Raw genomic sequence first — 134,132 nt, 5'->3', positions numbered from 1 at the left:
TAGCAACATCGAATGATTTATCACAGAAGCAGGCCATTCGGCCTGTCAAGCCTGTGTCAGCTCTCTGCCAGGACAGTTTAGTTAGTCCCACAGCTTCACAAGGTTCCAAAGAAGAGTCATATTGGACTCGAAACATTAACTCTATTTCTCTCAGACGTTGCCAGCCCTGCTGAGTTTTTCCAGCACTGTCTGTTTTTATTTCAGATTGCTGGCATCTGCAGTATTTTGCTTTTTTTTAATCCCACTCCTCCACAGTGATGCAATTTGTTTTCTTCAGGTGCTTATCCAATTTGATTTTGAAAGCCACAGTTAAGTCTGCCTTCACCACTCTTGCAGGCAGGTCATTCCATATGATAACCACTCGCTCCATATTTTTTTATTTCCTCATCTCACCTTTGATTCTTTTGCCAGTCACCTTAAATCAGTGTCCTCTGGTTCTTGATGCTTCTGCCAATGGAACAGTTTCTCTCTATCTACTCTGTCCAAAACCCTCATGATTTTTAACACCTTTAGCAACCTCCTCGCAACATTCTCTCAGGAAAACAACTGCAAAGTTCTTCAATCTATCCACGTAACTGAAGTCCCTCATCCCTGGAACCATTCTCGGAAATGTTTTTTGCACCCTTTCTAAAGCCTTCACATCCTTCCTCAAGTGCAATACAGAATTGGACATAATATTCAAGTTGAGGCTGAACCAATGTTTTGTAAAAGTTCATCATAACCTCCTTACTTTTGTACTCTGTACCATGATTTATAAAGCTCAGGGTCTTGTATGCCTGTTTAATTGTGTTCTTAACCTGCCTGCCATCTTCAACAATTTGTGTACACATCTGTAAATATTAAAAAAGTTAAATACCATGTAACACGTTCCAGGATCCAAACACAGATCAAAATTTGGATAAACTCCTCAGGTTTTGATCTCGCATCAGGAACATAATTTTCTTGAACTTATGTAGCGACAGTAATGTAGAAAAATATCCAAAATGTTTCACATAGACATAATCAGACTTAAATGTAGAAGCCAAACCAAGCCAGGCCAAAGAACAAGTTCTTGGAAGATGCGTTTTAAGGATGGCCTTAAAGGGGGAGAGAGAGGTAGAGTGCCAGAATGGTTTAGGAGGGGAATTCTAGAACAAGGGGCCTCAGTGACTGAAGTAATAGCTGCCATGGTTCCTGATTCCACCTCAATCATTGAATTTCAAAAATTAGGATAAATTCCAAAAAAGTTGGATTTTAAACTTGAGTGTGTTGCTGTTCTGCTGTGACACATCAACCATTTCCCTTTTGGGAACAGGGAAACCTGTTCGGGCACCTCATTCCCTACTAACTGGAACCATCAATATTGAGCATGTGTAGATGGCTAAATGAGGTTTCACGGTGAATGGAGTATGTCTAAATTAGTTGTAGCCATTACATATTAAAAAGTAGTCTACTTGGATTTCAGCAAGGCTTTTGATAACGTCCCCCATGAGATCCAAGGCAATTTGGCAAATTGGATCCAGAATTGGCTGAGTGGCAGGAAGCAGAGGGTGATGGTCGAGGGGTGTTTTTGTGACTGGATGCCTGTGTCCAGTGGGGTTCCACAAGGATCGGTGTTGGGTCCCTTGCTGTTTGTGGTATATATAAACGATTTATACTTGAATGTAGGAAAGTTGATCAGTAAGCTCGCGGATGACATGAAAATTGGTAGGGTGGTAAATAGTGAGGAGAATAGCCTTAGATTACAGGAGGATATAGACGAGCTGGTCAGATGGGCTGATCAGTGGCAAATGGAATTTAATCCGGACAAGTGTGAGGTGATGCACTAGGGCAGGACAAACAAGGCACGGGAATACATGATGAATGGTCAAACCCTGGGACGTACCGAGGATCAGAGGGACCTTGGTCCACCAGTCCCTTAAGGTGGCGGGACAGGCAGGTTAAGAAGGCATATGCGATACTTGTTTTTATTAGCTGAGGCATAGAATATAAGTGCAGCGAGGTTATGCTGAAACTGTATAAAACACTGGTTGGGCCACAGCTAGAGTATTGCGTGCAGTTCTGGAATCCGCATTATAGGAAGGATGTGATTGCACTAGAGAAAGTTTTACCAAGATGTTGCCTGGGCTGGAGAGTTTTAGTTATGAGGAGAGATTGGATAGACTTATTGGATTGGATAGGGTTAGTTTCCCTGGAGCAGAGGAGATTGAGGGGTGGGGTGGTGGGGTGGGGGGGGGGGGGGGGGGGGGGGGTTTGGGGGGAACGGGACATGACTGAGTTGTGTAAAATTATGAGAGACATAGATAGGGTAGACAGGAAGGAACTTTTCCCCTTGGTGGAGGGATCAATAACCAGGGGGCATAGATTTAAGGTAAGGGGCAGGAGGTTTAGAGGGGATGTGAGGAAGAATTTTTTCACCCAGAGGGTGGTGGGATTCTGGAACTCACTGCCTGAAAGGGTGGTAGAGACAGAAACCCTCATAACATTTAAGAAGTATCTGGATGTGTACTTGCAATGCCATGGCATACAGGCTATGGGCCTAGTGCTGGAAAATGGGATTAGAATAGTTAGGTACTTGTTTTACCGGCGTCGACTTGATGGGCCAAAGGGCCTTTTTCTGTGCTGTAGACCTCTATGACTCCACAAAAAAATGTTTCAAGAATTATTGGCTGATCATGCAATTATGATTGAATCCATTGTTTTCTGATATAAATTATGTATTCGTTCAAAGTTGGTTTCACATGCAATTGAAAAAACAAACCTGAGAATCAGAAAGAATGATGATATGTACAGGATTTTGTCATGTAAAATGAAATATGATCTTCAGTTCAAATTATGTAGTACTTTATCACTACAGTTTATGGCAGTTGTCTGCTATGACACAAGTATTAAAAACAAGAAAATAAGTAAAAAAATAAATAAGGGGAAAATAGAATCGAGCCACCATCTCTCATCCACAACCCCACTCCAAAATCAACCTAGGTGTGCTCGTGGTAGAACCAAAACTGCATTTATGTAGCACTTTCTTATCTAAAGTTGACTGGTTCACATTTTGGGAAGAGGATTACCCAGATTAGATGAATGACTCTTTGTTGAGGGAGAAAAATTAGCAAAGTTATCAGTAACCCTAACCCTAACCTTTGAACAGTTGCAAGTGACCTTTAATGTATCTAAATTAATAGGTAGACAGGGCCTTAGTTTGATATCTTATCCAAAAGATAGCACCTCCAACAGTACAATACACTATCAGTACTGCACTAAAATGTAGACTTAGATGGTGTGCTTGAATCACGGAATGGGGCTGACTCCGAGGTGACAGCATTGCCATCTGAGACAATCTGTAAATAATTATAGAGAGATTATAACTCCCTTTGCCCTGTGTAAATCAGGCCATTCAGGAGTTAAAATCAAGATATTAGATTAACCCCTGATTTCCTGGTCTGGCATGGACTTGATGAGTCAAATGGTTTCTGTGTCATAATGACTCATCACCATCTCATCATTCACTAATAAGCAGCTGAAGCACTTGCCTGGTGCAGAAGAGAGCTTCATAAATACATTCAAGTTAGTATCTTAGCTAAAACCGCAAAGCCATTTTTATGGTCTATTGGGCAAAGAATCCAAGAAACAGGGGCCCTAAGGAGTAGCAGTGTTCTTCACCATTACTGCAATCACAAAACCCTCCCCAGTGCTGCCTACCCAATACTGCAACAAACTAAGTTTGGCAAGATACATTGGAGTGCCCCTTTGAGACAAATAGTTAATCAATTCTATTTAAATAAGGCCTGGCCCTCGGAATGGTCCCAATCTCCCCCTCTGCCTCCCAGGCAGTTGGCCAGCACATTCTGCCAGCTATCTGTCCAAATGATAATATTTCACCTAGTATTTAAAGGATGTAGCCCACCCAACTGCAGCTAACTGGAGTATGTCAGGTGTGGCTCAGTAGCAGTATGATTATATCTAAATCAGAAGGTTGAATGTTCAAGCCATATAGAAACTTGGGCAAAAATGTAGCTTCCAGTCTAGAGTTAAAAGAGTGCTGTGCTGTTGGAGGTGCTGTCTTTAGTATGAAACAATGTGGACAAAAAGATTGTACAGTACTATTTGAAGAAGAACAGGGAAGTTCTACTTGGTGTCTTCTCCATTTATCCCTCAATCAACATCACTAAAGCAGATTATCTGATCATTATCCCATCCTGTTTGTGGGGCCTTGCTGTTTGGAAATTGGCTGCTGTGTGTCCTACATTACAATGGGAACTCTTCAAAAGTAACAAAAACAGAATTACCTGGAAAAACTCAGCAGGTCTGGCAGCATTGGCGGAGAAGAAAAGAGTTGACGTTTCGAGTCCTCATGACCCTTCAGCAGAACTGAGTGAATCTAAGGAGAGGGGTGAAATATAAGCTGGTTTAAGGTGGGGGGGGGGGGGGTTGGGGGGGTGTGTGTGGAGAGAAGTGGAGGGGGGGTGGTGTGGTTGTAGGGACAAGCAAGCAGCGATAGGAGCAGATAATCAAAAGATGTCACAGACAAAAGAACATAAGAACACAGAGGTGTTGAAGTTGGTGATATTATCTAAACAAATGTGCTAATTAAGAATGGATGGTAGGGCACTCAAGGTATAGCTCTAGTGGGGGTGGGGGGGCATAAAAGATTTAAAAATAATGGAAATAGGTGGGAAAAGAAAAATCTATATAAATTATTGGAAAAAACAAAAGGAAGGGGGAAGAAACAGAAAGGGGGTGGGGATGGAGGAGGGAGGTCAAGATCTAAAGTTGTTGAATTCAATATTCAGTCCGGAAGGCTGTAAAGTGCCTAGTTGGAAGATGAGGTGCTGTTCCTCCAGTTTGCGTTGGGCTTCACTGGAACAATGCAGCATGCCAAGGAGCGACATGTGGGCAAGAGAGCAAGGTGGAGTGTTAAAATGGCAAGCGACAGGGAGGTTTGGGTCATTCTTGCGGACAGACCGCAGGTGTTCTGCAAAGCGGTTGCCCAGTTTACATTTGGTCTCTCCAATGTAGAGGAGATTATATTGGGAGCAACGAATGCAGTAGACTAAATTGGGGAAAATGCAAGTGAAATGCTGCTTCACTTGCGAGGGGTGTTTGGGCCCTTGGACGGTGAGGAGAGGGGAAGTGAAGGGGCAGATGTTGCATCTTTTGCGTGGGCATGGGGAGGTGCCATAGGTGGGGGTTGAGGAGTAGGGGGCGATGGAGGAATGGACCAGGGTGTCACGGAGGGAACGATCCCTATGGAATGCCGCCAGGGGGGTGAAGGGAAGATGTGTTTGATGGTGGCATCATGCTGGAGTTGGTGGAAATGGCGGAGGATGATCCTTTGAATGCGGAGGCTGGTGGGGTGATAAGTGAGGACAAGGGGGACCCTATCATGTTTCTGGGATGGAGGAGAAGGCGTGAGGGCGGATGCGCAGGAGATGGGCCGGACACGGTTGAGGGCCCTGTCAATGACCGTGGGTGGAAAACCTCGGTTAAGGAAGAAGGAAGATATGTCAGAGGAACTGTTTTTGAAGGTAGCATCATCAGAACAGATGCGACGGAGGCGAAGGAACTGAGAGAATGGGATGGAGTCCTTACAGGAAGTGGGGTGTGAGGAACTGTAGTCGAAGTAGCTGTGGGAGTTGGTGGGTTTGTAATGGATATTGGTGGAGAGCCTATCACCAGAGATTGAGACAGAGAGGTCAAGGAAGGGAAGGGAAGTGTCAGAGGTGGACCACATGAAAATGATGGAGGGGTGGAGATTGGGAGCAAAATTAATAAATTTTTCGAAGTCCCAATGAGAGCATGAAGCAGCACCGAAGTAATCATCGATGTACCGGAGAAAGAGTTGTGGAAGGGGGCCGGAGTAGGACTGCAACAAGGAATGTTCCACATACCCCATAAAGAGACAGGCATAGCTGGGGCCCATGCGGGTACCCATAGCCACACCTTTTATTTGGAGGAAGTGAGAGGAGTTGAAGGAGAAATTGTTCAGTGTGAGAACAAGTTCAGCCAGACGGAGGAGAGTAGTGGTGGATGGGGATTGTTCAGGCCTCTGTTCGAGGAAGAAGCTAAGGGCCCTCAGACCATCCTGGTGGGGGATGGAGGTGTAGAGGGATTGGACGTCCATGGTGAAGAGGAAGCGGTTGGGGCCAGGGAACTGGAAGTTGTTGATGTGACATACTGTGTCAGAGGAATCACGGATGTAAGTGGGAAGGGACTGGACAAGGGGAGAGAGAAGGGAGTCAAGATAACAAGAAATGAGTTCCATGGGGGAGGAGCAAGCTGACACGATTGGTCTACCGGGACAATTCTGTTTGTGGATTTTGGGTAGGAGGTAGAAGCGGGCCGTCCAAGGTTGGGTTGACTATCAGGTTGGAAGCTGTAGGAGGAAGATCTCCAGAGGAGATGAGGTCAGTGACAATCCTGGTAACAATGACTTGATGTTCAGTGGTGGGGTCATGGTCCAGGGAGAGGTAGGAGGAAGTGTCTGCAAGTTGGTGCTCAGCCTCCGCAAGTACTTCATTGGCCATAAAACGCTTTAGGTTGTTGTGAAAGGTGTTATATAAATGCAAGTCTTTATTTTTGTTGCAATAATATTGGAATCCAGTGAAACAATGCCTATGTCAACAAAAGACTGATAAAAATCTGATCTATTATGTTAAGCAGGGCTTCAAACCTGCAGTAAGAAAGCAGTAATAGCTGCGTTTCCTCAATTAATTTGATGGAGATAATTGGGCAAGCTGAACCCTGATAGAAACCACTTTTGTAAGGAAAATAGTGATGTCAAGCCTTGTATCTTATTAATGTGCAGTTGTGAAGGTGCTATATCTGCTATATTTTCTATATAAGTGAACAAACGTATCTTATACTGAGACTTTATTCAAAGAACAGAATTACAAGTTTGAAATGTGTTTTCAAGTAGAGATGATGCCATCTACTGATTATACTTGGTATGATTTAATTTCCCTGTACTGATATGTTCTTCATTTACAATGTTCTGTTTAAAATGAGGCAAGGTTGGTGTGTATCACAGGTGCACCATTAAACTGTAAGAGGGTTTCATTAGAACAAAGGAAAAAAAGTTCACAATAATATTGCACAGAAGTTTAAACATTCAAACATGGGAAAAAAAACTATAAGTGAATACATAAGGAACCAAAACTCTTCTCTTGAGATATTTGAGCCACCTGTTTATATACTCATCCCTTTATAGCCAGTAAACCTTACGCATTTTTTCACCAAAAAGTCAACTAAAAAGTACATTCTAAGGGGGCATCTATGAAGATTGTTTAGTTTCCCATTTGCTTAATCACATATTGAAGCCTGGACATATCACTTCTTATGGCAACATTCTAGTAAATGGTACATCATCTCGAAATGAATTTCTTAGCTGACAAACAAATTGTTAATTCAAGAAATTGAAACAATTTGACATACACTTAACACTTTGGCTTGCCTATTGGAAGTGCTGTTCCTTGCATGTGATGTTAAACTAAGGCTCTGTCTATAACTTTCTCTGTTTCTCTCTCATTCTCTCTCTCTCTCTCCATCCCACGGCATGTCAGCAAATACTCCTGGCGTCTCGGCTGATGATTGTTTCCTCAATTGACACCAACAAAGCTGGATAGACTGGTCTTTCATTTCATTGCTTTTCGTGGGATCCTGTTGTGCATAGAAAGTTTGCTTCATAACACGTCTTTCTCTTTCATTGTGTGAAACGTTTTGAAAAGTTATTGCTTAGTTTTCTTTACTCAATGGTTTATTTTGTTGCTTAGCTTAATGTTGGGTTTTTTTCTACCTGTGCCTTTCAGTTTGGTTTGGCTCCTGGTCATGGCCACACAATAGTTCCTTCACTGTCGCTGGGTTAAAATCCTGGAACTCCCTCCCTAACACTACTGTGGGCGTACCTACACCACATGGACTGCAGCAGTTCAAGAAGACAGCTCACCACCACCTTCTCAAGGGCAACCAGGGATGGGCAATAAATGCTGGCCTAGCCAGCGACACCCACATCCCGTGAATGAATTAAAAAAAGATAAATTGACAGGCGGCAGAAAATATACAGGAAGCCCAGAGGTAGATTCCTAATTTTTTGATTAACCTTGTAGTCCAAATTCGGTTGAAGTTTGCCTATGTGTCTTTTTGTATGTTTTTTTTGCAAAAATATACTTTATTCATAAATCTTCAAAAACATTTCGAACCATTTCAAAATCACCATTACTAAAATACAATCAGGTTCAACTTTTACAACATGAATCACAAGGTGTATCAGTACAAACAATGAATATTACAATCATTGGCAGACATTCATTTTAAGCTGTACAGCCCGAGGGCTCTTTACAGTTCCCAGCCCCTCAGTGCACGATGGCAGAAAGGTCTTAGGCAGCGACCCTTCCCCATTGCGCCTTTGTGGCGGCTGCCCCAAGCTTAACTGTGTCCCTCAGCACGTAGTCCTGGACCTTGGAATGTGCCAGTCTGCAACACTCAGTCGGGGACAACTCTTTGCGCTGGAAAACCAACAAGTTTCGGGCAGACCAAAGAGCATCTTTCACCGAGTTGATGATCCTTCAGCTGCAGTTGATGTTTGTTTCGGTGTGTGTCCCTGGGAACAGCCCGTAGAGCACAGAGTCCTGTGTCACAGAACTGCTCGGGATGAACCTCGACAGAAACCACTGCATCTCTCTTCAGACCTTCTTCGCAAAGACACAATCTACAAGGAGGTGAACAACGGTCTCTTCCCCACCACAGCCACCTTAAGGGCAACGTGCCTAGGGGGTGAGACTCCTGGCATGTAGGAAGGATCTTACAGGGAGGGCCTTTCTCACCACCAGCCAAGCCAGGTCTTGGTGCTTGTTGGAAAGTTCTGGCGATGAGGCATTCTGCCAAATGACTTTGTCAGTCTGCTCAGGGAACCATCCCACAGGATCCACCCTCTCCTTTCCCCTCAGGGCCTTTAAGACGTTATGTGCCAACCACTGCCTGATGGACTTATGGTCAAAGGTGTTTCTCTGCATAAATTTTCCCACCAGGGACAGGTGGTACGGCACGGTCCAACTACTTGGAGCGTTCCACGGCAGCGTGGCCAGACCAATCCTTCGTAACACTGGGGACAGGTAGAACCTCAGCATGTAGTGACACTTGGTGTTTGCATACTGAGGGTCTACGCACCGCTTGATGCAGCCGCACACAAAGGTGGCCATCACTATGAGGGCGATGGTGGGCACGTTTTTTCCCCCTTTATCTAGAGGCTTGTACATCGTGTCCCTGCGGACACAATCCATTTTCGACCTCCAGATAAAGCGGAAGATGGCTCGGGTGATCGCCACCACACAGGAGTGTGGAATGGGCCAGACCTGCGCCACGTACAGCAACAGCGAGAGTGCCTCACACCTGATGACTAGGTTCTTACCCGCAATGGAGAGGGAGTGTCCCTCCCACATGCCCAGTTTCCTTTTCACCATAGACACTCGCTCCTTCCAGTTTCTAACGCGTGCCCTGGTTTGCATGTTAAATATGATACCATATACCTATCACTTGATGCTTTCAAGTAAAGTGTCAAGTGTTACACCTGCAAAGTACTGAGTTCCACAAATATTGTAACACATCTTGCTGAATCTTTTCTTAGAACAATATAAACTCCCCATAACTGTAATACCTCTCATCACGTTTACAAAACAAGGAAAATTATGTCTTAAGTCCTACTTGTGCATAGATTTCCTCTGGCTCTGGGTTCCACTGTTGCAGACTCACAGGATTGTTCTGCCCACTAATCTTACTTTCATTGACATTGCCAGTCGTGTGTTTTCTAAATGTTCATGCCTTCAGGAAATTTCAGTTTACAGTATTGTCACTTCATAATGAAAACTGTTATTCTACATTAATGCATCATAATACCAAGAATTTTGGAATGTGATTCAGTGATTTCTCTTTACTAAAACAAGCCTACTATTAATTTGCTATGCACCATACTTTATCCATACAGATTTGAATATTGAAGATATAATTACTGTTTCTGGTCAGCAGGGGCCAGTACAGCAAGATCCACAAACAAATGTTTCCATGATGTATACAGTATCTGGAGTAAAATTATTTATGCCTTTTACAAAGTAAAATGGAAATATTTTTTCTTAGTTTAGAACAGATTTCTCATTTTTAAGATGACCAGGTAATGAAGCTGCTGTTGTTATGATAACTAATTATGTTAACATTGACACCCTCCCCCACCTCCACCCGGGTAAACACGTTCTATGTGCTGATGTCTTGTAAATGTTGATAGGATATTAAAGTTGCATTAAACATCATAATCCAAAAATGCATCAGATTAACTAACCAAACATAACTTTACATAGTATTAATATGTTTAAAGGGTGGTTTTGTACACTGATATACCAGTGTGCTTTGCAATGTGGCAGAGAGTAAGGTCATGTCAGTGGCTGTTCCATTCTAAGTTCCTAAATTCAGCCATGCCATCAGAGATAATCATTGCACAAGGAGAATCAGAAGGAGATTTAGAAAAAGCTATGCAGGCATGTACAATCAGACTAGAGGCATGCACTGTTGCAGCTTTTGAAGCAGGCTATCTTGTCACCCTCTCAGGGAATGGTACACAGAATGGGAAGGTAAAGAGAGGAAGCAAGATATATTTTGAAATGGTACGAGTGAGGAAGAAATACATTCTTAAAGATTTATTCTCCAATCTGCAGATTACTGTTTTGCAAATAATTGACATTATTAATTTAGAGTATTCAGTTGAAGCAGTTGCTTCAATAATACTAAATGTGAAAAGTCATTTTATATAAATAATTTCCTTTTTTCCTCTTTATTTTTCTCTGTCCTGTCTCTGATCTTTTATGCTGACAATCAAGGTTACCCAAAACCTAAATTGCAATTTGCTAAAATAATCTTCTGAACTCAAATTTTAGAGCTGATCCTGACCTCAAGTGTACAAATCTTTAGAGAAACTTTCATTATCAGCCAAGATCAGGAAGAGCTGAGCAACCTGAACTCCTCGTATCATACTGCACTGCCATTGAATTCCTGCATTGTCACTGAATTCCGTGTAATGTGAATTTAAAAATACTTGTTTCCTACCTGATGCGGAAGTACACCAAAAGAATCTAGTTGGTAAAGGCATTGCTTTGCTGCGGATTGATTCATATATTGGAACCACAGTCCATGACACACCAGATTTGCAAATTCAATTTTCACATTAATTGTTATATTAAGGAACAAAATACCACACATATTAAAATTGATTATTTTATCTTTATTTAACATCAGTTTTCTCTCTATAAAACTGGTACAAAATACTTGACTGAATTTGTATAAGAAGGAACACACTGTGGAGAATAGAACTGTAACAATGATCAGAAATTACAAACATTCTTCCTTCCATCAAGGTAAAGACTGCTCGTGATAAATACTTTCCATAGTTCAGCACATCCCTTCCCTGCACTCCCCAGCTCAGGTATAGTACAAAATGTGCAATGTTAAGTTCTCTGTATGGTGCCTGATCTCAGAAGAGCATTCTCAAAGTACTAGTGTAGCATTTATTACACCAACCTTATTGTGGTCTTACAGAAGATGATTGCCAATGTGTGCTTAGTATACAACATGTCTGCACTGTGGACTTTTACCCTGCAGCAGCTTAACTGTGATCTTCTCAATCATTTCACTCAAGGAACTCGTTCTCGATCAATAGAGGTTGTAACTCATTGCATGCTATCAAGTGCCCAGTAGAGCCTCCAAACAATTCTAAGGATCATATGTTAATTGAATACAAGTTATTTTTACTTCCTGTGTTTCTGGCCATTTAGATGCTTTACAGCTTTCCATAACTTTATCCCATATTTTTTGTTCATATTTTTTGACTGACTGATTAGACATAATCAAATAATAGTAGAAATCTGGAATTCTCTTCCTTAAAAGGCTATGGATGCTGGTACAACTGGAGCTTTCAAGACTGAGATCAATATATTTTTGTGATGTAATGAAATGAAGAGACATAAAGCTAATGCAGATAAATAGATTTGATGTTTGAATCAGCAAGGGTTTAATGGAATGTCAGAGCAGGCTTAAGGGGCTGAATGGCCTACACCTGTTCCCTGTTCCAAATGTAGAACAGTAGCAGACTACTCATTTGGAACCAAGTCTCCTGAAGCATGAATCAGTATTGGTGCTAAATTAAGCTTTAAGCTACCTTTCAGATTACTAATTGTCAGCTTTCTGTCAGTCTGCTTTCACATGTTCACCTTGTTCTTAGTTTTACAGCTGACCTGAATTAGGGGCTGTGCTTGATTTATCCTAATTTTGTTAATTTAGTTTAATTGTTTTAACTCGAAAGAGTTACAAAAGATTTCCACCTGACTTAGGGGCTGTGATTGCTTTATCCCTTATTTTGTTGATTTAGTTTAATTGGTTGACTCAAAAGAGATACAAAAGATTTCCTAAGCTTTTTCCTAAAAAGAAAAATCTCGCTCCAACTCTGAAAGCATAGTATTTGCGTAATTCATGGTTAGCATCTCCTTTTGCTTGAGGTTTAAATGGTAAGGTGGGGGTCTTTATTCTAAATGACCATAATAATTTGTATTAAAATGCTGAGGAATCAACAACTATAATCAGAGTGAATTTTGGAGACAGTTCCTAGATACATTCACTTTCACACAGATGGTATTTGATCAATTACAGTAACTACCTATGAAGTTGCCTAGCTGAAGTCCAACACCATCTTTCATAGTTTGTCTAACACTTTCAGCATCATTAATAAAACTGTCACCATCAAGCTTCTCTAACTGCAATTAGGGTGAAGTGTAGAGCTATTTAAGCAAAGAATTCCATCTGGTTGTTTAATTGGTAATCATAAAACCTGTAATAAAAGATAACACTGATTATTTAAAAATGCACCTTGGAGTCAGCACCATACAGGCACATTTTGGGCAAATTTCACAGCAGTGCACATCCATGCCTTCAATTTCTCTTCACAAAAATCATGGGAGATAATGTAGGTCAGAACTGATTAACAAGTAGGGGGAGGGGACAGAGGGAATGGGTTAGCCGAAAGGTTCTTCGTAAAGATGAAACATTTTGTCAATTTTTTTCTAAGGATAGGCAGATTTTGCTTGGTCTTAACAGTTTAATGTAGCAAGAGATGAAAACTTTAGCTATCACCTCTAAAATTATGCTTTTACACAGTTGCTCAGTAGCAAAAAAGCAGAAAAGATTCTAATTTTATCTTTTAATTGAAGCACAAGGTCTAGCTTTAATGTCATATTATCCTTAAGCACCTGTCTCTTCTCAAATAGCTTTAACCTATAAATTCACACCAATATACTTTAATAACATTCTTACAATTAATGGAAAGATGCAGCTTACCTTTTCAAAAGAAACATAAAAACATTATTGTAATTTTGTGAAATTAAAAAATAATAATTTAACATGTGCAATTGAAAATCAGAAGAGCCCATGTAGTGTGTTGAGGATGCCATTGGCTGAAGTCTGAGTGTCTGCTGCCCAATTACAGATGAAAATGTCAGTCTCAGTCTTTTTGTTTATCTGATCTTAATCTCCATGATTCCCCCTTTCGGAAGTTACTTACCAGGATGGCAAGGCAGTGTTGGGCAGAAAATTCTCCAAGTTGCTGTTAATACTTCACAGCTCAAACAGGACCTTTCTTTTTAAATAAAAGCAAAATACTGCAGATGCTGGAAATCTAAAACAAAAATCAAAAATGCTGGAAATACTTAGGAGTTCAGGCAACATCTGTGGAGGGAGAAACAGAGTTAAACATTTCAGGTCAATAACCTTTCATCAGAACCGATGAAGGGTCATCCACCTGGAAAGTTAACTCTGTTTCTCTCTTCACAGATGCTGCCAGACCTACTGAGCATTTCCAGGTAATTTTTTATGCTCCCCGTTTGCCTCTGAATGCATGTTCCAGCAGTACTGTCACTAAATGGACTCAAGTGTGCGAGTCAATGGCTAACAAATTTTGGGGGCAGGTTTAACACCCCAACCCCTGGCTAACCACCGTCCCCCCCACCCCACCACCACTAACTATGATGGAGAAGTCTGAAACCCAAATGCAACCCACCTCCAACATGTTCGGGCAGCTAAACTGCTCTTGGGATGTGGGTATATCACTTAAATATTTAATAATGCCACTTATCTCAAATTTGACCACAATTTTACTCAACTCCTGTGAGCCAGGTTTTACAGAAATCTGGAAAGATGAAGTGAGGTGAGAATGGCAGGAAGCAGCAAGTAAGTGCCTTCCCAGCACTTTGTGTGAACTGTGAGGAGCAGGGGTACTTTGCCCCAGTCTCTGATGCTCACCTGCTTGATCCCCACCATCCACTGACCTCTCCCTCCCTCCACATTCCCCCACAGTTGGAATCCACCTCCCACACAATTGGATCCATGTAATCAGACTACCATGTGAACAGAACCCCATCCCCTCCCCCACTCTTTCTACAATCAGGTGCGCTTCCCCTCACCCCCCGATCTTTTCACCCATCGGTGATGCCCTCCCTGGGCCTTCCTCGTCCCTGCCCCCACGATGTCCCCACAAACCATGATCTCTCCCTTTCTTCTCTCTGATCATCAGCTGTGACCTTGTACTGCAGGCCTTCCTGCCTTCTAGCAGCCAACCTCTCAACGTGGCTGGCAGACAGCTAGGAAAAGGAATCAAAAAATTTAAATGAGGTCCTGCCGTTAAGTAGCAGGACCTCTGAGTTACCCAAATTTCTGGTTTTCCAGCCACTGCAACATTCCCTCTAACCCCTACTCCCTCTCTCCCTCCTCATAAATACCAGAACCTTTGACTCCCTAGTTCCAGTTGAGAAATCTTGCTTCAACTTAAATACACTTGAGAAAGAATCATGTAGATAAATCAATATTTCTAGTACTACCTTGAAATGTCTGTCCAGTTGCTCTAGTTTTCCAAGAAGATTGCTGACACCATGAATGGAGATAATAATTTGGTTTCTTCAATCTTCATTATTGGTTGGGTCCTGTAACCTTTAAATCTGGTAGCTCCTAAAGTACAATGTGTACCACAAGACATATTTAAGATCAATGCTATCTCTCCAAGTTACCACATGAAAATGCATGTCCTTCTTGATGTGCGTTTTGCCGTATGGAAATTGGAATGAATATTTCTGATAAAGGTAAGAATCTCAGTCTGATTATATATTAGTGTTACTGGGTGGACCTGCAGCAGTAAAAGTTTAGTAGACCAACTGATCTTTCAAATTGGAGTTATTGGGAGTACTGTGAGTTCATCCCTGTTCAATCATAATTTTAGTAGCTATGCAGCATGATTTTATAATGGTCTGCACCTACATTCCCATTATTGAACTATCCTGTTGGTCAATGAAAGTTCAGTTAATTTAGTATCTCAGTACAGCCTAAGCCAATATTATGATTTCAACAGCATGGCAATAAAAGTAAGCATAACAGCAAAAATATGTCCAACACCATCACAAATTTTTAAAAATTCTTTCATTGGATGTGGGCATCGCTGGCTAGGCTGGGATTTCTTGCCCATCTCTAATTGCCCTTGACAGAGTGCTGGTGAGCTGCCTTCTTGAACCACTGCAGTCCATGTGGTGTAGGTATACCCACAGTGCTGTTAGGGAGGGAGTTCAAGGATTTTGACATAGCGACAGTGAAGGAACGGTGATATATTTCCAAGTCAGAATGGTGAGTGGCTTGAGAGGAACTTTCAGGTGGTGGTGTTCCCATGTATCTGCTGCCCTTGATCTTCTAGATGGTAGTGGTCATGGGTTTGGAACGTGCTGTGTAAAAAGCCTTGGTGAATTCCTGCAGTGCATCTTGTAGATGGTACACACTGCTGCCACTGTGCGTTGATGGTGGAAGGAGTAAATGTTTAATATGGTGGATGGGGTGCCAATCAAGCAGGCTGCTTTGTCCTGGCTGGTGTCAGAGCTGCACTCATCCAGGCAAGTGTAGAGCATTCCATCACACTCCTGACTTGTGCCTTGTAAGTGGCAGACAGGCTTTGGGGAGTCAGGAGGTAAATTACTTATCACAGGATTCCTAATCTTTGACCTGCTCTTGTAGCCACAGTATTTATATGGCTAGTCCAGTTCAGTTTCTGGTCAATGGTAACCTCCAGGATGTTGATAGTGGGGGATTCAGTGATGGTAGTGCCATTGAATGTCAAGGGGCGATGGTTGGATTCTCTCTTGTTGGAGATGGTCATTGCCTGGCGCTTGTGTGGCATGAATGTTACTTGCCACTGGTCAGCCCAAGCCTGGATATTATCCAGGTCTTACAGGACTGCTTCAGCATCTGAGCAGTCACGAATAATGCTGCACATTGTACAATCATCAGCGAACATCCCCACTTCTGACCTTATGATGGAAGGAAGGTCATTTATGAAGCAGCTGAATATGATTGGGCCTAGGACATTTCCCTTAGGAGAGTTCAAAATGAAGATTTAATATAAAATGATTCTTTTTAAAATCCCCACTCTGTGATAGCAAGGGGTGCAGCAGACTTGTCAGATATGTAGTAATATCTTAAATCGCCTGAGACTAGTATTTTGGGATAAATTAAAGAAGAAAGAGGGCCCTATGGTTTAGAAAACTGTGCCGAGAAATGAGCTAAATAGAATATGCTGAGGAAAGAGTCTTCCACTTTGAAGGAGACAACTGCTAACAGATGTGTGTTTGTTTTAAAACAACAACCTGCATTTATATAGCTCCTTTAACACTGAGAAAAATACCAAGGTATTTCACAGGACTGTTAAAAAAATAATTGATACTGGACCACATAAGGAATAGGCAGATGACCAAGTTGGAAAAGGGGAGGTTTTAAAGAGTGTGATAATGAAGGAGAGAGGGGTAGAAAGGCAGAGAGCTTTATCGAGGGAATTCCAGCATTTTGGGCCTACGTATCTGAAGCCTCAACCAACAATGGGTAGAGATTAAAATCAGGGATGCACAAAAAGCCAGAATTGGAGAAGCACAGAGTTCCAGAAGGGCTGTAGAACGTCACAGAGATAGAAAAGACCAAGGCCTGGAGAGATTTGTAGACATCGAGGAGAATTTTAAAACTGAGGCCTTGGTGGGCCAGCAGCCAATGTAGATCAGTGAGCAGAGGAATGATGAGTGAATGGGACTTGGTGTAAGTTAGGATACAGGCAGCACAGTTTTGGATGAGCTCGGGTTTACATGAGACTCAAGAGAACATTGGAATAGTGAAGTCTGGAGGTACAAAGGCATGAATGAAGGTTGCAGCAGCAGGTGAGCTGAGGCAGAAACAGAGTCAGGCGATGTTACAAAGGTGGAAATATGCAGATATGTGGTTAGAAGCTCATCTCTGAATTAAATATGACACCAATGTTGTAAATAGTCCATGGCCAGGGAGAGGGATGGAGTTGGTTGCTAGGGAATGGGGTTTGGAGTGGGGACCGAAAACAATGCCTTTGGCCTTCCCAATATTCAGATAGAGGACATTTTTGCTCATCCAAAACTGGATGTTGGACAAGCTGTGTGACAAATCAGGGAGTGGAGGGTCGAGAGAGGTGGTGATGATGTAGAGCTAGGTATCATCAGCGAACATGTGGAATCTGCGTTATGTTTTTGACTGATGTTGCCGAAGGGCAGTGTGTAGATGGGAAATAGGAGAGATCAAAGATGGATCCTTGGGGGATTCCAAAGATAACAGTGCAGGAGCCAGACAAGAAGTCATTGCAGGTGATTCTTTGGGTAGAACAGGGTAGATAAGAATGGATGCAGATGAGAGCACTCACCTGGACAATGGTAGAGAGGTGTTGCAGGAGGTTGGCCTGGTTAGCCATGTCAAAGGCAGCAAACAGGTCGAGAAGGATGAGGAGGATAGCTTACTTTGTCACAAGTCTCATAGGCTGTCATTTGTGACTTTGATAAGGTACATTTTACTACTCTGGCAGAGGCAGTAACCTGATTGAAGCGATTGAAGATTGGCTCGTAATTGGAAGGAGACAACAGTTCAAGGATTTAAGAAAAGAAAGGTAGGTTGGAGATGAGGCGGTAGTCTGCAGGGACAGAGGGGTGAAGGGTGTTTTTTATGTTTTTTGAGGAGAAGGCTGAAAATTGCAGATGTGAAAATTGCAGATACCAAATCCCCCCTGGTATGCAACCTTCTTGTTTTACTTTCCCCAAGCCATGTATCAATCTATTAATCTGCTTGTGCCTCTCTATAAATAACTTTTCAGTAGGGTACAACCAGAGCCATCTGGTGGCTCATAAATAGTCGCGTTTTCTGACTTTTGGGGGGAATTGCTTCTCAAGTGATTAGCACATTCCTGAAAGTAGACCTAACACTGAAATCCACCACATGACTTAATAAGGGGTAAAACCTACTTTCCACTATTCTTAGCAACATGGCTCACTGCACCTGTCTCTGTACCACTGGACAATCTTTGTAGCATTAGCAATATGATGCCAAAACTCTAAACCAGGTGCTGCATCTTCCGGTTGGCGATCAGGGGGTGCGGGGCAGGGCCTGCTCGCCGACATGTAAAATGACGCGGGGTGACGTCGAGCGGGCATCCCGCGTCATTTACATTTTCAGGTTGGCGGGCACACAGCTGACGCGGCTGCACGCCTGCCGACCTGTCAACGGCCTATTAAAGCCTTAAAAAAGTAATTGAATCATTAATGGACCTGCCCATCCAACCTTAAGGTTGGCGGGCAGGCCAGGAGCCCTGGCGGGCTTCGGAAAAAACATGAAACCTCATCCACGGGCAGGATGAGGTTTCATGAGGGATTTAAAAATTTCAGAATATTTTAAAAGTGATGGACATGTCCCAACTCATGTGACAGCGTCAGATGAGGGGACATAGCAGCGAAATTTCTTCTTCTGTTTAAACAGCTTTTCACTTTTGAGCCGATCTCCTTGAGGCAGCACTTTGTCTCAGGGATATCTGTGCACTCTTTTGTACACATGCGCGAAAGAGCGCACTCCAGGTTCAGGGAATTGATCCCCTCCCCGGCCCGCACAGGGAGCGCATAGCGCTTCCTGGCGGATGTCACACTGGGTGGGCCTTAATTGGCTCGCCCACGTTAAATGGCACCACGCCCCCAATCGGGGGCGCCAATCAGGAACCCGCCCGCCCGTGCCCACTCCCACACTTCCCCCTTGACGGTGGGAAAATGTTGCCCCAGCATAAGAATTGAAATTTCTCAAAATCTAAATGGACATTTGGAATATAGTTGACAGTGGATGTTTTTTGGAACATTAATGTCATTCAAGTGTGGTGACAACAGCAATTTTCCTTTCTTAAAAATGTCAATTTATAATTTGATAAGGAGACTTCTTCTAACACCTAGTCAGGATAGTAAGATCCATCTGTTCTCAGCCTAAAGTACAGTTCTTGCAGTATTCCCAGTGAATAGAAAGCGTGAAATAATCTTTTCCAGTTCAAATGCAAAATTTTCAGCAGCTCCTAAAGCCATTGGTTACTGACTTTGTTTTTTCATAATGGTTAAAAGCTGAAGTACAGTGATCTGAAAGGGAAAAGAGGGAAGAATAAAAACAATCATACCAGAGTAACTAGGCAACTTTAACAATCATCTTACATGAAAAACAAGGAATCAATTGCCACATTTTACCAACAAAGAAAACTTTGCAGGCCTGCAAGGCTTAGTTACAAAATTGCACAATATATGCTCCCAGCACACAACAGGAGTTCTGAAGCTTAAAATCCCAGCCAGTAGGTTAAATAAATAGTTATACCTTATCCTGCTTTCATATATGATGTATAATCCTTTATCATTTACAGATCCTATTCCCATTAAACATTATACTTAACTCTCCATCATATGTATTCTCAAAAAATAACATTTTTTTGTAACAAAAACTCAATTACGTGATGTTAGTCCAGGAAACTAAAAAACACCTTTCTATTAATTGATAATTATGAATGCTTCTTGGCCATAAATTGATTTATCCCCACCCATTACTCAGGCTTAGCATCTGATTAATAGTTTACATACATCACATTTTTATTATCGTCAGTACTCCTTGGATATAAAGGCCCTCATTTAAGATTTTTTTCAATTAATCTAGCATTGCTCAGTGATCTCTTTATTCACTTTTAGTTTTGTTTGAACCCCAACCTTAAAGAGTTACATAATAATGAAGGGATTAATAATTATGATTTTTGTGAAGGAGAACAAGGCATGACAATACAATGGTCCACCGAAACTGAAACACAGCACGTTATGAACTTAAATAAACCACCATTATATCAGGTCCTGTTTCCAAAACCACAAGATAGCAAAGAACACAATGTTCACTGGCTGCTGCTTGAACCAGTCACCCAACCCCTCTGCTCCCCTCTCTGCCAAATCTGGGACTAGACCCATCATCTTCTGAAGATTTTAAAGCGCAATGCAAGATACTGTAATTAAGACTCTTCATTATACCATACTACACAATTTGCCTAAAGTAATACCAGATGTACAATAGAAAGCCATTATTCAAATTATTCAAGGTAGTTAAAGAGTCCAGTAATGAATATGACTTGAAGTCCATCAATAAACTTGATATTTGCTTAAATTCTCCAACCTCTATTTAATTAATCTGTTCATTAAGTTTTACATGAAATGAAATTTAAAGAATTGTTATTGAGAAATAAATTAATTATTAGGAAAGGAAAGGTTTCCATACATACCTTGCGAGGAGTTTAGACAAGTATATAACAGACAATGGGCAGGTTAGGGAAAGTCAAAGGTTATGATTTTTGATTTACGTACTTAACATATGACTCATAACCACCTGCCCCTGCCAGCTGCATATTATTTAGAAATATACAATATACAATATAGCATTTCTTTTTAATGAAGCTTTAATTTCATATCACTGTAGAATCCAAGTCCATTCCCACAGTGTTCTTCATTCTTGCTCTGCATCTACAGTATGCACCATTGCTGTTTCTATATATACTAAAAAGAATCTAAAAATATATTCAAAAAATCATCACTACAGTATATAGTCATTTGCCTTTTTGCTCCCAGAAATAGTGAAAATTGGTGAAGGTAGATACGAGGGAGAGAAATGTTTTGTATTATGCCACTAAAATATTAAAACACACCATGTGTCTAATTATACTTGTACACAAAATTTGCTTTTAAGGGTCTATACTGTCACCATGAAGTAATGCACAAGAGGAGTAATTTTAAGGCCTGACCTGCTTCATAATGATCATGCTGGGAAACAGATTACAACAGATGGTTTATCTGCTACAGCACCATCCTGAACTATGTCCTTTTTTTCAAAAATGTGCGGGTAGCATTTAAGGTGGCACTTTAGCATTAGTTATGATTAATGGATTGAAAAAGCAGAGTACACAATTTATTCAGTTTAAGGGAAAAACCATTATAATCTCATGTGTGGGTAAGGGGATTTCTGCAATTGGGAAATAGAACATGAGTCACTTGGCTGTACATTGTGTGTCCTCTTTATAGCTATTATAAACAGGAAGATAAATATTAGAACTAATGAGCAAATTAGTTAAAGTTTGGCAACCACTCCAGTAACTGAAAGCTCACTGTGACAACTTTCTTCCTATTGCCATTGTTCTTTCTTCATCTATTCTGCCTGCCTGCCAAATTGCCCCCTACAAATCATCCATCCATGGTGTACCCTGCAATGTTTGGTTTTTAAGGACTCTCTATAATTGCAAGCTTTGTAGTTGTTAAAGAAGAAAGGGTGGGGAAGCTCATGAGCATCTCCATGCTGCTGTTTAAGCAACTTGACCAACAACTCTGAGTTAAGATGTATTGTGCAGATGATATGCACAGTGATATTTCAACTTAAATACACCCCAGGAGAAGGAACCAGTGGATTTCACTGTTCACACCCAAAAGTACAATATTCTAAGTTAGACGAGTCTATTCAAGGGAACCGAATTTGTTAGAGGGCTGAAATCTATTGTTTAAAATAGGATAACTGTGTCATATTCAGGAAACTCCATTAGATAAGTGGCTTAGGACTAAATCCAGTTATCAAACATTTAGAAAAAGAATAAAATTAAGATCAGAACAATCATTCATAACACTTCAGTTACATGGGGGAGAATTTTCCCCCAGTCGGCAGGGGTGGGGGGGTGGGGGGGGTGGGTTGTGTGGGGCTGGGCTGGGGAAGGCACGGACCCGATCGGGTCCACACCGCCATTTTAGGGCCCGCCCAGCAGGATGTGCGCCCAGAAGCGCTGTGCACTCCCTGTGCTGCGGGGGGAGGGGAGTTCTCTGAGTCAGGGCCTGCACTCTTTTGCATGCACTTGAAAGAGAGCAGAAATCTCCCTGAGGCACAGAGCTGCCTCAGGAAGATTAGTTAAAGTTCCCAAAATTTTAATAAAAGTAAAATTCTAAGACATGGCCCCTCATGTGACATGAGCTGAAACATGTCAATGAACATTAATGAAAAAATTTATTTAATTTATAAGCTCTTCATGAAACCTCATCCCGGCAGTGGATGAGGTTCTATGATAAATGCGAAGGCCACCTGGGCTCTTTGCCTGCCCGCCAGCCTTAAGGTTGGACGGGCAGCTCAGTTTATTAGTTTAATTGATATTTAAATGGCCTTAATAGGCCTTTGACAGTTTGGCTGTGCACCCGCCGAACTGAAAATCTAAATGATGCTCGGTGATGTCGGGACGCCAGCCTGACGTCACCGCACGTCATTATACGCCTCGGTGAGCGGGCCCTGCTCCCACTCGCTGAGCCAAAGATTCAGGCCATAAAAAAAATGTCCAGGATTTTGCGTACCCAGCGGCGTCGGGCGTGTTCGATGGTGTGAGCCGACAATATCGCGCTCAGTTTCATGACAGCGTGAAACCAGTTTGCGATCGTCCACTCAGCATGCTGATGGTGGGCCACGTTTCCCACCATCGGATGTCAGGAACCTCGTTGTAATACATCAGCATATCATCATTAGGCCAGCTCGCTGGAATTGTTCCCCCCGCACCCACCTCCCCACCCCGCCCGCCCGGCCCCCACAACTCTCCCCACTGCTGGATCGTTGGCCCACGTTGGCACGAAAGCACGCCAACGTGCTTCACAACAGCATATAAAAGGCACGCACTTGGCAGGCTGCACTTTGAGGGGAACTTGGAGGTGAATGCACAGTAACATTGCACAGCGCTCACCAGGGTCGCCTGTTGGACTTCAAGCTTGAAGCATGTTGGGGTGAGGGGGACAAGAGCAGTCCTGTGGCTGAGGTGACTCAGGGAGGGGTGAGGTCTGGGCAGCAAGAGCAGCTCTGCGGCTGAGGTGACTTGGGGGGTTGATAGGACTGCCCTGCAGCTGAATGTAGCGCACAAATTTTCGGGGTGGGGGTGTCGGTAGGGTGGACGAAGGAAGCTGCCACATATTAGGGACACCATGTATAAAGTGACCATTCCTCTGCACTGAGACAGTTCAGGTGCAGCCACGTTGATATGATTGGAGTCAGGTCTCTAGATTATCTGCCCACTCAAGCAATGCAGAGGCACCACAGTGCCGCCAAATGCTCCAGAGCTTTTGACCCCTCGAGCAGAGACTGCAAAGTAATGAGTGTTTTAGTGGACTGCACAATAGTTGGACGACTACGCTTATTGTACAATTCCCTTGCTAAAGCTGGCCATGGAGCAATCACTGCTGGAGATGCTCACTGACCCTTGCAATGTCAGCATCCCGGTTTGGACCAGTCCCCCCGTGGTTCAAGCTAATAGGGAAGTCATGCTGTTAGGGTTAGGAGAATGCCTGTGCCTGAGCTGAGAGCACAACATGCAGTCCAGTGGGCAAAGCTGCCGCCAATCGGTCAGGTGGAATGGGGCAGAGGTGGGTGGGATTTCGGGCAGCCATGCAGTGCACTAAACTCTGGCCATCCAAGTGGTGGTCAGCACCCTCTGCGATGCATTAAGGGGCCTTCACACTTAAACAGGACAGGTTCTTAGTATACCCATGTTAACCCACATGTCTCTATCCTGGATAGAGTGGATGTGGGGAAGATGTTTCCATTAGTAGGAGAGACTACGACCCGAGGGCACAGCCTCAGAGTAAAGGGAAGACTTTTTAGAACAGAGGTGAGGAGAAACTTTTTAGCCAGAGAGTGGTGAATCTATGGAATTCATTGCCACAGAAGGCTGTGGAGGCCAGGTCATTGAGTGTATTTAAGATCAAGATAGATAGGTTCTTGATTGGTAAGGGGATCAAAGGTTACGGGGAGAAAGCGGGAGAATGGGGTTGAGAAACTTATCAGCCATGATTGAATGGCGGAGCAGACTCGATGGGCCGAACGGCCTAATTTCTGCTCCTATGTCTTATGGTCTTATGGTCTTATGGTCTCGCTCTTTTATCATGCAGAAGGAGTACATCAGGATCATGGAGCCTGATGAACTAGCTGCCTGCTTCATTGTGTACAGAGAGTTAAGATGACGGAGGAGCGACTGAGGCTCCTGGCTGCGCAAAGGGAGGAGCAGCACTCTCTGGAAGTAGGGACAGCTGGGGCTCTCGCACATGCCACCAAAGAGCCACAGTGAGCCATCGCTGGTTGGTGCTTAATGACACCCAGGGTCTATAGACGCCGCCTTTAATTCCTGCAGATGATTGAGAACCAGTGTCGCCGAAGACTGCGCATGTCTAGGGAACTGGTTGCTCACAGCTGCCACCTGTTGCAGGATTTGGCGCCACAGGGACATGAAGGGCATCCATTGCCACTGGACATAAAAGTGAAAGCAGCGCTCAATTTCTACACCAGTGGCTCCACAGGTGACCTCTGTGGGATCTCACAGGCCTCCACCCACAAATGCATCCATGAGGTCATGGATGCCACCTTTGCGAAGGCACACAACTTTGTGCATTTTGCCCGGGACCAGGACAGCCAGGTTGCAAGAGCAATTGGATTTGCCCAGATCTTGGGTTTCCCACAGGTGCAGGGTGCCATCAACTGCACTCACTTGGCACTCAGATCTCCATCGCAACAAGCAGTCAACTACATCCTGCAGGTCTATGCACAGTTTCCAGGGCCTGTGCATGACTCCTACGTTCTCAGTAGGTCACATATCCCTGACATATTCCAGGATTCACAGAAGCTGCAGGGTTGGCTCCTCAGGGACAAGGACTACCCGCAGAGGCTATTGCTGATGACACCTATGCGGCGGCCTCAGACTGCAGCAGAGTGACAGTATAACGAGGCTAATGTTGCAACACGCAGCTTGGCGGAGCAAACCATTGGGAAGCGGAAAATGAGGTTCCAGTGTCTGGACTGGTCTAGTGGAGCCCGGCAATATAGTCTGCAGAGGGTGTCATGCTTCATCATCGTCTGCTGCACCCTTTACAACCTGGCACTGCAACGGGGAGCGGAGCTGGCTGAGGAGGAGATGAAGGAGCTGGAAGTCTCCTCCAATGAGGAGGACACAGAAGGGGATCAAGGTGAGGAAGCCCTCGAAGGTGGCGATGACAGGGATGAGGCCTGCTCACTGGCCTGACAAGGCAGGCATGCTCAGGAGGCCCTTATAGCTGCCAGATTTGTGGAGGATGATGGCGACATGCAGTGCGGAGACCCCATAGGTCCTCACATTGCATCTGTGAACTTTTGACTCCAGTCTGGCTTATGGCAGCACATGTACCCTCTGTGAGAATGCTCCTGTCATGGAGGCGCAGTGGACGCCCTAACAGTCGCTCAATTGCAGGAGGATGGTGACATGAAGTGAGAACACTCCATAGATCTTCACACAGCCTCTGTGAATGTCTGACTCCTGTCTGGTCAAGGGCAGCTTACATGCTCTCGGTGATCAGGGTCATATCATAGAGATGTAGCCATGAAATTTTAGAAGCACCTGATCCTTTGTCCACCTTCAGCACCTGACCCCTTCAGGAGCACAGCATCACTGGTCACAGATGCTGAAGAGGTGAGGGCCACCCCCACCTTAAAGGTGCTGAGAGCACACAGAGAGAATGATGGAACTCTGTCCACGACATTTTGGCAGCAATGACCAGCACCATTGAGGTGCAGGCATCAGTAATGTGTCCACTGAGTGTGAAGCTGGACCATCACTTTGGTCTGAAGGTTGCACAGAGCACAGGGAAGAGGCTCTGGACTAAGACACCTGACTTTTATCTTGCGCATAAAAGTTTCACATCTGAATGACATGAACACGGCTCATCAGAACAAGGAGCCATAGGCAGGAAGACATTGTTGGGAGTTTACTGACAATAGTGAACATTATGTACAAGTGATTAACACCCACGCCCAGGCTGTGCAACTACATCTTCTAACTTACCTAACCTCGCTGCTATGTCCTGGTGTTCCCTGGACATCCACAGTGGAGGTGGAGGCAGCCTGCTGACTGCTACACCCTGTCTGTGATGACCTTGGCAGACGTCAAGATGTGGAGGGCCTGGGCCTGCTTTCGGGGTCCTACTGTGTGGCAGTGGCACCCTTCTCGGCCTGTAGAGCTAGAGCTGCTGATGTCACAGAAAGAGGGGACTCGAACGTGTCAACATTCCTGGAGTCACCTTGATGGATGGCCTTGTGGGGTGGTGGGGCGGGGGAGGGGAGGGGGGGCGAGTATACCTTCTGATCCTCCTCCCTTTGGGGTCCCCAAGAGCCCCAGGCTGACCCCTTGAGGGGAAGGGGTGGCTGGAGTGAGATTGAGCTGCCCAGCATCCCCCTCACGAATACACTGTTGGAGGCCAATTATGGCATCAGTGATGGAGTTCAGCCCGCGCAGCAGTGCAGGAGTAACATTCTGGACCAAGGTCTCCATAGCAGCCACCATCCTACCAGCGTTGACCTCGATGTGTTGGCATGCTGGCGCTATCACTTCAGACTGAAGGCAACGCACTCCTCCATCATGCCTTGCAATCTGAGGAGTGCAGCGGACATCCCTTCCCGTTGTTCCCTTCTTGCCTTTGCAGCTCCAGCAACTGTGACATGACCGGGTCCAAAGGCTCATCCTCTGACTTGGACCCAGCAAATCTCTGGCCTCCAGCAGTTCTTTAAGTGCCGGGGACCTGGGAAGTCCTTGCCTCCACCTGCTGCGGATCAGTCAGTGCTATGTGCTCACCAGATTGTGATCCCAAGTCTATTCTAAAGCTAGGTCCCCCCGAGGTGTGTGTCTCTGCGCTGGTGGAGGATGTGGGTGAGCACTATGATGGGACTTCAAGGAGGGTGCCTTCAGGTTCATCCTAACAGGTTTCTTCAGGGCTTGACTAGAGGCCCTGGATCGTGGACTCTGTTGGCTGTTTCCCAGATGTGCCTGCGAAAGCAAGGGGAGATAATTAGTGTATGGCAGTGGCCTGTGAAACAGGATACATCACTCACAACATGGTTATCTGATGGATGTTGCATTGCTGGACTCTCATTTGGTAGAACATCACCGACCTCACCATCAGCACAGGACCAGTCCAGATCCCCGCCAGCCAGCTGGGCGGCTCTGTTTTCAAAGTCTGTGAGGACCTTGATTTCAGACATTCCTCCACTGGTCTGCAGCCTCTCCCTCTAGCTGTGTGCCAGCTTGAATAGACTTAATAGAATAGAATTTAATTGAATTCCTGCATGAATAGAGATGGAGAGTGTAAGCAGGATGCCTGCCAGGCCAGATGAGAAGAATGCCTGGCATGTGTGTGTGGTGAGTAGTCTCATGGATGAAATGAGGACAATGAAGGTATGCATCAGAGAGTGAATGGTGATGTCCCTTGAACTGGTAGTAAGTGAGATCCCTGTGGATATGTGATGGGTTTGTGAGTTGAGAGTGTGGGAAGAGTCACTTACCTTGGCAGAACGGAGGAGATCATTAGCCTGTTGCAGCACTCGGTGACTTCCTCCTTTGAACGGCATTGATGCTGACCACCACTGCCACCACCTCCCAAGCCTGGTTGGTCATGCACTGCCCATTCTGCGGCCAGAGTGGGGGTAGAGGACAGGCCGGTGGGTCCCAATGGCATCCAAAAAGGCGTTCCAGTGACGTGCCACCAAACATGGGGTCTGCAGTGTTTTTGCCTTTTGTGGACATCTTCCCGGCAGCAGTCATGGCTGGAAGTACTGAGATGTGTGCATGTGGCCAGACTTTAAATATGATGCCCAGCATGCTGAAATGGCATGGTGATGGCGTGGCAGGAAAATGAGAGCCAGCCTGGCGTGTTTCCCAGGAGTGCATAAGTTATGCGGTGGGTTTGGGATGATACAGCGTGAAAACCCGCCATCATGGCCAGCAGGTAAAACGTCACTTTACCCTCCCGCTCCCGCACTTAGTGCAAATCTGGGATGATTCCACCCAATGTATTTGCTCTTTAGAGTTCTTGTCTGTCCCATATTAGGAACAAATGTTTCAAAACCTGGTTTTTACACTTAATCTCACATACTTGTTGTTCCCAACAGTGTGAAATATTTAATTCAATTGTTAAAATTGCACTCTTGTAGCTTCAACGACGAGGATGAATAAATTTGGCAATAATTAGCCTGTGCCTCCTCAGCCAAAAACACTCAATGAAAGGAAACGGGGTTTAATTTCCCCACTTTTCCTTTTGGGACAAAAATACACATAAAAATATTTTATACATCCTGCTGAGTGCCCTTGTAACAATATAAAGAGCTGGGAACATCATCAGAAAGTTCAACCAGTTGGCAAATGGCAAAACTGAAGTAGAGTTTTGAGGTGAGACTGGGATTCCCTCCCTAAACTTCTCTGCCTCACTAGTCCTTTAAGACACTCTTTAAAACCTACCTTTTTAACCAAGCTTTTGGACATATGTTAATTGGGCGTCAAATTTTGTTTAATAACGCTCCTCTGAAGTGCCTTGGGAAATTTTAATACATTAAAGGTGCTATATAAGTGCCAGTAGTGACTGTAGTTGTTGTGCAATATAAGATATTGAAAATGTAGGTTGGTCCTTTGAAATAGGTTGATGTGCACTGTTTTGTTAAAGTAGGAGATGCTGATGCTGAGCAATTTCATAACCAGTCTATACTTTGTAGAATCTGAACTTATGCAATAAAAATGTGTTATTCAACTTTTAGCTAGGGCCAAACAATAAGTGTCTTATTGTCAAATCACAGAATGGATATGAGATTGGTCAGCAGCGGCTGACATATTCTTCCAGTATTGTACTTTCATTTCTACTTCACCCTCATTGCATTACTGTGCCTTTCAGTAGAATCCTCAGAATTGAAATAATAAAATTCAGGAGTTTCTGTGCTGTGAGTTAGTATACTTACTTTTATTAATTCCTCATAACCCAGAAGCGATGACAGTAGTTAGAACTCAAGTGAGGTGAACTCAGATTTGTCACCTGCATTGCTGCTTATGTGCATGTGATTTGAGTTACAGCCAAGAGAACAACAGTAAATGTGACCCATGTTACAGCTTCACCATTCTTTATGATTATTACTGATGCCAGTGTATTAAAGATCTATTGTATTACAAATTTTGAGCTACAAATGTCATTATGTGTTGTTAAGTAATGTACAATATACCCATGAGCATATTAGAGAATTTGGTGTTATTATCAAAAGATATGGGGAGCTCTCAACTTTAAAAGTCTAAATTAGATGAAATCAGGGAACTGAAACAAGCAAAGCAATAGCAATGGTTCAATAGAAGACATGTGAGACACCTTTGAAGGTATAATGCTGAGCGTACAGGCTAAATACTTTGCAAAACCAACAAGCTTTAACTAAGCAAATGCAGCTCTAAATTAATTAACAATAAATGGGAAATGAGCTTTCAAAAGAATGAAAATGGCCCCGACAAATCATCCAAAGAAAAGAGGGAAGGTACTCACTGGAATAGATATTAGAAAACTCAGAAGTGATAAATATCTGGAATAAATGTCAAGATAGAGTAGTGGAAGGAAACACTCCACAGTTATTTAAGAAACAATGGAAAAATGTCAGTCTTTTGAGATGGATGAAATGAGGTGGGCCAAATGGCTTTCCTCATTGGTACTTAGCAGTAAAAAGCAATATATAGGTATATATATAGATATTATCCAACCAAAATGAAAATAATGAGACTTCATCTGACTAACTTGTCTTTTGATATTAATCAATCTGCAGCTTATACCTTCAGATGTAAACAATAACTGTACCACATAGCTGAAAATATAGCAAAATGAATGTCCTGTAGAAGTCAAGAATCATATAACTGAACTACATGATCTATTTTAACCCATCTTTATCTGTCATTTCATTGTTGCCAATACCAGTTTCGTGCTTCATTTATTTGTCTATTAAAACTTGTACTGGCAGCAAAGGGAATGGTTCACCCTGCAACAATCAAGATGCATCACATTGCACTTTCTTATTTTAATCCTTTTACCCCAAAATTCTGGAACTTTTTAGCACCCTCAATCTATCCGTTTGGCTACAATCAACAGACTTTCAAACTCAGGATCACTTAACCATTTTTTCCTAATTTACCTATTTATTTAAATATTGTTGTTGTCCAGCACGATTGGTTTCAGCCCATTCACTTTTGTTTCTCAATAAAAAAAGGGTTGAAGGTCTATGTACTTAAAATAGTCTTAGTTTTCACTGCATTGAATAAAGAGAGATCTGTTTGGGGTATTCGAGTCTTTATTCAGTTTCTGGTTCATGATCATGTTTTCATATGACAGCTTGAACTGACATCACAGAACTGCTGATCTAAAGGAGAGCCCAAGTATTTGAGACAAATCAACCCCACTTTGCTAAGATCCAAGTATATATTCTTCTTTTTAACAGAGATAAGGTATTAATTAAACTAACGCTCATATCTGGAGATCGGTGGGAGCACGCCTGCCGCTGGCGTTACTTGCCAATGACATTCTCCGTGAGGGAGAGAGAGCCTGGGGACTGCCGCCGTTTCTGCTATGCTTCGACTCTGAGCTGGATTCACAGATTGAATCGGGGGTGTCACATCTGCTGGGCCGTTTCAGGTCCGTTCTCGAAGCTGCCCGGGCCCTGGTAGCACCGAAGACACACCTTCCCTTGTTACTTGGTTCAGATTCAGTGGCGGAACCGCTGCGCTCGGCCACTGTGGCGCAGTTAAATGAGGCGCTGACTCGGCGTAGTTTGCGACTGGTGATGGCTGAAATTGCGGGGAAAGATGCCATACCTGTGTGAAGGGATGGGTATAACGCACCGGGTGTGGATAGTTCCATCTGACTAGTGGAATATGAGTTTGGGGCGAAGCCATTGACAGGGAGGGAGGCAGTGTTTGAGTGCTCAATCAATTCTTCACTCCTTTGGCTGGGAACTTCGGATCCATTTGACTTTTTTGGTCCTTCATTGCAGCTTAATGCTGTGTTAGAATGTGCCTTACATGGATTGGCCATTGGATGCTCCTGTTGCTCTTTATGACTTTGTTTCCGATCATCTTCGATGGGTTTGAATTCCGTTCTTGGTGTAAATATTGGATACAGTGTGGCCTCTGCTTGCTTCTCAAGCAGCAAACTGTAACCGCTGGGGGCAGTAGGGAGCCTAGATGTCGAGAGAGAGATTTGCTGAGCGCTGGAGTTCTTCTGGGATTTGTTGGTGCAGATATCCCCCATGTCCTCTTTCAGTTTGGGATAATATCCAAAAAGTCCCAATTCAATTTTCTTACAGCCCAAATGAATGATTTCAAGAATGTTTAAAAACAAGGAAACTGCTGCAATGCACAGCATGAATAGCATGAAAACCGTCTTCTCAGTGGGTCTGGATACAAAGCAATCAACGATATTAGGGCAGGGGGACCGTTTACATTTGTACAAAGGATCCAGTTCAAGTCCATAGAGCAAAAACTGACCCATCATAAATCCTACTTCGACCACAGACCTGGTGAGAATGTGTAGGACGTAAGTGCGCAGCAGAGACCCTTGCAGTGGTGCTTTGTTTAATTTTCTGCGTTCCAATTGCCTTAACTCTCGCTCTAATCGACGCCTGTCTTCCACCATTGTCTCGGTTTCTTCCAGTTCACCCTTTAGCTCTACTTTCTTCTTCTGTGTTTCTTTCTCCAATGCCCTGAGCCTGTACAGAGCATGGCCCATGTACACCAGGGATGGCGAAGACACAAAGATTACTTGCAAGACCCAGTATCGTATGAGTGAGATTGGGAAAGCCTTGTCATAGCACACGTTTCTGCACCCTGGCTGCTCTGTGTTGCAGATGAACTCCGATTGCTCATCAGTCCACACGTCTTCAGCAGCCACTCCAAGGACAAGCATGCGGAATATGAAAAGGATTGTCAGCCATATTTTCCCAACAATGGTAGAGTGGACATGAACTTCCTCCAAAATCCCTCCAAGGAAATTCCAGTCACCCATCCTCACTTCTTTATTTCAGCATAGAGTCCTAACAACAGAAATCATTGTCATTTTAGATAGGTAGTTTGTTCAATTAACAGTTCCTTGATATCTTGTAAATTGATAGATTTGTTACGACAAGTTAGTAAGGGTTACAGACCTAAGGAAGGTAGATGCTATTGAGATACAGATCAACTATGATTTAATTGAATGACAGAACAGGCTTGAGGGGTTGAATGGCCTCCTCCTGTTCCCATGTTCCTATTCCCAATTTGAACTAAAGATAACTTGATGGTCCCAAAGGAGATTGACAGGTTAGTTTTCTTTGATACTATAAGCTGGACCTGAAAAGACTACATTATCGAATCTTCATTCAATGTACCTGCTACCATTGAATACTCTAGAGATGCATGGTGAGCATTGGATTTAACCGTTTTGTTGAAATCACAAGTGAAGCATGTTTTAGAGACATTGGGAATCTGTATCTAGACTTTACTGAACCATCATATCACAAATTGCTAATCACATTTATTTTTATTCAGCAATATTTTTAACAGACTCTTGTGGGTGGGGGGGGAGTTGAGTAACTATTTTCACTGTGTGGTGCATTTGTTCTTCTAACAGTGACCTTTGATTAAAATTGAAGTAGTCCATCTAAAAATCTACAAATGCAGTACTAAAAGCTTACTTGTCTTCACAAATCCCCCCATAATGTACACTGAATAATAATTGCTCTAAAGGTCAACTTTTATTTTGGTATCTCATCAAGGGATGGAAAGTCCACAGGTCAGATGAACCAAAAGAAAAACAGCAATGGGCAGGCTTGTGTTTGAAAGAAATAGAAGGTTCATGAGACTTGGGGGAAACTTACTTGCAAAGATTTACATGCAAGGGTGGAGGGGGTCCCTTTAACTTCAAGGTAATGGGTGTGCTTATTATAGATGTGTGATTTTCCCAACATGGCCCCCTCTACATTGGGGAAATAAAGGGCAACTGGGTGATTGCTTTGCGGAACACTCCGTGTGTGCAAGTGTGACCCTGAGCTTCCAGCTGCCTGCCATTTTAATTCCCTAACTTGTTCCCACTCTGACCATTCTGTCCTTAGCCTACTGCAGTGTCCCAATGAAGCCCAATGCAAGCTTGAGGCACAGGACCTCATCTTTCGACTGAGAACTCAACATTGAGTTTAATGCTTTAGGTCATAATCCCAGCCCTTTTCATTTTGTGTTTCTTTCCTGGGTTTTTTTGTCTCCTTTCTCTAATTTCCTTTGCTTTCAGATGGCAGCTAGTCAGGATCCTGCCAGTCACACCTCCTCTCAATGCATCTTTTGGTTCTTTACTTATACCATTACCACTGCCTTTGGTCTTGCACCATGAAACCTTTTGTCATTTAATCTCCTCTGTCCTCCTCTGACTCTATCACAGTCCTTCCCTTTTGCTCTTCATCCCACCCTCTCTGCTTTCCTTCGCTCAAAACCTATTACATTTCTAACTTTTCTCAGTTCTAATGAAAGGTCACCAACCTGAAACAACCTTTTCTCTCTCCACAGATACTGCCAGACCTGCTGAGTATTTCCAGCACTTTTTGTTTTTATTTCAGATTTCTGCCATCTGCAGTATTTTACTTTTGTGATTTTCGCAATGTAGATTTATGCAGATTTATGGTTAATTGTATCTGACTGGAATCCCAAAGCTTCCAGTCACATTCTGCAGCACCTGCTGGCAGCAGACTCAACAAATTCTTACAGCACTGTCAGATGGAGCATTATTTGCCATACTGGTGCCAACCAGATTTGAAAAGTGTGGCCTTGTTAAAGGACAAAATTTTAAAAGTGCCATGGAATGGCAGTGCATCGACACATGCCTTGATCATTATCGTGACTGGGCCGGGATTTCCTGTTCTTAGCTATTTCATTCCAGCAGCTTTTTCTCGCGAATGGTGGGGAGAGAATTTCTAGCCGCCATAGGGAAGATTGTGCAGAACATCAGCAGTGGGTACAGGGAGTGTCAATGGGAGAATCTGCATTGGGCACAGGGAGAAACAGGGAGAGAATCAGCAGTGGGCACAGGGAGGGACAGGGAGAGAATCAACCATTTGCATAGAAAGGGTCAGGGAGAGAGTTTTGGGCACAGGGAGGGTGGGGAAAGGAATCTGTAGTGGGCACAGGGAGTGATGATGGGAAAATAATTTGTGGACACAGGCAACTTTGGGGAGAGAAACAACATTGGATACTGGGTTGGGAAGGGAATCAATGATGGGCACAGTGAGAAAGGCGGGGCTAAAGTCAGCAGTGGGCCGTTGTTCAACACTATCCAAGTAGCTGCTTCAGAGCATAAGGTGCCTAGTCTTGGAAGTGACCCTTTTGCCTACAGTTACGGTGTGGCCTAGGAAGATTGATTTAAAAATAACAAAAAAAAATTGAAAATATATTATGAGCCCTTTAGTGATTCTATGCTTTTATGCATACTGCACATCTGAAAAATATGACATTTGCGCATATTCTTCTTGGTAATCAGATGCCCAACGTTGTTAAAGTTTGAGAACCTATTATGTACCACAAACATCGCATTCGCCAATCAAAATACTATTAAATTTGATTTGCTCATGATATAATCAGCTATTCCCTGTTTTATTTGCTTTTTTCTAAAATGGCATTTCAGCCAATTTTATTGAATCGGTACCTAAACAGAAACGATCATTTGGAACATTTCTATATAGCTGTCACATTATTGTGGATGCTCTTAAAATTTACCCTGGCTGCAATTTTCGGTGTGAAACAGGCGTACAGTTATACAGAGTGCAAGACAGGGAAGGACTGACCTGTATTCAATCCATTGAAACACGTGAGCTGTAGAATGCAACCACAAGAAGGTTTTACATTTGTGTTCTCGGGTTCAGTCATCCATTGTCAGGCTGGGAACTAAAGTACTTTTGGATGGTCCATGTTGAAGTAAATCCAAATAGTGCTTGTATCGTCACTGTCTCTGCAGCTGCCAGCGTAACATTTATAACAAGAGAGAAATCAATTTGCAGCGGATTGCATGGTGGCTGCAAGAATAACCTAAATCAACATCTCTGTACTTGCCAACAGGGATACCCAGAGGATATATTGTCTTGCTGTAAGCAAAATTGAATTAAACTAAAACATTTAACAGATAAAATAAGAAGAAAGGACTTGAATTTATATAAAACAAACATAACTTGCAGACTTCAAGATTAAATTAGGCATTTGTAACTAAATCATGTGGAGGATTAAGCTCGTTTTGTGAGGACCATGTCATGTGATTCAAAAGGGTGCAAACAGCTCATCAATAATTTTGTGTTTTACAGATAGGAACCAATCAATCGGTCATGTCCCATTTCACAGTTAACTGAGTAATCTCTTGTTCCATTTTTGAAAAAAAAACTGTTTCTGCCCAACAATGAGGGGAGAGGGGAGGGGATGGCTTTCTTTAATGTGCTTATGACAAATTCTATATTGGCTGTGCAGGCAGCAGGATTGATGGGCTAGTGATTATCACCTATGCAATAATGAATGTTACCAGTGGAACCAGTAGTTTTGCATGGGGTGGGACTCATTGAGTGAGAAATTAAGCTGATTAGGCAATACAAGTGCCCTTGGAGCTCCAAAATGGTTTCTGCAGCACATGCACACTCGCTTGTGGAGCTAATTGAGTTTGGTGCCATATTGGTGAGGGCATTAACAAGCACATAGTGAATGGCCACCAAAAGTATGCAGAGCAGGCAGATCGTGGCATCAATCAGCATGCAATGGTGATTTAATGCTGGTGATGCCATTTTGGAGATCAATGCTCCAGCTAACACCCTCATCTAGCACAGCTGAATACACATTCAGCAGCAGGGAAGCCTTGCCTGAGCAGTGCAGTTTAAAGAGATCATCAGCAACATACATTTTAGTTGTTAATTGATTTCTTTCTGGCTGTTTCTACAATTCCACAAGTGCTTAGTGCTTTCTACAGTTGTTTCAATTTGCAGAAGTCTTCTGAATGTTGTGTGCCAGGTGCTGAAGGACTTTTTGTTGATTTCAAAGCTTCTGCACAAACCAGTTGTTTCCAGACATGGGTGCACCAATTACCATTGTCCTTGGAATACAGCATGACTGGGAGAATGAACAGAGACCACACAGAGCAGGACATGCCGCTGGAAGATGGAGGAGGTCGAGGAGTCGGAGAAGGACTCTCAACAGGAGGCCATGTCCACACAGGGTTTTCAGGGAGCAATTCTCCTACCTGAGTCAATGTGTGTGATGTCTGAACTTAGGTTTCAGTGAGGGTGTCCTTACCAATCACTTGCTGCAGCCACACTGCAACTTCAGAGCAGGGCAAAGACAACATTACCAATGGGCGTGAAGGTGACTGTAGCAATGAACTTTTATGCATTTGGCTCCTTGTTATGGTGGGTGGATGGGAAATGTCAAGCTGCCCAAATCCCAGAGGGAAACTTGAAGCAGCTACCACAACTATTTGCAATTTGTACTTATTTCAAGATGTAGGCTTTGGATTCAGTAAAAAGAAGACCACCAAGTCTTATAGATTTCTTAAAAGGCTAAATTAAACCTTTCTTAAATAAAAAATTGATTTTAAGCACTTACATAGGTTTACAAATTATGACTATAATAACTTCTAGCTCCCCAATTAATCTAATTCCCAGTTACACCTCTGTTAAGGCAACAGTAAAAGCACATTTATTTTAAAAGGCCCAGGCAAAGTAACACAGAATACCCTGAACAGTCGAATTCAAAGTGAGTTTTCTTCACTTCAGTTTCTTTAGACAGCAGCCTGAGGCTTTGATGCTGGAGGCTTTTCACAGGTGTTCAATCTTAGAATGCCTTCTTTCCTACACACAACCTAATCTTTATACAGATTTCCCCTTTGAATGCAAATTCCCATTGGTTCACTATGTCCTTGGACTTCATCTCTCTAATAATAAAAATCCATCATAGTACCAATTTTACCAGTAATCTTTGGGAAAAATAAATACACTATTCCTTAACTTCTCCTGGCTAGGTGAAACATTACACCCCCTCTTTTGAATTCAACCTAATCCGGTTTATTTAAAAATGCAAATGTTCCCTTTACACCACATATTCTAAAACTTCACCCATGTTTACCTACTTAACATTTCAAACCGAGCTTATCTTCTGATACATCAAAGCCTTTAGACCAGCTGCCTTTAATTCAATTAAGTCTCCCCTACCACCGACACACACTCAGACCCATAGATACAGACCACACTATTACTCTACAATAAATTCCAATAACATTATGAAATTATTATATCTTCCTGATACTCCTTCCAGGCTGGAGCGGAGATATTTGCAACATCTTCCCATTCTGTGTATTGTGCAGATTGTGCAAAGAAGGTCATTGAAGCTCGCTGCTCAATTAAAGTCATCATTCCCTCTTGCCTAGAACAAGCAGGCAGATCAAACATATGGCTTCATTGGGACTGTAGGATTCTCCATGGTGCGGGGTGTCATTGACTGTACGCATATTGTTTTGCAGACATCACATGCCAACTCTGTCCTATATCAGAGCCAAAAGGGATTCCACTCTCTCAATTTCCAGCTGGCATGCGACCATAGACAGTGAATCATGCAGGTCAATGCCCGGTACTCTGGCAGCTGATGTCTTTGTCCTGCAGCTGTGCCAGCTACACTTGAGCCACTACAGCAACCCAGAGAGTGGCCACTGGCTGAAAAGGGCTATCTTCTGACAGTGTGGCTGATGATCTCGATACTCAAAACCATGCACACGTATACACACTGCATGAAATGAGAGCCTTGGCATTACAAGAAATGTGATAGAGCAGACCATTGGCGTGCTGAAACAATGCTTCGGCTGCCTTGAGCAATCTGGAGGAGCCCTGCAGTACTCAGTAGACTTGGGTGTCAAAGCTCATGTGGCTGAATTTTACGCTGAGCGGGTGGGTGCATGCCCAACCCGATGGGGCATGAAATCGCATGCAATGACATTGGGCAAGCGTCCCAATGTCATCCTGCACTCGCCTGATATTGCGGTTGGCAGGCTCACGCAAAAGTCAGAAGTGCGCCCACCACCAATTAAGGGAGCAATTAAACCCATTAACAGCGCAATTGTCTCTCATTTGACATAGCCTGTCAAACCTTATGGTTGGCAGATGGGCAAATCAGGAAGGCGGCCTTTGCATTTTTCATCAAGCCTCATCCACGGGTGGGATGAGATTTCCATGATGAAATGAAATATAAGTAAATTTCTGTGGACAGCATTTTCATTAGCTGAATTTTCAGGTGATTGATTATGATGCATGGACACCTTTTTTTCAGCTTTCGAAACCTTTATTTTTGCTGTTTTGGGTCTTCAGCTCCCTGAGGTAGCTCTCTGCCTTCAGGGAGCTTTCTGTCAGTGTTGACCCACTCCGTATTGACATCATCACCCTCTTCCTGCCCCCTACCCCAGCAGTGCTGAGCTTTTCAGCGTGCGTTTCATGCTGAATGGCAGTTAATTGGTCAGCCAGTGTGAAATCGTGGTCGGGGGCCGATCACGGTCAGTGGTCCATTTCCCGGCTGATCCCAGGCCTGCTGATCATGCCCGCCCACCCAGCTGAAAATTCAGGCCACTGTTGCTTGCTGCACAACCTTTCCATCATGAACAGCTCTTGCCACCAATTGTATGATGAGCAGGAGGAGGAAGAGGGAGAAATGGAAAATAAAGAGGGCAGGAGATAACCTATACAGCTCCTTTCTGCCCAGGCTGTTGTGAAGAACTCAACTGACTGAGATATCAATCGCCATAACCCCAATTCCTCACTCAACAACAATCCCACACCTTTACTCTCCCTCTGTCATTTCATTACATCATCCACTTGGCCACAATGAAAAAATAACATCAACCACAAAACACACATTCCAAACTTAATTCATAAATATTATGCATATCGCATACAAAATGTTCACTAATTACTCTTGTGACCTGTAGGGTCTGTTTCCTGTTTGCCTTTGCCTGTCTGACTGCTCCTATGCAGTGCTACTCCATTGGCTACAGGATGACTGATGGAAGGCTGCTGATTTTCAGTGAAGGAGACTGCAGATGGACTCGGCAGGTGACCTTGAACAGCTTGAAGGCCTGGTTTTGAACTGCACTATCTTGGCATGGGCAGCAGCAATCTTGGCTGGCTGACAAGCAACAGCAAGAGCAATGGTGGAGTGGCAGAGGTGGGAGGATGAACGCTGTCTTTCTGAGGCAGGTTCTTGCTCCATGGAGACACTGCCATTCCCCTATGGTACTTCAGCATTCCTGGTAATCTGTTGGAGGACAGATTGCTGGGTTGCAGTGACACCCTGCAAGCTCCTTTGCACATTTTAATCTACAGACACTGATGGCAGGAAGCTGAAATTGCATGAGAACGGTTTGAGCTTCCACAGCAGTACTCTGATGCTGGGTGGCTGCTGCTTGTGCTCCAATAGTAGCTGTGACTTTGGTCACCTGGTGCTGCATCACAAGTATGCTAATGATCATTTCCACGTTGGAAAAGATGGGCCCCAAGCTCTACTCAAAGCCATGTGTCAAGTTGGTGCTGGACTCCTCCATGCTCCTCAACATTGACCACAGGCTTTCAGGCAGGCTTCCCAATGCACCAAGCATCTCATTGTGCATACCCATCAGTGCTCTTCTACAGGTTGCCCCATCAACGCACTCATCTGAATCGTCAGAATTGAAACTGTTTTCTGCCATCTCTGGTGAGCTGGCAACCACACTATCCTTGCTCCTTTTATGGGCTGCAGGCCACTCATGCCCAGGTTCTCACCATATGCAGATCCTGTCATCTCTATTCTATCCTCTAATGCACAGACAATGTTAACACCTGAGCTGGTGGTTGCCGGTGTGAAATTAAGCGATGGTGCTGTGTCTTCTTCATCAATCTCTTCTTGGCATTCCTCTACTGCCTGGCCAGATTGACACCTCTTGGGTATCAGAAAGGAAAAAGTCACAAGGGTAAGGTTGTGGTGTGGCGATGGGGGAAAGTAAGAGGTGCATGCTTACACCATCTGCAGCTTGTAAATTAGAAGAGATTGTAGGCTGAGGGGGGAACGGAATGTGAACAAAAGGATTAAGTATGAGAATACCATCATCTTGGATGGTTTCAGCCCGGTTGCTGGCCATGACCTCAGCAATAGGTGTCTCAGTGATGGCAAGCACTTCTTCTCCATTGAGGGTATGACATGCTGGCATGTCTGTCCCCACCCCCTACCCCCCCTCCCAGCCCCCAGTTAGCTCCTGCTGCCTCTTGTTGTGAACTACCTCTTCTGAAAGAAAGAGGAAAGTATGTCCGTGAGCGTGATGCTTTCAGTTTGGTTATTGTGACTATCGCGGTTGAATAGTTGGCAGTGCGTGCAAGCTGTGAGATGTGGATGTCAGGTTGCAGCAGTGTGAAGTGTGTGAGGGTGAGGTAAAGCATATGAATGTCAGATATGAGGCCTGATTGATAGAGATTGTTGGTAGGTGAGTGATTGGAGGGGCCGTGTGGTGATTTGAGCAGTGTTGATGTCTAGTGGTTCAGCTGGTATAACTTAGCAATTTGAAGATGCACTCACTACCCTTGACCACTCATGTGAGGTTATTGACTTTCTTGCAGCACTGTATCCAGGCCCTCGGGGGTGGACTCCTGGCATGAATGTCTCTGCCTACCTGCTTCCATTGCCGCCTGTGGATACAGGACAACTCTTCTCCTTTTCACCTCCTCCACCAAGATTTTCAGCACAGCATCTGACAATACTGGAGCCTGCTCTCTCCTATGTTGTGCCATTCTTCAGTCAGTGTTGCTTCTTGCGTGACTGCCAGGACCTGTGCCAACCACAATGCTTGGGGAAGGGGTTTAAGAGGTGCAGGCTAGTTTTAGACAATGCAGGCTATCTCTTACTGATACTAGCAAGTTACCATTTTGGGCCCCTTGCTGATGCATGTAGCCATTGAACAGCACGGTTAGCATTGGCTGCACACAACAATTATTCAAATGAGCAAGCAGCATGAAGTTAGCGTGCTGCCTTTATTACATTGAACGAGCATGGGTTAATCACACATCACTATCTCCGCACCCGATTTTGGGAGCTATCAAATTTAGCGTCTCCTATCCAACACGGATGACAAAGGCAGCAGCTCTTCGGACGAAGAAGTGCCAGGGCGGCACCGACAGAAGAAGCGGCAAAGTTGAGGGAGTTGGAGGATGAGACACCCGAGCTCCAGAACATTGGAGACAATGAGGAGACCAGCGCACCCCAACTTTGCCTACAACCCGAAGAGGCCAGTGCACCACAGCCCCAGGAATCTGGGACCAGTGAGGCAATCAGCGCACCCCAGCTCCGGGAAGCCAGGAGCAGCAACGCCTCAGCGGGGGAGAGGATTGGAGAAGCTTCTCCAACAAAGGTCATTTCAAACACCGCTCTCTGCACGGACCCCAAGATGCCACCTGAGCAGAACACTGCCAATGGGGATTTCCTCAGCCCATCCAAAGTGAGGCAATTTGAGCACACTACGGGCATGAAGGAGCAGACTAAATGTCTGGGACTATCAGAGACAACAGGTTTGGTAAGAAAATTAATGCTTTAAAATGGGTTTAAAGATTGTATCCATAAATGTGCGTAGCATTAAATCTACTACGCGATGTGTTGCGTCCTTGGACTACCTTGCCAAGGTCAAAGCTGACCTGTTGTTTCTGCAGGAGTGTGCGATACCGCACCTCAGCTTCTACAGGCAATGGTCACGATGGTGGTCTCATGGGCCATCGATCTGGTCGGCTGGAAACGACTCTTGTTCCTCTGGCCTGGATATTCTGCTGCGGGGTGGCAACTTCACCATCTCCGAGGTTAAGGAGTGGTGGGCAGGTGCCTCCTTGTAGCAGACATAATGTACAAGAATGCTCCACTCCGGTTAATTAACGTGTATGCCCTGTCACAAGGGGCTGAGCGGCTGGAGGTTTTTCAGCAGCTCCCACTGCAGCTGGCAACCTCCAGGACAGTCATTCTGGGCGGCGACTTCTACTGCATCATCGATGTGGCTGGACGATCTGGCAAGGCCAACAGCAGATTGGACGCTACATCCAGATCCCTGATGGAAACAGTTAAGGATGCCAAGCTGCACGACCTCTTCAGCAACCCTGCAGATGGACCGCAGTGTAGATACACCTGGTCGCGGTCAGACAGGTCCATCCGTTCCAGGATAGACTTCCTGTTTGTGTCCCTTGCATTCGTAGTCAGATCCACAGACGTCAAGCCGGTGTTTTTCTCTGACCGCTGCCTCCCACTGGCTGACTGCCACTTAGAGAAGGACCAGAGGGTGGGCAGGGGGGCATGGAAGCTAAACATGCAACTGCTGACCCCAGAGAACATTGAGGAGCTCAAGAGGGATTACAAAGGTTGGAGAACTGTGAAACCCTCTTTGAGTCCCTGACACACTGGTGGGAAGAGATCAAGGGAAACATCAAGAGGTTTTTTGTTCTCAAAGGCACCCAGAAAGCTAGAAAGGAGGGAAATGTCCCAACTCCAGAAACACATGCAGAATATGCTCCGGCTGCAGTCGATGGGGGTTGATGTCAAGGAGGAACTCCAAGAGGTGAAGAGCCAGCAAGCCTCACTCTTTGCCTCGGAGGCCTCCAAGATCATCGTCCGTTCCAGAGTCCGCTCTGTGGATCAGGATGAGACGTGCTCACGTTTCTTCTTCCAAAGGTTACACAGAGAGAGTTCTGTGATCAGCAGCCTGAAGGAAGAAGACGGCTCAGTAAAGTCATCGCAGTCCGACATTTTGAGGATCAGCAAATCCTTTTATGCTGGATTGTATGACGTGAAGCCCATAGACAGCACGGCCTCCCAGTCCTTCCTGTCCTCTATCACGGAGGTCTTAGATGACAGTACACGGGAGAGCCTGGACAAAGCGCTAACTCCTGATGAACTGACTAAGGCCTTTGAGTCCTTTGAGAAGAGTAAAACTCCCAGAAGTGACGGCTTGTCGGCGGAGTTGTATTCGGCTCTGTGGGACTGGTTCAGCCCAGACCTGCTAGAAGTGTACGAGAGTATGCTCCTGGCCAGCAGTATGTCAGAATCCACGAGGAAAGGCATAATCACCCTCATCTACAAGCACAAGGGGGGAAAGGGAGGAAATTAGAAATTGGCGACCCATTTCACTGTTGAATGTGGACTATAAGATTCTGTCCAAGGTCATCGCCAATCGGGTCAAATCCGCTCTGGAATTGGTGATCCATCCTGACCAGACCTGAATTGTGACAGGCAGGAAGATTTCTGACAGCCTCGGGGTGTGGATACCTGCCTCGTCAGCTGGGATCAGGAGAAGGCCTTTGACAGAATATCGCACAAATGGTGGATGTGCTCTCCAAAATGGGGTTTGGGGAGGGAATTTGCAATTGGATCCAACTGCTCCACACTAACATCAGTAGTGCAGTCTCAATCAATGGGTGAGAATCAGATAGCTTTCCGATTACATCTGGAGTCAGGCAGGGCTGTCTTCTCTCGTCTGTTCTTTTTGTGTGTTGCATAGAACTCTTTGCTGAGTCCATCAGGAAGGATCCGGGCATTAGAGGAATGATGATCCCAGGCAGCGGAGGCACTCAGATCAAAGTCTCCCTGTACATGAACGATGTCGCTGTCTTATGCTCGGATCCGCTGTCAGTGCGCAGACTGATCCACATCTGCAACCAGTTTGAACTGGCCTCGGGAGCCAAGGTAAATCGTGGGAAGAGTGAGGCCATGTTCTTCGGGAACTGGGCTGACCGATCCTTTGTCCCCTTCACTGTCAGGGCTGATGGCTTGAAGGTGCTTGGGATATAGTTCAGAGGGACCAGGACACGCGTTAGAAACTGGAAGGAGCGAGTGTCTATGGTGAAAAGGAAACTGGGCATGTGGGAGGGACACTCCCTCTCCATTGTGGGTAAGAACCTGGTCATCAGGTGTGAGGCACTCTCGCTGTTGCTGTACGTGGTGCAGGTCTGGCCCATTCTACACTCCTGCGTGGTGGCGATCAGCCAAGCCATCTTCCGCTTTATCTGGAGGTCGGAAATGGATTGTGTCTGCAGGGATGCGATGTACAAGCCTCTAGATAAAGGGGAAAAAACATGCCCAACATAGCCCTCATACTGATAGCCACCTTTGTGTGTGGCTGCATCAAGCAGTGCGTGGACCCTCAGTACGCAAACACCAAGTGTCACTACGTGCTGAGGTTCTACCTGTCCCCAGTGTTATGAAGGATGGGTCTGGCCACACTGCCGCAGAATGCTCCAAGTAGTTGGACCGTGCCGTACCACCTGTCCCTCGTGGAAAAATTTATGCAGAGAAACACCTTTGACCACAAGTCCATCAGGCAGTGGTTGGCACGTAACGTCTTAGAGGCCCTGAGAGGAAAGGAGAGGGTGGATCCTGTGGAATGGTTCCCCAAGCAGACTGTCAAAGTCATTTGGCAGAATGCCTCATCACCAGAACTTTCCACCAAGCATCAAGACATAGCTTGGCTGGTGGTAAGGCCCTCCCCGTCAGATCCTTCCTACATGCCAGGAGTCTCACCCCCTAGGCACGTAGCCCTTGAGGTGGCTGTGGTGGGGAACAGACCATTGTTCACCTCCTTGTACATTGTGCCTTTGCAAAGAAGGTCTGGAGAGAGATGCAATGGTTTCTGTCGAGGTTCATCCCGAGCAGTTGTGTGACACAGGAATCTGTGCTCTATGGGCTGTTCCCAGGGACACACACCGAGACAAACATCAACTACAGCTGGAGGATCATCAACTCGGTGAAAGATGCTCTTTGGTCTGCCTGAAACTTGTTGGTCTTCCAGCGCAAAGAGTTGTCCCCGACCGAGTGTTGCAGACTGGCACATTCCAAAGTCCAGGACTACGAGCTGAGGGACGCACTAAAGCTTGGGCAGCTGCCGCAAAGGCGCAATGGGGAAGGGTTGCTGCCTAAGACCTTTCTGCCACATTGCACCGAGGGACTGGGAACTGTGTAGAGCCCCTCGGGGTGTACAGCTCAAAATGAATGTCTGCCAATGATTGTAATATTCATGGTTTGTACTGATCTCCTTGTTCACAGGGCATTTAAGAGCCAACCACATTGCTGTGGGTCTGGAGTCAATATGCAGGCCAGTAGATTTCCTTCCCTAAAGGACATTAGTGAACCTGCTGGATTTTTACAACAATCATTTCATGGTCACCATCAGACTTTTCATTCCAGGTTTTTTATTGAATTTAAATTCCACCATCTGCCATGGCAGGATTTGAACACAGGTTCCCAGAGAATTACCATGGATTTTCTGGATTACTAGTCCAGCGACAACACCACAGCACCATCACCTCCTCAGGACAATGAATACAATTTGAGGCACCTCACAATGCAACATGCTCTGCGGAAAAAGTTGATTGTTTATTGCACTTGATTTTATGAGAATTTAAAACATATTTTGTAATGTTCTTTTAGATATTTCTTTTTGAATAAAGTATATTTTTGCAAAAAAAATTTGGACCCACAAGCCAACTCTGCCATTCTTTGGGTGGAATTTTCCACTCCTGCCAGTGGCAGGAATTGTGATGGGCTTAATTTGGGAGGCAAAAGATCTGTGTCCCGACGGTGGGATAAACTGTGCAAATTTTGTTCTGCCGAGTCACAAGGTGGGTTAAGGGTGGGTCGAGTTTCCCGACTAACAATGTTGGGAACCTTATTTGCATGCTAATTAAAAGGCCACCTCGCTGGAATTAAGTTTATCCTTCAAATTAAGGTCCTTGCCGGCGAGAATTTAGAAACTTCAGTTTTACAATTGCAGGTAAATGGCATGCAGCTGGCGAGCTTCACCTCTTCCATGACATTTGAGGTCAGTAAATGTTGCTTTTGACTTCTTGGTGACTTTGCATAATTTCGCCCATATCGAGTGCTGGTAGCAAAAGCTGTGCCAAGGCTGAACAAGGGAGGCAGATGAAGGGTGGAAGTGGGGTGGGGGTGTGAGTAGGGTAGAAGGGTGGAGTGAAGGCTAGACAAGGGAGGCAAGCTTACCAGGGAAAGGGGGGTAAGAGTGTCTGGTGAAGCATCAGGGATAGTTTCTTAGAGGACGGGGTGGTGGTGTCGACGGTGGGGTCCTGGGGGATGAATTCAGGGTGCTGGTGATAGGAGGGAACAGTCACAGTCAGAGGGGGGAGCGGGATGAATAATTTGGCAGGTTCAGGGTGAGAGTCTGGTAGATAAAGGTCTTATTGGGGACAGGGTCAGCATGGGCATGGGGACGCTAACAGGCATAGGTTCAGAGATGAGCGAAAAGCAATTCCAGAGATGTCCTTGTACGTCCTGGGATGTGGTTGCTCACATCTGCCAGCTTCTCCAGTATGAACTGCGGCTGCAAGGACTCTGGAGGAGCAATGTGGAGCCCCGGACCTATAATGAGTGAATGTCTGTCCAGGTGCCGTTTAAATATGGCGCCAGGATCTTCAACCCCATGAGGTAATGGCTGAGTGGGCAACTCCCTACTCGCTCCGCCATGAGATTCACCAAGCTCCTTGTGGATGCATAATTAATGAGCTGACCAGTGGAAGATTGCGCTTCTTCAGCAGTTCCGCTGCCCAGCAGGAATCACGCTGACTTTCTCGCCCGCCTCCGGACTTAGTCTCCAGAATAAAAAATTCGGCCCTTATGTTCATGACTGATCTTCTAACTCAACACTGCTTTCTCTTCCTATCTTTGAATCCTTTGATTCACCTTGTACCCCAAACGAACCTAATTGAATTTGTTGAGCAAGTTACTAAAGTAGTAAACAGAGACTGTCTACACTGTAGTTAATATTGACTTCTAGAAGGTACTCAGCAAAGGTTCCATATAAGATACCTTTAGCTAAAGTTAAAGCTCATGGAATTGAAGGCAAATTATTTAGATTACTGAGGCAGAAGCAAACCGAGAGTAGGGGGGATGTGTGTGTACTCGAATTGGAAGCAATTGACTTGTGGTGGCCCAAAATGGGCTGCAGCTTCAACAATTCAGTATATTTATAGATAACATAATAGAGATCCATATATCCAAGTTTTTCAATGACACAAAGATGGGTGGCATTGTGAATACTGTGGATGCGGGCATAAAATTACAAAGAGAGATTAATTGAGTAGGCAAAACCGTGGCAGAAGGATTTTGATGCAGACAATTGTGAAGCCATCCATTCTGGACCAAAAGAGAGTAGATACAAGTACTATTTAAATGGTGAAGAGCCAGGAACAGTGGAGGTCCAAAAGATTTAGGGGTTCATGTTCACAGATCAGTAAAATGTAGAGGTCAGGAACAAAGTATAATCAATAAGTCAAAATGAATTTTAGTCTTTGGAAGTTCTGCTGCAGCTATATAAAGCTCTGATTAGACCACATCTGGATACTGTGTTCTGGGTGCCACCTCCTAGGAAGGATAAATTGGCCTTGGAAGGAGTGAAGCCAGAATGTTACCAGGGTTTGTTAAATTGTGAAGAAAGATTGCGTAAACTGGGCCTGTATTCACTGAAATATAGAAGGTTAAGGGGTGATTTGAATGAGGTTTTTGGATTTTGAAAGCAATTGATTGGATATATAGGAGATTCAAGGATAAGAGAACATAACCGTAAAATGAGAGTCAGACTATTCAAGAGAGAAGTTAGGAAACACCTCTTCACACAAAGAATGGTAGTAATGGGGAACTTCTAAATCTGGGATTGATGGATTTTTGCTATCCAAGGGTATTAAAGATAAGGAGCCGAGATGTGTTGATGGAGTTAGGATACAGATCAGCCAGGATCTCACTGGATGGTGGAATGGTGGAATTGAATGGTGGAACAATCCACGTGCCAATCAAACAAGAGCAATCACTACAGAGCATTTCTGTCTTAAGATGATTCCCACACACACGTTTTCAAGAACTGGCACAGTATAAGGAATAGAAGTAAAAAATTGAAATTAAAGGTTCTTTATCTGAATACACGAAGCCTCTGCAATAAGATAGATGAACTAGTGGCACAAATAGAGGTAAATGATTTAGATTTAATCGCCATCACAGAGACATGGTTACAAGGTGATCACAGTTGGGAAATGAATATTCCAAGGTACACAACATTTCAAAAAGGGACAGAATGGCAAAGGAGGAGGGGTAGCCCTGATAGTGAAAGATGACATAAGGACATTAGTGAGGAAGGATCTTATCTTAGAAGATCATGAAGTAGAATCAGTATGGGTGGAAATTAGGAATAGCAAGAGTCAGAAACACAATCGTGAGTAGTTTACAGGCCCCCTAACAGTAATTATACCATTGGGCAGAGAATTAAACAATAACTTATTGGAGTTTGTAACAAAGGAAATGTAATAATTGTCAGGGACTTTAAACTCCACATAGATTGGGACAATCAAATTGGCAAGAGCCATCTGGAAGATGAGTTTGTAGAATGCTTTTGTGACCTTTTCTTGGAGCAATAAGTTGTGGAACTGCCTAGAGATAAAGCTATCTTACATCTAGTATTTTGTAATGAGGCAGGGTTAATTCGTAATGTCATAGTAAAAGGTCCACTGGGAAATATTGTGTGCAGTTTTGCTCTCCACATTTAAGAAAGGATATACTTACATTGAGGCAGTACAGTGAAGGTTAACTAGATTGGTCCATGGGATGAGTGGGTGGTCCTATGATGAAAGGCTAAGTAAATTGGGCTTATATTCTCTGTGGTTTAGAAGAATGAGAGGCAATCTCATTGAAATCTACAAAATTCTGAAGAGGTTGTCGCTGAGAGATTGTTTCCACTGTTCAGGGAATATAAAACATGGGGTCACATTCTCAGGATAAGGAGCCAATCATTTAGGACTGAGATGAGGAGAAATTACTTCTCTCAAAGGGTTGTGAATCTTTGAAATTCTCTACCCCAGTGAGTTGTGGATGCTCCATTGTTGAACACATTTAAGGTTAGGATAGACAGATTTACAGTCTCTCAGAGAATTAAGGCAAATGGGGAGTGGGTGGGAAAATGGAGTTGAAGCCCAAGGTCAGCCATGATCATATTGAATGCCAGAGCAGGCTTGATGGGCTATATGGTCTACTCCTGCTCCTATTTCTTATGTTTTTTTATAGCATGATTACAAGGTTAAATGGTTGTTTAGCCATCATTCCCTTGTTTTCCTGTGCCTTCAATCAGTGACTGCCCAGATATTGAACAATTTTAACTGCACCCCATTTGTACTGGTGCAGTCTGGATTTGTGAAATATAATTTAACTAAAACTGTTCAATTTAAGTTTAAAAGCCTAACCCACTGAATATAAAGCACTATCACTGACCATCGGTTGGATTGACAGGGGATGACTACTATCTCTAATATGTTACAATTATGGAGTTTATAAGATTGTTATGTTTTGCTGCTGTCTTTAAATTAAGGTAAATTGGAGGGGGGTCATGTGACCTGTTCTGAAGTCTGCTTGACCACATACCACAGGGAGGCCCAGATTGTATTACTGGGTGATGGTCTAAGGTGTACATGGTTGGCGGCAATGGCAGCAGTCTGTGAGTTCACAGTGGGTAGACTTGAGTATCCAGAAGTCCCAGAATGGTGTTGAAAGTATCAAGTTGTAAACAGTTGTGCTGTAAATTGTCCATTTACTTCTATGGTGAAAGAGAGTTGGGGTCAAGAATAGCTAATCAGCATTTCTACTGTATGCAAGGCTAATGTGCTTCACGTTACCACAGGGACGAGGGCAGAGGAAGCCATTTTTGAGATAAAGTTACAGTCTTCCCTACAAATCAATGAAAATCACGGACAGCCGTTTCTTGTGTGGTCAGCAGAGAGAAGAGGCTTTGTGAACTACCACAGCCAGATGTGGACAGGGAAGAGATGCATCCTGCAGCCATCCAAGGATTCTGGGCGATTCATCCTTACATGGCCAGAGAGAAAAAATCATCGGGACACCCTTTATTGCCTGCATTGGATTCAGGAACCTCTCCGAAAACTAAAGGAAATGCCTGGAGATGGTCACTTGAAGTCACTATTTATTGTAAAAGGGAAATGTGAAAACCTTGGAAGCTGCAAGGAACTGTGAACTATTTGCTACAAGCACCGTAATTCCATGGAGAGTGTGATGTGTGGTAAGTATAAAAGACAAACATTACTTTCTTTAATTTTAATAAGCCTACAAAAAAAATGAGGTTTAGTCATTAGTGTTTTTTTTAATTATTCATCAGAGTAACAGTTTTAAAATGCGAAATCTTGTCATAACGTTCAGCTATTGACTGGAAGTTTGGATTTTTTTTTAAAGTTATCAGTCTCTACAGAGATCATAACAAATGTCACAGAGACATCCAGTGCATTCGCATGCCAGAAGTTTACTAGTCTACAAATGCTTGCTGCTGTTATTAAACTTGGTGTAAATCAAATGCCAAGGTGTGAACTGGCTCTGAAGCAAATCTTTCCAGAAAATCTTATTTCATCTGCTTACACTGTCAGTTCAGGTGATGATGCCAGATTCAGTCATCTTTTCCATCTTAACAGCATGGTCAGAGGAAACTCAATCCATTTGTCTAAACACAGGAGTCTCGAGTGTCATTACATAGAATTTACAGCACAGGAATAGGTCATTTAGACTTGTGCTTGTGTTAATCCTCCACACTAGCCTCCTCCCACCCTACTTCATCTAACCCTATCCGCATATTCTTCTATTCCTTTTTCTTGATGTACTTATCTGGATTTCCCATATATATGCATGTTATTCAACAACAACCTGCATTTATATAGCACTTTCAACATAATAAAATGTCCCAAGGTGCTTTACAGGAGCAAACACTGCACAGTTCACACCCAAACCCTCACAATGCAAACACTGTATGGTTCACACCCAAACCTTCGCAGTGCAAACACTGTATGGTTCACACCCAAACCCTCGCAGTGCAAACACTGTATGGTTCACATCCAAACCCTCCCAGTGCAAACACTTATGGTTCATAACCACACCCTCACAGTGCAAACACTGTATGGTTCATAACCACACCCTCACAGTGCAAACACTGTATGGTTCATAACACACACCCTCACAGTGCAAACACTATATGGTTCATAACCACACTCTCACAGTGCAAACACTGTATGGTTCATAACACACACCCTCACAGTGCAAACACTGCGAGATTCAAACCCATACCCTCACAGTGCAAACACTGTATGGTTCATAACCATACCCTCACAGTGCAAACACTGTATGGTTCATAACACACACCCTCACAGTGCAAACACTGTATGGTTCATAACCACACCCACACAGTGCAAACACTGTATGGTTCATAACACACACCCTCACAGTGCAAATACTGCGAGATTCAAACCCATACCCTCACAGTGCAAACACTGTGTAAATGCTCACAGACCAAATCTGATATGATTTGAAAGATGCATCCTCATAGTGCCATCTCTGAACTAGAGGTGGCAGTCAGAAGGCCTTGATCTGAGTGGCTTAGAGCGCAGAGTGAAAGAACTAAGGAAGCAAGTTGTTTTTCTTCATAACTTTGAGGCACCCAGCCTGTGCGAAAGATTTCCATGTATGTAACTAGACTGGAAGAGCAAATACAATGACAGGTGCTTCCCCTCAGTTGCCCTTATATCAGTTGGAGGAGCCTAAATGGGAAAATGAGCTTTCTTCATCCATGTTCATCTTGCGTTATCATCTGTAATGCCTAAAATTGACTTACCAGAATTCAAGGTCTTGGTGTGTTTGATCTTTTCTTCTTGAGGATGCTGTTCTTTGCAGTTGCCAACAGTACTTTTTCTTGTGCTCCATCTTCATGGCTGTCCTTACTTCATAGATTTTTTTATACTTCCTCTAAATATGCCACCATTTTGAAAAAATTCTGTTTTCCTCAATCAGCACCCCTTAATGAATGAAATCTTTGTAATTTTATTTTGGGGCTAGCTTAGGCCAAATATTGATGTCCCGTAGCTGACAGCAAATTGTTTGTGGAGCCAATAATTTCCTCTTAATTATCAATAAACCGATTGACTAGGCTGTGAAGCATTGATGTATTAAAATAGATAATGATTTTCCATGTCATTTTCTTGCAAGAAAGTCTATGACGCCGCTGTGGGTGATTTTAATTTAAACAGTCTCATTTACATAAATTCAACCAGCTTTCCACTAGACAGATAACTCACTGACAGCAATAAATTATAAGAATAAATGCTAAATTGTCATACGATGGTTTGTTGAAAACTGCATGTATTTAAGGTAGAGTGCATCAAAGTAGCCCTTCCAACCACAGGTAGAATGATTCCGGTCACAGTCAGTCACGAGTAAAACATATTGAGCTTCACAGATCAAAGGATATTAAAGGCATGAATAATGAACAAAACCTGCATTTAGGAAAACGGTATCTGAAATGGCTTAGACTTTATACATGAAAATGAGCCTGGTTAGTAGATCTTTGTCTCCGCTTCAAAGGTAATAGAAAAGTACAGATAAGGCTATTTTCAACATTTTGATTTTTGTAATTTATGTGTAGAACCAATTGTCACGTCCCTGATTCTGAAGCAGCAAAATCTTATACAGCTACATAAACAACTCATGCTATGTCCTCAAAGTAATGGAAAATTCCATGTGCAAAGGAAAAAAAAATCAATCATGCTGTATTTAACTAGATGCCACTGATGTTTTGATCGCTGGCTAAATTAGGCCAATCATTACAGTCACTTACATTTAAAGAAGTCAACTTTACCCATTTTGATAGCATGATTAGGGGAAGGTCCCACCAGGTGCTTAGTGATTTCTACAAAAAAGAGTGAAAACTGTGCAATGTAATACTATCTGCTGCTTTTGCATCTCCCATAGTAATACTGGTCAATGCCTGGGAATGAATTATCTGCCAATCCACTCGACCAGATAAGAGTCAAACTGGTCCACACCCATGCTACCGTAGAGCACCCATCTCGAATATTGCAGCTGAACTGGAAGCGAAACAGGGAGTTGGTAACAGGGGCATATTTGGGCTGGCTTTCAATAGTAGACCCTGACAATATTTTGAAGCGATGTCCTAACTATTTAGCCAGCAATTTGGCGAACAAGTTTTCAGTTAGCTGAATCTAACATCAATACCAAAAATCTTGCATATCCTAGAATTCACTGTTATCATTTATTATTTTCAAGAGGTAGAATGGCTTACCTTTAAAAATACTGTAGTACTAAGGGTGTTGGAAATTCTGCAGCATATATCAAGATGTAAAAATGCTGCATCCATGTGAGAGGAATAATGTGGTACTAGAGAAGTAAATCATCTCACCAGTGACAAAAGATTTTTATCTCAACTGTACAGTTTTCATATGTATTAGTGGATTCTGAATCAAATTAAAAGGCAGAAAGGGCAACTTCTCATATCACAATAGTCAGGTCTGAATTTCCTGGTCAAATGGAACAACTGAGATTGATAACAACATCCATAATTTTAAACTGCTGAGGATTGATGCTGATTGAAATTGTGGAGATTCCAGTGATCAAACACATATACCTATAAACAACTGTATACATCCACATAATTTGCAATAATGCAAACATTTGTAAGAATTCACTGGGCGGAATTTTCCATTTTTGAAGCTAAGTGCATGGGGGCGGGTCCCACAGCGTGTATCCCGCTGGTCGGAATGATGGGTAATCCACTCCGCCAGGGTAAGTCATCCTTCAACTCCCTCCAATGTCAAACTCTCATCATGGCATCATGTACACAAGGGGCTGCTCTTTTCAGGGGTCTCACACAACCATTAGCAGGGGGCCACATATTGCCACTGATTGTCTCACGGAAACATTCACATCACCACTATCTCTCATCTGTCATGTTGCTGACACTCCATCCTCAACCCCTCCTGAAGAGGACTCTCACCACACAGCGGGCATGCATGTTTCCCAACCTTTGCTCCACCCCTTTTCATCACATTCCCTTCTTTTGTCTTCAGCCAACAGATGGGAAATATTTCAGACCAGGGGAGGGATGGCCAACATTGTGCTCTCACCCACTTCGAGGAGGATGCCATCAAACTGGCTGGGGAGGACAGGGATTACTCCTGTGAGGAAGGGTGATTGGCTGGTCCCAGCAGCCTAGTATGGATGACACCTCCAGGAGTTCATCACATCCTGACATTCACAGTGAATGACTGTAATCTTGTATTCTGCCTGCTCATGAACTGATACTCTCTTTTCTCTCTTACAGGCACCAGCAGATCTAGCCAGATGAAGACAGCCAACATAAGCCCCAGACTCCAGACCACCTTGGATGAGGAAGCCACCAAGTAAGAACAATCACTGCGCTCCCCTGTGCCTTCCATAGCTCCAGAATAGACTCGGGCTCACCTAATGGAAACACGTCACTGACACGCCCTCGGAGCAGTCGGAGGCAGGGACAGCCCAGGTTTCTGACACTCGTAGGACTGCTGGAGACCTGCCACCCGCTGAGTCCAAGTCGGATGATGAGCTTCCGCGAGCGAGCACCAACACAATGCTGGGGGTGCAACGATAGGCAATGGAACATCAAGCAGAGATGTGGCAGTCACTAAGCAGACTGGAACGAAGGATGGATGAGCCCGTCTATGTTCTGTCTGATGTCATGGCTCTGACATGCGAGAGCTTTGAGGTCACTCTGGGAAGATTAGTGACCACCATGGAGAACTTGGTCCAGCAGATTTTGCCGAGTTTGAACTCGGCCCTGGACTCCATGGCCATACATATTTGTGGGCACCATCAGTGTCTACGCAACAGGGGCGGGGAACCTCGACCTCCCTCCAGGTCCTCAAGGAGACAGGGAAGGCACCCACAGGGAGATGAAGCATCAGCCAGAGACCTCAGGAGCCCCCACCCAGGACACTCCATGAGCATTCAATTGCATAGAATTCCCTCTGCTTGTGACCCCATCCACTCTCGTTGCTCAGGCCAACAAGGGTGCAACTGCCCCTGAGCAGGAGACCCTTATCAGGCCAGGGCCCTCCAGGCCTTGGGCCACCAGAGGGCATCTACCAAGGTCATCACAGACAACTGAACGTAGCAGTCAGCAGGCTGCCTCCAACTCTGCTGCAATGTATGGGCTGCACCCACGCGTGGTGGTAGGGTTAGAAAATGTAAAAACATTGAAATCCCTTTTGGGTCATGGGTGTGCAACTAAAAGACGGAACTTTTGTTAATATGTTTAATGTTTATGTGAATGGCTTGGTCAACTGTAGATTTTGTGGTTATGTACATATGAATCCTCTTATTTCAAGGTTTAGCCAGTCTCCTGCTCTGTGATGGTCTACCTTTGTCAGGTTCACATTCATGTGATGTCAACCTCACTAAAGATGGTTTCTGCACCCTTGTTTGATGTCAGGGAGATGTGTTAGAATCTTTATTGGAAGTGTGTGCTAAATGCATTTATAATCCTTCTTCCTCACGACACATTGTGTGAAGGCAGCTCAGCAGCCTTGAGGGATTAGCGGCAGCTGTGTCTCCTCAGTGGTAATGTCAAAGGACAAGAGCTGGAAGGGAGGATGATATCCCCAACCATGTCCTCATCTCACTGGCTGCTGCAGTTTCTCATTAATGTAGCGACAGCTGCATCAAGTAAGTTGCCACAGCATTCTTGCTGTTGTGTCGACTTTGACTTTCCAGAATGCACCACTGACCTTCTGATATATCATGGCCTGGTGAATCATGAGGCTGAAAGTTGCAAGTCTGAATGCTGAACATGCTTTCAATGTGACTGCTTGGATATCCCTCTCAACGCTATTGAATGACATTAAGGGACAGGAGAAATGTGGTCATCTCCTTCTGCCTTCACTTTACTCCTCCTGGAGCCTGGAAGCAATTAAAATGGCACAGGTACATCTTCCACATTGTGCTTCCTCGATGGCGTGGTAGCTGACCCTCATCAGCCTCTTCAGGTTCCTGGCCTTCCTGCTCTTCAGCCTCCGAGGAACTTTCATCTTCCTCCATTTCTCCATCTGACAAGGGAACACCCCTTTGCAGTGCAGGGTTGTGAAGGGTGCAACACACAGTGATGATGCAGGAGATCCTATCTGAGCACTCTAGGCATCTGAAGCACATCTTCAGAATGCCAATTGTCTGCTCGATTAAGGACCATGTGGAGCTGTGAGCTGCCTTGTACCTCTCCTCTGAACAACTCTGAGGGCAATGCATGGGTGTCATGAGACAGCACTTCAGCCCTTATCCCTAACCAGCCATCCCTGTAGACGCTCAGGCCCTTCGAATATCTGCGGCACCTGGGAGTGATTCAGGGTGTAGGAGTCATGGCAACTCCCAGGGTACTTGTCACAAATGTTCATATGTGCTTCCAATGATTGCACATCAGTTGAACACTGATGGAATGAAAGCATTTACGGTTGATAAACCTTAGGGGCTGCTGCCATGAAGCTCATAAAGCCACATAGGTACACTGCACTCTTGGGAAGACTGAGATGGCTGCAAACCTGTTGAACCTCGCAATCTGGCTATCCTCATCGATTGTAAACCTCACATAGTTATGAGCCTTGTTGTAGAGGGCATCTGCGGCCTCCTTGATGTATCTATGTGTTGCAGACTGCATGATGCCGCCCAGGTCCCCTGTGATTCCTGCAAAGGCAAAGAAATTGAGCATGGCAGTGACCTTCAGGGCCATTGGCAGGGGATAGCCTCTCATTTCATGGGGAGTTAGGTCTTCCTGAAGAATGTGATAGATGTGATGCACCAGAGCTCAGGATATGTGCAGACATGTGTGGCATTATCTTTCATTCATCTGCAAATAGGAGAGTCTTCTTCATAGACCATTGGTTTAACAAGTCATCTCCATGGTCTGAATCCATCCTCCTGATCCTCATATTCTTGCTGTGGCTCCCCTGCACTCTTGACCTCAGGTGGGGCCTTCTCCTGAAGTGTCACCTGTCCTTTTATCTCATCCTTCATTGTACTAGAACCCTCACAGAGCAGCATTGAGCCCTGGACCCATAACTGTTTTGTCCTTCTCTCTGAAATGATATATTGAATAGATTAATTCATAATGTTTAAAAATAGTGAGGCTCACAATCTTGAACCAAAAACAACTATAATGGCTTCTGCCCTACTAGCCTTGTCGCTGATGCAGCTTTGTATCTGAGGCACCAACATGCACTTTAAGGTGACCAAGATGCCATCCCTGAGGCATAACATCTGAATCCCTCAGTGGTTGGAGAAGGTTTGAATGACATGCGCAACCTCACCTAGCCCAGCGCTTCAATCTCTGAGCTGGCATACTCATTAACAATAAGTTGCTCACGATTAATGACTAGATGACCTTTGGCCTGTTATGAATGCCAATTTTGGAAATTGCATGAAAGTCTTTTGTTGATGGGACGCCATATTTGCGGCAGCTGTGCTTGCTTAACATTTGCCTGCATTCCCAAATGTCACATTCCTGTGTGTTAATGTTGAAATGCAGCAACCGTGATGTTAAACCATGAGCTCCTATGTTTCCTTGTTACAGCATGGCAAAAGGCATGGGTTCCTATGGTTAGTTTTTTAAGGAGGTCTCCCTCCTGTCTCTCAGCTCTGACTCCATTTGAATCTTGTGGCATCAACAAGTTACAGGTTGCCCCCAGAAAGGGCTCTCAGTCCAGCAGTGCGCTTTTTCACATTGCCTCAGACCCCTCCCATGCAGATTCACTTCTACCCTTTCAATTTATAACTTCAATGGTGCAAGATGGTGGTTCTGCATTACTATTATGAGACCAGCGTCAATCAGGGTTCTCTCTCACTATTTGCAGCTCAGATATTTAGCTGGAACCTCGTGATGTGAAGGTGGAGTTCCCTCCTGTTATTCTCCAGCCTCCCCCAGTAATACTGGATCCCATTGTTGTTGTGGTCAACATTCCCACCCTCCCCTCGAGCCCATCATATTTGGAGGCTGTTTGCACGGTCATCTACAGAGGAGACTGCCCCCCCAAGAAAGTTTCACTTACACCTCTCTCCCCCCTTTATTATGTTTTCCCCGAATACAAGATGCAGATGCCTCCCATAACCATTACCATCCCATCTGCAGACCAGTAGAGAGAGCCAGACAAACCAATGGACACAGACTATGAAAACGCCTTGCATACCAAGCTGTGCATTATCCCAGTTGACCCCACAGTCCTTACCCCTCCCTGGAGAGGGAGTACGTGCATAGCCCTGCAGCATGGCCCGCTACACCCCAGGACTGTCTCTTCTCTATCACTCTTGACTGTGAGTCCAAGGACAATCTGTACTCTCTGACTCCTGACTGTGAGCACAAGGAGTGTCTCTAATCCCTGACTTCAGCCTGCTGACCCCAGATCAAGGACTTTGACTTTCAATGAGTTCCCCATAGTTCCCCATTGCCCTCATGACTGAACACTGCACTGTCCCCCTTCCCACCCAACCCTCTTCATGAATCCCCCTTGTGCCACACAGACACACACCCCCACTCCCTTTCCTATTCTGGAGTCTGCGTGCAGCCCCTCCCATTCATACTTGTCGCCCCCCCCCCATCCACCCCCTTGTTTCTCAGCATCTCAGTTTCCCTTGTTGTTCTCCAGCTTCCCACTCCTTGCTCTCTCCTTCGCCTGCCATTGTCCTCCCTCCTCCTCCAGCCCCTAGCAAAGCATTTCTGCCCCTCTGCCTTCTATCATTCCCCCTCACCCCCAACTTCTTTCAATGCCTTCCTGCCCCTTCGCCCCTCATGTTTCCATTATGCTTTCGCCTCCCACCCCCACCCTCCCCGCTGTCGAAAAGCTAGTCTCTGACTGAATATTCAGCCCTGCCTGAGTACCGCTGCACAGTGCTGTCTTTCTGGACTACGGAGGCACCTACTGGGAGCAGACCAACGCTACACCCCCAGCACGTCCTTCTGGATCACAGAGGCAGCCACTGGGCGCAGACCAATTCTACAGCCCCAGCAGTGTGGCATCACAACGAGACTGGCGCAGCACTGTGGTAGGTAGGCCATGAATGTTTCACTCATTTCGAAGTCACGAGTGAAGTGAGGTCCGATCACTGCATGCCGGCCTTTTTCAAGCGTGATTCAGACTGGTGCGATTTCCCACTGGCGTGACGCAAGATTGGAAGGCGACACGTGATCCTGGTGAGCAGCAGATTTAATGAGCATTCATGGGACGGTAACAAAAGCAAATGGTGTTCACGCCTCTAGTCAGTGGGATACCTGACCCACCATTAACCTGCCATCAGGAGAACTGTGAACTGTTTTCACGCCAGTGGGATTCGGATTTTTTTGGCTCCTGCTAGACTCTCTGCTCCCACCCACCACGAAACCTGCCGCTGGGCAGGATGGGAAAATTCCTCCCACTGTCTCAGTTATGCCTCATTTTTTCCACTGACAAATATACACCTAAGTATCAGTTAATAACTATTTTTTAATTAATTCTCAGAATGTGGGTGTTGCTGGCAATTATCTGTCTATTTATAAGCACTTATTGCCCCTCCCTGATTGCCCCTGGGGAAAATGGTGAGCAACCTTCTTGACTACAACTGAGCAGCTCGCTAAGCCATTTCAGAGGTCAGTTAAGAGTCAACCACATTGTTGTGGGTCTGAAGGTACATATAGGCCAGACTGGGTAAAGATGTCAAATTTTATTACCCAAAGGCTGTTAGTGAACCAGATGGGTTTTTACAATAATCTGTAATTTCAAGGCCAGCAATACTGATACTAATTTATTATTCCAGATTTATTTAACTGAATTTAAATAGCCCAGTTGTTGTGGTGAGATTTGAATTTATGCCTCCAGATTAATAGTATTTCTGGATTACCAGTCCAGTAACATACCCACTGTACTATATTTTTAACAAGGTAAAGGTAAAAAAATATATTTTCAAAAAAATATTTAATTTAGGGAGAATTCTGCTGTAATATTTGGATAATACTGAATGGACCCAGAACTGGATAAAAACACAATAAAATTTGTGCACGACAAAATACACAACTCATTCATCATTTAGAAAACATTGTCCCATATTAATTAGATTTATTCACTAACAAAATATGTATAGGCTAACAATTATTTGAGTATTTTTCATATGTAAATACAAAAATTTGCATCAAAATGGTTATAAAATAAGGTAGAAAAAGGCAGGTCAAGGCTGGTTCAAAACACAAGGTCCTGACTTTCTAACCAATCATCATTTTACTGACAAATAGACAGAAAAACCCTTTAAAACTGTAACAACACATTTTTAAGTTCTCAACAGATATGAAAATGATGAAGTTTTATCCTAAGCAATTACCGATGTTATGTTGCTTGAAATACATTAAATTTTAAACAACTATGACAAATAAAATGAATAAAAACAGCTAGTTTAGTAAATCAGTTTCTGCAAAAGCAAGTTGAGTACATGTGCTAAAACTCAGGGTTCAGGTCATTGGTTCCTATATTCTGGAATTTTACATCTTTTTTCTCTTTCCTGGCACATAGATGCGTGACATACACCACAGCTCATCAAGATGCAGAAGGTTGTATCAATACACTGGCTCTATCTGAAGGTAAGTTACAATATAGTAAAGACAAAAACAAATAAGGTTGAGTAACAAGAGCTGCTGTTTCTAATTTAGATCAGCATATCTGAAGAACATCTGCAATTTGCTTTGTGTTTATCATTCTACCATAGGCTTTTACTGAGTATCACTGGTTCACAATATATCTGTGCTGCACTATAATAATTCCACACAATTGAAAAGAGACTGCCTGATCTTTTTACTGTCAGAAAAGTGAAATTTGTCTCTAGTGGCTATATTTGGGTCAGACTTTGTAAGCAGATGGCATCACAAGACTGATTTAAATATGACTCAATTATGATTCATTGATACATTTCTGAAACATATGTAACGGAGACAAGGCACCATGCAGAGATAATCTTTAACAGTTTTTACTAGTGTTCTCTAAGTAATCTTACTGTATTGAATAAAAAAACAAAACAAACATTTCTTCATTTTTTTTTTCCTTAATACAAAACAAAATGTTGGCTTCCTTCCCCAGGAGCAACTCTTGTTAAACAAGCAATTGAATTTTCTGACCACATATCTCATCATAGCTCACATGTAACCAATGTATCACTAAATATAACAGTTTTGATGTTGCCCTTATGTCAAAAGTACCCTGTATGACATGTAGGATAGTTAGAGGCCATGCAGCACCTTGTGCCCTGTTGCATGTGGAATGGAATTCTTCTCATTGCAAACACTTAAAAAAGTCACTGAATTGCAAAGGCTACAATTCCTTAATGCATGAAATAAAACTTTTACTGCATTAATATAGGGAGGGGACCCAACCTTTGAGCTCATACTAAAATGTTGATAACAACTGTTAATATTTAACGTACCTTTGATCTCGATTTTTTACTATTCATAACACACCCTATAACATCACTGTGAATGAGAGAAGGCGTATGTCGCATTGTAATCATTTTACAAATCTGCATATCTAGTCTGAACATCATCAACAGCGAGCACAAGTCCAGAATTATGGAGAGCGTAAAATTTTCCATCCATTACAATTAATAGACAGAAAATAATGATTTGTAACAAGGTGGGAAGCATATGCCCAAATTCCTGTATGAGTGTTCAGCACCAAAGATCCTTGCCAGAAAAGCAGTTTAGTAAAATTACTGTCACCTACTAAGTCTGAACAGCATTAGACAAGTCAGCCTCCTACACATTCCTCATTACTGGCTGTCAAAGAAGATGACATCCATGATCAAAATAAATTCTTCTCAAGATTGTCTTTTGGCTAATTCTACATAACATTGGCAAGTAATTTTTAATCAGTTTTACATCTATTAATGCAGTAACTGCAGAATGATATCCAGCCTGTACCGTAAACATATACTCAATGTTACATTTCAAGTATGAGAATTTTACACCCCCCTCATGGCTTGGAAATTTTATTTTTAACAACCACAATGTTTTTGCATCCATCTGTTTCTTCAGGCTACATGTGATTGTCTAGCTGAAAATTTAAGAGCTGCAGTGCATTTTAGATAGATTTATAAATTAGGCATTAAAATAGATCAGTCCACAATAATGTTAACAATCCCAGGATGCATTATTAAGGCAAGGAGTAAGGTTCCTAAGGCAACATTTAAATTAGCATTTCACTAACGGTAATACAGTCTACATACCAAAATCTATAACCAAAACTGCATCACAATAAATGAGTCCATTATCCAGGTTTAGATCTTCCAATTAGGATTAATTTAACAACAGTATTAGTCTGTTCCCTACTATATGCTATCATGGCCAGCAAATAGAGGGATGTGCATCATCTCTATACTGGCTGAGATCAAAGCATCTCCTCCTCAAGCCAATCAATCTGTCATCACAAAGAACATTCATTCACACCACAGCTAATTGCATAAGAACAGAGGCCTGGAAATTAGACAGAGAGATTCTGGATCAGACTGCCAGAGAACCAAAGACCACCAACTAAGTAATCAGATATCAGAAGATGACTACAAATTAGATTATTAGGGCAGATGTAATAATGACCAAGTGTGTACTGAGAGCTCAAAAAACACAATACTGGGAGATAAGATGAAAAATAGCTGGGCTACAGTGATAGTTTGGAAAATGGAGCTGCATAGGTTTAGGGATACAGTCTGTTCTGAAAAAATGACTCATGTTCTCAAGCCAGAATATAGCCAAATTGAGATATTTACTGAATTAATCTCAATTGTCCAATCTGATTACATTGAGTGTATAGTTCAGTCTGATGCTCATCTCTGCAAAAGTGTGACTATATGAGTACATTAGGGATTGCAATTTCAGTACTGGGATTGATAAAGTCTTACAGCACCTCAACATAAACAAAAATAGGACAAATTGAGGAAAAGTCAAATATTTGGCACCATGCACTTAATAAAAAAAACACAAACTCAATTCTCTATTCATTCTTCTCTTTCTCCAAATTCAAGTCAAAGCAGAAGTTGTTATGTAATGATGCTTAATAAAAGTTAACTCTACAAACAATACCAGTGGCAAAGTGTTAAAGATAGATTACTGGCAATGTGCAATTCTGAGAAGTCTGTGGGAAATAAATGTTCCATTGGTTCTTCAGGAGCTTTGATGTTCTTGTCATCAGTGTTCGATGAATACTCTGTCAGTATTACTGTGCATTTTAAAAATCCATTCTCCCTCTCTCTTCTTTAAGGAGCAGGAGACAGGAAGATGTTGAATATGATTGCAAACACTACACAGGCAATATACGCCAAAATTGAAGCCCAGAATCTAGGATCCTTTAAGAGTTTCTGGTCATAGCAGCTGAAAACCACATAGCCAATGGTCATTCCAGCTAAACCGCCCGCAATGTGAGCCACAAAGGACACCTATAGGGAATAGAAGCATAATGTTAGAACAAATAATCAAAACGATTATTTCTAATATCACAATAATATGGTGGAAGAATAAAATCATCTGGTAACTCAATTTAATTCCTGCAAATCAATCGATGGAGGTCACCACTTCTTTTAATTGGCAGCATACCCTTTACATTCACTCTGTAAAAAGAAGACTAATTTGCTGATCCCACTTCCAAATTCTGGCACCCCCACAACTAAGGTCATGCTGGATTTTGGATTTTCCTGGATTTTGGGCATGGGATCTGAAAGCAACCAGGATTTTTACAACCAGGAATGTGGAGCTAATCCCTGACTCTATCCCATCGGTGGAACAGGTAGCTTTGTGTCCAGAGAATAGTGAGGGATGGGGGATTTGGGGGTTGGGTGGGGGGGAGGCAGACCTTAAAGTGCTGCAATGGACTCAGGTCTTGTGTGTGCATAACTCTGACTGATTCCATCCTCTGGGATCAGCCTGAAAATAGTTGTATTCATGAAATCAAACAATTTAACTAAATATCAGAAATGTCTGGTTTTTGGACAGCCGGATTTTGGAAAGTGTTAACAAGGTCCAAGCCAGTTGGTGAAGCAGAAACCAAAACATGGAACCTTTCTTTATTGAGAGCGTTTACTGACTTTGTTCAGTCTCACAGCTCTCATCTCACTCAACCCAGTGTCCCAGCTATTTATATGTGCTCAAAGACAATTAATATGCATCACCTGTTTCTCTTAATATTAACAATGTAATTGACAGTGACAAAGCTTAACAATGTAATTGATAAGATGTTGACATAAAGTACTTTCATCACATAATCACTGGAGTTTGGCAGAAGCAGTTGAGGAGAATGGCTCAAAGATCTTGAGCTATATTTTTCTCTATTTCCTATGTTAGCGAAAAAGTTTCATATTTTCACACATTGGTGAATGAAGAAAAATATATCTCCTTGTGTGAAAGCAGCTATTCTTCCCCACACCAAAAATAAATGTATTTGCATTAATTTTGTACTTTGAGCTTCCAAAAGACCATCACCATATTGTTCCAAAATGATGTTGTTGCAGCATTGCTTATGAGGCAATTTTTCATCCTTGTTTATTTCTCCTATGTAGCTATACCATCTGGAATCCTTTAAAAAATTTTAATGCATCGGCGGTTAAGTGCAGCACATGATGTGATACAGACCATAAAGACCAGACAGATCGTAAATTCAATTTCCGGTCTGTACTAAAGTGATGGTTTCACAATTGATCTCATGTCATGAAATCAGCCAACCTTTCTATTGATTGCTATTTGGTAACCTTTGCTGAAAAGTCCATCTAGGAGGACATAAAGTGGAGAATATGTTGGGTTCAGCTTTGATGCCTTCCATAGATGAACAGCCTAACAAACCTTGAAGAATGAGCAATTAAATGATGCACCAACAAGCTTCTGGAATGTGTTAGATAACATCCCAGAACAAAATTACTGCCTTCAGAACAGAAGGGGAAGAGAAACTAGGCGAGAAGCAATAAAAGTGCAGCAAAAGGATACGGAAGTGATTTCCTGAACTTCAGTTTCTCCACCTATTAGACTGTCAGCCTGGGCTATCAGAAATGACCTGGCTCCTAATTTAAAGTAAATTGTTTGTTTATCATTCTGATACACAGCATCAGCACTATAGTATGTGGGGAAATCATTATTCAGAGTTGGCATTTGCACGTATAATTTAACCCTTAAGCTACCAAATGTAGCTGTCATTTGTGGTGATTCAGAATTCTTTCACACTTATACTAGCTGTGGTTTCAAAAAATAAATTCAGTTTACGATCATAATTCTCAATTGTTAAACATTTGTGGAGTACAACAAATAGGAATCCCAATAAAAATTTTATGTTGTTTCCACTATCCAATGTAAATGCTGATTATTCCAGAAACTTAATGATTTGTTAATCTTTCTTAGTTTATTTCTAATTAAAACCATTTAGTTCTATCTTCTTTCACCTCAACATACAACTCTTTCTCATGTTAAAGAAATTTAGTTTCATGTTGTGGAAAATGCGTGCTGCACAATTTTGTCACATGCTGTACATTGTACTCTACATTGGTACTTCAATTTGTATACAAAGGTGACCCATGTTATCCTCTTGCCTGAATGCAAATTAAAAAAAACATTTTTGTGTACTTTGGGATATACCTATTATTCAAAAAGAAATACAGCCATTAAGCTCCTATGAATCACAATATTGTATATATTCTCACCCATTCAATGCAGTCTCTTATCACAACTTGTACTTGAATGACTTTGCTCTTACCTTGTGTATGTATCTGTGATTCAATTTTTCAAAGTAGGAGTTACTAAAGAAACTCTCAGCAGAAGGAAATCACGGCAGTAAGGAAGGAAAGCCAGAAAAATTATTATTTCAAAGAAAGCAGAAAAAAAGGCAGAATGAGAGAGGTAAAGAAACTAGATAGACACACCGCTGTAACCACCAGAACATTTCTGAGCAAAAAAAGTTACCAAACCATTCATATTTATATTTTCTTAACAATCTGAGTGTCATGAAAATATAATAATTTTTATCATGTAATTGGGATTTATTGTAAAGTAGGGATAGTGTGTGTCTGTGTGTGTGGCTTAATTGAATTAAAGGCAGCTGTTCTGAAGGCTTTGATGTGTCAGCAGAGAGGCTAGGTTTGAAATGCTAAATAAGTAAACATGTTGAAGTTTTAGAAGGTAAGGTGCAAAAGGAAAATTTGCATTTTGAGATAAACCAGAGTAGCTGCAAATTTCAAAGAGAGGATGAAATGTTACACTTAGCCAATAGAAGCCAAAGAGTGTGTTTATTTTTCCCAAAGCTTACTGATAAAATTGGTGCTATGAAATATTTTTATTAGAAAGGTTAAGTCCAAAGACATATTGAAACAATGGGATTTATATTAAAAAGGGAGAAACATGTATAAAGGAGGGAAGGAATTCTAAGATCTAAGAAGTGTGAAAAGCCTCCAGCCACTGTGCCCAAATGGCTGCCTGCAAGAACTGAAGTTAAGAAAACTCACTTTGAACATTCCTGTCCAGGGTATTGTGTGTTGCTAAAATCTATTTTGTTTTAACTGTTACCTTAAGGGAGGTATAACTGGGAGTTAAATTAATTAGGGGAGCTACGAGTTATCATAGTAGTAATTTATAGACCTATGTATGTGCTTAAAATTATTTATTTCATTAATAAATGTTTAATTTAGTTTTGCAAAAATCCCCTAAGATTCGGTGGACTTATTACTACTGAATTAAAGGCACGCAACCCAAAATAAATATACAAATTGCAAACCAGTTGTGGCAGGTGTTTCAAGTTTCCCTTTGGGATTTCAGCAGCTTAGCATTTACCATCTGCTGTGCCATAACACCGAACAATGTATCTTGCAGGAACCCAAGCTCCAAAACTGATTAGTCTAGTCAGATATTGCCACGTGCTTTGTTGCCTCTCACAGCATCAGGAAGCAGTATATTATTTATTGAAAAGTATAACTGATGGAAAAGTCAGCTTAGGGAATTAGGGGCTACTGCAGTTTAACTATGATATTAAGGATAATTTTGACTCTGGACAATAGTGTGAAACTGGTATTATCAGCTGGTCACCTGTTCAACAATTTTTAAGACCATAAGATCATTATAAATAGGAGCAGGAGTAGACCATTTGGCCCATCGAGCCTATTCCACCATTCAATAAGATCGTGGTTGATCTGATTGTGGCCTTACCTCCACTTTCCTGCCTGCCCCATAACTGTTAAGTCCTTTGTCAATCAAAAATCTGTCTAATAACCTTGAATATATTCAATGACCCAGTCTCCACTGCTCTCCATGGAAGATAATTCTAAAGACTAATGACCCTCTAAGAGAAGAAATTCCTCCATGTGGGAGACCCCTTATTCTTAAACTGTGGCCCCCTAGTTCTAGATTCCCCCACAAGAGGAAACATCCTCTCAGCATTGACCCTGTCAAGTCCTCTCAGAATCTTATAGTCCAATAAGATCACTTCTCATTCTTCTAAACTCCAACGAGTATAGGCCCAACCTCCTCAACCTTTCCTCATAAGGGCAACCCAGGAATCAGCCAAGCAAACCTTCTCTGAACTGCTCCCAATGTAAGTATATCCTCCTTTAAATAAGATGACCAAAACTGTATGCAATACCCTAGTTGCGGTCTCACCAATGCCCTGTAGAGTTTTAGCAAGACTTCCCTACTTTAATATTCTAGCCCATGCAATAAAGGCCAATTTGTTTCCCTAACTACTTGCTGCCTCTGTTGGCTAACATCGCGAATGGTGCTGTTCACTGTGCAATCATTAGCAAACATCCCCACTTCTGACCTTATGATGGAAGGAAGTTCATTGATGAAGCAGCAGATGTTTGGGCCTAGGACACTACCCAGAGGAACTCCTGTAATAAGGTCCTTGAACTGAGATGATTGACCTCATTAACCACAAGCATCTTCTTTTGTGCTAGGTTTGACTCTAATCAGTGGACAGCTTTCCCCCGGTTTTTCTAGGGCTCCTTGACGCCACATTCAGTCAAATGCTCCCTTGATGTCAAGGGCAGTCACTCTCACCTCACTTCCAGAGTTCAGATCTTTTGTCCATGTTTGACCCAAGGCTATAATGAGGTCAGAAGCTGAGTGGCCCTGGCAGAACCCAAACTGAGATTCAGTGAGCAGGTTATTGCTAAGTAAGTGCCGCTTTTTAGCACTGTTGATAACCCCTTCCATCACTTTACTGATGATAGAGAGTAGACTGATCGGGTGATAATTGGCTGGGTTGGATTTGTCCTGCTTTTTGTGTACAGGCCATACCGGGGCAATCTTCCACATTGCCAAGTAGGTGTTGCTGTACTGGAACAGGTTGGCTAGGGGTGCGGAAAATTCTGGAGCACAAGTCTTCAGTACTATTGATGGAATATTGTCAGGGCCCACAGCCTTTGCAGTATCCCGTGCCATCATTTTTCTTGATATCACAATGAGTAAATCAAATTGGCTGAAGACTGCCAATTGTGATGCTGGGACCTCTGGAAGAGGCCGAGATAGAATATCCACTTGGCACTTCTGACTGAAGATTGTTGCAAATGCTTCAGCCTTATCTTTTGCACTGATATGTTGAGCTCCTGCTTCATTGAGGATGAGGATATTTATGGATCCTCCTCCTCCAGTGAGTTGTTTAATTGTCCACCACCATTCACAATTGGATGTGGCAAGACTGCAGAGTTTAGATCTGATCCGTTTGTTGTGGAATCGCTTAGCTTTGTTTATCACTTGCTGCTTATGCTGTTTGACATGCAAGTAGTCCTGTGTTGTAGCTTTACCTGGCTGACACCTCATTTTTAGGTATGCCTGATGCTGCTCCTGGCATGCCTTCCTGCACTCTTCATTGAATGTTCATTTTATTTATTTCATTTCATATACTTGTAGAAGCTGTTACTGTTTGTTTATATATTTCTGCTAGTTTTCTCATACTCCAATTTCTCCCTCTTTATTATTTTTAGTCATCCTTTGCTGTTTTCTAAAATGTTCCCAATCTTCTGGCCTACCACTAATCTTTGCATCATTACACATCTTCACTCTCAATTTGATACCATCCTTAACTTCCTTAGTTAGCCAAAGATGGTGCATCCTTCTCCTTGAATGTCTGCCACTGTTTCTCTACTGTTTTACCTTTTAACCTATTTTCCAAGTTCACTTTAGTCAACTCTGTCTTGATACCTGTCTAATTGTCTTTATTAGAGTTTAAGACACTAGTTTCAGACCCAAATTTCTCACCCTCAAACTGAATGTGAAATTGTATCATATTATGATTATTCCTACCTAGAGGATCCTTTGCTATTTCCTTAAATGCAAGCAAAAACCTTCCAAAATCAAAATTACCTCAACTGATTTTTCTCTCCTAAACATTGGCTGCAAATCCAACTCAAACTGATGGGATCAAGGTCTCTTCTATCAATTCCTTAAACTAGATGAATTTACAAAGTTGCTGCCAATTGGATTAGGATTAAGAGTTCAGTCTTGGCATTCCTGTGCTAAGGATTTAAAGGCCTGTAGAAATTTAAAGGGGCTGCAATGCAAATCTTAGTTTAACATGCAGCTGATAATCTGTCTCACTGCTAGGAAACATCCCCAGTGGCAGGACTGCATTGGGGAGTTGTCCTGATGAGGCTTCCCGCTTTATTCCTGGCACCCACTGGCTCCCAGCCCACCATCTAGAGGCCAGGAAAATTCTGTTGGTTCATTGATAAACATTGGCCAGGGAAATGGGACAATCCTCTTGATCTTCTTCAAAAAGTGCCATGGAATTCCTTATTTCCAGTTGAGGGGGCAGGCTTTGTTCACTATTTCAGCTGAAAGATGGTCCCTCCAACAATGTAACATTTCTGCAATACCTATAGAGCACCAAAGAATTATGTCAAGTCTCTGCAGTGGAACTTGAACCCAGAAACATCGAAATCAGAGGAGAGAATGTTACCACTAATCCAAGGCTGCCATGTGTTATTGTTATCAAACACGAGATTGCTCTCTGTAAAACAAACATTTGGTTTAATTCTTAAGTTAAGACACTAAAGATTATTGCTAGAATGTATCAGTAGTGAGAGGTTACAACAGACATCTTTGGCACTTACGCGGAAACCATGTCCTTCAGTAAGGAATCTTCTGTATAAGGCAAACCCCACATCTGTGCCCACTGCAAATAAATATATTAAAATGATTAACTTAAAACTTATCATTGAATAACCAGAAAATACAACTAAGGCACCAATAAACTAATTTTGAAAAGTACCAGTTGTTGGATTCCCTGAACATGGTCAAGACAAAAATTTGGGCTGGAGTCATTCATGGCAGGAAGATTTAAATAAAAGATACATGTCAAGCACATGAATTGTTTATTTATCATTGAATAATGGAACATCAAGAGAATTACATGCAATGAGGTTAAATTCCACTGTCCTGTTCAAATGAATACTATTTATTCTTACATGATTAAGACTATCTCATTGCGCACTCGAGATTTGATATGTCAGTTAATCGTCTCCCACACAGGGCAATAAAAGTGAAAGCTCTTAAGGAGATTTTTCCCGATATTATCTAACTATAGAGTGGCTGTTGGCTACATCTCTACAGCTCAAAATTCTCCTTCATCCCACATCACAACATTTCCATGAAGTCAAATGATCAAGACAGGAAACTAGAGGAGGGGCAATTATAATCAGTAACATAAAATTTAAAAAACACTTACCTATAATCAAAATGAAAGCTAATCTGAAAACACCAAACAGTGGCACCATTTGTTTAAAATTCTGCAAGCAAACAAATAAAAATGTTATGGAGCTACAGTTTTTTAAACTGTGTTTAGATCAGCCACAGAGATAAGTCCCATCGGTCACATTTGATCTGATATCTAGGTTCTGGATGTCTGGGAAAATCTTCCAGAGTTTAGCTTGTTATAATGTTCTCCTTCCTACAACTAGCACTTGACCTTGGTGAACTGATCTGAGCTGTACAACGTAAAGATGTTAAGGCTGAGTGCTTAGTTCATTACAACTGTGACCTCTCCAGACTTTAGTTGATGGAATAAACAAACGTTTAAAATAGCAAACAAGAACATGATTCAAAAAATGTTGATAATTTCTTGATTCATTGAGAAGTAGAGATTTGGAACTAATACAGGAAGTCAACGAAAATGGTTCCTGGGGGAGAATTTTCTCCCCGTCGGGCAGGCTGGTTTGGAGCGGGTGCAGGTGGGCCGGCGCAGAGCCGATTGCCACCTGCGATTGGCTGCGCACCGCCGTTTTATGCCTTAATTGGCCCGCCCAGTGTGACGTGCACCCAGAAATGCTCAGTGCTACCTGTGCTGGCGGGAGGAGGAGGGAGAGCCAGGGTCTGCTCTCTGTCACTTGTGCGCATGAAAGAGCGCAGAAATCTCCTTGAGGCACGAAGCTGCCTCAGGGAGATTAACTTAAGTTTTGAATGCGAAAAAAAATTTTTAAAAATTATTCAGACATGTCCCCTCATGTGACAGTGTCACATGAGCTAGGCCATGTTTATGAAGTTTCATAAAAGTTCATATTTAATTAATAAAACCTTCATGAAAACACATCCTGCCCATGGATGAGGTTTCACCTTGAGGTGGGCAGCTTTCTCAATAGGCTTCATTAGTTCATTATTGGCCTTAACAGGCCTTTCACAGTTTGGCGTGCGTGCAGCCAACTCTGTTGCGTGCCCGCCGAATGGAAGATCAGAATGATGCGTGGTGACATTGGGATGCACGCCCGACATTACCGCCCGTCATTTTACACGTCGGTGTACGGGGCCCACCCCCGTACGCTGAACAGGAGATTCTGTCCCTGGTGTTTTTGCTGTTTCCCCTTAAAAGGCTAGAGCTCAGTTTGCTTATCGTTCTTGTTAGCTTTCAGGAATGTTAAAACTGCTCAGGAATTCACAGTCATTAAGGCAGAAAGTTAATGTTTCTAGTACAATTTTTAGTCACAGAAGTGCATTAGTGTGTTTCTCCACAGTTTTCTTTGCCCTGTGAGATAGTCAATATTGTATATGTTACAAAGCAGTTTAATATTTCATGAATCTGATCAGATTATAGTAATTGTGTCAGAACAGAACTAATATGATCAATCATCCCAATGTTAATATAAGGATTACTGATCTTCAAGTCCACTGGAGAAGCTAAACCAAATGGCAAAAATAATTATAAAGGATTTAGTATCAGAAGACATAAATTAGCTCTCACTCTGTATTACTGTGAATTTAGTTTGAGTCATAGAATTGTAGAATGGTTACAGCACAGAAAGAGGTCATCCGAGCTGTTGTGTCAATGTTGGCTCTCTGAAGAAGCAATTCACCAAGTGCCACTCTCCTGCCTTTTACCCGGATCCCTGCAATGTTTTCCTTTTTGGATAATGATCCAATTCCCTTTTGAATGCTATGATTCAATCTGCCTCCAGCACACTCTCAGGAAATGCATTCCAGATTTCAACCACTGACTGCAAGAGAAGGGTTTTCTCATGATGCCATTGCTTATTTTGCCAATTACCTATAATTACCAATTATCTGTGCCATCTGGTTCTCGATCCTTCCACCAATGGGAACAGTTGGATGATAGCATGAAACTGATATTATCAGCTTGGCACCCATTAAATACTTTAATGAAAGCAAAACTCATCACAAATCAAAATTACCCCAACTGTTCTTTCTCTCCTAGACACTGGTTGCAATTTCATCTCAAAATGTGATGGGATGAAGGTCCCTTCTACCAGGGCCCTAAATTAAATGAATTCATACCATTTAGGCAGCACTTAGCAGGAGCATTAGATTCAGATTAAGAGTTCATATTTTGCATACTGGTGCTAAGAATTTAAAGAGGCTGCATTATAAAAGTTAGTTTAACATTCAGCTGACAAGCTGTTCCCGCTGCTAGAAAACTTCCTCAGTGGTGGGACAGCATCAGGGAGCTGCCCTAGTGTGGCTCCCTGCTATTTTCCCAGCTCCCAGCCTGCCATCCCAGGGCTGGGGAAATCCTGCTTGTTGGTTCAGTGATAAATTTTGGCCAAAACAATGATTTTGGCCAAAACATCTTGCGCTTCTTCAAACAGCCCCATTGGAATTCCTTATTTTCCACACAAAAGGGCAGATGGGGCCCCTGTTCAATGTTTCACGTGAAAGATGGCCCCTCCAACAATGTAACACTCCTTCAAAGTGCATTGAAGAATAAGCCTCAATCTGTCCAGTCCACTCATGAATACTTCTATCAAATCTCTACTCAACCTTCTCTTCTCCAAGGAGAACAACCCAGCTTCTCCAACCTATCTTCTTAACAAAAGTTCCTCATCCCTGGAAACCTTTTTATGAATTTCTTCTGCACTCTCTCTAATGCCTTCACACCTTTCATAAGTTGTAGAGGCCAGAACTGGGCACAATATTCCATTTGAGGTTGAACCAGTGTTTTATAAAGGTTTATTTTAATTTCCTTGCTTTTGTATGCTATGCATCTATTCATAAAGCCCCAGGATACCATACTCCTTACTAACCACTCTCTCAGTCTTGCCACCTTCAATGATTTGTGCACATGCACACCCAGGTCCCTCTGTTCCTGCACCCCCTTTAGAATTGTACCCTTTATTTAATATTGTCCCTCCATATTCCTCCTATCAAAATGAATCACTTCACACTCCACTGCATTAAATTTCATCAGCCACTTATCTGCTCATTCCACCAATCTGCCTACGTCCTCTTAAAGTTTAACACCATCCTCCTCACAGTTCACAATACTTGCAGTTTTCATGTTGCTCACAAATTAGGAAATTGTGCCCGGTACACCAAGGTCTAGGTCATTCATATGAATCAGGAACTGCAGGGGTCCTTACACTGACCCTGGGGAACTAAGTTTAAACCTTCCTCAAGTCCGAAAAACAACCATCCACCATCTACTGTTTCCTATCACTCAGCCAATTAAGTATTCATATTGCGACTGTCCCTTTTATTCCAAGAGTTCTAAATTTTCTCATAAGTCTGCTGTGTGGGACTTTATCAAATGCCTTTTGAAAGTCCACATATACCAAATGGCATTGCCTTCATTAACCCTCTCTGTTACCTCATCAAGAAAGTTAGGCAAGTCAGTCAAATACGATTTGCCTTTAACAAATTCATGCTGACTGTTCTTAATTAACCTGTATTTAGCCCAAGTGTCTAATAATTTTGTCCCAAATGACCGTTTCTAAAAGCTTCCCCACCACTGAGGTTAAACTGACTGGACCGCAGTTGCTGGGCTTATCTTTACACCCTATTTTAACAAAGGTGTAATGTTTGCAATTCTCCAGCCTTCTGGAATATCCCTGTATCTAAGGAGGACTAGAAAATTTCCACCCTCACTTCCCTCAGTATCCTTGGATGCATCTCATCCGGTCCTGGTGCCTTATCAACTTTAAGTTCATTCAGCCTATCCAACACATCCTCCTTATCAATTCTAAGCCAATCAAGCATCTGAACTACCTCATCTTTCACTGTGACCTGAGGAGTATCTTCTTCCTTGGTTGCAAAGTATAGTTTTTTTTGGAAAAATATACTTTATTCATAAAATACCTGAAAGAACATTACAAAACATTTCAAAATGGCCATCATAAAAAGTGCAATCAGATTCACATTTCCCACATGGATCATGAGGTGCTTCAATACACAATGAATATTACAGACATTTCAATATGGTCATTACAGACAGTCAGACAGTGCAATGGTATTGGAGTTATTGACATACATCATGCTGCACTCTGTGGTGCTTCAGTACAATTATGATACATTTAGTTTTTACTACATACATTCATTGAGAGTCGTAGAGTCCAAGGAGCCTATACAATTCCCAGCCCCTCGGTGCACAATGGCAGAAAGGTCTTAGACAGCGACCCTTCCCCATTGCGCCTTTGTGGCAACTGCCCCAAGCTTTAATGCATCCCTCAGCACGTAGTACTGGACCTTGGAATGTGCCAGTCTGCAACACTAGGTTGGGCACAACTCTTTGCACTGGAAGACTATTAAGTTTCGGGCAGACCAGAGAGCATCTTTCACTGAGTTGATGATCTTCCAGCTGCGGTTGATTTGTCTTGGTGTGTGTCCCTGGGAACAGCTTGTAGAGCACGTAGTCCTGTGTCACAGCACTGCTCGGGATGAACCTCGACAGAAACCACTGCATCTCTCTCCAGGCCTTCTTTGCAAAGGCACATTCCACAAGGAGGTGAACAACAGTCTCTTCCCCATCACAGCCACCTTGAGGGCAACGTACAGAGGGGGTGACACTCCTGTCATGTAGGAAGGATCTGATGGGGATGGCCTTTCTCACCACCAGCTAAGCTAAATCTTGGTGCTTGTTGGAAAGTTCAGGCGATGAGGCATTCTGCTTTTGACATTCAGCCTTCTGACTTTGACAGTCTTCTTGGGGAACCATCCGACAGGATCCACCATTTTTCCTCAGGACCTCTAGGAAATTACGTGTTGTTTACTGCCTGATGGACTTGTGGCCAAAGGTGTTTCTCTGCATAAATTTTTCCACAAGGTGGTACAAGTACCAAGTTGGTCCAACTACTTAGACCGTTCCATGGCAGCATGGCCAGACCCATCCTTCGCAACACTGGGGACAGGTAGAACCTCAGCACGTAGTGACACTTGGTGTTTGCATACCAAGGGTCTACGCACAGCTTGATGTAACCACACACAAAGGTGGCCATCAGGATGAGGGTGATGTTGGGCCCGTTTTTTCCCCTTTTATCTGGAGGCTTGTACATCGTGTCCCTGCAGACACAGTCCATTTTCAACCTCCAGATAAAGTGAAAGATGGCTTGGGTGATTGCCATCACGCAGGAGTGAAGAATAGGCCAGACCTGTACCACATACAGCAACACCGAGAACGCCTCACACCTGATGACCAGGTTCAAGGTATTCATTTAATACCTTGCCAATGGCCCTGCTCCCCATGTGTAAATCCCCTTTTAATCCCTAATCGGACCCACTCCTCCTCCTACCGCCTTTTTAACTATCTATATACCTATAGAAGACTTTTTCATTCTTTCACAAGAGGTGGGCAATGCTAGCTAGGCCAGCATTTATTGCCCTCCCTAACTGCCCTTGAGAAGGTGGTGGTGAGCTGCCTTCTAGACCGGCAGCAGTCCATGTGCTATAGGTACACCCACAATGCTGTTCATTCTTTTTACACTTTGTAGTGGTTTGATTCAACTGAGTGACTTTCTGGAAAGCTGTTAAGAGTCAACATTGCCATGGGTCTGGAGTCACATGTAGGCCTGACTAGATAAGGATGACAGATTCTAACAATCAACTTTTAATGCCAGATTTGATAATTGAATTTAAATTCCACCAGCCGCCATGGTGGGATTTGAACCCATGCCTCCCCAGAGCATTAACTTGGGCCTCCGGGTTGCTTGTCTAATGACATTTCCACTATGCCCCCATCTCCCCGTTACTTTTTATGTTAGCTGCAAGTCTCTCTTCATACACTCTCCTTGCTTCTCATATTTGCTTTTTCATTTCCCCTCTGAACCTTTTATATTGAGCCTGATTGTCAATTGTATTATCTACTTGACATCTGTCATATGCACCTTTTTTTCTACTTCATCTTACTCTCTATCTCTTTCATTGTGCAGAGAGCTCTAGATTTGTTTGCCCTACCTTTCCCCCTCATGGGAATATACCTTGAATATACCTACTGTCTCTTCTTTAAAGGCAACCAATTGTTCAGTTACAGTTTTGCCTGCCAATCTTTGCTTCCAATTTATGTGGGCCAGATCTATTCTCACCCCACTGCAGTTGGCTCTCTTCCAATTAATTATCCTTACTCTGGATTGCTCCTTGTCCTTTTCCATAGTCAACCTAAATCTTATGATATGATGATCACTGTCCCTCAAAATGCTCCTCTACTGACACTTGATCCACTTGCCCCAGCTCATTCCCAAGAACCAGGTCCAGCAATGCCTCCTTTCTCATTGGACTGGAAACATACTGATATAGAAAATTCTCCTGAACTGAGCCTAGGAACTTTTGCCCCTCTCTGCCCTTTACATTACTACTGTCCTAGTCAAAAAAGTCGATAAAACGGGAAAAAATAGAATAAGAAAGCACGCTAGCCAAGAATATAAAAGCAGATGTAAGAGATTTTAGAAGTATATGAAAAGGAAGAGAGTACCTAAAGCATATGAAACGGAAGAGAGTACCTTCACTTAGAAGCAGGGGTAAGATAAAAGGAAAGACCAGGATATGGCGAACAGCCAGGCAGCTTTCACAGCGCAGGCTATTATCGGACAGAAAGCGATGGGGGGGAGGGAGTACATCCTTTAGTGGGAGCCCCTATGCCCATTGAAGGCAACAACCCCACCACTGAACCAAGATTGTACCCTCCATTAATTTGCCACTTAAGGGCCTCAATAGGTACAAGGGCAGGGGGACAGCCAGATGCCTTCCCAACCCACTGTAATGTGGGAAATAGGTTGGGGTGGGTGGAAATGTGGTGGGAAGGCTACTCATTTTTTTTACGAGCCCCCTCCGGCTTCAAATATGCCAGTTGTTGGTAGTAAAATTCAGCCCCAAGTATTCAGACACAAGTCTTCCACAGTATCATTTCAGAGCCAATGGTCAGAATTTTGCTCTCATCGGCCGGGCTCAGCAGAGGCGAGCAGGAGCGGCTGGGAAGCCGACCGCCACCCGCGATCAGGGCCTGACTGTGATTTCACATTGGTGGGCCAATTAAGGCAAGAAGGAGCGGGCTGCAGTGGGGACGGGTTTGCCGCCGGGTCCAATGGCGACCCGGCGGCTGGTTCAAAAACGGCACAGGTAGCCTCCAAGTGGCAGCAGCAACGTGGCTGCAAACGAGGATGCAGAGACCAGGGAGGTGAATCATCTGGGCACGGCACCCCGTCCTTATGATGAGTGCCTTGCTGCCTTCCTGGAGGTGGTGTCTGCCAGAAGGGAGCCTTGTCCCCAGAGTTGGGAGGAGGAGGCCACCGCACCTCACAAAGAGGGCATGGCAGGAGGTGGCAGGCCGGGTGAGCAGCTACAACATGGTGCAGCGCTCCTGGTGCAGTGCCGGAAGTGCTTCAATGACCTGCTGCGCTCAGGAAGGGTGAGTACCAAGTTGGCATGGGTCAGTGTGTTGAATTGTCCTGGGCAGGCCATCTCCCTGTGAATCTCAGGGGTGTTAGAGTTGGGGCGTGCCAACGTTCATTCACGCCAGAGCTGGCCAAGGCGCTGAGCCCTGGCTGCTTTGCCTGAGTGCCTAGCACCTCGAGGGCCGCGACTCAGATCTGCCCTGCCAGGTGCTCCTCAGCTGAGGTTGGCCAGGCTGCAATGGCGCTGCAGATTGAGAGTGGACTAGTTAATGCTCTTCTGTCCTTCAGAAGAAGACATCCCCTAACAATATTGAGAGGTCGCCCACTGACAGAGGACCCTCACACCTCCTCATCCTTTCCTGGTACGAGCAGACCTTGGAGCTCAAGAGGCACCACGCACCTCTATTAACCGGCTGTTCATCCCCATTAAGTAATTAGTTAATGGAAGAAAAGTAAAAGAATAAAGGGGGGAAAGGACAAAATCCAGCAAATTGTGAACTGCAAATTGAAAGGAATCAAAAATAGGGAAGCTAAGGATTAAGAAAATGAGAAATGTAATGAAGCCATTTTTAAAAACACAAATGTGCTGAAAATACAATGCAAGAAGGTAATAGTGCTTTGATTTTACTAACTCTATAAAATAAATTGCAAAAGCTCAATGTCTCACTTATTCGAGCTAGCACGTTATTTAGTAAGAAAGATTGAACAAGATACATCTTTCCACAACACCCAAGAAAATGGGGAATGGAGATGGGGAATAGAGAGCAGGAAGTAATATAGATAAGAAAGATTTAAAGAACAAAAGTAAGGAGCACATTAAGTTAGAAAAACACACTAATTGGTCAAAACTCTTTGGTCTACCAATCAGCTCACCTCCCCTCCCACCCCTACACATACAACAACATGAATATTAATTAATTCTAACCACTTACCACTAGTGCATTCATAAAGTAGCCTCCCATTAGAGCATAGCCTCCACCAGAAGCTCCAACTAGTCCTAGTTGTGGATCAAATATTGAGCTAGCCAATGAGCCTGCAACAAAATAATGACAATGGATAATAGGACATAACTTCCCTTGTCCAACTTCAAGATGCAAGTCTAGACTATGAACTGGTTCAACTGAGTCCAATACAATTTACCAGAGCTAACAGTTCATTTACAGTAGTTCTAGTCTGATCACAAAACTAAAACACATTCTCTTAATTGATCCAACTCTTCCTGCTTCCACCCTGGCCCTGGTCTCATGTGCACGTGTACAAATAACACACTGAAGAGCATGAAGCACTTTTGCTTACTGTAGAAGATACATATGTGCTTGGATTCTCGGCTTGACTGTTAAACCAGCGGACATTGTGGCCAGATTTGTGCCAGTCACAGGGGTGGCCTCTTGAGCCTGACTGATTTTCTGGCTTGAGGATCATTTACCTCCACCGAGTGAGGGAGGGCAACTGGACATTGATTGTAACAAGCATCAGTGGCATGCCACAATATAGTATGCTCCACCATGTTTTAATTTTTTTTAAGTGGCACCTAACCTCATGCAATAGATTGCATTGGTCACTTAACCACTTTAAAAAGGACATTCAGCTAACCCATAATCAAAAGCACAGCTGTACACCAGGGGTTGCAGTGTTGCAGCATTGCAACTGACCAGATGACAGGAAAAACATCAAAACCTATTTAGATAATGTTTGAAAAGGCCTATATTTAGGCTGGTATATTCCATGTGGTTCCACCCCCTTTATTTCTTCCAAGAATCTAGGCCATAGTTTCTAAATTATTCATCACATCTAGTGTAGTGCTGCAATGAAAGCTCCTATTTTAGGAACAGGGAGTACAAGACCCATCCAGATGGAATATATAGTTGCTATTAACTTAAAGATACTTTGGTTACAATAATACAAAACTAGTTCCTCATACAATCTCTGAGGTGCGAGTTACACTGGTCACATACATCAGCTTGCAAAACAGGACCAACACAGCAACATGCACATATGGGGCTTAGGATCAATGCAAGGACCAGGTTGGTGGTTATAGGTGGCAGTGGAAGTGGGGAAGCGATAGTGCATGAGAAACACAACATTGTAGAATGCATGGGAATGTTCAATCTCAACTAGGATGCCTCATTATAATTTTTTCTTGGGTTTTGTGTTTCCATTGGGTGTAAGCAGACGTAATGCAAACCTGCATGATACAACTATTTAAAGACCCAATTCACAGATGCAATGGAGGAGGAGGATTAGAGATTTGTGTATTGATCTGAGTCAAGTAGAAGCAGAAAAATGGGAGACAGGAAGGCAAAGGCAGCATCCAGATACAACAAGGTATTCATGGATGTACTGCTGGGTGCAGTAAGGGCAGTAAAAAAGCAGGTTCTGTTTTCAATCAATGGGAAAAAGAAACCTGTAGCCATATCAAAGAAGGTATGGCTGGAGGTGGCCCAAGAAGTGAGTCATTTCAATGCCCCCTCCCCTTCCTCCATCAACCACTGCCATTCAACCCACTCTTCATGTAATCAGATACTATTTCAGTCAGCTCCACTGATTCTTGGCAGCGATCCTCAAATGGCATTGTCAACACATTCCCCACATGGATTCCATTGCCACTCAATGTATCTATCTGATAGTCGCCCTGACTGAATGTATTGCATTCATCGGGTGCACACGTGCCTTACAGACATTCATAGGCCTGTCACGCCGCTTTCGCAGGAACCACAGGGACTACCCCACATAGATGTGCCAGAGATAAAGAAACGCACTGTAGTTCACCAGGTGTACACACATGGGCTTTTTTGAAAATGTGTTAATTTTTTTTTGTCACTTTAAATATATTACTTTGCACCACTTTACAGTTCCTCATTCTGATGAGTGCCAACTCGGCTCTTATTTGTTTGGCATTGATTGTGAAGACTTGGAATTAACTGAGACCAGCTGACTATGTGTATTTTGGCCCAGTTTGAGTAACTAGCTTTCCTTTGAGTTATTAAGGCAATCCTGACATCTTGAGCAGCAATGGCTAGCACTGGGCACTTGATCTTCCTCCTTCTGCTTAGCATTGGAATCCTCATCAGATATGGTGAGCTGAATGGCTTGTTCCTCTTGTACCTCTCTTCCTCACTGCTGTGCTAAATCATACAGATTACAGTATGCCATGATTATCTACAGACTCTTACTGGTGCAAACTGAAGGTGCCTCCAGACTTGTCCAGGTACCTGAAGACAATCTTGAGCATGCTGATAACTTTCTCGATGACACATCTGGCTGTCATATGGCTCATGTTATAGCACTCCTGGCGTTCATCGGTGGGGTTCCTCAGAGTAGCCATTGGGCAGATTTGAAGTTTATATCCTTTGTCACCTTTAAGCCTGATTACAAGTCTGAACAAGTCAGGTTGCAGTATGAAAGCATCCTTGGCAGCCCCCAAGGGATCTGGCATGGAGCTCTTTTTTGGTTGCATACCAGCTTAACATTGATTTAATTAAATCCCTTGCAGTTGATATATGCTCCTGGTTAATCTGGGAGTGCTTGGATTGCCTTTAGTGTACAATCAATGACACACTCCAATTGTGGGAAGTCAACCAGAGGCCTGGTTCAAAGTGTCCACTCATTTTGGCTACTGTCATCACAGGGGAAGGGTACATAACTTCCAGGCCTGCAAACAATCCATCCACCATCTGCCTTACACATTAATGCGCCACTGACTGCCAGGCACTTGCAGTGTCTCTGATAGTGCCCTTTAAGGAACCAGAGGCAAAGAAATTGAATACTGTGATGACTTTCACAACCACTGCCAGGTCCAGAAAACAGTGAGTCTTCTTCTAGGAGACTGCAGATGTCTGCGATCTACCTGACATAATAACCTCAGACTTAGGAAACACTGCTCCTCCAAGAGGTGAAGGAAGCTAAGCTTGCCTGTGGACCCTGTTCAGTAGGTAGCATCTCCAGAAAATCTCGACCCCTCTGTTGCTGCCTCCTCTCCTGTCCAACTGCAGCTCCCTCCACAGCATGACACTCTCTGTGATGTTCTCTGTGAATATCTCCACCTGTTGCAAATATAACTTGCAATTCTGAAGCGCAGTGAGGCACCTCAGAGTTCCACATGCAATACTGAAAGAACTTGAACTATGTTCCACTTCATGTAAAGTCAAATTTGAGCTATTATTTAATATACTTTTTCAAATTTTATGAATAAAATATATTTTTGGGAAAAAAACAACTCCAAACTGTACAAATAAGTTTCTCACAACAAGTGCTGTTACCGAACCATTTCCCGGAAGGAATTAAGAAAGCAGCTGTGAACACTGAATGTCTATGGAGAATGGATCTTCTCACCTTTGAGTGATAAAGTGTCTCTTAATTTCACTTCAGTTTCGCTGCAAGTTTCCTGGTGCCTCAGAATACGTCCAGCAGCTGCTAATTTCAAATCAGGCTTGCAATTTCATTATAAGAGTCTGATTTAAATATGCTAATGATGGACTGTCCTGGAGGGATATTGGGACATCCACTGTCCGCTTCCATTACAACAGCAATGGGTCTATGCGTGATAAATTAGGGTAACGTTTTGTATATTTGATGGTTTAACCCAACCCTTTCCTACCCATTGTGTGATGCGGGGTGGTTAATATTGAAGATCTGCATGTGGTACATGAGGCAGGAATTAACTTTGTTTATAAAAAGCTAGTGAAGGAGGATCTTTCAAGTTGCAATATATATTGCCTCTTGCAGTGTGGACGTGTCAGTGAAAGTTACGCCACAGCAGCAAGTCATTGAGCAGAATTTTTCACTCAGCGTGTGGGCACACGCCCGACACGCTCGAGCGTAAAATAGCACGCAATGATGTTGGGTCAGCATTCTGACGTCATTGTGCAGTCGTGCAATATTTCAGTCGGTGGGCACGCACTAAGCTCGGAAGCATGCCCACCGACAATTAAGAGAGCTATTAAGCCCGTTAACAGCACAATTAACTGGGATTTTTCGCTGCCCGTCCAATGTTACAGTTGGCATGTGGGCGAATCGGCCAGGCGGCCTTTGCATTTTTCAGGAAACCTCATCCAAGGGCGGGATGAGGTTTCTGTCATTAAATTAAAAAAAATTGCTTAGACAGAATTTTCATGTTGTATATGTTCAGGTGAATGTTCCTGATGCGTGGGCATTTTTTCTGGATTTTAAGCTCTTTATTTATTGCATTTAAATTCTTCAGCTCCTTGAGGCAGCTCTCTGCCTTCAGGGAGCTTTCACTCTGCGCTCCCCTGGGTCTGCGCTGACTTCAGTGCTTGTCCTCCTCCCACCCCCAACCCAGGCAGCGCTGATCGTATCATCGCGCACTTCATGCTGACTGGCTGTTAATTGGCCAGTCAGCGTGAAATCGCAATCAGGGGCCAATCGCAGTTGACAGTCCGTTTCCCAACCAGCCCCGGGCCTGCCAATCGCGCCTGCTGAGTTGAAAACTTATGTTGCTCCAAAACCAGCTCTTCCAGCTTAGACTTGGAAATGTTCAAACAAGTTTGGAATGATGTGGAATGCTGAGTTACCCAGATATAAATCACATTACAAAAAGACAGTGCCCAACACTACTCACACGTATACACCATGGATTAGTTTGTCAGCACAGAAATGCGTACTCCTAATAGATCTTCACCCTAATGTTCCTTTCAAGGACTATTTTACCCACTCCCCTTCCAAAAACTACATCATTCCTCAATGCTAAACACATGATTTGGAATAGCATACAAAGGATCGTGAAACTGTAAAATTAACTCACCTCCAATTACACCTGAAAGGTAGACCAGGCCAACCCGATGCCCTTTGTGAACCAACTCTAATGGAATTCCCAGAATAAGTTGCATAAATAGATTCCCTATTATGTGCTGGACACTGAGGTACAAAAGGAGAAAAGGTTATGGTTATTTGCAAGTGTACATTTCACAAAAAAGCATCACGCTCAAGACTAGCTCCTTGACTAAAGGTAAATGTATATTGGAGGCAGGAGTGTAGTGGTCCTAGTCATTCTGATATCCATAAGAAATGTATGGTCCTAACATATGTATCACACATCCTTTGATTCTCACTGTAACATGTGTTCCGGTGGACCTCTGGCCATTCATGGTTACATATAGCATAGTCACCCTGCAACAAAGCACATTTTATGCAGTTTGCAGAGATGCTGCTCTAGATAGGGACTTGTTTGGTTGGATTTGGCAGATGTTCAGGGTTCTTATCACTGTATTGACGTGATTTGGTTATAAATGTATGTCTTTTCATGTTCTCAGCTTCAAAATTTAATGGCATTGATTGGGGTTTTCTGTTTCTGTACTTGCCATTTTTCGATTTATGTGAATAGGTGGAAAACTGCGTTTGACAGGTGCAGAGGCAGTAAACCATGGCAATTATGTCTGGCAAAAATCCTTTTTCTTCAATCAAATGTATGTTTAATATACTTCCAAATAACTAACAAGCCATATTGTACAAAACTGAAGACAAAACAAAAGTAAGCTCACGTGAAATTATTCCTTGAATTATTTCACTCCTCTCTAAATGTAAAAGGCCTTCTGATGCCCAATCAGTTGGCCAGAATTGTGACAACAAAGGAAGAGCTGAAACTCAAAACACTGAAGAGCTGTCACAGAAATGGGATTAAGAGTGGTACCAAATGGTGGTAACCCCACAGAGCCTCACAAGCAGGATGGGACAATTACCTCCTGTGTAGTAAAATTCTGCACTCCTATAGCCATTGGTCTATCACAATATTTACTTCTGGGTATCTAGTGGATTAAAAATATACATTTTCAACACTGGTCAACTTTGAAGGTTAAAGCATCTTTAGTAATTTTCTTAACCACTGACTTTACACAGCCTCAATTTCAAGCCCTGTTAATATATAAAATGGGTCAGATTCAACATTCTCTTTAAGCTGCGTGTGTGTGTGATGGTGCAGCTATCAGGAACCTACCATGCAGGGACAGACAGACCACACACAAGCAGTGGTCCCTTTAATATGCATGCATATGAGACATGTAACAATCTTAAAGGGACCATGCAGTGCAAGAAACGGATCAAGCACAATGAAGGGAAATTAGAGGAAATATTGGTCGGGTTGTTTTTATTTCCACTTACAAGACCCAGCTAAATTTAAGTCTTAGTACTTTAATGAGACCAAACAGTAAATTAAATTACATCACTGAGAATAAGCAGAGGATTTTTAGTTTGGCTACTGAATGTATGATTTGGTAAATTATTATTGGTAGAAATGTAATATTAAAACTTATAATAATTCAATGACCGATAGTGCCAAGTACAGGTTATACAGTATTTCTTCCCAACAATGCAGCCTTTATTTGCAAGTATGTGAAGGCTATACAAGTATTTGAGAAAGTATTGGCATACTTAAACTTACTTCCACCTGAGCAAGACATTGGATGGGCAGAATTTTACAGAGAGGTGCGGACTGCGCACTGACCCGGTAGGAAAGCTGGCCAGAAGCCAACCTGCTCCATGCAAGCCCATTCTGCATCCGTTATACACTGCAAGGAAGGCTAAGTTAGTTAACAGTGTGACTTACACCCCTTAATCGGGAGGAAGTCCTGCTCTTGGGAATTCTGGCCAACTTGATTGGCCAGTAGTTCCATCAGGCCTGGCATTTGCTGGGACTGCAGAAAGAAAACTGAAGAGGAACATGAAGGTAAGTCGTAGGGTTTTAGGGTGGGGAGGGATCCTAGAGCCCAGAGAGGGAGAAGATGGGGGGCTGGGATGCTGGGTTCTGACAGGCAGGAGGCCCAGAAGGAAGGTCGGGTGGCATCTTGAGGGGGAGGTAATGTTCCTGATGCACGCAGGGCACACTCCTCCCTTTCTGCCTTTGTTCATGTAGGTCATGAAAAACGGCCTGCCCATTTCCGCCCACCTGCATATACCAGCTGTATTATGGCGTGGGCAGCATGTTATCCAGATCAAAGGCTGATTAAAAGTCTAATTGAACTTTGATTATTTATTTACATGTGGTAGTGGGCAAGCTGCTGATTTCGGCTCCTTGCATATTATGGGGCTGAATTCGGGGTTGGGTGGGAAGGTGATGGGCTGCCCCACAACCACCCCTCACCAAAAACACATCCAGCAGGAACAGGTAAAGTCCAGCCCAATATCTTTTTTCTTCACTCCCTAGCTGTAGACAGGGAAGCCAATTGTAATGCCCCCACCATTTCTGCAGGTGACAGCAATCCGCACATGTGCTAAGTAATAGCTCTGTATCGGGCTGAATATTACAGTGGGGCAGACAGTTTGCCCCCCACCATCCCAACCCCCTCAGCCCCTGCTGGAAGCAAAGTCGGCATGCAGCCGACCTGCTTCACACTGGCCCACTCTGCAGCCATAAAGCATTGCAGGCAGGCCAAACAGGGCCAGTGTGGGACTTCTGCCCCTCAATGAGGATGAAGTCCCTGCCTCAAGAGCTGCTGGCCAACTCAATTGGCCAGCAGCTCCATCAGTTCCAGTAGTGCAGGGGCGCATTAGTTGGCGCTGCTGGGACTGTAACGAGGAAGCAGAAAAAGTCCCAGTGGGCACGGAGGGTTTGGCAGATTAGGGGGACTCTCCCCTGATCCACAAAGGGCAGCCCCTGAAGACAGAACACCCCCTTCCTCCTTGCCCTTTGAAGAATTTTTTTAAAAACTCAGGCTGCCCACTCCCATGCAGCTGTCCACACCAATCATTTTATGGCATTGGCAGCTTATTATTGGGGTCAATTGGCATAGTAACAAGCCTATAAAAACAAAAAACTGCGGATGCTGGAAATCCAAAACAAAACAGAATTACCTGGAAAAACTCAGCAGGTCTGGCAGCATCGGCGGAGAAGAAAAGAGTTGACGTTTCGAGTCCTCATGACCCTTCAGCAGAACTGGTTGAATCCAAGGAGAAATATAAGCTGGTTTAAGGTGGGGGTGGTGGGGGGGGGGGGGGGGGGGGGGGGGGGGGGGGGGGGGGGGGTTGGGTGGGGGGAGAGAAGTGGAGGGGGTTGGTGTGGTTGTAGGGACAAACAAACAATGATAGGAGCAGATAATCAAAAGATGTCACAGACAAAAGAACAAAAGAACACAGAGGTGTTGAAGTTGGTGATATTATCTAAATGAATGTGCTAATTAAGAATGGATGGTAGGGCACTCAAGGCATAGCTCTAGTGGGGGTGGGGGGGCATAAAAGATTTAAAAATAATGGAAATAGGTGGGAAAAGAAAAATCTATATAAATAACAAGCCTAATTGACTCAGAATCACAGAATCACACGGTGCAGAAGAGGCCCTTCAGCCCATCGAGTCTGCAGCGAAATGTGAGAAACACCTGACCTACCTACCTAATCCCATTTACCAGCACTTGGCCCAAAGTCTTGAATGTTATGACGTGCCAAGTGCTCATCCAGGTACTTTTTAAAGGATGTGAGGCAACCTGCCTCCATCACCCTCCCAGGCAGCGCATTCCAGACTGTCACCACCCTCTGGGTAAAACAATTTTTCCTCACATCCCCCCTAAACTTCCTGCCCCTCACCTTGAACTTGGGTCCCCTTGTGACTGACCCTTCAACTAAGGGGAACAGCTGCTCTCTATCCACCCTGTCCATGCCCCTCATAATCTCATACACCTTGATCAGGTCGCCCCTCAGTCTTCTCTGCTCCGACGAAAACAACCCAAGTCTATCCAACCTCTCTTCATAACTTAAATGTTTTGTCCCAGGCAATATCCTGGTGAATCTCCTCTGCACCCCCTCCAGTGCAATCACATCCTTCCTATAATGTGGCGACCAGAACTGCACACAGTACTCCAGCTGTGGCCTCACCAAGGTTCTATACAACTCCAACATGATCTCCCTTCTTTTATAATCTATGCCTTGATTGATAAAGGCAAGTGTCCCATATGCCTTTTTCACCACCCCACTAACATGCCCCTCTGCCTTCAGAGATCTATGGACACACACGCCAATGTCCCTTTGTTCCTCAGAACTTCCTAGTGTCATGTTATTCATTGAGTACTTCCTTGTCAAATTACTCCTTCCAAAGTGTATCACCTCACACTTTTCAGGGTTAAATTCCATCTGCCACTTATCTGCCCATTTGACCATCCCGTTTATATCTTCCTGTAGCCCAAGACACTCAACCTCACTGTTAACCACCCGGCCAACCCATGTGTCAACCACAAACTTACTAATCCTACCCCCCACATAGTCATCTATGTCGTTTATATAAATGACGAATAATAGGGGACCCAGCACAGACCCCTATGGTACGCCACTGGTCACTGGCTTCCGGTCACTGAAGCAGCCTTCTGTCATCACCCTCTGTCTCCTACAACTAAGCCAATTTTGAATCCGCCTTATCAAATTACCCTGTATCCCATGTGCATTTGCTTTCTTTGACCTTGTCAAGTGCTTTGCTGAAACCAATATGAACTACATCAACTGCACTACCCTCATCTACACACCTGGTCACCTACTCAAAAAATTCAATCAAATTTGTTAGGCATGACCTCCCTCTGACAAAGCCATGCTGACTATCCCTGATCAAACCTTGTCTCTCCAAGTGGAGATAGATTTTCTCCTTCAGAATTTTCTCCAATAGTTTTCCTATCACTGATGTGAGACTCACTGGTCTGTAGTTCCCTGGCTTATCTCTACAACCCTTCTTAAATAATGGAACCACATTAGCTGTTCTCCAGCCCTCTGGCACCTCCCAGAGAGGAATTAAAATTTTGGGTCAGAGTCCCTTGCCTCCCTCAGCAGTCTGGGACACAAATCATCCTGGAGATTTGTCCGCTTTTAAACCTGCCAACCCCTCCAATACCTTGTCACTCCCTATATCAATTTGCTCAAGAACCTCACAGTCAAGTATTCGTTCAACACTCTACCGACGTCCTCTGGTTCCACCCACAGATTGCCCCCTTGATCCCTAATGGGACTCCTGATTATTTATTTAAGTAAGGCGGATGAGCAGCCGATTTCAACGCTCACCCACACCTGTATTGTGGGGGTGAGCGGGAAGGTAGTAGGGTGGGCACCTGCCCTATTTTATGTGCCCTCCTGCCAAAAACAGTGGGGGCATGTAAAATGCAGCCCATCAATGGTATTTTAGCCATTATCATCATGATACCTAGTTGTTTTTAAAAGGTTACACTAAAATCTAATTATTATAGATGTGTGATTCCAGATATTTCCAGCGTAAAAAAGGAACATAGGAACAGGAGTAGGCCATTCAGCCTGTCGAGCCTACTCTGCCATTCAATCAGATCATAGCTGATCATCTACCTCAATGCCACTTTCCCGGCTATCTCCATATCCCTTGATGTCCAGAAATCTATCAATTTCTGTCTTGAAAACGCTCAGTGATTGCCCTGCCACAGTCCTCTGGGGTAGAGAATTCTATAGATTCACCACCCGCTGAGTGTAGAAATTCCTCCTCATCTCAGTCTTAAATGGCCTGCCCCTTGTCCTGAGATTATGTCCCCTGGTTTTAGACTCACCAGCCAGGGGGAACATCTTACCCACATCCACCCTGACATACCCTGTAAGAATTTTGTTAGTTTCAATAAGGTCACGCCTCATTCTTCAAAACTCTAGGGAATACAGACCCAGTCTCCTCAATCTCTCCTCATAAGACATTCCCACCATCCTATCTGGTGAACCTCCATTGTATTCCCTCTTTGACAAGTTTATTCCTCCTTAGATAAGAGGACCAAAACTGTACACAATACTCCAGGTGAGGTCTCACCAAGACTCTATATAACTGTAGCAAGACGTCTTTTCTCCTGTACTCAAATCCCCTTGTGATGAAGGCCAACATACCCTTTTGCTGCACCTGCATGCTAACTTTTAGTGACTCATGAACATGGACATTCAGATCCCTTTGGACTTCCCAACCTCTCACCATTTAAGAAATATTCAGTCTTTCTGCTTTTTCTACCAAAGTGAATAACTTCACACTTATTCACATTATATTCCATCTGCCATGTTCTAGATCTTTCACTTAACCTGTCCAAGTCCTCTTGAAGCCTCCTTGCATCCTCCTCACAACTTACATTCCCACCCAGTTTGGTGCCATCAGCAAATTTGGAAATAGTACATTTGGTCCCCACATCCAAATCGTTTATATAGATTATGAACAGCTGTGGCCCCAGCGCTGATCCTTGTGGTATCCCACTAGTATCAGCCTGCCTTCCTCAGAGTGACCCATTTATTCCTACTCTCTGCTTTCTGTCTGTTAACCAATTCACAATCTATAACAGTATATTACCCCCCAATCCCATGTGCTTTCATTTTGTTTATTAACCTGTGTGGGACCTTATCAAAAGCCTTCTGAAAATCCCAATACACCACATCCACTGGTTCTCCTTTATCCTCAAAAAACTCCAAAAAGTTTGCCAAACATGATTTGGAGAGAACATCAGGGAGACGATGGCATAGTGGTATTGTCGCTGGACTGTAATCTGGTCTGGCCTTCTTGTGACTCCAGACCCACACAATGAGGTTGACTCTTAAATGCCTTCTGAACAAAGGCAATTAGGGATGGGCAATAAATGCTGACCTAGCCAGCAATGCCCACATCCCATGAATGAATATTTAAAAAAAAAAAATCCCCTTTTATAAATCCATGCTGACTCTGCCCAATTTTAACCACTCTTTTCTAAATGTCCAGTTATCATACCTGTATAATAGATTCTAACATTTTCCCTACTATTGACGTCAAACTAACAGGTCTGTAGTTCTCCATTCTCTATCTTCCACCCTTCTTAAATAGTGAGGTTACATTTGCCAATTTCCAGTCTGCAGGAACCATTCCAGAGTCTGTAGAATTTTGAAAGATAACCACCAATGCATCCATTATCTCTCTAGTCACCTCCTTCAACATTCGGGATGAAGCTCATCTGGTCCAGGGGATTTATCAACCTTCAACCCAGTTAATTTTTCAAGTACTACCTCTTTATTAATACTAATTTCTTTTAGTTCCTCAGTTTCACAAGTCTCTTGGTCACCTAGTATTTCTGGGAGATTTTCTGTATCTTCTTTCATGAAGACAGGCGCAAAGTCTATGTTTGGTTTCTCTGCCATTTTCCTGTTCTTCATTGTAAATTGTCTTGTCCCCACCTGAGGGCCCACATTGCCCTAGCTAATCTTTTTAGAAATAAAACAAGATTTCTGTGAGAAACACTTACCCGGCATGCACGAGCATGTAAGAAACAAATCTCCAGGCTTCCTGCCTTTTATCAGGCCTATATATAAATGGACTTTCCCATACCCCTGTGTCCAAGGTAATCCATTGCTTCTGAGGCATCCAGACTGCATAGTATATGAAAACAGCCAGCTGAAAAATAAAATGAGAATTTCACAATGGCAGATTCAAAGACAAATTCTCCAGAAGTAAATAATTTAGCCAACTAAAGAGTAAGGTTGCTGTGCTTTGTGGGAGTTATGGATTCCCAGAAAATTGCAAGTGGGGAGACTTGGCTTTTTGTACGATTCAGAGATCCAATATTTGCATATTTGTACAACGGAATCCAAAGAATCTGATCCCACACAACATGCAAGAGTATTCCTAGGCCTCTGAGGAAAATAATAGGCTCTTTTTTCAGCAACCATATTTTATTCTCATTCTCTCTTTCTCCCCCTCTCAGAGCATCGTGTGTCACTGGAGAAAACTGACTTCTCTTTCCTCCAAATAACCAACCTCAGTGCAACTAGCTAACAACAAAAGGGAGAATAAACACCTACTTAGCATTGAAGGAACCACGACTCTCACACCACAACTGCAAATGAGCTAATTAGGAAGAAGCTAAAGCTATTCTGTGGAATTCGCACTTGGGTTTTGCTTTTGTGTTAAAAGCTCAACATATTTTGAAGCAACAGACCTCTCTAAAATTATCCAAATTGGGCAATATGCAAGTATTTATGAGTTAATTCAAAATTAATTTGGCTTCTACCTCAATTCCACCTACAAGTATTGTGAACAACATTAACATTGTTAAAGTCTGTGTGTAGTTTTTGCTTCATTTTCCAAGAGTGATGGTCTTCCTAAATCATGGTAAAATAAGTTATGCTATTTTTAGCATATGTAACTAGGGTAAGCCCAAGAACAAACTGCACAGTTGTGCCAACTTAATGCATAGAAATACAATTTTCACTGGCATAATTTTAGAACTGCTTCCATAAACAAATAAATCAGAAATGTCTGACTTTTCACCTCCCATTTAGCAACTTGTGAAGCTGAAGGCAAAATGTTGACCCACAGTAATTAATTATCATATTTAAATTTAAATTTTTACTATATGTTTTTAAAATATCTTTTTCACCATCCAAAAAGTGTATTTTTTTGTTTAAAATAAAAGCAAAATCCTGGAGATGCTGGAAATCTGAAATAAAAACAGAAAGCTCAAAAAATACTCAGCAGGTCTGGCACCATCTGTGGAGAGAGAAACAGTGTTAATGTTCTGAGTCCAATGTGACTCTTCTTCAGAATTAAAAATTTAAAAAGGCTCAATTGTCTTCTTATCACAGACACTAGAGCATAAGTTTTCAAACTGTGGTTCTCCAGATCCTAGGACTCTATGTGGGGATCCCAGGATCCAAATGTCCTATTAAGCAATTGCCTTATTTTTCTGTATTTATGGATTTGCTAGCATAATATTTCTGCACACTAAGTAAAATGTTTCCTTTGGGTATCAGACACCGTCTTTAAGAAGTTAGGGCACAGGTTCCACAGAAGTGTCTTAACTTTTGAAGGACCCTCTTCATGGAAGAGCATGAAAATCGGTGCTCATGGCCAAGATGAAAACCATACTGCAGACACAAACAGGATTTTATAAATGCCTTAACAAAGTCAAATTGTACAATGAAGATAGAAACATGTCAGTTGATAGGAAATAGGTGTCATTATCTCTACATCTCCAGTTTATTGTTTAGTGCATTGTCCTTGTAGATCTGGTGAATATTTATCATAAAAACGGAAAATACTGGAAAAACTCAGCAGGTCTGGCAGTGTCTGTGGAGAGAGAAACAGAGTTAACATTTCGAGTCCATATGATCTTTATTAGCACCTTCAGCATAAAGAACATCCCAATTATCTTCGCTGACTGGCGTAAGAAAAATAGATGGCTAGTTGCAAGCTTTGGAGGAATGGTCAAAGCCTTGCCAAACAATTGGTGACAGAAGGTTCATGTTGTTGGAACAATATCTTCCATTTTTAAGATCTTTCTCATGTCATTACAAAAGGTTCCATATCCAGTATAAGTGATTCCATGTAAATTAAAAGTTTCATTGTCAAAAAAGATATGGTAGTTTACATGGTTACATCAATATAAATGGAGCACAAAGTGGGGAACAGTACAATGGGTACTTCTCCATTAGTTTATGAGAACTTCAAAGCACACCTTATCACAAGCTATCAAATCATCCTTACTTGTGGAAAAATGAAGGTCATGTTTCTTACTATTTGATTAGGAGGAGGTAATTCAGATCAAGGATTTCTAGTAACATTCCAATGTGCAAGGGAAAGATTCGAAATGCATGTACAAAAGCAAAATACGGTAGACTCTGGAAATTTGAAATAAAAACAGATGAAAGGTCACTGACCTGAAACATTCATTCTATTCCTCTCTCCGCAGATACAGCCAGACTTGTTGAATAGTTCCAGCATTTCCTACTTTTATTTCAGATTTCCAGCATCTGCAGTATTTTATTTCTGTATTAGTGTTCAATTCACTGCCACTTCTCTTCTAGGCATTCCTACCTTGAAGAAGTTCTGCTCCTCTATCTGACAGGATTTCCTTTTGTCTCTTTTACCTTGTTCACCTTTATTGCTTTCTACTTCCCTTCTCATGTTTGATCAGGTATCCATCAAAACTCATTTTCCAGCCATATCTCCACTTCTGATGATAGGTCATCAACCTGTAATGTTAACTCTGTTTTCTCTCCATGATGCTACCAGGCCTGCTGAATGTTTGTGGCATTCTCTGTTTTTATTAAGGCTTGAAATGCTTGTTAATCAGCTGAGTATTGAAGTTGGATTGCTACCTTTTATGTAATAGTAATAGCTGTTATTCATATAATGGAGAGTTTTAGCATTTTTGATGGTGATTGCTCCTTTTGATAATTCTGATTACTGATGAATAACAAAGGATATCATTGGACATGATGCTATATGATGTTGTGTCTCTGAATAAATGAACACAGGAATGTAAAAAAACTGTAAAAGGTAGTTTTAGTCCATCTGGCTTGCCCCTGTATAGAGCTGGAATATGAATTCTTAGAAAACCATCTTATTTGCAGTGGCAAAACAGATAAATTAACTGTTCTCCAATATACATTCAACAATTCGAGTTGTGCACTAAAAATTGTATTATTTTAGCATAAAAATGTGGACTGTACCTCAGCGATACTTATGGAGATAATGAAGATTGGTGGAGGAAGGCAATTTGCTCTTTCCATATAGCGACTTCTTGTGTCTTCGGGAAGCATCCAATTAGACACAGTTGTGTGAACCTTATGACACCATGAACAGCATTGTGGTGATTCGCTACTCCTCTCTTCATTCAGATTTTCAGTTTCAGCTTCTGTTGGCTTCATCTCCATCTTTAGCACCTCAGTAAATCCTAATTCTGTTTTTTTTTTAAAAGGTCACAACATAAACAGTTACTAAGACACCAACATCCAACAGTTCAGAATTACACTGGCCAAGATCAGAGAATTGCTATTCTTGTCTTATCAGCATAAATTAGTACAGCAAAGAAATGTTGTGATATAATGCTTGATTTCTGTCCAATTATATCATTAGACTAATTATTGGCTGTTAAAAGTACTAGTGTTGAATGAATAGATTTGATCACAGATGCAGATTATTTTCACTGAACTATTTCACAGTATTCAGCATCTTTTGTTTTCCTCTGTACCTAAAATCTGAGATATTGGTTCAGCTGTGGCTCAGTTAGTAATATCCTTTATGCTTCTAAACTCATGGTTCTGGACTCAAGTCCCATGTCAGGGTTTGAACAGGAAATCGATGCTGACACCCCAGTATATTACTGAGGAAGCACCGTGCTGTTTGAGGTACAGTCTTTTGGATGAGACATTAAACTGAGGCCCCATCTATCTAGTCAGCTGGATGTAGAAGATCTCATGACACTATTGGAAAGATGAGCTGGGGAGTTATTCCTGGTGTCCCGGTCAACATTTATCCCTCAGTCAATATCACAAAAAACAAATTATCTGGTCATTATCATCTTGCTATTTGTGGGAGTTTGCTGAGTGCATATTGGCTGCTGTAGTTCCTACATTACAATAGTGACTATGCTTCAACAAATAATTCCTTGGCTTTGAGACATCCAGTGGCCATGAAAAGTGCTATGTAAATGCAAGGCTTTCTTTCTTTAAGTGAAGGACATCCTGATTAAAACTATTTTAGCTGAGGAGAGCAAATACTGCGATCAAGTCAGACCTGGTGATTAATTAGTGTTTCTCCTCGTCAAGTTCCACCCTTATCTGTCCAGTCCTAACCAGAGAATACTTGAAATGACTTCTCTTCCAGAAAATTAACCTAGGAGCTATTTTGGCACCCTCCTATTTCTCATCTACATCTTGTAGATCAAGGTGGCATCATCCCAGGTCTTTTCAGGTTCCACGTTTACACTGATAGCATCCAACCTTTCCTCATCATCACCATATCTCTGGGCCCCTCCACCGCTTCTCTGATGTGAGATTGCTTATCTGACACCCATCACTGGATCGGCAGAAATTCCTTCCAGATAAACATTGTGAAGGTCAAAACCAGTGTCTTTGGTTGTCACCATAAACTCCATTCCCAAGCCAACAACTCCAAGTCCTCCTTGATCGTTGTCTCAGGTTGAACCAGATGGTTCGCAACCTTGACATTCTCTTTAACCCTGAATGAAGCTTTTGACACCATATCCTTGCCATCATAAAGGCTGCCTATTTTCACCTCTGTAACATTGCCAATCTCTGTCCCCTAATAACCCTTCTGCTGCTGAAATCTTTATTCATGTTTTTGTTATCTCCAATTTTAATTATTCTATTGTTCTCCTGGCCTGCGTCCTATCTTGCACCCTTCATAAATCTGAGCTCATCCCAAACTTTATGACTTTCTTGCAAAACTTTATCAAGTTTTAACTCATACCAAATCCCATTCAACTCTGTGACCACTGATCCACATTGGCTCTCAGTCCAACACCACCTCAATCTTAAAATTATCATCCTCAAGATGAAAGCCTTCCATGGCCTTGCCAATCCTCATCTCTAACCCTCTCCGGTCCTACGACCAGTTTTCCTTCATCCCACCATTGTTGGCCGTGCATTGAACCATTAAGACTCTAAAGTCGGGATTCATTCCCTAAACCTCCTCATTTCTCTGCCTCCTTTCAAGCAGCTCTTCAAAGCATATCTTTCAGCTAAGATTTTAGACACCCATTCTGATCTTTGTCTTGGTTTAATTTCTTCTTTGATTATGTGGAAAGAGAAACGAAATTAACATTTCAAGTCAATGACCTGCATCTACTTGAAATGTTGGAGAGGATTTTTCATGCCTGTTGGTGTCAGGCGTGTTTGGTAGTATCAGCTGGCAATATGGCGCGATTGGTTTTATGATGGTGTGAAACTAGTTTGCGATCATCCACTCAGACTGCCGATGGCAGGCCACGTTTCCCACCATTGGATGTCGGGAAGCTCATTGTGTTACATCAGCATATCATTATAAGGCCAGCCTGCCGGACTCATCTACCCCCAACCCCACCCCGGCCCACTAGATCGTCCACCCACGTCGGCCAGAAAACACACCAACGTGTTTCACAACAGCATATATATATATGAGACGTGCGCTTGGTGGGCTGCACTTCACTCAGGACCTCAAGGTTCTTTTGCCTACCTTGCTTCAATCAGCACTTGCAGTCATCAATGCCAGGCTTCACGGACAGCACTACATCACTTTTAGGGGTAGGTCTCCACCAACCAGCTCAGCCACATGTGGGTAGCTTTTCAATGGCTGCAGGGCAAGGTCTTGCTTGGGGAAGAGGGAGAAGTGGCCTCAGGCAATGGAAGAGGCTGCAGGACGAGAGCTGTACTGGGGAAGGAGGGTATCCCAGGGTGTTTGTTGGGGGGGAGGTGGGGGGCACATGTTGATCTGTATAAGTGGCCTCAAGCAGGTGAGGGCTGAGGAGGCAGCCTCCAGGGGAGATGAGGCCAGATGGACATGTGAACGTATGTGTGTGAGAATGGGTGGTGATGTCCCTTGAGCTGGCAGTGAGTGAGATGCCAGTGAATGTGTGATGGGCTTGAGTGTCTGAGTTGAGAATGCTGAGATGGTTGCCATACCCTGGCTGCACAGGTGAAATAATTCATCCTCTATCTGCATCGGGTGGCCTAACTCTTCTGTGCAACTTTGGCACTGATCACCACTACCATCGCCTACCAAGCCTGAATGACAATGTAGCTGCCCCTCCTGTGGCCAGGACAGGGGTAGAGCACATCACAGCGGGCCTCCACAATGTCCAAAGGGCACTTGTGGGCTGCAGTCTTCTTCCCTTTCAGGGCCATATCTTCTTTGCTGCAGGCCTGGGCTGGAAGCACTGAGTGTGGCGGTACTTTAAATGTGATGCCTGCCGTGATGAAGTGGCGAGGTGATAGTGTGGTGGGCCAATGAGAGCCCACCCACCATGGAAACGACGTGTTTCCCAGGAATGCATAAGTAATGCAGCGGATTTGGGATGATATGGCATAAAAACTCACCATCGTGGCCCGCAGATAAAACGCCATTTTACCAGGATGCTACTGCATTTAGTGCAAATGTGGGATGATTCCAACCATTAACTGTTTCTCTCTCCACAGGTGCTACCAGGCCTGCTGAGATTTTCTAGCATTTTCTGATTTTATTTCAAATTTCCAGCAATATTTTGCTGATGCACAATTATGTTCCACTGAAATGCTTTGGGATATATGTTATATGTTATAGCTGCTATATAAATGCGAGTTGTTGTTCTTGATGACTAAGTCCATTATGGTCCACTGCGGAAAGCAGAAAGACCAGAAGAAAATTGGGACTGGGGGAGGGTAGAGGTTGTAGGCAGTAAAGGAGACAGGAAGTAGTCAGAGATTGCCTCAAAACCATGGGTGAAGAGAGGTCATGAGAGATAACAAGGTTGCTAAGATAGCCAAAGGTGTGGTCTGGTCAGTTTAATGAAGGGAAGAAAGGAGGCTGAAAAGTCATGGAAGAGGAGGGATTGGATCAGGGGCCAAGGCAGGTGAGAAGAGAGAAAGGAGGACACTTTGATGAGGAAGCTGATGTAGAGCAATAAATAACCAACAAGGATTTGAATGGAGACATGTGATTGATGAAAGAGAGTGAGATGCTCAAAAGGTAGTGCTATTTCAGAAGAATGGGGAAAAAGCAATAGGCTCATTGTCATACCTGTTTTGGGCAGGACAGATGGCAGAAAGTACATTCAGAGGAAAGGAGTCACTCACTATTCAGGAACCATGGGTTGAATGTTTGGGCCCCATCGAGGGTGGGAACAGAGGTGTTGAGGTGGGGGTCAAAACTACTGGTTGGCTGGTGTACCAGTTTTCCGGCCCCATTCTTAGTGTGCCACCTTTGCCAAGGTGGGTTCAGGGCTGGCAGGGCTAAATGCTGCCATGAGGCAAGCAGCCAATTAACCTCAAAAAGAGCCTTGTTAAGTACACTTAAATGAGGCCGAATGGGCCAACTTTGGGACTGCAGTATCTATTTTTTATTTAAGTGTTTAAGAAAGTTGGTGAAGGGGGACACAATGTTGAAGTGCCCTCTCAACTACTTACACTCTGTTGCAAGCTGCTGCTCCTCTCAGGATGGAAGATCTGATTGGTTCCCCTTTGAGAGCCCACCCACTCCACTTATTTGAACAGTTATCCTGTCTCCATACCAATTAAGGGGGCACCTCTGTGAAAATCCCAAAGTGACTTGACCCCAGGGCCACGTTCGGAACCTGGTCCTGTTTCCCGCCCTCCAAAGCTAATCCACATGTTTCTGTTGGTGTCAATTGATATTACAATAATTATGATCAAGTTGAAAATGACATTGTCTTTTAGGTTAGATTTGAGTGGTGCCAGTGAGAGAAAATAGCATGAGGGTTGAAAGTTGGCAAGATTAAACCAAGGAACACGGAAGATGAGGTGATCACTGGCAGCAAGGAATGAAGTTTCCTAAAGTTGGTTCTGTGGAGGTCACCGAAATGAGGCAGGGAAGAAAAACAAAACAAATTTATGCATATTCTTGCTGCTTAAAAAGTACTTTGAAAGATTTCTCCCATATTAACTATATTGAAGGACAAGGACAGCAGATGCATGGGAACACCGCCACCTTCAAGTTGCCCTCCAAACCACACACCATCCTGTCTTGGAACTATATCGCTGTTTCTTCACTGTTGCTGGGTCAAAATCCTGGAACTCCCTAACAACACTGTGTGGGTGTACCTGCAGCACATGGACAGCAGCAGTTCAAGGAGGCAGCTCCCCACCACCTTTCTCAAGGACAATTAGGGGTGGGCAGTAAATGCTGGCCTAGCTTACGACGCCCACATCCCATGAAAGAATTTAATAAACTTTTCCAACAGAAAAGATACTTCACTCTACAGCATCCATATTCCAGGTGCAAAACAGATACATTGGAATGGAGCATTACCCTCCCCTCATTCCAGAGGTTTTTCTCTGTCATGTATCATGAATACAGTGTGACTTGAAGTAGGAACAGGACAGAATACATTTATTACAGTCAGTCTTGGTGACGTATTTTGAGACTGTAACAGCACACCAGATCTGGCATGCTAAGAAAAAATGCAGAGATGTTTGTTTACAAGTGAAAATCCTGTTTAGGTAGGAAATTATGCAAATCAATTTAATGGTGTGCAACAAAAACACAAAATGCTGGAAAAACTCGACTCCCAGATTGAAACGTTAACTCTGTCTTTCTCGCCACAGATGCTATTAGACCTGCTGAGTTTTTCCAACATTTTCAGTTTTTGTTTCAGATTTCCAGCATCCACTTACTTTTATAATAATGTGCAACATTTGAAACATTAACATGAAGCCTTCAGAGTTACTCATTCTGAACCCTTGATGTGGTACCATCCAAGTGCATGGCTATTTTCTTAATTATATCAGAAACATCCCTTAGATTTGTTCATCTGGTTTGAATTTAGTTATTAATATGACCCACGAACTCCAGTGCAAGTATTTTTAGGGTCATAATTACTTCCTGTGTTTGAATCTCTAATTAAACTACCAACAAAGACAGCTGTAAAACCCATATTTGTGAGCTTGAGACATGTTTCAGTGTTTATCTAATAGAAAAATCCTGCATTCATAAACCACTATTTCCTCAAGACACCCCAAATCACTCACATTCACTGCCTCAGTACTACACAGTCATGTAGGTGGGCTTGATTCCACAACCTTCTGATTCATAAGTGAGTGAGTTACTGGTTGAGTCAAGATGAAACACAAATCCTTCCAATTATTATGAGAATTATTGCAGAATCAGTTGAGTGAGCTTCATTTATAAACAAATGCCTCCTGATTTTCATGAAGACTTGTGTCGCTCTAATGGTGCATCTCTCATAATAGGGATCCTTGAACAGTGCTAAAGAGGGAAATATGAAATGACTTATACCACTCCATATTTTTCTGCGACCTCTGAGTTGCTTCTCTTTTCCCCTTGCCAAAAAGTGAGAAGTTAATTAGCTTTTGCCCCTCATAAATCAATGGTAGCTGCTATTTTCCTGCATTTAATCCAGTTTCCACATGGCTGCCATTTAGACATAAAGATAATGGCACCAGTGGTCTGCTGGTAGCCTCATTTATGCCTATAAGTCTGTGATTGTGATTTTGTGAAAACACCATTGAAGGGAAGGAGAGGTGTCTCAATGCATTTGTTGTTAGATTTGCCAGTTATATTAATCAATCTGCTTCTCAATAATTCCCATTATTCTAACACAATTAAATCAGGCCAGGTAACGTTGCACTAATGCTCTCCATCCAGGTAATCAGTGCAATACTCCAAACCCTCTCTGCCCAACAATCTTCTTACCCACAGTCCGTGGTCTCCCGACAGGGTCTGGGATTCCATGCTGGTTTTATAAGCAGCTGTAAATGTATTTTGCAAACTAATTTCACAAAGTTGTTTTACACTTCCTTTCTAAATCACTTTCCAGGATGAAGAGGGTTTAGTATTTGAAAATATGAAGAATAACTGATTTCAGCATCATCATAATGTCATAGGTAAATGCTAAATAGCGAGAGCAATTTAAAAAAAAACAGAAATCACATAGCAATTGAAACCAGATATTAATACTTGATCAAAGAGGCCTTGAGAGCCTGTGAAGACTATCATGTGGGACTGGTTGGTAGAAACGACTGCTGGTGCTCACCATGTTGCAGAATGGAATGTACACGTGACTATTTGTGTGTAATTTGGTCTGCTTGATCTGAAAGAGCCAGGCCCCACGGATAGGTCTTTGTTGACATAAACAAGAACTAGCAGAGGAAGGAATATCTATATAATGCCTTTTAATGCAATAATACATTTCAAGGCAATTCACAGGAGTGTTAAAAAGCAAAATTTGGCAATGAATTACTTAAGGAGATGTTAAGGCAAATGATCAAAGGCTTGATCAAAGAATTAATTTTTAAGGAGAGTCTTAAAGGACAAAAGAGGGGTAGAGAGGTGGGGAGGTTTCGGGAAGGAATTCCAGACTTCAGGGCTTTAGCAGTTGAAGGCACAGTCACCAATGATGGAGCAATTAAAATCAGGGATGCTCAAGGGGACAGAATTGTAAGAATGCAGATATTTCAAAAGACTGTGTTTGGAGGACATTATAGAAATGGGGAGGAGCGAGGGATTTGAAAACAAGCATTGCTTAACCAGTAGTCAAAGTAGATCAGAAAGCAGTGGGGTGATGTGTGAAAGGGACTTGGTGAGAATTAGGACATGGACAATAGAATTTTTGATGACTTCATGTTTACATAGGGCAGAATGTGGGTGGTCAGTCCAGAGTGCATTAACTCCATTCAGTATTGCACTTCCAAATGAAGGCAGTGGTGTCATGGTATTGTCACTGGACTGGTAATCCAGTAACCTCGGGTAATGCTCTGGGGACTCAGGTTCAAATCCCACCACAGCAGATGGTGGAATTTTAATTCAATAAATCCAACAAATGGAATAAAATCTAATGATGACCATGAATCCATTGTCGTAAAAACTGATCTGGTTCACTAATGTCCTTTAGGGAAGGAAATCTGCCGTCCTCACCTGGTCTAACCTACATGTGAATCCAGGTCTGCAGTAATGTAGTTGGCCCTCCTAGCAAGCCACTCAGCTGCTAAAAAGCCAATAAAAAGGAATGAAACCGGACGGACCTCCTAGCATCAACCTAGGCACCAGAAACAAAACGGCAAACCCAGCCCTGTCGAGACTGCAAAGTCCTCCTTACTACCATCTGTGGGCTTGTGCCAAAATTGGGAGAGCTGTCTCTCAGACTAGTCAAGCAACAGCCTGACATAGCCATACTCAGTGAATCATAACTTACAGATCATGTCCCTGATGTGACAATCACCCTTCCTGAGTATATCCTGTCCCACAGCAGGACAGACCCAGCAGAAGTGGTGGCACACTGGTATACAGTAAGAAGGAAGTTGCCCTGGCAGTTCTCAACATCGACTCTGGCCCCCATGAAGTCTCATGGCATCAGGTTAAACACGGGCAAGGAAGTTTCCTGCTGATTGCCACATACCGCAACCCCTACAGCTGATGAATCAGTATTCCTCCATGTTGAACACTATTTGGAGGAAGCACTGAAGGTGGCAAGGAAGAAGAATGTACTCTGGGTGGGGACTTCAATGTCCATCACCGAGAGTGGCTCGGTAGCACCACCACAGGCCGAGCTGGCCAAGTACTAAAGGACATAGCCGCTGTACTGGGTCTGCATCAGTTGGTGAGGGAACTAAAAGTGGGAAAAACATACTTGACTTCTTCCTCACCAAACTGCCTGCTGCAGGTGCATCTGTCCAGGATAGCATCGATAGGAGTGACCACCACACAATTGTTGTGGAGACGAAGCCCTGTCATCACATTGAGGATACCCTCCATCATGTTGTGTGGCATTACCACCATGCCAAATGGGACAGATTTCTAACAGATCTAGCAACTCAAGACTGGACATCCATGAGGCACTGTGGCCCAATCAGCAGTAGCAGAATTGTACTCGAACACAATCTGTAATCTCATGGCTCGGCACATCCCCCACTCTACCATTACCATCAAGCCAAAGGATCAACCCTGGCTGAATGAAGAGTGCAGGAGGGCATGCCAGGAGCAGCACCAGGTACACCTAAAAATGAGGTGTCAACCTGGTTAAGCAATAATTTAGCAATAAGCCTTGGGCTGGCAAGTGGCAAGTAACATTCACGCCACACAAATGCCAGACAAAGACATTTCCAAAAAGAGAGAATCTAACCATCACCCAATGACATTCAATGGCATTAACATCATTGAATCCCCCACTATCAACATCCTGGAGGTTATCATTGATCAGAAATTGAAATGGACTCATTATATAAATATTGTGGCGATAAGAGCAGATCAAAGGCTGGGAATCCTGCAGCGAGTAACTCACCTCCTGACTCCCCAAAGTCCACCATCTACAAGGACAAGTCAGGAGTGTGATGGAATGCACTCCACTTGCCTGGGTGAGTGCAGCTCCAACAACACTTAAGAAGCTTGACACCGTCCAGGACAAAGCAGCCCACTTGATTGGCACCACATCCACAAACACCGACAAACAGTGGCAGCAGTATATACCATTTACAAGATGCACTGCAGAAACTCACCAAGGCTCCTTAGGCAGCACTTTCCAAACCCACGGCCGCTACCATTTAGATGGACATGGGCAGCAGATACATGGGAACACCACCACCTGGAATTTCCCTTCCAAGCCACTCACCATCCTGACTTGGAAGTATATGACCATTCCTTCCCTGTCACTGGGTCAAAATCCTGGAACTCCCTCCCTAACAGCAGTGTGGGTGTACCTACACCACATGGACTGTAACAGTTCAAGGAGATAGCTCACCACCGCATTCTCAAAGGTAATTAGAGATGGGCAATAAATGCTGGCCTGGCCAGCAACACCCACTTCCCATAAATGAATTAAAAAAATTAAATATACAAACTGCATTCACAGTTGCTTCTTCACTGCTGCTGTTATAAGATGAAATGCTGTAAAACTGAATCTTCCCTTTCACTTCCTGTTTGTTGCAAACTGCTGGAGAACACTCTGACCATTGAAATACAGGCAGATGCAATAGGCAGGGCAAGGTCAGTGATAACAATGATGTTATTGAATAGAGTTTGTGCAGACAATAGGCTATAAATTCATCCCTGATAAGCATATTTCCTTTTCTCGCTAGACTTTGATTGATCAGTTTAATTATTTGGAGCTTATTAAGTTGAAGTAAATAAGGCTGACACCTAGCTTTAATCCAGCTATGTACTGCATTTAACTGCACTTCATACTTTAAAAATAGTTTTCTTGCAAGCACAGAATACGGTCAGATGAATTATGTCTTGCTATATTAAAAAAAACTTGTTTTTAAAGAATTGCGTGGTTCTTTCCCTCACCGAGGTCAGCCCTTTAGCCACAGCCTGTTCTTTTGAAATTCAAGCACTTGTCCCAATTAAGGTCTTTCCTCTTTTGCACCCTTGTTAAATATCATCTCATATTGGTGGCTGAAGGTTTTTACTTTGACTTATAATGGCAGGAATTAGCAATGCCTTGTTTTAACTTTCACAAGGGCAGCTCGGGAGGGGCAATAAATGTTGACCTTTCAAGCATTGCTGATTCCCCAAGAATGAAGGAATTCATTCCATTACTTTATGGCTGAAAATGCTATCTCTCTTTCTCCTCCCCTTTCCTGCAAATCAGTTGATTGAATGTGTTTTACCATTAAGTTTCAGAAGCTGTAGACCACTGAAGAAACATGAACAGTTGTATATTAAAAAATTGCTATTAATTTTTAGGAATTCCCCTGTGCATCTCTGCAATACGTCAGTGAAAGAAATTGATGCCATAAACAAATTTAGTTAAGACTTGATCTAATATAAATTATTTCCCTTAATGTGATACTTAGATTTGGACTTAGAAAGTCACTTCTCGCTTGTCTGTGTCGAAATCACCATGGTGCAATGGATGCAAGCATTGTTGTGATCTTTATGATGAGCCATTGTTTTTCAATCACTGTGTGCTTTGGGGATCCCTGTATTATAAGCAAGCCGGAAATAGCTTTATCTTCAAAGCCACTGCTTACTGGCAGCATGAGTCAAGCTTAAGGTTGCACTCTTGATGTTCATGGCAGCACTGGTAAGTTGATCTAATTTGCAGCTATCAGTCCTCTTACTGAACTGTAGCTTCAATGCACCAACATTTTAACTATTAAACCAATTCCTAAAATAATCCAAGCTTCAAAAGATTTGTTTCTAATTCTTTTCAATTATGGAGATACACCAATTTATACCTGAATACATATTAGTTTACCATATAGACATTAAGATAAAAGCAAAAAACTGCAGATGCTGGAAATCCAAAACAAAAACACCTGGAAAAACTCAGCAGGTCTGGCAGCATCTGCGGAGAGGGGCACAGTTAATGTTTCAAGTCCGAACAACCCTTCAACAGAACGAAGTAAAAATAAAAGAGAGGTGAAATATAAAACAAAAACAGAATTACCTGGAAAAACTCAGCAAGTCTAGCAGCATCGGCGGAGAAGAAAAGAGTTGACTTTTCGAGTCCTCGTGACCCTTCAAAAGAACTAGGGTGAAATAAGTTCTGTTGAAGGGTCATGAGGACTCGAAATGTCAACTCTTTTCTTCTCCGCCGATGCTGCCAGACCTGCTGAGTTTTTCCAGGTAATTCTGTTTTTGTTTTGTTTTATATTTCACCTCTCTTCTATTTTTACTTAGTTCTGTTGAAGGGTCGTTCGAGATCTCTACCTTTTAGCCTTTTTTGATTCCTTCACCCCAACCCACCCCACCCCCACTAGGGCTATCTGTACCTTGCTTGTCCTGCTTTCTACCCTTAATTAGCATATTCCTCAGATAATATCACCACTTTCAACACCTCTTTGTCCTTTTGTCTGTGACATCTTTTGGTTATCTCCACCTATCACTGGCCCTCTATCCAGCTCTACTTGTCCCACCCATCCTTAAACCAGCTTATATTTCACCTTTCTTCTATTTTTACTTAGTTCTGTTGAAAGGTCATTCAGACTTGAAATGTTAACTGTGCTCCTCTTCGCAGATGCTGCCAGACCTGCTGAGTTTTTCCAGGTATTTTTGTTTTTGTTTTACCATATAGACATGCTTGCCAAGTGGCAGTACTTGGGTCACATATTTCCACTAGACTGGAGCCTATGCTCCAACACAATAAGTTTATATTAACAACTTTACAAAGTGAAAAAAATCCCTAGCGTGCAACTAATTTTCAATTATTCTTTCTGACTCAGATCCAGTTTACATTTACAAAATAGAGTGCCATTTTAAAATTACAATGGTGAGGAATGTTGTTGAAGCAGCTCTAGCACTGCTGTAGTAACTTTGGTGAAAGTACGAAGGAAGCTTTCTGGCAAAGTTACAGCAGCACAGAAGGAGCAGCTCCTCGGAAATAATCCATCAATATATTGTTGCCTTAACTGAATTGTTTTAGTAGTGAAAATGTCTACTGTTTTCTTAGCTGGATTGTCTCTGCTCCAATCTGTTCCCAAACTTCGTTTGCTTCTATGGTTTCAGTTTGTTGTTCCTCGGCTGGAAATGCTTCACTCCATGCTGAGCTAGCTTCCATCTATTCCTGCTGGTTCCCATCCTGCTCTTTGAACCCTCTCATAGTGTCTCTTCCATATTCACTGTTTACAACCTGGAAATGCCTCTCCAAATCCTTCCCATATCTATGTAACCTGAGTTCAATAATTTCAGATCACGAACTCTCCCCTACATCCCCACCCCTTTTCCGATCCCCCCTTTCTCCAATAATTTATCTTTTTTATTACAACTATTTTTTTCTCTTCCCCTCTATTTTAAAATTTATTTCGATCTATTGTTTCATCTCCACCTTTTAGCCCATTTCGATCCCTTCCCCCCACCCCACCCACACTTGGGCCATCTGCCACTAGCTTGCTTCCCTTAATTTCCCCATTAGCAAATCTTTTAGATAATATCACCACTGTCAACACCCCTTTGTCCTTTTGTCTATGACATCTTTGGCAGTCTCTTCTTGGCCTCCACCTATCGAGCTCTCCTGTCCCACCACCTTCTACTAGCTTATATTTCATCTCATTTCTATATGTCTTAGTTCTGATGAATGCTCATACGGACTCAAAACCTCAACTGTATCCCTTTCTTCAGATGCTGTCAGACCTGTTGAGTTTTTCCAAATATTTTTGTTTTTGTTCTAGATTTCCAGCAGCCACAGTATTTTGCTTTTACCCCATTCTTCTCTCTTGACTTCAATGGAAAGTAAAACCAACGGGTCTAACATTGGCATCAGACCTAAATCTGCCTCATTCCCACCAAGTGAGTTAGGTTAAAATTGGGGTTTAAGATTGAGACCAACGGTTCAGCTGGCTCTGCTGCTCAAGTCAAATCTTCTTTTCTGGTTCTACTTCACTTTATCCCAGATGCCACATCTTCCACTAGTTTCTTTAACTCCTGTGATGCCTTTGGCCAATCAATGCTATTGCTTCCCCAAACCATACACAATCCCTTATCGAAATTCTGCTCTTTAATTGTTGCTGATCATCAGTGGCAGTTTAATAAAATCTCCATTTGTCTATCTGTCCCAATGGCTCCAGTTATCAATCATGACTGACCTCTGCTGCTTCTATAAGTCACTGTTTTCATGATCTTTATAAAAGATCATACTTTTTATTTTTACAAGCAATTGTTGTCTTTGTCATTCTCCTGCCCTCATTTCTTTGATTTTGCCATTACCATTCATTTACTCCACGTCTCAATCAGGACCCCAAGTCCATTTCACTTTGCAAGAAAAGAGCCACCCTGAAGTTCTGTAAGAAAATACTTAATGGCACAACTAGTCCACTATTTTAAAGGCCACAGGATAAATTACAGAGTCTTGGTAGCTTTTTAAGTACTGTGGTTAACTAGTGTAGTAATGTGTTTGGTATTGGGTTCCTGTGCCACACAGCAATTGCCATAGAGATGGGAATCAAGTTTCAATTGAATGCAGACTGCCATTCTGTCTGAATGAGTAAATTACAGTCTAAAGCATACACACAAACTACGTAGAAAAAAATTCGGATGAAACTTACTATGCGCTAAAATGCACCCTTTGTTCCCTATCTTTGCCAAAGTCAGAAATACAATTTTAAAGCAAGAATCTATTGTGTCCTGTACAAAGCAAAACCATTATAATTTATGCCGTATAATGAGCTTAGTCACAAAACCATAACAAAACAAATACTGGCTATGCATGCTGAACATAAAACTTGTTTGTCAAAAATAATTACATCAAGTCACTCAACAACAGCTATTAGTGGTTTGAACATTCAACAATACCACACCCAGTTTATTTCCCTCAGGTGATGATATAATGGCCTTGAAAAGGCTTAAAGGAGAGCTATGAAAATTATTCTCAGTTAAAGAACCCGTTTTACCTGCAGATAGGCTTAAAGAGCTGATATATATATATACCTTAAAGCAGCATCGACTTAAAGGCAAGCTAGTAAAGGTATATAAAATAATGAAAGGGTTGAATTTTGTGTCCATTCATAGATTATTTCATTTTGACAGATTGTGGAGGACCAGGGGACGTGCATTTAAATTATGCAAAAGTAGCATATATCCACAACATCACTAAGACTACTTATTTCCAATTCCATAACATTGCCCAACTCAGCCCTTGCCTCAGTCTATAGTTGCTGAAACTCTCATCCATGTCTTTGCCACCTCTACATTTGAATATTCCAAACATCTGGTTGGCCTTCCTAGTTCTACCCTTTGCATACTTGAAGTCATTCAAAACACTACTGCCCATATCCTAACTCACATCATGTTCCATTCATCTATCACCCTTGTGTTCATTGACCTGGAGGTTCCTGGTTAAGCACTGCCTTGATTTTAAAATTTTTATCCTTATTTTCAAATTCCTCCATGGCCTCATCCCCTCCCTATCTCTAATTTCATCCATCTCTGCATGCCATCAATTCTGGTCTGTTGAGCATTCTAGATTTTAATCACTCCACCATTGGCAGATGTGCTTTCAGCTGCCAAGGCCCTAAGATCTCGAATTCCCTCCCTAAAATCTCTCTACTTCTCCTTCCTCTTTTAAGACACTCTGAAAAACTATTTTTTTGACCAAGCTTTGGGCCATTTGGCTTACGTAGATCAGCATCAAATTTTATTTGGTATCAATTGTAAAGCACTTTGGGATGTTTTATTATGTTAAAGGCACCATTTAAATGCAATTGCTCTTGTATTGGTCTAGATCGTAGGCAGTTCTTCTTTTCCCAGCAAGTCACAAGCTTCTGGAATGGTTGCCAACTTGCCCAGTGTATGCTGACTCTGCATGCCTTCAAGGGGGAGTTAGACCTATATTCGTTGGGGCAGGGATTATATCATGTAAAAGTGAAGTGAAGTTAATGTACACATTGTTAATATGATTCCTAGACTGGATTCAATGTCCTGAAGGGGCGGGAGAGCAATTTTCAACATTTGCTTTCCCTTATTGTCCCTGATTACTTGTATATTGTTTCCTGGTAGATTACATGGTCATTGAAGAAGGGATAGGAAGTGTCTAGTCATGATTCTGCAGACATCCTGAGTGTGGGACAGACTTGATGAATCAACCAGTCTCTTCCTGCTTGTCAATTTCCCATGTTCTAAGTCTTGTGCAGGTGGTTGGTGACCCATACTTAGATGAACAATTAATGTTCCACACCATTGTTAAGTTTCTGCAGGAAGTACCTTTATTTCCTGAGAGATGTTTAACTAGATATTCATGTTGTGTTGTCGATGAAAGAGTCTCACCAAAAGTGTTCCTCCATCAATATCATTAACAAAGTTTTCAGACTTTCAATCATGGTGAATACATGAAAAAGTGATAACCATAATTGAGTGTTTGCAGATTGATCTGCTCAATAAGGCAATCCAACAATCATCTTATCTGAACCTTTTCAATGGTAACAGTTTTTATATCTAAAAACCTACTGAGTAATGGCAAGTAAGGATAATCAAACTACATAGGGATTTAAACATCAATGGTCATTACCATTATGTTAAAAGATTATAATCATAAGGAATGGGAACCAAATGTGGGAAAAGACAGTTAAAATTTCTCTTGCTATTGGAACTTTAAACAAGATAAGTTCTGCTGGGCCTCTGAGCATTAGGAGAATCTTATGGTAAACCACATAATTAAATTTCACCAAAACAAAACAAGGAAATAAATAATTGCTTTAAAGGCATCCAAGTAGTTGAAGGATATATGGGGGAGGTAGTAGTTTGCATAGCACCACAGATAGTGCTGATTCCCTGGGAGATCTACTTGAGTCTGTGTCGTGCTACAAGAAGCAGACATCCTGAGCGTGGGGCAGACTTGATGAATCAACCAGTCTCTTCCTGCCTGTCAATATTCTAAGTCTTGTGCAAGTGACTGGTGACCCATACTTAGATGAACAATTAATGTTCCACACCATAGATAATTTTCTGCAGGAAGTACCTTTATTTCCTAAACAAAAACAGAATTACCTGGAAAAACTCAGCAAGTCTGGCAGCATCGGCGGAGAAGAAAAGAGTTGACGTTTCGAGTCCTCATGACACTTCAACAGAACTAGGTGAATCCAAGGAAGGGGTATATATTTCACCCCTTCCTTGGATTCACCTAGTTCTGTTGAAGGGTCATGAGGACTCGAAACGTCAACTCTTTTCTTCTCCGCCGATGCTGCCAGACCTGCTGAGTTTTTCCAGGTAATTCTGTTTTTTGTTTTGGATTTCCAGCATCTGCAGTTTTTTGTTTTTACCTTTATTTCCTGATAGATGTTTAACCAGATGTTGTGCTGTCGATGGAGGAGTGTCACCAAAAGTGTTTGTCCATCAATATCATTAACAACAGTTTTCAGGCTTTCAATCATGGTGAATGCATGAAAAAATGATAACCATAGTTGAGTGTTTTCAGATTGATCTGCTCCAACAATGCTCTCATCTGACAAATGAATTTCTCTGGAAATGAACTAACTGATTCAGAAACTCCATGGCAGTTCTGCAGTCCATACCACTCAGTGGATGTATATACTATGGAGGACACTACACAAAAGAAAAGGAAGCATGTCCAGTGTGGGAAAAGCAGTATGCTAACCTTGCATGCAAGTGTCTTGCTGGAAAGAAGAAAAGCAAATCTATAAAGATGATTAATGGAGAGATGTCAGACAATGATTATAACAAATCACTCCATATCTAGAACAGACTGGCACCATCAAGTCTCAAGGTAAAATGTGTTTTGTGACTTTTAAAATGATGGTTGCAGGAGGACAGTATCAAGTGATTGTGAAATGTCAGATAGACATTGGAGCTTTGTGCAACATCATGATCTTCACAGACCTGTATTAAGTTGCTTAAGATGGTGATCTGACAATGAAACCATCGAAGGTAAAGTTGAGGCTATGTGATGGAATGATGCTTACCCCAAGAAGACAAACGGAGCTTTGAGTTCATTACAATGTGAAGAAAGGAGATTTGTAGTTCCAGATAGTGGACACTAAACAAAATCCCTCATCTTGGCTGAAACAAGCTTGGACTTGTAGCCCTCTACAAATCAGATAACCTGAATAGTAGTTGACTGTGGTGAGATAATCATTCCAGTGAGAGTGCAGAGGTCACTCCAAACTTCATCCATGGTCAGCCTGGGATGTCATGAGCGGTTCTTTAGCTTGCTTAGCTTGATGTTCATTACAAGCACTGCACTGGCTGATATGGTCCTTAATCTCATTGCTCATGTTTGGCTAGTAGGGTAGTAGTGCACTTCTCTTGCCTTCCTCAGGTTTGACTTGATGCCTTGATGGCTGCATGGATGTGCTTCAGCATCTCGTTTCTCATCTCAAGGACTACCAGTGAGATTGTAGAATGCCTGAAAGCCTTTAATCCTCATAGCCTTCCTGACAATGTGAGGAGCAACAATGGCCTTAAGTTCGCAAGTGAAGAATTCAAGCACTTCATGAATGATTGGGAAATTCAGCACTACACATCATCTCACATTATCCCCAGTCAAATAGAAAGGCTGAGGCAGCAGTGAAAATTGCCAACGGGATCATCAAAATATTGAATGGATGCACAGATATGTACAAGGCAATCTTAGTGTGCAGAAACACACCTACTGAAGGTAAGGAAAGTAGTCCAATTCAGTGATTAATGTCACACCACAACTGAGCTACTCTTCCAATAGCTAAAACACTACTGAAACCAGAATTAAATATAGGAGTGAGTGACAAAATCAAAGTGAAATGATAAAAAGCCAAATTCCATTTTGATAAAGCTGCTAAGTTATTGTCAGAGCTGAAAGCTGGAGAGCCAGCCAGAGTGCAAACATTCAACACACTCAACAAAACACAGCCTACATGGCGACTTAGGACTTGCATAGAGCAGTTATCGCCTTGGTTGTACATGGTGAAAGTAATCAACCAGATCTATTGTCACAACTGTAGACATCGACATGCAACTGGGGAAGTTGCTCCTTCACAGCATCTGATGAGGGAGATTTGATTTCGCCAACTGAACAAAGAATTAAACAACCATCAGTCCCAGAGTTCAACCATTCCCCCACAAATGCAATAGATCAGTGACAACAATTACAGCAGCAACACTCACCAGGTCAACAACATTCCCCAGAGCGGCAATGCCACTCCAGGAACCAGCAGACACCAGATGCACAGACAATGGCTTACACACGTCCCATTAGAAGACCTGACTGCTTTATAGACTTTATACAATGCATGTGTAGATGAATTTGGAACAGGTTAGAAAGATCAAAACTTTTTGTTTCTGTGATCATTTTCTTTATGGACTATGTATGTAGAGTAACTTGCAAATGATAGTGCATGGAATATTTTTTTCTTTTTATGAAAAGGGGGATATTTAGATAAATACCTTTGTAACTTGTGGCTTGTCATACTCATGTAACCTCTGGTTTAATGTAAGTAAAGGTTTTGGGCAGGAGCCATTTTACACACTGCATGGAATATTATCCAACATCAAGACCACTTGCTTCCTCACCTGCAACCTTGTCTGCTTCTGGCCCTACTTGAGCTGTTCTAATGTGGAAACCTCATGCATATCTATAGCTTCTGGGCTTGACCATCTCATCCTCTATCCCCTAAAAACTTGAAATTGTCTGTGATGTACATCCTATTCCACAGTAAGTCCTGCTCAATCATTATCTCATTCTTCATGAACTACACAATCTTCAAATTCTCAAGACATTCAACTTTAAATTACTGGTCCTTGTCTACAAATCCCTTCATTACCTTGCTCCCAACCCCAATCTTCTCCAGCCCTATATCCTCTCCCTAGTTCCTAAGATGCAGCCTTCCTCTGCTTCTCAGCCTTCAGTCCACCATTGGTAGCAATGCCTTCAGCTGCTTTGGTTCTCCTTTCTGGAATTCTATACTCTTCGGTTTCTGAATCTCTTTCAACGCTGTCTTTAAAACCTACTTCGGATCCTGTCACTCTGGCCTATGAATACAGACATTTATGCAAACAGCACCCGTCAAGGGGAGGGGTCAATAGTTTGAGAGAGGAAAGGACATTCGTGAGAAAAAATCGGGATGGGGGAGGTGCTAGATTTTTTAAAATTCCAATTACTGTAGACATTTGATATTAAAAATATTTCATTATCTATTTCACATTTAGATTATATTGGGACACCTCTAGTTGGCTTTAGATCCATCAATCGTGAAGAGGTAAAAAGCTTTAGCTTCTATTTATGTTTTAGGGAAGTTTAATTAAAAGCGCCGACTGAGACATTGCAGCTTTTGATTAGTCTACAAGTTATCGTGTTTAGCCCAGTCTATCCATAGACCTCCAAACAAGAAACTAATGGCGCTTTAACTTGCGGGCATTCGCCCTTGCTCCACTTCCTGGGCGAACGCTTCGGTTGCTATTTTAAACTTTTCTCGTCACCAGTGTAACAGAATAATCTCAGCAAGGGAAGCTAGCCGTCACATTAGAACTGCAAATAAAATCCATAACTTTTTTAAAAAAAAATTATTTTAATTCAAGAAATCTACACTGAGTAAGACGTCTCCCAACCGTAATATCTATTCATACTTTTGGTTTCGGGCTATAGCTTTGAACGAAATAAAATAACGAGATTATAACGATCCATAAGATTCTCGCTCGGTACTTACAATAAATGACTCCGAGGAAAGAACTGATGAACTGTTTTACCCTCTAAAGGAAACGGATTGAATTCTTGTTTACCTGGATCAGGTACTTGGTGCTCTTCAGACTTTTTTTTAAAGAATTCCTTTTAGACGCTCTCAAACGAGCTGGGAATGTGAAATTTTGCGAATATGAAACCGGCACCCACTAACTGCCTGCTGCTTACTGTGCGCGTTCCGCAAACTCTCTAATCTTTCGGAGCCTTGAGTTTGTTTGTAGAAGTTTTGATCAGTTTTCCAGCCGCCGGGGTCAAACTGATTGGTGCACACAGCAGTCAGGAGGATTTGTAGAGGCTGGCTGGGCTGTCAATTATCTGATGTATACAAACATAATGCCTTTGCGCTATCAGGAGGAAGTAGCTTTCAACAAAAATAACTTTAAAAGAACAGAAATAGAAAAAAAGGCTGACACCAGAAAAAGACACAGTATGGAACAAAATATTAATTTGGCCGTGCACACTGAAATATAATATTTTGCGTCATTGGCAGGGCAACTGGCACATAAGGTGGGTGAACAAAGTAATATTAAAAGCAGCAACTGTCTTCAAAAGGATGCTTAGGGAAGCTTCCGCTTTAGGAGGCAGAGGACCCATGAAAGGATCCTACTATGCTACATTAATTGTTTTTAATACATTTTAAAATGTTTTCTTTCAAAAGAGTGCTCATAATCAGTTCGAAACTTATTTTCTACATTACAGCAGGGACTACACTTCATTGTGGAGCGCTTTGGTTCGTCCTCAGGTCGTGAAAGGAACTATATAAATAGAAGCCTTTTATTTATCGTGTGCTTTATATCACACGCAATGGGAAAAGGCAATAGAAGCACTGATTTTTTTTTCCGACTGCAATGTTTCCTTCTCTTCCTTCTCTCCTACCGTTTCCCAGCTGGTAGCAGCTCTTTGGCACTTCGCTCGAACGAAACATTTCCTTAAATAATCGTCAATAGGCTGTTCAATCTCACAATCTTCTGTCTACACATTTCCAACAAGGGTAGAGCTAAAAGGGAGCTTTCATTGCCACTCGGGATCCTGGGATATTTGCGTTTTCTAGCTTTCCCCTGTCCTTCAGCATTAAAGCGAACAAATATCAAGGTATGGAAAAAAGGAGGCAAAAAAGGGGAGAAAATTAAATATATATGGAAACGTTTCTTAAACACGAATAAGCAAAATGCTGTGTGGACAAAGTGAAATATGGTGATATTTGTACACAAGGAACTACCTGATGCACCATTCAAGAACATGTTCCCAAGCCAGTACACTGAAGACATGGGGGCAGTTAGCTCAACTGGTTCAGAGTAATCATGGGTGACTTTAATCTACATATAGACTGGGCAAACCAAGTTAGCAATAATACTGAGGCGGATGAATTCCTGAAGTGTGTACAAGAAGGTTTTTTTGGGGAAACCAATGGAACAGGCTATCCTAGATTTGGTATTGTGCAATGGGAAGGGGTTAATTATTATTATTATTTATTATTATTATTCTAGATAGATAGGATCCTTCATTGGGATAGAGTGAAGTAGTCCGATTTGAAACTAGGGTCCTAAATCTAAACAAAGGAAACTACCTAGGTATGAGGCATGATTTGGCTAAGATATATGGGGGAAGTTCATTAAAACCATGACAGTGGATAGGCAACGGCCAATATTTAAGGAACGAATGTATGCATTGCAACAGTTATACATTCCTTTCTGGGGCAAAAACACAACTGGAAAAGCAGCCCAGACATGGCTAACTAAAGAAATTAAGGATAGTATTAGATCTAAAGAGGAGCCATATAAAGTTGCTAGAAAAAGTAGCAAGCCTGAGGATGGGGAACAATTTAGAATTCAGCAAAGGAGGACCAAGAGATTGATTAATGGGGGTGGGTGGGAAATAGAGTATGAGAGTAAACTTGCAGTCTGAAATGGGAGACTTTATAATAGAGAACAAGGAAATGGCAGAGCAATTAAACAACTACTTTAGTTCTGTCTTCACAGAGGAAGAAACAAGTAACTTCCCAAAAATACTAGAGAACCAAGGGTCTAGTGAGGAGGAGGAGGAATTGAAGGAAATTAGTATTACTAAAGGAAGTGTTGGAAAAATTAATGGGACTGAAATTTGATAAATCCCCAGGGCCTGATAATCTACATCCCAGGGTAGTAAAGGAGGTGGCCATGGAAATAATGGATGCATTGGTTGTCATCTTCCAAAATTCTGTAGAGTCTGGAACAGTTCCAGCAGATTGGAGGGTGGCAAATGTAATCCCACTATTTAAAAAAAAGGAGGCAGAGAGAAAACAGGGGATTACCATCTGGTTAGCCTAACAACAGCAGTATGGAAAATGCTAGAGTCTATTATAAAGGATGCAAAAACATCAATGGGATTAGACAAAGTCAACATTGATTCATGAAAGGGAAATCATGTTTGACAAACCTACTGGAGTTCTTTACCGACGCAACTAGCAGAATAGATAAGGGAGAACCAGTGGATGTGGTGTATTTGGATTTTCAGAAAGTTTTTGATAAAGTTTCACTTAAGAGGTTAGTGTATAACATTAAAGCACATGGGACTGGGGGTAATAAATTGGGATGGATTGAGAATTGGTTAGCAGACAGGAAACAGAGCAGGAATAAATGGGTCTTTATCGGAGTGGCAGGCAGTGACTAGTGGGGTACCACAGGGATCAGTGCTTGGGCCTCAGCTATTCACAATATATATCAATGATTTGGATGAAGGAACCAAGTGTAATATTTCCAAGTTCACTGACGACATGTAACTTGATGGGAATGTGAGTGGTGAGGAGGATGTTAAGAGGCTTCAGGTGATTTAGACAAGTTGAGAGAGTGGGCAAATACATGGCAGATGAAGAACAAAATGGATAAGTATCAGGTTATCCACTTTGGTAGGATAAACAGAATGGCAGAGTATTATTTAAATGGTGATAGGTTGGGAAATGTTGATATACAAAGGGACCTGAGTGTCCTTGCACACCAATCACTGAAAGCAAGTATGCAGGTGCAGCAAGCAGTTAAGAAGGCAAAGTGTATGTTGGCCATTATTGCGAGAGGACCTCAGTGCAGGAGCAAGGATTACTGCAGCTGTACAGGGCCTTTGTGAGACCACACCTGGAGTATTGTGTGCAGTTTTGGTCTCTTTACCTAAGAAAAGATATACTTGCCATAGAGGGAGTGCAGTGAAGGTTCACCACACTGATTCCTGGGATGGCAGGATTGTTGAATATGGAGAGATTGGGTTGACCAGACCTGTTTTCACTGGAGTTTAGAGGAATGAGAGGGCTGGATGCAGGAATGATGGTTCATCTGTCTTGGGGTTCTAGAACAAGTGGTCACAATCTCAGGATATGGGGTTGGCCATTTAGGATTGAAATGAGGAGAACCTGTGGAATTCTCTATCCCAGAAGGCTGAGGAGTCCAAGTCACCGAATTTATTTAAGAAAGAAATAGATAGATTTCTAGACTCTAAAGGCGTCAAGAGGTATGGTGAGAGAACGGGAGTATGGTGTTGAGATAGAGGATCAGCCATGATCATATTGAATGGTGGAGCAGACTCGAAGGACCGAATGACTTACTCCTCCTATTTTCTATACTTCTATGTTTCTAACCCTCAGTAGACTGCAGCAGTGGGAAAAAGCAGGGAAATATCCTGTATTGGTCATCCAGATATCTTGGGATCTTCTGTGCCTCTGGGATCACATGTAAGCAACTGAGAGAATGAGGGCCACATTGCTCCATAATAATCAATTTTCTTAGTATAGGTTTAGCTATAAAAATCACTTACAGCTTGGACACACTCAAACAATGAGGAATTCCTACTGTATTGATGACATTATTTTTCAGATTCTGCCCCCTCACTAGTACTTTTTACACTTCAACACTGAAAAAGCTACCAATTTTAGGATATAAATACAAGATAAATAACCATTTTTTCTGTTCATGAAATGATTTGATGCAGCACTATTTCAATAATTCATGCATGTATACAGGAGCTGAATAAAATTATCCATTTTGACTTTATCCATTATATTCATATCTGAATGATCAAATCCAGTATAAACAGAACCAATGATACATTGCAAAGGAAATACCACAATCTTATTTTATCTTCATCTTTTGCCAAGTACAATATCAATTTAATTTCTGAATCTGGACATTATTATGCTGTTAGAATTTTCCTACTTTTTTATTTTTAAAAGTGTTGATTGCTCATAAGGAACCTTATTCAGTTTGGTTCATTGATTTAAGAAGTTAACAATGAAATTGTGATTTCTGTAATCGGAGTAAACTAAGGGCAGAAAAATGCAAATGTGAAATGACCAAAGCCATGGCTGACATATCAATTTTTAAGCTCTGTTTGAACACATTCTTAATTTTTGTGATTATAGTATAGGCATGATGGGCTGAATAGCTTCCTTTGATACTATATCATTCTATATTCTCTATATTAGGGATGTCCAAACTTCTTGTCTTGTCTATTCAGTTGTTTAACATGAAGTCCACAGACTGCGTACATTACCTATTTAAGCCCTTCCAACTCTCCATCCCCCTATTCCTTTACGACCCACCTTAAAACCTATCTCTTTAATCAAGCCCTCCTAATATCTCCTTCTTTGACTCATCATCAATTTTTGTCTCATTAATATAGCTTCTTTAACACCTAAAGATATGATGTAAGCTGTCATTGTTGTGCTATAACCATAAGAAACATACTTAGGATGGTCATGGGTTTCTTAGTCTTCTCGCATTTTTTTGATCTTATGTCTATTTTCTCCTCCCTACCTTCTTTATCCCACCCATTCAAGATGGCACCTTTTGCCTCACCCCTCCATTCACAATTCAAGTTGTCAATATTCTTTTTCCTCCCAATCCAAACTGCCACTTTTCTCTACCTCCAGTCAGTTAAGGTGGTATTATATCCCTTAGTCCACTGAGTTCAAGTTGGCACTCCACACTTCTTCAATTTCATACTGGCACTTTCTTCCCCATGGCTCCTCCACCTCAAATCAACCCCTCACTTCATACTGGTATTGTCCTCCCACCACCGCCTCCACCAGCTTTATGTTGGTATTCATTCTCCCATCCCACCCCCACTGCCAACTTCAGCTGGTAATGTTCACCCCCTCAAACATTATAGTGGCACTCTGCCCCTTCTCCAGTTTCACAATGACACTTTTGCAAACTTTGCTGTTCCTTATATTAATTTTTTAAAAAAAAAATTGCCTTGAGGTTTCTCTCACTGCACACATAAGTAAGATAAATCCAGCTGATTTTAGAATATAGTATCCAATATAAATTAAAATGAAGCAATTGCAAAAAATGTTTTATCACAATTTATATAAAATTAAGCAGGCACCAAATCAACAATTTAATTATTGTAACTTAAACAATTTTAGTGAGAATGCAATAGAACAAATTGACAAATTCATGCATTATCTTGTTTTGATGTTTAATGAAGAAAAATTATTTGTTTTATTGCTTCATGTTGGTGAGATCACATCTGGAGTAGCATGTACAGTTTTGGTCTCCTTATTTAAGAAAGAATATAAATGTGTTAGAAGCAATTCAGAAAAGGTTCACTTGACTGATATTTGGATACGGAAAGGGTGTTTCCCTTGTGGGAGAGGTTAGAACTAGGGGACACAGTTTAAAAATAAGGGGTCTCCCATTTAAGACAGAGATGAGAAGAATTTGTTTCTCTGAGGGTTGAGAGTCTTTGGAACTCTCTTCCCTGGAGGGTGTGGAGGTGGGGTTATTTAATATTTTTAAGGCGGAGGTAGATAGCTTATTGACTAACAAGGGTGTCAAAGGTTATTGGGGGTAGGCGGGAATGTGGAGTTGAGGCCACACTCAGATCAGCCATGATTGAATGGTGGAGCAGACTCAAGGGGCTCCAAATCTGTGTGCTCATGTGTAGTAACATAAACAGGAACTCAAACCTGTTTTATAAACATAGAAATAGGAATAGGACAGTTAAAGGAAGGGTGGGCTGATTAGGGATCAAAAAGGAAACATTCTTCTTGAGGCAGAGAACATGGCTGAGGTACAAAATGAGTACTTGACATTAATCTTCACTAAAGAAGAGGATGTTGCCAATGTTACAGTAAAAGAGGTAGAGGAATTGTATAGGATAACAATAAAAAGGATGTACTTAAAAGTTTGGCAGTAGCCAAAGTATAAAAGTCATCTGATCTAGATGGGATGCATCCTAGGTTGCTAAGTAAGGAGCAATAATGTGGTGAATCTTTGGAATTCTCTGCCCAGGGGGCTGTGGAGGCTGTCGTTGAGTATGTTCAAGGCTGAGATTTATAGTTTTCCGCATATTAAAAACATCAAGGGGTATGGAATTAGTGTAAGAAAATGGTGTTGAAGATCAGCCTTGATCTCATTGAATGGCAAAGCAGACTCAAAGGGCTGAAAGGCCTACGCCTGCTGGTATTTATGTTTTTATGAAATTATATAGACACTACCACAATCTTCCAATCCTCCTTACATATGGGGGTAGCGCCAAAGGACTGAAGGATTGCAAGTGTTAGATCCTTGTTCAAAAAAGAGGGATAAACCTGGCAACTGCAGGCCACTCAGCCTAATAGTGTTGGTTGAAAAACTTTAAAAGAAATTAAACAGAACAAAATTGACACATAGAAGAATAGGGATTAATAAATAAGTCTGTAGGGATTTGTTAAAAGCAAAAGTATGGTTGACTAACTTGATTGAGATCTTTGATGAAGTAATGGAGGAGATGGCTGAGCTAGGGTAGTGTGGTTGATATTGTGTAAATGAACTTTCAAAAAGCATTTGATGAAGTACCATATAATAGACTTGTTAGTAATATTAAAGCTCTTTAAATTAAAGGGGCAGTAGCTGCCTGGATATGAAATTGGCTAAGGGGAGGAAAGCAGAGAGTGGTGGGAAATGGTTGTTTTCCAGACTGCAGAAAAGTGCACAGTGGTGCCCCCAGTGGCCAGTGTTGGGACCACAGCACTTTGATATGAGTGACAAGTGGATGTGTACACTGCCCAAAGGTCCTTAGCTTGTTGTGTGGTGATACTTCATCCTGAGCTGTTTTTTTTGGCAGTTTTTGTTACTGGTGGTTTGCCATTGCCTTCCACTTTCAGGGCCAAGGCAAGGATATAGGTCCTAAGTCTGCCTCAGCCAGAACGTGAATCAATGTCAAGCTATCTAGGTCTACCTAGCCAACTGAATTAACCACCCCAGTTTTTGATACATAGTATATCGGACCTGGTTGTGCCTATTTTATGGGTGCAAAACGGGCACAATGAGAGCCAATTTAAGGACTCATGTCCTCCATCCAAAGTACATCTGAAAGACTTCCAGCCGAAACAGGTATTAGTCCTCTTTATATGTGTAAATGATGGGCTCATGCCTGTTTAGTCCTGCTTGGTAAGCTGAAGTGCAAGGAGCAGAACAGGAGCTGGGCTTGGGATTCTTCAGCAGCCCAAATAATATTAATGAGATCCACAGCCCAATTTCTGATTGACGTCAGTCTTCAGTTAGAACACATGCTCCTTCTTTATATACCCATCAAAATATATTTATTGTTCACTCAGATCCTTCGATTCAAATCACACAATCCAGTTAACTTAAAAATTAATTTGATATTGAAGCACTTAACTCCAAACAGACCAATCAATACAATCTCAGTCACACCAAGGCACAACAGCAACGCTTCTTCTGGCCAAACTCATTTCCATGCCTTCTTTGACCAAAAGCTTCAATCAGCCTCTGGCAACTTGGGTAAGCAGAAATAAGAGAACTAAGTTCTAAGAAGGGGTACATAATTAATATGTTCATCATACGCTTACCTATGTTGCAACTTATGTTGCAAACATGTAGTGAAATTTCTATTCAAAAGTACATTTGTGAAGGAATGTATGCCCAAGTTGTAATAAAGTGCAAATAATTAAACTAGTGATTTATATTTTGGGGTTCTTCGATCTCCTCACCCCTCCCTAACTCCCTTGCCTGCTCCATCCATACACCATCCTCCCTTCCCAAACTCTCCATTCCTCAGACTGGACCCTTGAGCATCCGCCCTCCCTTTGACCCATTACTGGCAACTGAGCCTGCTGTCACCTATACACCACATTATGGAATTGTGATGATTCCTACTAAAAACACTGCTGAAAACCAATTTGTATTTAATCTTGCGTTTATCTTTACCTCGAGAAATCGGTGATCTCCTCCACCTTGAAGGCCAAGGGCAGCAACAGCATGGGAACACAATCATCTAAAAGTTTACCTTCAACTCACACAGCATCCCGACTTGGACTTAAGTCACCATTTCTTCATCGTCACTGGATCAAAATCCTGTAACTCCATTACTAACAGCATTGTGGGAGCACGTCTACCACATGAGCTGCAGCAGTTCAAGAAAAAAATCCACCACCACATTTTGAAGAGGAAATACAGATGAACAATGAGTGCTGATCTTGCCAGAAAAACTCGTATTTCAAAAAAAGAATATTTTTTAAAAATCTTAACATTTTAATTGTGCTGCCATTATAGAATGCTTAGACAGCTTTAGACTTCTGATTATATTTGCATCCTTTAACTTCCTGTTGCATTTATCTGTGATACTCTCAATTACTTGCCAATATCGACTGGCGAAGCAGTTGAGAAAGGGTACACTTACCAAGAATCAGGAAAGGAAAATTAAAGTCATGAACTACTTTCTACTGAAGTTCAATAACAACAGCAAATCTGAAGCATTCTGGGAGAAGACACCACAGCCACTGCGACTCAGGACGTAATCGAGGACAAGGACTCTTGCACTCAACGGGAGGAAGAGCATCCAACAGAGGGTGCTGGTGAGAAGTGACTGAAGTACTCTGGGAGAATTCTTCAGGAACTGGGCTGACTGATCCTTTGTCCCCTTCACCGTAGGGCTAATGGCCTGAAGGTGCTGGGGATATGGTTCAGAGGGACCAGGGCATGCATTAGAAACTGGAAGGAGCGAGTGTCTATGGTGAAAAGGAACCTGGACATGTGGGAGCAACGCTCCCTCTCCATTGCGGATAAGAACCTGGTCATCAGGTGTGAGGCACTCTCGCTGTTGCAGGTCTGGCCCATTCCACACTGCTGCATGGTGGCAATCACCCGAGCCATCTTCTACTTTATCTGGAGGTCGAAAATGGATTGTGTCTGCAGGGGCGCGATGTACAATCCTCTAGATAAAGGGGGAAAAAACGTGCCCAACATCGCCCTCATACTGATGGCCACCTTTGTGTGTGGCTGCATCAAGCAGTGCGTAGACCCTCAGTATGCAAACACCAAGTGTCACTACGTGCTGAGGTTCTACCTGTCCCCAGTGTTGCGAAGGATGGATCTGGCCACGTTGCCGCAGAACCCTCCAAGTAGTTGGACTGTGCCATACCACCCGTCCCTCGTGGAAAAATTTATGCAGAGAAACACCTTTGACCACAAGTCCATCAGGCAGTGGTCGGTATGTAATGTCTTAGAGGCCCTGAGGGGAAAGGAGAGGGTGGATCCTGTGGGATGGTTCCCCGAGCAGACTGTCAAAGTCATTTGGCAGAATGCCTCATTGCCAGAACTTTCCAACAAGCACCAAGACGTAGCTTGGCTGGTGGTGAGAAAGGCCCTCCCCGTCAGATCCTTCCTACATGCCAGGAGTCTCACCCCCTCGGCACATTGCTCTTGAGGTGGCTGTGGTGGGGAGGAGACCGTTGTTCACCTCCTTGTAGATTGTGTCTTTGCGAGGAAGGTCTGGTGAGAGATGCAATGGTTTCTGTCGAGGTTCATCCTGAGCAATTCTGTGACACAGGACTCTGTGCTCTATGGGCTGTTCCCAGGGACACACTCCGAGACAAACATCAACTGCAGCTGGAGGATCATCAACTTGGTGAAAGACGCTCTTTGGTCTGCCCGAAACTTGTTGGTCTTCCGGCGCAAAGAGTTGTCCCCGACCGAGTGTTGCAGACTGGCACATTCCAAAGTCCAGGAATATGTGCTGAGGGACGCACTAAAGCTTGGGGCAGCTGCCGCAAAGGCGCAATGGGGAAGGGTCGCTGCCTAAGACCTTTCTGCCATAGTGCACCAAGGGACTGGGAACTGTGTAGAGCCCCTCGGGGTGTACAGCGCAAAATGAATGTCTGCCAATGATTGTAATATTCATTTATTGTATTGATGCACCTCATGATACACGTTGTAAAAGTTGAACCTGATTGTGCTTTTGTGATGGTGATTTTGAAATGGTTTGGAATGTTCTTGAAGATATTTTATGAATAAAGTATATTTTTGCAAAAAAAAATTATAGGAGAAGTCACTGCAGCCACTGCGACTCAGGAGGTAATCGAGGAGAAGGACTCATGCAATCAACAGGAGGAAGAGCATCCAACAGAGCGCGCTGGTGAGAAAGGGCACGGGAAATACAGGACTGAGGGTGTTGTATCTGAATGCACACAGTACACGGAATAAGGTAAATGAGCTTGTGGCGCAGATTGAAATTGGCAAGTATAATGGGCATCACGGAGACATGGCTGCAAGGGGATCAGGACTGTGAGCTAAATATCCAAGGATATACATCCTATCAAAAAGATAGGCAGTTTGGCAGAGGGGGTGGGGTTGCTTTGTTAATAAGAAATGAAATTAAATCGATAGCAAGAAATGATGTAGAATCTAGTGTGGGTAGAGTTGAGGAACCACAAAGGTAAAAAAACCATAATGGGAGTTATATACAGGCCTCTGAACATTAGTCAGGATGTCGGCCACAAGAGACACCAGGAGATAGAAAAGGCGTGTAAGAAAGGTAAGGTTACAGTGATCGTGGGGGGATTTTAATATGCAGGTAGACTGGGAAAATCAAGTTGGTAGTGGATCCCAAGAAAAGGAATTTGTAGAATGTCCAAGAGATGGCTTTTTGGAGCAGCTTGTGGTGGAGCCCACTAGGGAACAGGCAATTCTAGATTAGTGATGTGTAATGAGGCAGATTTGATAAGGGAGCTTAAGGTGAAGGAACCCTTAGGAGGAAGTGACCATATGATAGAATTTACCTTGCAATTTGAGAGGAAAAAGCTGAAATCAGATGTAATGGTATTACAGTTGAATAAAGGCAACTGCAGAAGCATGAGGGCAGAGCTGGCCAGAATTGACTAGATGAGCCTAGCAGGAAAGACAGTAGAACTGCAATGGCAGAAGTTTCTGGGAGTAATTTGGGAGACAGAGCAAAAATTCATCCCTAGGAAGAAGAAGCATACTAAAGAGAGGACGAGGCAACCATGGCTGACAAGGGAAGTCAGGGACAGCATAAAAGCTAAAGAGAAAGCATACAATGCGGCGAAGAGCAGTGGGAAACCAGGGGATTGGGAAGCCTACAAAGACCAACAGAGGACAATTAAAAAAGAAATGAGGGAGCAGAGTAAATATGAAGGTAAACTAGCCAGTAATATAAAAAAAGATTGCGAGTTTTTTTAGATATATAAAGGGCAAGAGAGAGGCAAAAGTGGACATTGGGCCACTGGAAAATTACGCTGGAGAAGTAGTAGTGGGGAACAAAGAAATGGCAGAGGAACTGAATAGGTACTTTGCGTCAGTCTTCACGGTGGAAGACACGAGTAACATCCCCAAAGTTCAAGAGAGTCGGGGGGCAGAGGTGAGTATGGTGGCCATTACCAAGAAGGTGCTAGGAAAACTGAAAGGTCGGAAGGTGGATAAATCAGCTGGGTCAGATGGATTACACCCCAGAGTTCTGAAGGAGATGGCTGAAGAGATAGTGGCGGCGTTAGTGGTGATCTTTCAGGAATCACTGGAGTCAGGGAGGGTCCCAGAGGACTGGAAAATCACTAATGTGACCCCCCTGTTTAAGAAGGGAGTGAGGCAAAAGACGGGAAATTACAAGCCGATTAGCCTGACCTCAGTTGTTGGTAAGATTTTAGAGTCCATTATTAAGGATGAGATTTCAGAATACTTGGAAGTGCATGATAAAATAGGGCAAAGTCAGCATGGTTTCATCAAGGGGAGGTCATGCCTGACAAATCTGTTAGAATTCTTTGAGGTAACGAGTAGGTTAGACAAAGGAGAGCCAATGGATGTTATCTACTTGGACTTCCAGAAGGCCTTTGACAAGGTACCACACAGGAGGCTGCTCAATAAGATAAGAGCCCATGGTGTTAGAGGCAAGGTACTAGCATGGATAGAAGATTGGCTGCCTGGCAGGAGGCAGAGAGTGGGGATAAGGGGGTCCTTCTCAGGATGGCGGCTGGTGACTAGTGGAGTTCCGCAGGGGTCAGTGTTGGGAACAACTTTTCACTTTATACATTAATGATCTAGATGAAGGAACTGAGGGCACCCTGGTTAAGTTTGCAGATGATACAAAGACAGGTGGAGGGACAGCTAGTATTGAGGAGGCAGGGAAGCTGCAGAAGGATTTGGACAGGTTAGGAGAATGGGCAAAGAAGTGGCAGATGGAATATAACGTGGGGAAGCGTGAGGTCATGTATGTTGCTAGGAAGAATAGAGGCATAGACTATTTTCTAAATGGGGAGAGAATTCAGAAATCTGGAGTACAAAGGGACTTGGGAGTCCTAGTCCAGGATTCTCTTAAGGTTAACCCGCAGGTTGAATTGGTAGTTAGGAAGGCAAATGCAATGTTGGCATTTATTTTGAGAGAACTAGAATATAAAAGCAGGGATGTGCTGCTGAGGCTTTATAAGGCTCTGGTCAGATCACATTTAGAATATTGTGAGCAATTTTGGGCCCTGTATCTCAGGAAGGATGTTTTGGCCCTGGAGAGGGTCCAGAGGAGGTTCACGAGAACGATCCCAGGAATGAAAGGCTTAACATATGAGGAAGGTTTGAAGACTCTGGGTCTATACTCAATGCAGTTTAGAAGGATGAGGGGGGCTCTGATTGAAACTTACAGAATACTGAAAGGCCTGGATAGAGTGGATGTGGGGAAGATGTTTCCCAGTAGGAGAGACTAGGACCCAAGGGCACAGCCTCAGAGTAAAGGGAAGACCTTTTAGAACAGAGATGAGGAGAAACTTCTTTAGCCAGAGAGTGGTGAATCTATGGAATTCATTGCTACAGAAGGCTGTGGAGGCCAGGTCATTGAGTGTATTTAAGACCAAGATAGATAGGTTCCTGATTGGTAAGGGGATCAAAGGTTACGGGGAGAAGGCGGGAGAATGGGGTTGAAAGCCATGATTGAATGGCGGAGCAGACTCGATGGACCGAATGGCCTAATTTCTGCTCCTATGTCTCATGGTCTAAATCCTGTTACTTATGATTGGGATTTTCTTATTCACTAAATATTCGTTCCAAACACAAGCTTGTTTCTAAATTATATACTGGTCAACCTGTTGAAAATAAATTACACTACCTCCTTTAGACACATCCCTTAAGGATTTATTAAAGCTATTAAGTTTTACATTCCGAGACAGTTGTTGGCAAAGTGTCAGATAGGATTGCATGCTACTGAACTGTTTTTAAAGGTGTTGTCCTGTGGATAACTGTAAATGCCCTAACAATAGTTTTCCATCACAGTCAAGGTTACAATTCTTAAGCAGTTACTTAAGCCTGCCACTATAAAATTCAACTATGCAAGACGTTGAAACAAATTAACTTTATTAATAACTATCTCTAATAACTCACATTAAAATACAATCCAATAGAAAATCAGATTAATTATAATTGAGACTAAAATAAATTATAACTATATATAGAACAGTTATTCAAGAACACAGGTTAATTATGACTATATTAGAATAAATTATACATTAAGTAAAGAGAGATTTGTTTAATCCATTCTTTCCTTTTAGATTTTGGTTTAATTCTATTTGAGTCCAATTTGTCAATCCTTCTAATTTATCAGTATCTTTCTCTCAGGTTCTCCAGGTCTGCTTTCATTTAACTCTATTTTCCTGGGAATCTCTGGTTCTTCTCCCATTAGTGTGTCTCTCTCTTCATCTTGGTGCTTTGAAATGTCTGCCTCATTTCTTTTCTTCTCTGTCTCTTGTTCCTTCAGCTCCTTTCTTTGCCTCATTTTTTCCTGTTCCTTTAGAAACTGCAATTCTTCTGGTCTTTGCTTCTCCTTCTCCTGATCCGTCAGGGTCCCCCCAACCTCTTCCCTGTTTCCTTTCTTTCTCTCTTGGTCCCTCAGACACTCCAGCTCTGGGTCCTTCGAAATCTCGAGACAAACGACGGTGTGTTTTTCTGTTTCTTTGTCCTCCAAAGCCTCCAGCTCGATTCCTATTGGTTCCTCTGTTTCTTTCTCTTCCAAACTCTTCATCTCTTCTCCTGGTTTTGCTTTCTCCTCCCCCGCCTTCGGAATGTCCAGCTCAGCGACTCCTGCACCTTTTCTTTCCCGGTCCCGTGAAACCGCCAGTTCAGTTCTCCTTTGTGTCTCGCTCTCCTGATTCTTCAAGTTCTCCATCTCAGGTCCTCTTCGATTTTCTTTCTCCTGGTCCTTCGGAATCTTTAGATCCATTCCTCGGAGCTTTTCCATCTCTGGGTCACTGGGGTTGTCTAGCTCGGCGTCTCCGTGTTTTTCTCTCCCTTGATCCTCAAGTGTCTCCAAGTCATTTCCCCTCGGCTTCGCTTGGCCGTTCAAGCCATCCAGTTCTGCAGCTTTTTGGTTCTGTCTGTCCTCCTCTTGCCCAGTCTTCAACCCTCCTGTGTGTGTGTCTGTCTCCTTGTCACTCAGAATGCCCAGTTCTCTTGGTGCACCCCTGGCTCTGTGCTCCTCTGGCTCCCCAGCCTTGCTGCAGTTGATCTCTTTCTCTTCCCTTTCTTCCAGCTCTACCCGAACGTGTTTCTCTTTCTCCCTCCGGCTCCCCAAGTGCGCCCCCAGTTGCCTTTTCCTGCCTCGGATTTTACAGCCCTTCTCTCGGTTCCTCTTTCTCCGCCGGATTCTCCAGTTCCGTCCCCATTTCTCCCTCGGCCTCTCCCTCTGAACCTCCATCTTTGTTTCGGACTATCAGGCTCTCGGTGGCCTCCCCTGCCCTAACCTGATCTGTTTTTTTCCTCCTCCTCCTCCTCTCTCCCCCCCTCCCCACCCCCGCCACCACCCCCCCCCCCAACCCTTTAAGTGGCCGAGGTGCGGTTCTTCTCTCCCCGCCCAGCTGAAGCTGTGCCGTTTCCAACCGCCCCCTCCCTTCAAACTGACTCCCCTTTGTCTTCAGCTCGAGCCAAATGACCTCCAGCCGCTAACGGCCAACGGCCGCAGCGCGCGCTGCCATTGAAAACCCCTCCCCCACCCCGATCAACAAACAAACGGCCGCATTCAACTCACCCACCAACAGAAGCTACTTAAAATTCCATCCTTCCTACCCCGGCCTCACCCTTTGGGAGCCAAATCCAATGTGCCATCTCTATTGCATATTAAGCTCCTTCAATCCTGTGGCAGTGACATTCCAGCTGCAATCCTTTCATGGCACCTGAAAGGAGTTTTCTAACCCTGGATGCTGGTCATTAACCTGTACAGATATGGGGACAGCAGAATGGAAACCTGACAAAGCTGCAGCGCCACGAAGTTAGCAGGTCAGAAAGCTTAATCGGTCCATCGCTGTCATAGCGAGTGTGGTTATAGTGGATGGCTTGGATGATTTAGGAAAAAAAAAATGCAAGTACAGGAGTTCTACGTTGTTGGAGGTGCCATGTGCCTTCAGCCGAGAAGGAACCCGCTGGTTCAGGGTACTTAAAAGAGCCCATGGCGTGCTTTGAAAAGCAACAGTGGAGTTCCCAAAGGCCAGGATTTTGAGGTTGTTGGGCGGCAGGCGAGCCGGGGAGCGGCTGGGAAACAAAACCACTGCCCGCGATCGGGCCCCGACCGCAATTTCACGCTGGTGGGCCAATTAATGCCCGCCCAGCGTGAAATGCAGCTCTGTACTGGCCGGGTGGCGGTCAAAAGCGGCCCTGGCAGCCCCTGGAAGGCTGCCACGGAAGGACATCTCCTGTACTTGCGCTACGCATTCAAGTGCGGGTGGACAAGGCAGGAGGGAGGGCAGGTCGGGTGGGCACTCAGCTCCCCGCTTTTCTGATGAGTGCCTTGCCGTCCTCCTGATGGAGGTGGCTGCTCGGAGGGTCACCCTTGTCCCCAGGTATGGGAGGAGGAGGCCACTGCACCTTACCAAGAGAGCACGGGCGGAAGGTGGCAGCAACGGTGAGCAGCCATGAGGTACGGCACACCTGGGTCCAGTGCGGAAAAGCTTCAATGAGCCACTGCACTCAGAAAGGGTGAGCACTATGTTGGCACGGATCAGTGTACAGAAGTATTAAGGTGTGGCTGTCCCCCCTTGGATCTCAGGGGTGCTAAAGTCTGAGTGCCAACTGTCAGTGACGCCAGAGCTAGCCAAGGGGGTGAGCCCTGGCTGCTTGGACTGAATGCCTTGCAGCTCGAGGCCCACAACTTGGATGTGCCCTGGGAGGTGCTCCTCAGCTGGGGTTGGCCAGGTTGCAATGGCGCTGCAGATAGAGAGTGAACTAATCAATGCTCCTTTGTTGCTTCAGGAGAAGACGGCCCACAGCAATTTTGACAGGTTGCGGACCGGCAGAGGCCCCACTAGCCTCCTAACCCTTTCCCAATATGAGCAAGATGCCCTGGAGTTTGAGACCTGGCACACGCCCCTTGCAACAGGAGAGGCTGGGGTGCCAGACGAAGGTAAAAGTGCAGGGCATAGAGGTGAGACTTTCAGTTTGTGCATCCATTCTAGTGAAATCTCTTCATTGACGTGAGCCTCAAAGCTGGAGCCCCCATTGATCGTTGAAAGATGAGGGCACCATGATGCAGATCACCATGGTCTCAAGGTGTGATAACTAACTAATGACATGTCCTTGTTCCCCCTTTTAGGTTTGACAGTCGGTGTCTGCACTGTGGACCCCAAAGAGCCACCCCTGACACTGGAGCACTACCAAGTTTCTGCTGCACCTATGTCACACCCGTTCTCTAAAGCAGGCACCAATGCAGATGCCAGCACCTCAGTTGGCATTAGATCAGCAGCTAGTATCTCAGTGCATATTGGTGAGGGCACTTCATACTCGCTTGGGGTGCAGGCAGAGGCAGAGAGTGCTCAGGGCTCCTGCATTCGGGGGACTGCTGGAGACCAGGACAATGCTCAGTTGAAGGCTGATGATAAGCTTTTGGAGTTGTCTATTAGGTGACAGATGCTGGATGTCCAGTGTGATGTGCGGGTGGATCTGGCGGGGAGCCATGAGGGTATGCATGCCATGGTCTCTGTGATGGAGGAGTCCATGCGGAGCATCAGCACTGCGTTGACCCCACGTCCGAGTGCACTGCCTCCTCCATTAAGAGAGTGGCAGTTCCAGGAACAGAATCAGGATTCCTGGGTTTGCACTCGGACCTGCAAGCCCTCACTCAGGCACTGACCTCAGGTGGTCAGTGTCTGTAAGGGAGATGGATGGGGCACCCAGTTTACCAGCTAGGTACCCATCTATCAGTGGTGAGCAGGGAGATCCACAGTGACCTCACGTTGGCGCCCGAGCTGCCTGTCATCTCTGCGGGCTCCTCTCATGGTGCTCAGGATAACAACAGCAGCTCCTCCGCTCCTCTGCCAGTGACCATGGCATCTGATAAGGCTTCGGCGACTGGGGAGATGCTAGCCGTGGCACTGGCTGCTCCCTCCCAGGTGGGGCCAGCACAGGCTCCACTGGCCAGAGGACGATTGCCAAGGTTATCAGGTTCAACAAAACAGCACAGTCACCGGGCAGTCCCCAATGCCAGTGCCAGCAAGGGGGTGGGGGGGGGGCATACCAAGACATAGCACTTGCAAATGTAAGTTAAAGGCACCAAGAGCACAAGAGGGACATGTCGCGAGTGATTTTATGTTCATTTATGTTGACTTTATGTATACTGGTCTGGGGTTGAAGACCAGAAACGTTTATGTAAATATTATTGAACCGTCAGAGTAAGATAAATTGTGTTTTTGTCATCATGGCCTGCATATGCTTCACCTCTATTTCATTGGTGCAGAGCATACCAGTATGTAATGGTGGACGTGGGTGGCTCTGAACTTTATTGCACAGGCATCGAGTGTTCTTTGTGTTGAAATAAGAGAGACTTTTCTGACATCGTGGATGGAGACGCAACCCTGGCATGTGATTGAAGCTGATCTTTGATAGTCTAGCTGAAGGAGCGTTTGATCAAGGCTTCCCTGGTGTCCTTTCCTCCCTGCAGGTTACTGAGGTCTGGCTCCATGCCCTCGGTGTTCTCCTTATCTTGCTTATCTTCGGACTCACTACTGGACTCGTCATCTGTGGCCTGTGCAGCTGCATCAAGAACTTCTTCCGCCAATGGGTCCCCCTTTGCCAGTGCCAGATTGTGGAGAGCGCAGCATGCAACCACTATCAGTGACACCTGCTCTGGGGGTATTATAGTGCTCCCCCCGAACGGTCAGGCATCGGAAGTGCATCTTGAGAAGACCTATGGTCTTTTCTACCCCGCCCTTGTGGAGGCATAACTTGTAACGTTACTCTGACTCTGTTCTTGGATGGCAGAAAGGCACCATGGGCCACTTCTTAAAGGGCTAGCCCTTGTCACCCAGCAGCCATCCATCCAGTCGGGCTGGAGCACTGAAGAGCCTCGACACCTGGGAGTGTCTCAGGATGTACATGTCATGGGAGCTGCCAGGGTACCTTGCACAGACTTGCAGAATCTGCATCCTGTGGTCAAACACTATCTGCATGTTCATGGAGTGGAATCCCTTCCTGTTGATGAAGGCACCCAGCTGATCTGCTGACACCTTGTGCAGTCGAATGCACCCTGGATGTGGGGGAACCCAACAACTGCTTTAAAGCCTGTGGCTTGCTCAGCCTGGCTGGCCTTATCCATATGGCAAAGAATAAAGTTCAAGCCTGAACAGGGCTTCTGCCACCAGCCTGGTGCAGCTGTGGACAGCTGATTGGGAGAATCCACACAGATCCCCTGCTGACCCCGGGAAAGAGCTGGAGGCGTAGAAGTTGAGGGCTGCTGTGACCTTCAGAGCCACTGGCATGGGGTGTCCACCCGCACAGTTGGAGCTGATCTCAGGCTCAATCGTCTGGCAAATGGAGGTAGCGGTCTCCCTTGAGAGGCAGACCCTCCTTCGGCATTGCACCTCAAACAGATTGAGGTAGCTGCATTGCTGTCTGTTAACCCTGGCAGCAGGATAGTGGCATCTTCTGCGATCACTTCCGCCCTGTATGCCTGCGCCTCTCCTCTCACAGGTCCCTCCCTTGGAAACTGCTTTTGGACACCTGACGTTCTCTCCCTTCTGCCCCTGTCTTCCAGCAGAGACGACAATCCCCATTACCAAGGCTGTGTGATACCTGGAAGGGCCCACATGGTCTGAATCCTCTGACGTCCTTGCAGACACCAATAAGTCCTGAAACGAAGCCTGGAAATGCTAAGAATGAAGCCCCAAACAGAGATGAGGCTGCCAAGTACCAATAAGCAACTGGCAG

The 134,132-nt window shown here is 43.2% G+C and overlaps 2 protein-coding genes across 3 annotated transcripts; both read right to left on the bottom strand.

Annotated features, from left to right (window-relative positions):
• Positions 1-30,716: 30,716 nt before the first annotated feature.
• gja9a (gap junction protein alpha 9a) lies at positions 30,717-32,252 on the bottom strand. The gene has a single exon (XM_041213028.1). It carries the CDS (start codon positions 32,250-32,252, stop codon positions 30,717-30,719), a length of 1,536 nt encoding a protein of 511 aa, XP_041068962.1.
• A 27,950-nt stretch (positions 32,253-60,202) lies between these two features.
• rhbdl2 (rhomboid, veinlet-like 2 (Drosophila)) lies at positions 60,203-114,890 on the bottom strand. Of its 2 annotated transcripts, none has more exons than XM_041212084.1 (8): positions 114,668-114,890; positions 94,598-94,827; positions 91,390-91,538; positions 83,970-84,082; positions 79,141-79,241; positions 70,831-70,891; positions 70,217-70,278; positions 60,203-63,574 (listed from the first exon to the last, which is right to left on the bottom strand). In XM_041212084.1, the coding sequence occupies exons 2-8, from the start codon at positions 94,799-94,801 to the stop codon at positions 63,395-63,397; spliced, it is 870 nt and encodes a 289-aa protein (XP_041068018.1). In that variant the 5' UTR covers positions 94,802-94,827; positions 114,668-114,890; the 3' UTR covers positions 60,203-63,394. The 2 variants fall into 2 exon arrangements, with proteins under 2 accessions (XP_041068018.1, XP_041068020.1); XM_041212086.1 differs by having other exon boundaries at positions 114,741-114,890.
• Between the last annotated feature and the right edge of the window lie 19,242 nt (positions 114,891-134,132).

This window comes from Carcharodon carcharias, chromosome 19 (genome assembly GCF_017639515.1).
Source record: "Carcharodon carcharias isolate sCarCar2 chromosome 19, sCarCar2.pri, whole genome shotgun sequence".
Lineage (NCBI taxonomy): Eukaryota > Metazoa > Chordata > Chondrichthyes > Lamniformes > Lamnidae > Carcharodon > Carcharodon carcharias.
The sequence above is the reverse complement of the archived record's forward strand: the minus strand, read 5'-3'. Positions and strand labels throughout refer to the sequence as shown.

Excerpts from the sequence above, each read along its gene's own strand:
- gja9a (XM_041213028.1), bottom strand. The coding sequence starts at position 32,252 with ATGGGTGACTGGAATTTCCTTGGAGGGATTTTGGAGGAAGTTCATGTC.
- rhbdl2 (XM_041212084.1), bottom strand. The coding sequence starts at position 94,801 with ATGGAGATGAAGCCAACAGAAGCTGAAACTGAAAATCTGAATGAAGAG. Across the intron at positions 91,539-94,597 it reads TCTCCATAAGTATCGCTGAG|CTGGCTGTTTTCATATACTA; the intron begins GTACAGTCCACA and ends TTTATTTTTCAG. Across the intron at positions 84,083-91,389 it reads TACATGCTCGTGCATGCCGG|TGTCCAGCACATAATAGGGA; the intron begins GTAAGTGTTTCT and ends TTTGTACCTCAG.